This window comes from Athene noctua, chromosome 2 (genome assembly GCF_965140245.1).
Source record: "Athene noctua chromosome 2, bAthNoc1.hap1.1, whole genome shotgun sequence".
Taxonomy (NCBI): Eukaryota; Metazoa; Chordata; class Aves; order Strigiformes; family Strigidae; genus Athene; species Athene noctua.
The window spans coordinates 28,911,542-29,055,720 of record NC_134038.1 but is presented as its reverse complement, the minus strand read 5'-3'; positions in this window follow the sequence as shown (position 1 = coordinate 29,055,720).

Sequence of the window (144,179 nt, the reverse complement as noted above, 5' to 3'; positions counted from 1 at the left end):
TATACTGTTCTATTTCTTAGATGTATGGCAAAGGTATACCTTTGCAACCTGAAACTGGCAAATAAAAGTTTTGTTCTGATGCTTGGTGAATACCTGACACTTTGAACGTCAATGGTTGTCTGATCCAGCATCACATTTTAACGGCTTTTTGTTTACTACCACATATTTGTCTTCCAGGAACCACATCAGCTTGGTGGTAACTAATCACTATTTGCTCCTTCTTTTAAAGCATATATGAATTTTTTATTAAAAAGTTATATCCCATTTTACAAAGTCTGGTTATGACATGCAAAATTAATGCCAAAGGCCAACATTTAATTATGATGCACTGCTAGCAACTGCTCTGATGTGCTATGGGAAACTAGTTTGAAGTTCATGTCTTAACGTTTTTCATGTTCTAGTTTATTGTATTTCAGAATAAACTTTATTTGTTAAAAAAAATAGTTTCTGTTGTTGCTAATATTTTTGAACTGTCTATAAAATACAGTATTTTATTTAATGCTTTGAGAAGAATTACTTGTTGCATTCTGAAAATGTGGAACATCTGTAGCTTTGAGAATTCATTATTTTATGTTGTCATATTCCATGCTTTTTCTAAAGTCTCACCTACACAATTCAGTATTCTGCAAGAGAACCTCAACTCTCCTCACAACTTTCATGCCTGGATTCAAGTCTTACCAAACAGAGAAAGAGATATGCTAAGAACTTGATAGTCATCAAAGTTCCAGATAAAAGCTTGAAGCATAAGATTTAAGGACATGGAACAGCCATAAAGGCTGTGCCAATGTATTCTTAAAAAAACAAAACAAAACAAAACAAAAACAAAACAAACAAAAAACCCACAATGCTTTCTTAAATTGTCATGTTTATATTCCTTAATCTAAGGCTTCGACCATGTGATTAACCATATTCCATAGTCATCTTCCAGAGGATATGATAAATGCTTTATCATCATAGATCACTCCTAGGTTAATCTGTCTGACTGAATATCATGAGAGCAAATTTAGTATACCTGGACTAATATATCAGAAAGATTTCCCCAAATGAGTCAAATATAAATTCTGCAACATTATTTACTACCTGTTCTGAAAGTAAATCAAAATTACAAAATTTTATGACAATCACTATTCACTGGGTCTACTGCAGTGTAGTATCTTTTAAAAGGGGTAGGCAATTCCTTTTAAATAATATTTCTGTTCAAATGGACCTGTGCTGTCTTTAAAATCTTATCTCCTCCAGAGCTGCAGGGAAAAAGTCAGGACACTTTATATCATTAGAATCTGCACTCTCATCTTCTCACAGAGACTCAGAACATTCTGCTTCTTGAAGAGACCAAGATTTCAAAATGTTAAAGACATGAGTTGTTAGTGTTTAATATAAAATTATTTTAGGTCATTTTGTAAGTTTAGGAGTCCCTTGAACCCATGAAAAGTTAAGCTTTATCAAGTAAAACAAGTAATAAAGATGAAAATGCATTTAAACAAAAAAAAAGGAAAATTCAAACAAAAAAGTGTCTATGTATAAAAGATTTGAAAGGTACGTGTTCTGCATACACAGAAAACAAGTGCAAAGTTATAAAGCTTTTATTGACACTTTTTTTTGAAGATTTTCATAGCTTGTAGCTTATCCACCCCAAAACTTCTGTTTGTCAGTTTTTACTATATGCAGTGCTATCTTGTATTCTCTAGCCATGAATCATAAAAGGCATTGAGATAGAAGTGACAAATTGCTAAGTCACATGGAAACTATATTCCTCATTTCTCTTTGCTCACCTCATTTTCACTCTGTTTGTCTATCTCAGGTTAAACTTTGAACATTTCACAGCTCTGAAAAGATTCAAACAACTCTCAATTTTGTCTCTTAGAGTAGGATATTGTAAAAAACAACATTCCTCTTGCACAAATGTGGAATTTCTCTACTTGTACTTAGCTCCAAACTTAATCTTTCCCAAAATCCAAGGTAGACAGCACTTGTTCAAGGAACATTTCCTTTTTACCACAAATTTAAAAGCAGTTGAACTGAGGATACTTGTACAGCTTCAGATTTGTCATAGATATTGTCTGAAAGTTATACATTTTTATACTCATTCTTTTTCATGTTAGTATCTATGTAAATGCAATTTAAAAGTATGCATGGAGGTAGAAATATTAATTTAACCATGGCTTTCAGTCATTTCTGTGCATCTTTGCGGCACAGCTATTAGGGTGTAAAAGAGTTATATTATGATGTTGCATTGCAAGAAACCCTCCAACTACTAATTCTGTCCTCCATTTTTCAACTCATGAATTTTATGAAGGCACTGGATCCAGAATGGCTGGTTTTACAACCTAAAGGTAGAAGATCATATTCTTTTTATGGCAGGAAAACATCTAAAATGAAATGTTTTACAGACCTCTTGTTCTGTTTGTGTTGGAAGCTGAGGTATTTGCTGTTTGTTCAAACTGTTTTGCTTTTTAACTAGCACAGTGTACTCATTCAAACACCAGGATTTAGATATAACCCAGCTCATAAATGTTTCCTTACATTTATTTCAGATCAAGCTATCAAATTTTCAGTAAAATGACTTGTCTTCATCTTGAGAACCTTAGTACAGATAAGGTGATAAAATTTCAGTTATTATTGCCACATTGAACTTCATAAATGGCACTTAAGTACATAAACTTGTTCTAAGTCTTGCAGGTGATAAAAATGAAATTCAGCTTGGAAAAAAAAAAAAAAACCAAAAAACAAACAAACAAAAAAAAACCCCAGAAGTAAATTTTCTCCTGTGTAATCTTGTTTTCTTTATGGAAAAAGATGTTACCATATTTGGAAACTCCACATAAAACTGGTGGATTTATGTGGGCTTTGAATGATATACAGACCTGTAACTTCCTATGCAGAAATGAATTTCCCTCTGTGGTAAAGTAATAAAGTCTCCCATGTCAGCTTGGAATGTGCCTAGCAGAGCAAGGACTTGATTCTGATTAATGACTGCAATATTATTTGTTTCATTTTGTTCTTACTCCTAATCAAATTATATAAATACATTTTACTGCTTTCTGAATCACAGAAGAAGATCCACATCAAATGAAATATGTTTTCTTCTCATAACCATTATGTCAGGTAGAATGGTAAAATCCTAAGTATTGTTGGTTATCAGGTGCTTTCAGACTATTAATGTAAACAAATAATATTTGGATTAATTTCCAGAATGTGTTGATGGATCCATATACTTTATCATCTAGTGAGTGCAATAGAGTATTTCAGTAATTCTTATGTATTTTCTAGGATATACAGACATACTCTCATGTATGGTTTTCTTAATATTCTTCTATCTTTATGATATATAGAGTGATAATTTCAATTATTCTGTATCAAATAAAAAATTTCCATAGGTAAATGGTAAAGCAGATGAATTAGAGTGGTTTCTGTGTTTTCTCCTCTAACAGTGCAGTTCCCCCTCTTCACAGTGAGGGTATGATCTTAGCAGAGAGCATCTGGTAGGTTTGTGAAATCAACGGCAAGTCTGTAGGGGACAGACTGTGCTGTTATAGGGTGCCCACACTATTTGTATAACTCCATTCAATGAATGTTCATGTTTCATCTCTCTTGATGTCAGCCTTTCTGTAAAGACAGAGAGGAAGAGGAGACTTATCTCAAGCATGTCTGAGGGAGAGGTATCTAGGCTACAGGATAGAGAGGTAAGAAGAAAACAAGGAGGTGATCACAGCAAGGGCCTGAGAACCTTCAACTCAAATACAGAAGGGAAGAGAAATGGCAGAAAGGAACAAGGATCAGGCAGCCAGACCACAGAGGTGGCAGAACACCAGAGAGAAATAAGCAAAGTTTGTTGCAGCCCAAAATGCATCTGAGCTAGTTCAAACCAAGACCATATGCAAGGACATTCTTTTAAGGAAGAACTATTTACAAACTTTTTATTGATATGCAGACATAGTTATTCTACTTTCTTTTAAAGCTTATACTATAATGAAACATGTATTTTCCAGTTTAATAGCCAATATTACAACTTGTCTAAAGGAGCTCACATAAAGGGCAAGTTCTAGACAAATTCATAAATTTGGCCAGGTCAATGTTCCATCACATTCAATTAGCTTTGAATGTTCATACATATGATATTATAAACTGTCCAGTGTTGTTAGTGTACTACACCACTGAAGTTAATGAGAGAAACATAGTATACGGTCATAGACAATGTTCAGCACAGCCAAGACTGTTCTCCTCTGGAACCCAGGCTAACACTGATGTGGTTGTCTTGGATGTCTCTGTATAGTTCTTCACTATCCCATACAATTATAGTTTTACTAAATGAACAAATGGTACAGGCTATATAGTCATAAAGGCCACACAGTAAATCAGAACAGGCTATGAAGTACAACATGAGAAATTATGTCTTTACTGGTAATATTATGTATAAGTAGTTTTCCTCTGTTACCTTAACGTTATTTAGAGGTTCCCCATCCAGAGATATTCAGGGTTAAAGATCTGACTTTTAATTTGAGAATAAAAGGATACTAGTCATTAAACAAAATCATTAGACTCAATATAAAGGTGAACTCTGTAGCTGTTTAAGAACTTTATCCCATTCCCCATATCCGTATCTTCTGTGTGAATGAAAACGTCTATCATCTCCTTCAGTCTGGAGCACAGCAACCCATTCACCATCCTATTTCTAGCCCAAGAGAATTGAAACTCAAGGGCAAACGGAGCCCTATTGGAAATACCTGAATAAGTTCTTAATGGATGGTTGTTATCAAAGCACCCCCACTTTGTCATCCTCAGACAATTTTATGTTTTGTAGATGGATGGCTCTTTTTTTTTTTTTTTTTTTTTTTTTCCCCTGCTTCTATAATTAGCATTTAATCTTAGTGGTGTTTCCAAGTACTCTCTCCAGGGTCATGGGACTAGTAATGTTGGTTATATGGAAAAAAAAATAATTTACTTATCAGGTAAGTATTCAGGTAGATATAAGAATTCAGTGCAACTGAAGGAAAAAGGGAGATAACTGAATACTGGAGTGTCTTGGATTTGGGACAGATGCAGACACATGCATCCATAAAGATTTGATTAAGATGGATACTATCAGGCTGTTTAACCTTGTCTCAAAGCAAGAGACATATAGAACATCCTACCCTCATAGAGGTGAGAAGGGGAAAAGCTCTGGGACTCTACCAAGCAGGACTCATCTGACTCAGGTCTGTTGAGGGATACAGAGATGTCTGCCACAGGGAGAGCTCCTGGGGAAGTCTAATACTCTCCCAATACTCTGTCAGGTTTACTTTCCAATTTGTGATACTACTCATTTCTGGAGGAACTTCCAGTCTTTTCCTTCCCCTTAGCACATCATTTCTACTTCCAAGATTTACATTTTCTGCAGTTTATATGATAGCTGACTACTGTTTCTTCTTGCCTCATCCATTATATATCTTCCAAATATTAATAACCTGTAAGTTATTTAACAGTTTTCTGTTTGCAGATAGTCAAACAAACACTTTATGAGAAGTAGATCAATGAGTCTTTCTTTTCCTTAATTTATTTTCTCCTAAAACATATGTAAAAGTGTCAAAAGTGATCTAAGCTCTTAATTGCTGAAATTATGTTGACGTTCAATTAAATGTAAAAACCCAAATTTCTGCACCATTTTTGAAATGTAATTTCAGCTTCAAAACCATGTAGCTATTTTTGAAAATGTTACCTTGTCTCTTTCTAATCATTTTCTCTGTAATTATGTTCTTTAGTTTCTTTAAAGAGGTACATTTAACTCTGACTAAATTAGTAGAATCAAGACATTGAACTTTCTCTCTTTGCTTTTTTGAATTGCACATGACAAAATCAGGAAAAAGGGCTATTAAAACAGTAAGAAAAGCTGAAAAATATAAACATAATTGGAAATTTAAGGATATGTTTCAAGAGAGAATTCAAATGCAGTCTATACCAAATATTGTTCTTTGGATTTAAAAAAAAAAAAAAAATTATGCCTGCAGCAAAATTGAAAATATATTAAAACCAAGGATTTTATGTGGGGTTCAGCAAGACCTGAAATGAACTAACTCACATGCCTGGTAAAGCATCAAGTTTAGTACAAGTTCTTTCATGCTTAATGTCTCCCTGATAGCATCACTGGCAAAGTCTGCCTGGGATGCATTCACACCATTTTTGCAGGTCCAGATGAAAGGCATGAAAAGAAATCTCTGCTACCACATTGTTTTAAGAAATCTATCCTATATTCAAGCTTCTCCGTGTATTTCATTAAATGTTAATAAATAGTGTTACTTTATACTCCATACTTTTCTGGAAAAAAAAAAAAAAAAAAAAAAAGTAATCATCTAAACAATTTCGCAAAGAAATCTAATTCTCAGCTCAGGAGGAGCAATTCTTGTCCTTCAAAAATTTTTCATATTTTATTATTTTTATCTTAGAACATAGGGCTAATCGTTTTTCACAGAAGGTTAGTGCTCATCCAATTTCATGGGGTTATTGGTTCATATCACAGATGTTAAAAATGCAAGTGTTGGTTATTTCATCTTTTCTAAAAATACAGACTACTGCGGGACAGAGTAATGACATTTGGCTTATCTCTCAAGCACAAATATAACTTGGAGACCACTGGTGCATTTTAGGAAAGTAGTACCAATTTCTCATGAAACACGCCAATCTCATTACAACATTCTCTCAGCTGCAGTCCTCCTAAATACAGTATTAATATCAACTGCTAATATTATTTCCTTTCAATAAATAAAATTTATATGCAACATTACTGAAGTTTTTCTAGCTGTTGGTGGGTCATTTGAGGCCAGCTAGCCCAGAGGAGATAAGGTTCAGCACAAGAAGGATTCTTAGATTTTGGTAGATAGGTTGAGGTCAAGGTTATCATGCCCTACATATCGTCTGGTTTTCATCTGATACTCAGATAGGGACTGAGGGAGAGATTAAGCTCTCAATTTAACCATCTAAAAATAAGGTGCTAAGTCTGAACAAGTCAGTTGCCTTGGTTTCTTCTAACCATTGGAAAGAGTTGTTTCAGAATTTCAGTGTAGTTTTACAATGAAATTAATTTTAACATGAATCCCACTTATTTTAAAGCTGAATGGAAAACTAATTTGTAGGTCCAGCTGTAAAAAAACCTCTTTATGTTACATTTCACTGTTATTCCAGTAGTCATGGCATACAGACATTGGTCCATATAATTAAAAAAATCTGGAAATGAGTGCAAAGAATTTGGGTTCTGCTGCTATAAAACACCCTCAGAAAATCTACAGAGAGTTCCATGATACTCACCAAAAAATAATTCAATAAATCTTTATAAAATAATACTATGATACATAGGATATGTACAAATTAGTTTATGGGTGACAGGAATAGAGTCCACACCTCTCTGAGTACACCGGCCTCAACAAGAAAGTCTTTTTTATATTAATTACAGAATAGTTCTTCCAAGTCAGACTATAGTGAGGCCACTGCATAACAGAAGCCATTACATGGAACACTGATTTCTGCCAGTCCTTGGCAGGCTGGCAGACAGGCCAAAGACTTCATGGACATAAGCAACAAATATATGTTCCTGGATGCTGGTCCTGCCCAAGCAAGCTCAAGGCAGCATTAGCAGGAGCTTAAAAAAATCTTCCAAGACATTAGTCTGATACTTATCAGGAACTCCAAATTAATTTAAAAATTAGGCTATTTACAAAAGTCTATGCTTTGTAAAAGTAACCCAAATAATTCTGGGCTGTAGATGCATACCCACAGGGCATGTGAATCATTTTCATGGCATTATTCCTGAGGAACTGTTAATATTCCATTCACATCTTAAATTAAAATGTGTCAGTCCTTTCTGTCATTGGTAGAAAATGAGTAGAGATAAGGTTTTGTTTTGGGGTGGATTTTTCCCTAGCAACTGGACTCCTTTCAGCTTTCCTGTTACACTGCAGCTCTAAATATTATTGCTAAATATTTTTGCTTAACAATAACCAGGTTGAACGACTTCTTTCTGAGTTACTATGTGATTCATTACTGGGAGTGCAGAAAAAATTAAGTTTCTACAATAGTTCATCCAGCTAAAGATCACCTTCTACTCTGATAATATACAATGAAACCAAACAGAGGAGAAATTACTGCAATACTCTGAATTCTGTACAAAGTCGTAATTCAAAGGAGAAGGGATTTACAGTTATTTCTTTCAGACTGAATAGCTAGTCAAAATCTGTGGTCCTGTGAGCTATTTTGGCTAGGAGAAAAAGATAATTATGAAGCCAAGTTATTCTGATACAATCCTATTCTTATATACATGAATCATGGAAAACACTGCTTTACACTGCACTTGAGGAAATCAAACTATAAAATTATTAACATTTTCAAAATTCTTTCACATGAGTTCTCTCTTAGCTCTTTTAAAAGAGCTTTTTCACTCTTTTTTTCTGTCTTTTTTCCCTTCCTCTGTTGCTTGCTTTGTTGGTTCATCTGTTGCTGTGATTTGCCTCACTGCTTTTCTCTTCCATATCTTTATCTACACTAAAATAATAGGCCCCCCCCCCCCCCAAAAAAAAAGGCATCACTTGTGATTTTTTCATTAGCCAAGTGCTTTATGAAAGGAACTTCACTTGATACTGCAATGTTCTAGTCAAGTCATGTGGTAAATGTCATTCTATTGCATTATCGGCATTACACTGATATGCATACTGCATATATTCATATAAACTTTATGTAATATATAAAATTTAACTCAGTGATCAATATTTGTAAATACTTTGAGCTGTCATGAAAGGGTAGGCTCATGTTATTTTCATCTGATGCTCATATTGTGGGAGACTTTAACCTCCCAGACATCTGCTGGAAATACAAAACACAGAGTGGGACCAGTCCTGGAGATTCCTGGAATGTGTGGCAGATAATGGCCTGATACAGCTGGTGAGTGAACTGACCAGAGAAGGTGCCCTGCTGGACCTCTTCTTTGTGAACAGAGGAGGACTGGTGGGTGATGTGGCGGTTGGAGGCCGACTAGGGCACAGTGATCATTAAATAAAATAGAATTCTCTATTCTTAAATTGTTCAGGAGAGAGATAAGCAGAACTGACATCCTGGACAGCATTCATCTGGCAAAACTGGCTGCTTGTGGCTTGGATAGGCACATGTTTCACTGGGAAAAAAAATGGCTGGACAGCCAGGTCCAAAACATTATGGTGAATGAAGTTAAATCCAGTTGGTGGCCGGTCATGAGTGGTGTCCCCCAGGGCTCAGTTTTGGGGCCACTCCTGTTTAACATCTTTATTGATGATCTAGATGAGGGGATCGAGTGCACCCTCAGTCAGTTTGCAGATGACACCCAGTTGGGTGGGAGTGTTGATCTGCTCGAGGGTAGGGAGGCTCTGCAGAGAGACCTGGACAGGCTGGAGCCATGGGCTGAGGCCAACTGGAGGAGTTTCCATAAGGCCAAATGCCGAGGGCTGCCCTTGGGCCACAACAACCCCCAGCAGCGCTACAGGCTTGGGGAGGAGTGGCTGGAGAGCTGCCAGTCAGAGAGGGACCTGCGGGTGTTGATTGACAGCCGGCTGAACAGGAGCCAGCAGTGTGCCCAGGGGGCCAAGAAGGCCAATGGCATCCTGGCTTGTGTCAGCAATAGCGTGGCCAGCAGGGACAGGGAAGGGATCTGACCCCTGTACTCTGCACTGGTGAGGCCGCCCCTCGATTCCTGTGTTCAGTTTTGGGCCCCTCACTACAAAAAGGACATTGAATGACTCGAGCGTGTCCAGAGAAGGGCAACGAAGCTGGTGCAGGGTCTGGAGCACAGGTCGTACGGGGAGCGGCTGAGGGAACTGGGGGTGTTTGGTCTGGAGAAGAGGAGGCTGAGGGGAGACCTCATCGCCCTCTACAGCTCCCTGAAAGGAGGTTGCAGAGAGCTGGGGATGAGTCTCTTTAACCGAGTAACAAGTGATAGGACAAGAGGGAATGGCCTCAAGTTGTGCCAGGGAAGGTTTAATCTAGACATTAGGAATTATTTCTTTACAGCACGGGTTGTCAGGTGTTGGAGTGGGTTACCCAGGGAGGTGGTGGAGTCCCCATCCCTGGAGGTGTTTAAGAGTCAGGTTGACATAGCACTTAAGGATATGGAGTAGTTGAGAATAGTCAGTGTTAGGTTAATGGTTGGACAGGATGATCTTCAAGGTCTTTTCCAGCCTAGATTATTCTGTGATTCATATGAAGTAGGCCAGTCACAGTCCATATAATCAGGACATCAGCACAAAACTTAAGTATTCATTGTTAACATATGTATAATCACTTCTAGAATGAAGATGTCATGATTACCACTAAAAACAACACTTGGAATAATAATTTGTTCATAAAGAATGAAAAATTGGATACAAATAGAAATGCCACCAGAATAGTAGCATAACATCAGTATACAGGTAAATGTAATGGACTCAGTGTTAATCCACTCATACTAAAGAAAAGTAAAAAATATCTGCAGTTGGAATGTGTTTCAGTGAATATTACAGCAGCAGGTGCACAAGCATTACCGCCTTCTGCGAAACAGATTCAGCAATGCTTGTTAAGGTGTAGGTTTTTTTGATTTGATTTGATTTGATTTCATCAGTCTAGTGCTCATCCTCTTAGGCATGTATTCATTTCCATAATACCCAGCAAGCAAGAGCAGTGCAACCAAGAGAAATCTGAGAGCCTAATATTAATAATAATTTAATGCTTAAAAACTAACATTTTTGCTTTACTATCTCATGATATTAATGATCCATATTACTTATTCTCCATCTGCTCTTTCATGTTTTTACCTCTTTGCATTTGAGCATTTTGTGGTAAACTCTAGAGATCAATTTTTACAGCTAAGAGAGCGGCATACAAGCATAATACATTTTGCAAACTTCTTAAATAGTGTCTGTTGCAGAATGGAGACAAGAGGTCTTAAAATGAGGCATCCCATAAAGATTCCCATTTTGTGATATTCTGAGATAAGTGCTAATGGAACCAAAAAGGTAAAATTAATATTGGTCAGAGTTTTCCTAGTTTACTGTCAGAGAATGGCAGTCTCTCAAAAATATACAGATGTCCAGTCCCGCTTTTCTGTTGAGGGAAACCCTGAGACAGGGCTCAAGGGCATCCAGCTCTGAGTAGCCCAGTAGTGTTATGGGTCCAGTGTAGCAGATTCTTTCTGGGCCCAGGTCTGGACCTGAAAAGATGGCTTTCTGTCTTTCTCAGCATTCACCTGTAAACTTCTGAATCTTTGAAACTCTGATGATTTTATACTTTTATTTTAGCCTCCAAGTGTGCCCATGAGTCACTGTCCCTGATTGCTCACACTTCCTGCATGTTGACTCATGATCTGGCTTCTGAATCCAGGGTAAGCCAGCTACATCTGCTCATGGGGAAATCTGGAAATAAAAGAAGTGGAAGAGAGTCACTTGTGCCCAGGCGCTACCCTGTAGTCAGAGGCAGCTGGTATAGGGAGCTGAAGTGGAGTTGAGTTTCAGCACAGTTACTAACAGTACCAGTGAAAATTTTTTGACATCTGGACTTTGGTCCTCACTGTGACAACCAAAATTTTTCCATTCCTACATCTCAGAAATCCTGGAGAAAAAAAAAGACAACCCGGAACTTAGGAACTTGGGCTCTTAGATGGGATTTCAGGTCGAAAAGAAACATCTGTTGTAATAATTCTGAAATAAATGGTGTTTGGTTTGGGGTTTTTTTATGTTTGTCTGAAGATTCAAGATTTCTGGGGTTTCATACTGAAGCATGTTATTTGTGTCCAAAATTTCAGGTTATAGAAAGAGAAGAACTCTGGTTTCCAAGAAGATTTCACTAAAATCTAGTAAGCTTCATGGCAAAGATTTTCCTTCCCTTGATTCAGCCTTCAGCCAATTTCTGAGGGCAGTGATGGGGGAGTAAAGATTTTTTCTGAGGTGATGTTATAGATCAGATTGTTAAATCATTGTGTTGAATAGTTGTGGAAAAGTATTAATGATTAGTTCATTAAATTTGTGTCTTGAAGATGTAAATATTATAGGAATACTAAGCATAATTGCTCCTATGCTTTATCTTTTCTGTAAGGTTTCCAGTAGTTTGCCTATTGGCTGTAGCATCCTGGGCACTTTCCAGCTTGCCTAAATAATTTCATTCTGCCTACAACTTCAACTGCATGTTATTAATAATTTCTGTTGTGCAGTGCCATTGTGGCCTACTAATTCTTTCATTTTGATTCCAAGTTTAAGTGATCCCTAGATATGTTTTAGTGACTGAAGGAAAAATTGTGATTGTCTTTTGAAATTGCTTACAAACTAAATTCAGGTGAGGAGTAATAAAAGAAGTAAGGAGATGTGGGAAGATGGACATTGGGTTTAGTATGCTTAAATGGTTACTTAATTAAAAGCAATGTAGTTTGTGTTCAAGTGTTTCATGGTTTATTTTGCAAATAAAGCAAACAAATAAATGCAGATGTTTACATATTCATCTCTACCATCTGTAAGATGCACGTGGAAGTATGTGGACAATAAAGGTTTTACCTGACAAGCTAGCTCAAGTGTAATAACAGACAAAAGAAAAATTCAGAGGCAATCTTGACCAAAATAGGATTGCAATGCTGCTGACATGGACAGATATGAAAGACTAGGAGTGATGGACAAATATGAGAACGTAATAGGGCAAATACATATTTATATGAGAACAGATGAGTATTTATTTATTTATTTATTCTCTCAAAACCGGAGAGCATTCTATGTCAGTATTTCCCATACAATGCAATGATTGTGTATTGAAATGTTGTATATTTTTCAAACGACTTACCCAAGAATATAGTTTGGGTTTAGGAATAGTTAATATTATGGTGTAATAAGAATTAATCAGTGCTGATGGAACATGGAAAGTCAACTACATAACTGGTGGAGGTAACCTATGTCCCTATTGAGAACAGCAATGATTTGTAGTGAACAGTCAGCAATACAATCCTGGAGAGGAGGCGGCTCTGTAACTGATTATAACTAGTTAGAGGAAAAAAATCTGTACGTTTTTGCTTTGTTTTCTAGGAAACTAAGGATTTGGACACTTATTTTACCACTGTGAACCTTTCACAGTTACTGATTTGCCACTTTCTGCTCTAATTATTGTAACAAGAAAGAGCTCTAATTGAAAATCACTCTGAAATATCTTCTAGAAGAGACTATGGCTTCCTGCTCAGTAGCAACACTATAGGGCACGTAGTTCCCATGCCCAAAGGTTTGCATAGGCTATCAGATCATTTCCCAATTCAATTGGAAGAATAAGCTTTGCTTTGTAAAGACTTTCATGCTTTGTACCTGCTCTGGACTATCAGTCGAAGACAACTGGAATAAGAGTGAGAATCTCCCCATGAAATTTTTACCTCATGGTGAGGCAGGCGTCGTTATTGTCTTTCTATTCTCAGCTTAGTTCAACAGAAATCCAGATTCAATGACACTAAGAACACATTACAAAACTTTCCTCTTCATACTTGTTTTTCCCTAAACAGTGAGCTCAGCAGGCTCCTGTGGAAGACCATTCTCTTTATGATCTGTCTTGGAGACAGGACATACCGTAAAAGTGACATGCAGACAAATATTTAAACATATTCATTTGATTTGATTACTTTCGGGGTGGTTCTTAACTAAAATAATAGAAACTCCCTATGTTAAACTCACAAATGAAAAAAACTGAGCTACGTAAGTTACTTCTGGAAAGAAGCAGCCTAAAAGTCATGCAGACACTGACTTTATCCCTCTAAGTGTTTTACTGAGTCTGTCCCTTTGAGGGTTTTGCTTTGCATTCTTTTTAAACTGTTGAAATAACACCTTTACTTGGGGCTTGGAGATTAATTAGATAGATATTATAAAGGGCTTTTTAAAGGTTAATATAACTGCCAAGATTTTTACCTATCAGTTTCATTATCAGCTCCAGTTTGCTAGTGAGCCTCTTGCACAAACCTCACAACATATTGTTATTATTGCCACAACTTCACTGTCACCTTAAGATACCCACATGTTTATACAGTATTTTACACCACAAACAATGGCACAGAGTCATTATTTCTTGAGTTTGTATAATGCCAAGCAAAACATTACCTGGTTGGTTACTCTGCAGAATGCTCTATAAATATTAAGCACCAATGTTATCATCATTGTGGTTATTATTATGTTTGTTATTATTATTACTATTATTATTATGTAATGACATACTTAACATCTGTAAGCCATTACTTATATGTCTTGAATTTACATTATACTGTAATATAATATCTGGAATCTACATTATACACATTCCAAGTATCCTACTTATGCTGTGTTTAAAGCTACGGTTAAAGTACACCTCCACTGTATCAGAGCAAATCAGCATGCATTGTCAAAAAAAGCGCCCATATACCACATTGCCGCGTCTACATGTCTGCATTAATTCTCTGGCTATTGTTGACTTTCTGGGAACACATCTGCATGCTTTCATCAATCTGATTGAGCGCATCAGGAAACAGCAAGAGTGGGTTGCTCACTGAGGGAAGGGAGCTGGAAGCTGAAGGTGACACCAGGCTGTTAGGGCAGTGCCCCCACCGTCATGGGCACAGTCCCACTGTGCTCGAACCAATAGAGCAGAGCAGATCCAGTAAAGGTAGTCAGGGTCAGCTGTGAGCCCAGGCACCCCAGACAATTTTGCTGTGGCCAGCCACATCTGAGGAGGAGGCAGTAAGAGAAGCTGGCAAGGTCAGGTCAGGGCCAAGAAGGCCTGGACTGGGTATAGTCATACGTGCATGGTGGTGGTTGAGGGTGCTTGGGGGATCCCCAGGTGAGGCTCCTCACAGCCCCTCTTTGCAAGGCTCTTTGCACAGCGCGCTGTCTCTTGACTGTGCTGTCCCAGCACTCACCTCCAGCAGCCCCAACCGAACCTCCAGCAAGCAAGGGGACAACCTGCAGAGCTTCTTTTTGCACTCAAGGCTGTGACAGATACATGGTGGTCTGCTGTGGGAGTACTTGGATTTATCTTACATGTGCTCTGCCTTGCTAGTTAGTTACTATTAAAAAAGACTATTAAGTCCTAAGTAATACCAAGAAAAAAAAAATTCCTTGAAGTATTTTGGGGAAGGGTAATAAAATAAGTAATTATTCCAAACATTGAGGTAGTGGTGTGTCACTGCAGCAAGTGAAGGCCATAATGGAGTACATGAACATAAATGCAAGGCTCATAATATTGTTTTACTTGCTCCATGTCCTGTTTCTCAACCTTTACCAAACAACAAGCCTCTAGAAGAGACTATATCCAAGTGTAGTATATCCACTGAGTTTTCTAGCTTCCCGTCCCACTTCATGAATAACCCAGTATTCATTATTATCCTCTCCAGCTTCACAGTTCCAATCCCCCTATACCTGGCTATGTCAGTTGTTTTAAACTGTGTTCCTATCTTCTCTTTAATTATCTCCCAAACCCATAAAACCAATCTCATCCACTCCATATTGAAACTTGATTTCTATCTCACTCCTCCCTTGTTCTTGCCCTCCTCCTGCCTCACTAAGTGATCAGAAGTATCAAAGAAGAAATCCTAGTTTTTATAGTTCTTGGCATATCCCTGCATCTATTTGGGAAACTCAGTTCTGAGATAGGTGATAAAGTTCATCCTGGTCTGATCCCAATTATGGTATCAACTGCCTTAGGAAACTTTGCTTCACAGGGTAAAATGGAAAGGAGAAAATTATGCAGAGGAAGGGAACAGCTGGTGTACTCCTACACATGTGCAAGAGCCCAGATGCACAAACTTTTAGACTTGTAATTATAGAAGCTTGGCAGCTTTAGGTGCTTGTAAGATTTAGTGTGAATGAGGACTCCATGAACCACATTGTCCTTAGACACTGTGTGTGTTGTTCATACCACCTTTATAAATACTAAAGATGGGTGAACATGGGTGTAAATATTTTCATTGAAAATAAGAACATGCATATATAGGTCAGTAAGCAGATGGTGGCTCTGAACTCTTGGCTTTAGTGATAAATTCTGTCTGCCTTTTGATTAAAATAGGAAATTACGGGAAGCAAGAGGGACTGGGAAATCACAGCTGCTATTTCTGATGTTACGTTTAGTCACTTCTAAGTATTACGGCATCTTAGAATTGTGTAGAACTTATACTGTGATCTCTTGTATACTTTCTAAGTTCTTGGGGACTTGAACCTTCCTAACCTGACTTTTTAATGTCATCACATGAGATGCTGAGAAATATATATTTGTAATGTTTTAGGTGTAAGGCTGAATAGGGATTTGTAGTGCAATATTGTGTCCTGAACCTGTACTGGTATAATTGAGTTATGATGGTGGTAAAGGAATGAATGACTAGAAGATGAATGAACAAATTCTGCTTATTATCACTTATCTGGACAGGACTCAGTCACTTCACAAATGGGCAGTTAAATTACAGACTACTCTCAATTTAAACTGCTTCTTTTACAGTGTGTATGTAAAGGTTAAAATTTTCTACTTTAGCAAGCCTAAAACACCTTCATGGTATGAACATCTCTCAGATCATAAAAACTCTTTTTCTACAGGGCTTTGATAACTCTTTATTTGAAGGATGTAGCACTTTTTAAACTGATTTTTTTTAATCTCATATTTCAATTTGGTATTACTTTTTTTTTTTTTTTTTTTTTTTTTTACTATTTGTTGTGCAGGAAGTAGCCTTGATGAGAATTCCAGAAACTTCAAGTTCTTAAAAAGATTTATTGATTTTCAAGTTTTAACTCTCTAGAAACTACATCTTTTTGATAGCATATACAGGATTAATACATTAAATGCCAAAAAGTGTGATTTAATATGTAACAATAGAAACAGCTGTAATTTTCCAGATACACTGAAAATATCAGAGAATGTTTGGACATTATGCTAGAAATTTCTTCTACTAATTAAATCTTAATGTACAAACATTAAGGAAATTATAAAGGCTTCTGTAATGAACTTAATGAACTTAAGTTTCAGAACTTTAAATCATTTAACAATAAAAATAAAATAAAACCTATGATATTATTAAAAAACAGTTACCACAACTGTCTTCATAATTTTATGTGAATGTTAGATATTCTTCCAAGGAATCTAAACATTTTTGTATGGTAATGTCATACATAAAGTCCATTTTAAAGTGAGAATATTTATAATTTAGACACTCAACTTATGTCCAAGATTTACCTCCTGTTTAAGTGTCCTTCTAAATCTGGATCTTAACACTCTAAAGCACCTTTGATTTCTTGCAGCCTTGGCATTTCTTCTGCATCTGTTGATATCATCAGCCTCTAAGAAGGCTTAGAAGAAGGAAGCTCCATTTCCAAGTCCAGGGAAGAGTGATCATGAATTCAATATGCTAGCAGAGAAATTCAGAGGTCAAGCATCTTGTATCCTATTAGTGTGTGGGAGTGCTATAAGTCATTCAGGGCTTTTTTAAGTCATCTCAGTTCAACTTTAAGAGAGCTTTCAGACACATCTGTTTTTAGGTTTAAATTTATAAAAGACAAATTCCAAAAACCGATGTTTTTATAAATTGTACATATTAATGTCCAGGTTTGAGGGAAACCAGGCTAGAAAATTCTATCCATAATGAAATGAGCTGCAAATCTCCAGTTATCTTCAGGGGTGTGAGAGTTTTACTGGATTAATCCAGTATCAAAATCTGGATTGGAACTGGAAGAAAGAACATTTCAACCTGGCAATCAATTTTAATTTTTTTCAAACGCATTGAAATTGATGGCAAAATTGATCAATCATAGTGGAACCATGGCAACATTTTGCTCTCTATAATAGTCTTTGACCTAAAGAAATTATATTGAGGCATGGGAGAAACAGAGAATGGGAAATGATCTATATAGTCACCATGTCAAGTTCCCAAGGAGTTAAATGGTATCACCTTAATTTCTGACATGGGCTAGCCTATTTGACATTGTATCAGTCCTCTAACATTGGTATAACCAATGACAGAATAAGCCTTAATGTTTAGATTCAGAATGAGAAACTGTATAAATAATTAAAAATTTAGGCTAATCAATGTACTTTTAAAAATTATTATTAAGGTGTGTATTCTACAGACTTGCTAAAAAGCTAAACTATATTGTTAAAAAATATGTTATCTGTAGATTTCCTAGGATGGAACACAAAAATGTTCTCTTTTTATTTAAAGCAACAATAACATTCTTAGCATAACCTAAAACCATCACATTATGTATAGCTTGCTCTCTGTGTATCACTACTGAAAAAAACATTTCTAGAGAGATTTTGATGCTGAAGGAGGTGGTTCACAATTTGTTTCAAAGGCAATATTCTTTTATATGCTTTTTAGTTACTCCTGTCGTTGGAATTTAGAAGATAAAAGTAAAATAATGAAGACTGAGTAAAAGTGATTTCAGGTCTTGTTGAAACAAAAATACATGGCAGGACAAGAAGAGGGACAATAAAGGCAAGAAACAGATGACATCTCCTGACATGTACATAGGTGATTGATCTTCTAATTGTGCTTTGTCAGGTAGATAAATACGAAAAGGGGCATTATCTCAAAACAAATGAACACACAACAAGGAAAAAATCCAGAAATTGAACATGAAAAGGGTAAAGCACTTCAGAAGATCTCCAAAGTCCATTCAAATCCGTAACAGTGTCCTGACTGAATTTAACAGGGTTTGATTCAGGTTTTGATTGTAACTCCCACCCCAAATGAACACTGTATTCTTAGCTGGAAAGACACATTATTGATAGGCCTTGCTTGATATCTGTGCTTCATATGACTATTCTTCCAACATTGATAAATAGCAAGAGAATTTTAACCTTGAAAGGGGCTGGGAAAACTTCAGAGATATAAAGCTCCATCAGTGAACAGTGTTTATTAAGTAGTCTGTACTATGTCAATGACTGATTCCCAGGGGAATCACCTTGAAATGTACTTTTCAAATCTATTTGTCTGATAGGAATCTTGCTGACCTCAGAAAGGCATTTTTTTGTCTTGTAAATATTTGCATTTTATTATTTATGTCCTCTTTACTTACAGCTCAACCTATCACTTCTCTTGGAGCATTATTTTAATATTTTTACCTATAACTGTATGTAGGATTTATGAAATATTAATAGCACAAACCAACATTTATATTTTTAAAAGTTTTGTGTGTGTGGTTATAGATATGATTTGACATGATAGCCCTAGGAAAAAAAGAAAATAATTTAACTTTCATAAGGACATCAGGTTATAACACTACTCCTAACTTAGCTTTATGTAGGCCAAAATGCTGAAGTTTTACTTCACCAAATGCTGAAATAGACAAAATAATGTTCTGTTTTTAAAATCCTGCTCAAACCCTCCCTCTACACACTGATATTTCACAGTAGAGTTGTTTTATCTATGAAGTAAAATAAGACTATTGTAAAATATGTCATGCCCTCAAAGCAAGTTACCGGTAATAACTCCCATGCTAACTGAATGTTTTCTGGTTTTCCATCAACATACACAATAAACCATGGAAAGAACTACAGAAATGACCCAGCAAGAATAAATAAACTCACTATTTAACAATGGCAGCTTGAATGAATAAGCAGGACTTTCCGGTTAATTCATATTTAATGTGAAACCAGAGAATTTGATATATTTGTCATGCATAAAAGATACCCTTAAATCAACTTTTCTTCAATTAGATTGCTTTTCATATACAAAGAATGAGATTTGAGAATCACAGCCAAATTGTCCCATAGGCACATGAAATCAAGTCATGCTCCACTTGAATAAATTATTTCTATGCAGTTTTCTATTTAAGTCTATTTTCCCATAAGAAAATAATTGCTAATATGTAACAGAAAGCACCATCTCAAATGTTGTACACAAGTAGGATTTAATCATCTAACTGCCACACGAATAACGTGTCCAAATTTCAGATCTTGAAAAGCCTCTTTCAGTTGCATCCAAGTCCTTGAGGAGACACCTATGGTTTTGACATTAACGCCCCCCAGACAGCTACAGTTCAGCTCTGGGCCTCTCAAGAAAGACAGTCTTTATCGACTTTACTGCACCTAGCAGACCAGCATTTCTTTGTGATTCAGCGTCTGTGCTCCACACACCTTGCCCGCCAGTTGGATTTGCTAAACCAATATTTATTAACTTGTGGAGTTTGCAGACCACTCAGTCATGACATGCAGGAGGGTGCTCTGGTGAATGGCTGTAATGCCTTCCCCATTTGAACACTTAAGCATAGTTCTATCTGTGTAAATAAAACAAATGAAAGTGTTTGGGTGTGAAAAATAAAGGTAATGTCACTCTTCAAAGTTTAGCGTTATTTTATTTCCCTTTAATGAAACCATTTTGGAAACAACGTCTGAAATAATCTGTAGATATCTTGGGGGGAAGGGTCAGAAAAGGTCATGAATCAGTATTTTAATATTTAAATAGTTTACTTTAAGGGATGTTAAAAAGCATTTTAAAGATTGAAAATCTTAGCATGATAACATTTCCTTGTTCAGTGTTAACAACAGCTAACTTTTTCTTCCCTGAGGATATAGCACCCTGCTAGGAGCTGGTGCCAGATCTGCTACATTCCTGTGGAGATTTTTGTACCCGTGCTAGATGGCAAAGAGTTCTACATAGCAGTGCACTGAACACTGCCACATTCTCAGAACAGGCTTCAAATGGTAGAAATCTGTATCATTTCCTTTAAGCCCCTGAATCAGAAAGAGAGGAACTGCAGCTCCCTTCATTGGGTCACAAGATGGGTTGGGTATCCTGCCAACCAGATCTGGATCTCTGCAAGGCACCCTTGTTCCCTTTTGTGAGAGCTGTGCCATCACAGGTTCAAATAAAAAATAAATAACAAACATTCATTAGGTCAGTGATTAAGTGAGACGTCCATAACCTGCAAGTTATTGGTAATGATGCTTATCCTCGGTGGTAGACTCATCAGAAAGCAAATCCAAGAGTGCTAACATTTTTCGGAGTAAGGCTTACCTTTCCATAATGGGACAAAGAAAAATAAAAATATTATAGAAACTTGGTTATAGAAAAGTACCTTCATCACCACAATGTCAGTTGGCACCTTTCATTTAATGTAAATGCAGGCCATAATTTTTAAAGTAAGCCATAATCTTTCCTGTAAACCAAACTAGCAGCTCACTGCAGTAAATGGCATTGGTGTTTTAATTACACTGAGGCCACAAATTCAACCCTGCATCACCAAAAAATCTGACTGCATGTTTCCAAAAGCACCCTTAGTATTAATATTGCCATCCAGTGCGCTGCAGTTGAATTGTTTCAGTCTTTGTGCTGTTTTACCTTAAAACACAGATTTTCTGTTAGTAAATTATAGTGAATTTTAGAGATTGTCTCAGGTCTGATTTTTATGTGAGCATGGAATTAAAGTTTTCAGATTATTCATAGACAGAGAATTACAGCATTTTAAAAATCATATTTAGTTGTAAATGTCTATCTTTGACATCCAACAAATATTTGCATTTAAGGTTTGAAGTTTTCATCATACTCAATAAAAGTATGCGCTTTTATGAAATGTTAATCAAAAAGCATGTCAGATCTGTCTGGAAGGCAATCAGTGGATCAAAGAGCTAAGAAGAAAACTAGATTTGTTTTTTTTTTAATCAACTATACTCTCTTGTTCTTACTATAAATAACTTTGCTCCCATTTCATATTAAAAACAAACTTTCACTTTTTTAACTTGTCAGTTTAATTGACTTCAATATATAAAAACACATACTGATTTAATGAAATAGGGATCAGTCCCAGAATATTTAATTCTTCATTAGCTTTCACTTGTGGTAGCTTGAACATATAGCACTCTGTCCTAAACTATTTTTAAATCTGGCTTTCTGCTTCAAGACATTAGGGAGAAAAATCCCACACCAACCTCATTTTGAATTATTTAACAAATACACGTCGAGATGAAACCTGCCACAATTAGGGATGCACAGGTTGTACACTGAGTTACCCCGAACCATCTGAAGGTAATAAAAATTACTTATTCTCTAGGACAATCAATCCTTCAATTACTCACCAAAACCTGGGCTTAGATGTCAACTATCCAATAATGTATCTGTTATGTGTCAGGAAACCCTGCCAGAAGCATTTCTTTTTCTTTGCAGATATAAATATGAAACACAGACATCAGACATGTAGGGGTGTCATTTCTTTCCAGGTCTGCAAAATGAATTTCTGCGTCTGAAAGGTTCCTTCTGCAAATGGTTTGTACTCTGGGAAGGGGATTTCAAAAGGTTTTTAACAACACCGAAGTTGGATAATGAGGGGGGACACTCCTTCTCCAGAGTTATATTGTATTTTCATGGATTGTGGCCACCTGCCAGAGGGCTTGGTAGTCATTATTATAAGCCCCCAAATGATTTCTAGGGATTAAGTGCAAAACGATTGCTTTGAACAGATCATTTCACTCTGCAGTTAATTTTCTTGTGAGACTTGTGAAACGGGACACTTGAAAATCTTGCCTACTGATTCTGGGTAAATGCGGTTGGAATAGCTCAATATCTTGTTTGACAGAGTTCTCTGAAACTACAGTGACTTCCTGAAATTCTTATGAAATCTCCTATATTTTATATTTTTATTATTGTTTAGAACCAAACTAATCCTTTCCTCTATTTCATTATTTTACTGCATAAAGAGATTGTTGAAACTCTCTGTTCAGGGTCAGGGTTTTAGGTGAGCTGCACACAGTTCAGGAACTATTTTGGGCATGAACTCATTAGTCTGTATATCATCACCAGTGGAACTGAATTTCAATGGCAACAGGACCATGTGATAAATGTGGACATGACAATCACCACTACCTGCTCATAGGTAAATATTAGGAGACCTTCATTCCCAAGGTGTGTCACAGATTTTGTGGCTACGTCCATCCTTGCAAACTATACAGGATGAGGATATGGGCTTGAGCATCACCTTTACTCTTCAGGCAGTGGCATACATCTTGTTAGCGCTTTGACCCAGACCAGCTCCCAGTCTTACACAAGGGAGCATGGTCTGGGGGACAGAATGGCTTCCAGATTGTCTCAGTATTTGTCACCTGGAATAGGGGCTTTTGTCAGCTGCAAACTGGCACGGATCCAGCATCCCTCATCTCCTCTGGGAACACTGACCTAATCATGGGACATAGGCTCTTCCTCCTCCTTCAAAAAGTAGCTTTATGAATCCGCCAAAATGTTTGGAAAGCTCCCTAATTCCTGTGTAAAATCATGGTAGTAATACTCCCCTTATAGCAAAATATTTTTCTTTTATATGAGGTTAGAACTGTATCTCCGTTAGAGCAGCAATGCCTCTATGAATTTTGTTCATCAGGTCCTTAATCTTGTTTGTGTCCTAATGTGATACATTAATGGATAACACACTGGTGTTTACACAGGTGCATTTGCACATATAACTCACTCTACCAAGTTGTTGGCAGTTTTATGGGGCATAGATATATTTTCCCCTCAAATTTTGGCACTTGTGTTTCCATGTCTTTATTTGAAAAGACCTGATAAAAGTTGCATTGCATTTACCAGGCAAGGTTTTGGGAGCAGAGGGAAGCGGGGAGCTGCAGGGGTGCATTCTGTGAGAAGACACCAGGAGCTGTCCTAGTGTCTGACAGAGTCAGTGCCAGCTGGCTCCAAGTCGGACCCACCAGTGGTCAAAGCTGAGCCCATGAGCAATAGTTGTAGTGCCTTTGTGGTAACATAGTTAAGGGGAAAAAGCTGCTACGCAAAAGCAGGTGGGAGAGGTGAGTGAGAATATGTGAGAGAAACAACTCTGCAGACACCAAGGTCAGTGAAGGAGGGGGAGAAGGTGCTCCAGGTGCCAGAGCAGACACCCCTGCAGCCTGTGGTGCAGCCCATGGTAAAGCAGGTTGTCCCCATGCAACCCATGGAGGACCATGATGGAGCGAGTGCATGTTTCCTGAAAGAAGCTGTGACCTCATGGAGACCCTGCACTGGAGCAGGCTCCTGGCAGGACCTGTGAACCTGTAAAGAGGAGCCCACACTGGAGCAGGTTTTCTGGCAGGACTTGTGACCCTATGGGGTACCCACACTGGAGCAGTCTATTCCTGAAGGACTGCACCCCATGGAAAGGACCCACTCTGAAACAGTTCTTGAAGAACTGCAGGCCATGGGAAGGCTCTACATTGCAGAAGATCATGAAGGACCCTATTCTGTGGAAATGACCACAAGCTGGAGCAAGGGAAGAGTATGAGGAAGAAGCAGCAGCAGAAATGAAGAGTTATGAACTGACCATAACCCCCATCCCTGTCCCTTTGCACTGCTCATGAAAGGAGTTAAAAGAGTTGAGAGTGATGTTTAGCCCGAGGAAGAAGGAAGGGGTGGAGATAAGGTGGTTTTAGATGTCTCATCGTCCTACTCTCACATAATTGGCAATAAATTAATTTCTCCAAGTGAAGTCTGTTTTGCTCATGACAGTAATTGGTGAGTGATCTCCCTGTCCTTATCTCTACCCACAAGCTTTTTGTGACATTTTCTCTCCTTCCTGTTGAAAAGGGGGAGTGATAACATGGCTTGTTGGGCACCCGGCAACCAGCCACAGTTAACCCAGAACAAGAATTTAGAGTAAGGTATTTGAAACTTTGCTAGAAGACAATAGTTACAAAAAGGTATATAGGAAGTAATTATAGAAATATAAACAATCACAACTTTTACCAATAGTCAGTCTTTTTTTGAACTATTGTTCTTGAACAATGCAATGGATTACCATCTCACTTTCACAATTTTCTTAGTCTTTTGGCTTCTTGTTTTTTGAAAGTTTGATGGTACAAGCAATTGTTACATGACCGAATACCCCCTTCTGCATAGTTGGACAACAAGCTACAGTACTGGATAGAGGTAATGAGTTGTTTTAGACAAGAAGTTTTGAATATCAGAAGCTATCTGGAACTCCATTTTGGCTAACTTATCTTCTCAGAAATTAAGTTTTATAAAATAATTTATGGACAATTTACTGTAGCAAGAAAAAACCCTAAACATTAGCTTCTTTCTTTCTCCAGTATACTGTGGAACTTGTAAAATGTGCTTATTTTTTTTCCTTTTGGAAAACCAAGCAAAAAATTGCTTTTTATAGAAAATGCTTCTTTTTATCTGCAAAATATTTTAATTTGTTGCCTAAAATGCAAAAATAGATGAGCAAAATTTCTTAATTGGGAATTGGCCGTATTATCTATATCCTTTGGTAATCTGTATGTTAGTAAAAGATGACCTACAAAACAATTACCAAAGATTCAAAAAAAACCCCAACAAACCAGAGAAACCATAAACTAGCAATACAAACAGGCTAGCAAACAGGAAAAACAAACGATAAAAAAAAAAATGAAAATAATAAATTAACAGCATTTAACTGGTTGTAAATTAATGTATGGGGCTGTGGCAACACTCTAAAAAGCAGTGCTCAGATTTTCTGCAGAAAGGTTAAGTGGCAGCCCTTGAATTTGAAAAGGTTGAGAAGCACTCTGAGATGGACCACTGAGATTATAAAGACCTTTTAGCACTGATTAATGGCTGCCTTTCAAAGTGTAACTAGCTAATTCAGAAACTGCATTTCACAGAGATCTCAAGTTCTCTTTCATTTCAGCCTTATTTTGACTCCTTTCAAGCAACTTTTTCTGAGAGTCATTAGTTAATGGCAGGTGTCTACATCCTCTGTCACTCAGATGCACAAGAAAGAACGAAAAGAGGAAGATTATTTGAAGAAAACAATTGTATGGAGTAAGTTTTCCAAAAGGCTGACTTGAGTATCTATTTCTAGACCTTAGATTTGACAGAAGTGCCTTTTTTTGTGCTTGGGGAGCACGGTGATGTTACAGGCCCAAAAAAAAAAAAAAAGGCAGCTTTGGCAGCTTGAGGTGAATAACTCCTAAGTGTAGCTCAAGCCCAAAGCCAGTCAGCTGCACAGATTCAACAGGGAGCTTTCAGAAAGGATCGCTTCCAAAGGGCCATGTTTAGCAGCTTATTTGGCTCCACATTACAAGCTGGAAAAGATTAAACTAACTCCTTTTGCTACCCCCAATTTGTTACATGGTTTAAATTTTTGATTCTAATAGCTACTTGCATTTTTAGGAAGAAGGGACAATTACAGTGATTGCTATTAAAAAGTCAGCCACTGGAAACGTTTACTAAATCATGATATTTGGGATACTATAATGTTTCTCAGCCTTAGAACAGGAAATAACTGTGGTATCACAGATACTGTGATAAAGTAATTGTTGGTAAATACTGGGTTGTTTGGGGTTTTTTTTAAATAGTAACCACAATGGCCACTAATTATAACCAATGAAATGATGGAAGTGCCATACCGAGTGCTTTATTTGCTTCACTACAATGCTCTTAATTATGTATTGTCCTTTACTGTATATGAAGATATATTAACTACCCTGCCACCAACAGCTGATTAGTCTCAAGAATGAGCTGTATTACAAGTCCTTTTCTTCTGAAGAACTGAAAAAAAATACAGTTATTTAACAATTTTGTCTCTTGATGTGGTGAACTTATAAGAGTTCTCCATTTTAATTATTCTTTTCCCAAGAGACAGCCTGTAGGATTTTTTAACGTGTCACACACGACCTTCTCAGCCCTGCAGCTTGAAGTGGGATCTACCTTTAAAAGTATCTTCCTTGGCTCCTCACTGATTTTTGTGTATCAGGAGGAACTTGAGTAACTATTTTAATCACAAATATCTAACTCTGAACACTTCTGGGACTTTGGCAGCACCTTATCAGAGCTGAACAAATGCCTTCTATCTGCCATTAGTTTTACAAATGTTTTTAGTAAAGACTTTACCCTTAAAAACAGCACTCTCCAGTGTTACAAAGGCTCTCAAATCAACCACCAAAAATTAAAAATTTGCTATCAACACAATTAACAAGCTCTCCATAATTACAGGTTCAAATGTCTGTGAGAGGAGAATAGAACAACTTTCTAGGGCTTAGCGACAACCCAAAATGCATAACAAAGACCTCTATAGAGTCTAACTGCAACCCAGAACACTCTATCACTCACCTGACAAGTGAGGGCTCTCAGTCTCGAGGCCCTGCTCAGGGCAGCGTCCCAACCCAAGGCACCTCGAGGAGTTTCCTTGGGCAGGGTCCTGACCCAAGGGGAGAGTCCTTGACCGCAGCTGCTGCTCCAGGGGACAAGGTCCCAGTAATCCCCCCAGGGGACTCCATTTATACCCAGGCCCAATCTGACCTACAGTCAATAGCGGCTCCCATTGGCCAAAAACCCCAATTACTGCAAAATCCTGAGAACAAAGGCAGCCCCGAGCTGCTACAGTTCAGCAGCCAAGAAACTCTGCTTTCATTGGGTGGGTGCACCTGCCACATCCAGACATCTTGCTTGTCCTTCAGTTAAGTTATTCTGACATAAAATTGCATCAAATGAAAGATGAAGGCCTATGGTATTTGTTATTGGTATTGGATAATAATGTAACTATGCTACTCTTTCTTCACTATCTGCAATCCAAATCACTCAAAATAACTGTTGTTATAAATATGTATTAATCTTGAAAGAAGGTGATAAGGGAACAGTACTACTCATTTTAGGGGTAACACTAAGATGTAGTGGTAACACTTTGACTGCAACCCAATTTTAAGGGTATTAAAGAAATCCAAAAGAACAGTTTATAGCTACATTTGTTTCACTCAAGGCAGCTGGCTTATGCTAGATGATCATATATGCCAGTATTTTGTACTCTTAAAAAATAATTTTGTGCTATAAAGGAAGATTTCCGTGATGGACAACTTTTTTTTTCCTGAAAATGATTTGCAATTATTTCTCTATAGTACTTGACCCATTTGGAAAGGCAGCCGTGAACAAAATCTGACTGTGAAGCAAATGAAATAAAGGCACAGTGAGAAGAAGTGTGTCTGAATGATCTTGTTCAAGAACAGCTGTAAGTTCGAGATCTGTGCATTGAATAACAGGCTACAGTATAACACCTTTTCTAGTGTATGTATTTTAGAGGTTTGGTTCAAACAAGACAGACTATGTTGTAATCAGCTGTGTTGTAATCAACAAGTAAGTGGAATTTATACTGAAGCAATACACCCTGATTTAAACCACTGTTGCTTTCAGAGGATTGTATTGACTTCATATGTTGGGCCCTATGGTCACAGTGTGGATTTGTGGCCATTTAGTGGAACATTTTTAATACACTGTAGTACAAACTCAGATCTTCGTAAACACTAATCGGTTTTATGCATAGCTCTTTCACAGACAACTTTAAAACTCTGTTCCTCTGTAGTGATATAGTTTGATAGAAGCAACAAGCCAAGTAGCCATAACTCCCTATGACATTTGAATTTCTTAACCTCAATTGAGAATCAGGAGAGTCCTGTTGCTAAGAATTTTTTCTGTGATGTTCTGTGTGCTGTTTTATCCTTCTGCCAGGAAATATTAAAAAAAGATTATTAAAAAAGATTTACTCTAGCTGTTTATTTCCCACAGAGTGATAATATAACCTCCTTTTCACCTACCTCATCTTGGATGAATTTCATTCTAGCCATCAAGGGACACATATACAGATGCTTATTCCTGAAGTTTTTTTCTAGTTGGAGTATTTCTGCAAGATTTTTTTCTGTCTTTGGTCGTTGTCATTGTCTATGTATAGTACATGGCAGACCAGCTATCCCTCTCTGCCACCCAAAGAAAACTCTTGGGATATTTGTTCTATGTTTTTACTGCATTTGAGAGCTCATTTCTCATCATTGTGGTATAACATCACCATAAAATCATGCTTAGCAAGGCCTGTCAAATAAAAATGGCCGATGCTGAATTTATTAAAAAATGGTATTAAGCAAGTATGTTTTGCTTCGGAATCAGAAGAATCACCTAATTATAATTGCACATAGAAGGTATTTTTCTAATAGAAAATTATTAATTTTAATAATATAAATTTTAGAAAGAGGTTTTTTTGCTCAAGATTTTAACACAGTAAAATTATCACCAGTTTCAGAGTAACACAGCCAAAAAAACCCACTTTTTTTTTCAGCTGTCCGTTTGTCACAGTATGGCAAGACCAGCAATAATAAAAAGTCACTCTCCATTTCACTGTACTTTCTTGCAATTCCCTCCCCACACCACTACCTCAGAATGGAGTGGAAAAAACGGAGCTCAGTCAATAGAACTTCTCAGACAGAAGCAGATTTTCAAAGGGCTCAGCCCTACTGCAGCTTCACATGAAGCACCATCAATTGAGGTTAAAGAGCTCCTTGTATGATAACACTTGAGTTTATTTTAAGGTGGAAGAGTTCAGAACCAGGAGATGCCATACTCATTAATTTATTCTCCAGTGCTTTTGCACATTGGTATTGACAAGGCACTGAAATTATAACCTCTAATCCCCAAGCACTTCTTTCAGCAGTTCAGTCTTAATTTACGGGCAGAAATAGAGGCAACCACGCACTTCCTTGCCTCCTCTGCTCAGTACCATTCCTTCTCTGTTTCGTTCATTTACTTCCTTTTTTATTTTGTGTTTCTTCTTTTGTTTAAGGCTCCTGTCCCACATTTTCCCACAGGTTTTACCACACTATTCATTACACTCTTTATTGGATCTGTTTGACTCTTCATGAGCTGCTTGAGTGATTTTAGGGGAGACTGGAATGATGTCAGATTAGAGAAGAAAAGAGAACTATGGAGTAGCAAGGTGAGTAGAGCAAGCTGCAATAAAAGGAACAGAAAGTAGATTTCTCTGAGGACTTGCTTCACATCTGTTAAGAGGAACTGTTTTGAAAATGGGCAGTTCATATTCATTTTTCTTTCTTTTAACATACAGCTCCTTCAGGTAGTTTGGTTACCATAGATACACTGTTGACCAAATTAATAATCTTAAAGGAGGTTAATTAGAGCAAGATGAAAAAAAAAAAACCCAAACCAAAAACAAAACAAAACAACAACAACAACAAAAAAAAAACCAACCCCAACCATTTTCCAAAGAAAATACAGTTATTTACATCGAAAAAACATATTCTTTCCCCTTTTTTGTATTTTTTTAAATTATTTAAGCAAATGAAATGAGAAGAATTTATTTTTCACATCAAAAGAAATAAGCCCAACACAAAACAAAAAAAAAATCTCTGCTGAAATTTCTTTCTTTAACTGCCTAAAAATTAAAATCCTAAGAAACAATAATAGGCCTCTTGTGACCTGCTGCTGAGATGATAATAGTATTTGAAGCATTGTTTTCATGAACGGAGCCTGCCTAGACAATGCGTCATTGGTTCATTGTAATTTCATCATGTGTTAGAAACTAAGCTCCTGGGGGACCCTCAGGCACAGCATAGTCACGTAACACCAGTCAACTTTTGTATGCAAGTATACTACACAAAGATGTAGAGTAAGCCATGCATAAGCCTGCTTCACTATAGCAATTAGCTGTCATTACTGTCATTTTAAGATGCCATCCCAAATTCTTACTCTGTGTACCTGTTCTTTAAAATGGCCTTGATGTGTCATTTAATGTTGTTGAAAAGACAGCAATATAAAGCAAAAATATTGGAAAAAGGAAAAATCTACTATAGTTTTTCCCTGTCCCTAGATACACTGTGACTCCTGTAAGATCAGGGCTCTGTGTCTCTGAGGTCAACAAGTGTGGGAAAGGTGAGAAATTGTGGATTTACTCCTTCTTGCTTCATGCCTTATTTGGCTTTTAATATGAACCACACTGTTTAGGAGTAGCAAAGCTACAGAGATCTACACAGTGATTGTTATCTCTGATGTGTATGTTTTCCCATATATGCAGAGAACTAAAAAATCTCTGTCCCTCATCATCCAAACAGTTTTAAATGGTAAAGCAGCTGTTCTTTCTAAGGAGTAGACACATGCCTTTGCTTCGTATGTAAAGGAAGATATTCTTCAGTGGGAATTCATGGAGGTATTTCGTTCCTGTGCAAAGAAAATCTGCTTAAATATAATGTAATAAAAAGTATGTTAGCTCTGCAAGAGCAGACATTCTGTCTGCAATAGACCTTAAAACAGTGTGTCACAGCAAGCTAACAGGTCCTTCTGGGTATGGACAAGCCAGATGCAAAAATCTTTCTATATTTCATTGAAATAGAATCTATAAAGATAGAATCTAGACAAAGTCTGCAATTGAATTCAAGGTGTGGTGAGTCCATTAGACAGAGCATACTTTGGAGAACAGCAAATATGTTAACAGACACCTGGAAAATTTGAAATCTGAGCTTTGTTTACAGATGGCTGCTTCTGGAATGGGTGCCAGAATGCAGCCCATGGTAGGTTACATTATTGAGCGTCTGCAGATGACATATCTCCAAGAAAGCTGACAGTCTGTATTGCTTAGAGAAGAGCATTCTATGGATTAAAAAGAGAAAAGACTGGGATAGCAGAATTTAACCTGAGCAGAATTATTGACCAAAGCAACCTCTATTATATTCTACATTGCAGTACTCATAAAAGCATATTCGATTCCATGTTGTATCTAATTTCAGGACCTGCTACTTATTGCTGTTCAGTTTTTAACATGGGCAAAGCTAGGATAACAAATGGAGGTGTATCAGAGGTGGATTTTTTTTTTTGCTACATGGGTGTTTAATATGAATCCCTGAAGACTCACATATTCTTAATTTTCAAATTATATTTTCAGAGTAAATTACAGCAAAAATAGCAACATAGCAATATATACTGACATGTATAAAATACAGCAGGCTAAATGAACGAAATGGAATAATGCATATGACGTCTCTTAGATTAACCAGGAACTATTCTGCATCGTATCTTATCCTTTATAAAAAATACTACATTCCTGTTTGAAATCATAAAATTAAATAAAAGGTGCTATAAATTTGTGTTCTCAGATTACTTGTCTTGACAATTGACAAACCACCCCATTTTCAGATCTTTTTTGGTTTGCTGGTTTTATTTTGTAACACACAATTTAAGACAATAAAGAAGTAGCATATACTAAACTGATGACAAAAGATTTTGCTCTTGTACACGTAAGGCAGGACAGATTCAGGTACTATAGTCAAAAGAATTGGTTTGACTTCTGGTAGAATGCACACCATATCACATAATTTATTTAATTCTCACTTGATACAAGATGAAGATGCGCTTTTGAAAAACACTGAGTTTTGTTTAAAAGTTTTCACTACTGAGTCACCCAATGTATCTCTTCAGAAAGCTGTTCTGTTGGTTAATTATGCTGTTAAACAAAATAAAACAAACAAAACAAGAGCAGGTGCCCTGTTTCTGCATTTATCTTTCTTCACCTTCCAGAAAACAGAAATTGTATTTTTTCTGATTGATTGTAGAACTTTCCTCTTTGAATAGGTATTTGCAGACTCTAAGCCACCCTTAACTTTCTCTTTGTTAAACTAGCACATTTAACTAGGAATTATGTATAAAAACACAACAAAACTGCGTTTCTGAAAAGATCTGCTGTTATAAGTACATGTATGTAATATACAGGGAAGCTTACCCCAGCTACATCTGAGGTCGCATCTTACTTATTGCCCTGAGCTATGTACTAAGGTGTATAACACTCACCCTGAGATCATTCATACGAACGATTGAACTGCAGATTCTGTGAGCTCACTATCTGGATAGGTTTGGGTATCAGATACACATGTGAAAACACTGTAATTATACCGAGCCCCTAAATGTTTCCATCATTTGCTTTTCATACTGAACAAATATAATTTTTAAGATATAAATTTTCAAAAAGTCTCGTATTACCCATACAACCATTTGTTGTCTAGTTTTTATTACAGCTACTTTAACTTCCTGTCAAAAGATTGATATTTTCTACCTGATGCAACATTTTTTTCTCCATTTCAGGACTGAGGTTGAAATATGTAGCAAACCACTGTCAAGCAGACGTTTACTGCAGTCTTTTTATGTCCCTGTTCTTTTTCATAATTGTTCTCAGTCTTGTGAAACCAATGCTTTCAAACAGCAGATGAGTGCAGGTGTGTGAGCAAGTTAATGTGGAGAATAAGTATGTGCTCTCTCCCTAGATATGAAATGTAAGTAAGTCATGATCATTCAAACTTAATAACTTTTCAGCCCTCTGATCCCATCTTCTGCCTCTGCCAGGAGGTTTTTCCCATATTGGAGAAAATGTCTCTTACAATGTTTAGGAATTGCACCGTCAATACATCTTCTTCAGTGGATATAAGTGTCACATAACACTAAACAAATTTTTTTCAGTTCAGCTCTTAACTATTCTCCCCATTTCATATTATACAAGCAATATTGTAATGAGACATATAATGGTTTGCCAATTAGTGGTCAAGGTGATCACGAGGACAGTGCGAACTATCAACCAGTCAGCCACACTGATACAGTCCCCCCCCAGCACTCTGGTGACTAAATTGGAGAGAGATGTGTTTGACATATGGACTGTTAGTTGGATAAGGAACTGGATGGATGATGGCTCAATGTCCAAGAAGAAACCAGTAATGAGTCTGAGACAAAGTCTGTTATATCTTCATCAATTACACTAACAGTGGGATTGGGTGCGTCCTCAGCAAGTTTGCAGGTCACATCAAGCTGAATAGTGTAGTTGATTTGCTAGAGGAAAAGGATGCAGTCCAGAGGGACCTTGACAGGCTTGAGGAGTGGACCCGTGTGAGTCTTATGAAGTATGTATATGTATGCTATATACATGTGCATTGTCTACATTTACATTATATTTGCATATAGATATATGCATTTGCATATACATGTGTCCTAATACTTTTTTCTTAAAAACTGCAGCAACATATTTTATTGGGAAGTAAAAAAACATTTTCATATTAAAGGTAACCAGAAAATTTGTTTTAAAAATAGACCTCTTTTTATATTTTTCTTTTTGAACATTTCTTTGAAATATCTGGAAGAACTAACATCAGGGAAGAGAGAAAATGAGACTCCTTACTGCATGGAAATTTTGACATTTGTTTCCATTCGAAATAACGATGGAAAACATGGAAGTTTCCCAAAAATTATTCTCTGAAACATTTAATTTCATTGCTTCCAATAAAAGCTAAGTCTTTCACTATAGCTGTTTCTGAAATTAAATGATCATTTTGGTGGCTCAATTGGCTGCTTAAACTTAAGCAAAAATAATTTTAACTTCACTTACCATTAAATGCTTCTCCAACAAATTGTTGTTTCCCCAACATTTGTTCTCCCATGTAGTCTACATCATGTAATCTACAGCCCGGGGCCAGGCTTCTCAGCCAGACTCATCACACATCACATCAGTCAAGCACGAGGGAAGAGGAAACCACTGGCCAAGGATGTGGCCAGACCTGCAGTGGAAAGATGAGCCACCCAAACTGCAAGTGACCTGCAGTTCAGCTGAGAAGAATTTCAGAAGAAATCACAACAGAAGGGATGTTGTGATTTGGTTTAGGAGATGGAAAAGGTTTTGTTTGAGTCTAAACACCGTCCGATGCAGTATTTTAGTTTTTCAAAAGAGAATAATTTGGGCAAAGTCATTAATTGCCTGAGGTAATTCTGAACTCTTTAGAAAGTGTACAGTCTCTGTAGGCAATATTGGATAGAAAATTCCCATATCAGCTTTAACTAATATATAGAAATGTATACAAAAAAAAAAAAGATTTTTCTTTTGCAGTTTGCTATTTTTCTCTTGGCCCACAGAGTATTCTGAGCATCTTCTTCCCTTAACTGTTCAGAGACATACACTGAAGGCACTAAGCTTTATATTTTTGTGGATACATTTACAAGGCTGGTATTTTAGTTGCATTAACTTTTATACTAAAAGGAGTAATACTTACAGAATCACAGAATCACCTTAAAAGAACCCTGTTCTACACTGCAGGTTCTATAAAAGAATTTTGATCAAAAAACGCTTTTATAGCTGTAAGCAAGATACTGATCATAGGGTATTATGTGAAAGGCATCTGTCATCAAAATGCTGAAACAAGATGTTTTAAGAAGTTTAACATGTGTCTCTGTGTACATGTGGGAGGAGAGAACACTGTGTGTAACAGCAAGTATGTAGAAAATCAATGGATGATGATAATACAAGAGAAAAAAACCACAAATTGTTACTTAGTACCCTCAGGCTTACATAGAAAACTGATAGAAGCAGATTGCATAGGGTAAACAAAAGAAGGATTAGTGTGCATGAACAAATAATTGAAAGCTGCATTCATGTGAGCGTATTGTTTTTAATTATTCATTGACAGAAAACCTGTAGACAAAACATGGCTAACCTTTAATCTGACAGACCCTCAGGCCCATAAGACATATTGAGGATGTAAAGAGGATTAATAAAAAGGTAGACAGAACCAAGAAGGATATGTAAGTTATCCTCAGTGTTCGTTAACAATATAAATTGTGATGAGATTTTATAAATTATGCTTAATAATTCAGTTTTATTTAGCTGGTACTGGTACATATTTTAGTGATACAGAATAGTAATAACTGACATTCCAAACTATAAAAAGGCTTCAATAATAATTCCTCTACTCTTGTTATCTTCAGCTGTTATCTTTCTGCTGAAGAAATGGGACAGATGCTTAGTCTGAAATAATTCTTAAGAAGGATCCCACATAACAAATCTTCGAGTTTTTAATAAAATCTACAATTTCAGTGATTGACATCATGATAAAACTGACCTTGTCAAATGAACATCCATATCTCATAAAGAATAATAATGAGGTAAATGAGCAAGCAAATATGGAAGGAAAAAAGAAAGAAAGAGAGAAAGAAAACTTAATTAGATTTTCTAAAGAGTTTTGTATATTGGGTCGAAAAATATTGTCCCTTTTTTCTTTTGCTTCCAACTCAGATATTTTTCACAGTTCACAGGACAGGGCACATCTAAATAATCTTTACTGAAAATTTAATTTAATCTGAAACTGAAGCATGGAGATACCTATAGCTTTGGAAGTTGCAGGTAGGATGTTAACTAGACGTGAAACAAATCCATCAAGAAAATGAAAAGTGGCCTTTTTGGATCAAGTGATGGACAAGGCCCATGCTGATCTTAATACTGTGTTGCTGCATGACTCCCCCAGCTGTTTCCATGTTAGTCTGATCAAAATTTAAACAAAGTCCTGTGGTTTTGCCAAGTGCTACAGAGAAGCTTTAGCTCCAAGGGCCAATACATCTCCCACCAAAACATGACAAGACCAGCTTCTGACTGTTAGTGCTGACAGAGGAATAAAAAAAACTGGAATGGGGATCTGGCTGGGTGTCTAATCCTGTGGGGACTTGGATAAATCTCTTCAACTCCTTTCAAGTCTTCTGAAGCTAGCAATCATTAGCATACAAATAATGAAAGAACCAATACCATCTTAGGCTTTAAAAACTACTTTGACTTTTGTCTGTGATGCATCATTTCAGGTGTTTCAAGTATACTCACTGGAGCTAGCAAAAGATATGACTGACATGACTTGTATTTGTCCCTCTGCAGAGTATAGATTAGCAAAAGAGATATGCAGATCCTGGGAAAAATCTGTTGTGCTGAACTTTACAAGCAGAAAGAAGTCTGCATCTTGCTATGATTAATCTCAGCAGGAAGAGTCACAATAAATTGAGTTAAATCAAGCATGACCTTACAAAGTCTTAATACAGATCAAACAAATTTGGAAATGATTTTTCATGGTTAGGCATACAAAATATAAAATGGACAGAAATGCAGGAAGAAAGACAGAAAGAACATTACAACGACCCATATACAGTGTCAATGTTTGCATTACTCACCAGATTTATTAAAGAAGAAGTACATTAAAGTGGTTTTGTTTGTTTATATAAAGAATACTAGGGACCTTCCCCTGCTGAGTCAGTGACACTGGAAATATTTAAACGTGCATTCTTTCACAGCTTGGAGACATGCTTAACTTCTCAGTTAAACGATAAAGCTAGAAAGGAACAGGTAGAGAAGGTGTGAGAGGGCACAAATACTACATTTTTCTCTGACGCTTTTGTTAGGGTTGCAATACTCCTGTTGTTTGCTGTGCATTCCTGACAAATTACTGCTGTAGGTGTAGAAGATAAAGAACATGCATCCTGGCACATTTTACCTGTGATGTAGACATCTAGGTATCCAGTGCAGGAGAAGAAGAAAATAGCTGGGCAAACCCAGAAGTAATTTTTCAAGCCCCTAAGACTGTATTGGAAGAAAAAATGTTAGTCTCTTAATCTAAATGGGTACAAAAGTCAATGTAAAGCAAGAACAGAATTTTGAAAATAATATCTTAAAGTTTATTAGAATAGTAAAGATTTGATATGTGTTGGGCGGGTATAACACTTAATGGCTGTTAATTTAGTGACCATTCAAATGGGGAATTTACCTTTATATGTAGCAGAACAGAAAGATTAAAGGTCTGACTACATATAGGCACAGTATTAGTTGTGTCTTTTCTCTATTGCTGCCCCTACACAATAACAGAGGAAGACAATTAAATCACACAGAAAGGAAAACCTGGGCATTAGTCTACAAAGTATCTCGTGTTTTATTGATCTGGGAGACTAAGCGCTTGCAAATCTACAGAACAGAATCCAGAGGTTGACGTTTGGTCTGGACTTTGCAAACACTTACTGACATTTCTCATGTTGATAGTTCTGTTCACATTGCTGGGCTGTAGAAATGTCATAAATTACATCTGTATTGCTTAACGTTAACTGAACTATCAAAAGAGACATGGCTCTTCAGATGTGGAATTGCATTTATTAGAACCTCTGGTATGTGTACTTTTTTTGTGTTGGTATGAGTAAACTATTTTTCCTTGCTTACTTGCTTGGTACTTATGATATGCACATAAAACTTTCTTTTGGTTTGGATAAAGTATTCCCTGACTATTATATGGTAGTTTTCCTTGAGAGTTTTAAGCTATAGTTAAATCCCTGGGCCTTCTGTCATACCCCCTATTGCAAAAGCTTGCCTTTCTGAATACTGTCATTAAGCAGAGAAACTGAGGGACAGCATAGTCTACTTCAGATCACCTCTGCAAATACTTTAGAATTTTGTATCTCTGTATTTTTGAAAAACACCATGGCATTACAACCCTGCTGGAAATCATGAATGTAAATTACTTCATATAAAAAAAAGCAATATATTATTTAGTATACTTTCAAATAGCTTACTTCAAAGCAGAGAATATTAATAAACATCAAGGCATTTAAAGCAGCGGTGGTGGTGGAATGCAGAGAGGAGTTATGCCTTCAGCTGAAATATAATTTTATTTCTCCCCAGCTAACTAGTCTGCCAATGACTTGCCAGGACATTGCTGTCTCCCAATCAGTAGCAAATGTGCAAAACTTGATTGTGTTATGATTCAGGAGTACAGGAAGCATATTCCTAAAGTAAAAAGCACAAACAATAGGAACACCCTTGCCCTGATCCTTGGTTTTCCCAGTTGATCAGTGGAGGTAAACTGTTGCAGCACATGTTCATCGTATTTCACCAAAATAAGCACTAATAATTAAGGGTCTTGCCTTTAGCTCCTAATGTAGCAATGCAAACCATGCTGTGGCTTGAGGAAGAAGTTATTTTTAAATTTGATAAGAAATTTATTGCTCGCCTTTTCTGATGTGTGTCTTTGTAATTCAAATATATCAGGCATCAATAGACAAGTGTTAGTTAGGTGGGAAATCTCTCTGCAATCTGTTTATATGTAGAGTTTTTTCCCCCCACTCCTGCATCCTACATCTTCATAGCTCTTCACCTCATCATTTTCTCCATTCTGATTTCCAAGTTTTCAGTTTCCTCAGCAGTCTCACAAACAAACTCCTGACCCTTTACATCTGTGTCTTCTTTCCAGTCCTAGGGCTTCACATGATGTCTCCCATCACAAAAATCACTTTTAAATTGATCTTTTCCAATAAGCTTTTTAAACAGGTCTACCACAACACTCACAAACTCTGTTAGTCTGATCTTCTACCATATCAAGCTCCAGCTTCATCTCTTCCTCAAGTTTTTAAGTGCTCTCATATTGTTTACTATTTTCAGAAGAAAAATGAAATTGCAGCAGGACCCAGCAAGTCAGGCTGAGATAATCAATCCAAAAACTGTTGTAGAGGGAGTTTGGAGAGAGCTTCTACCTCACACCTGTGCAATGTGATTCCACCCTAAGAACAAACTCTTTTTTTTATAAATATAAGATACCAAAAGTCAGGCCTTCTGTATTTTGATTCTTTCTTTCGAGCAATGTCCTTGTTGTTAGTTTTTATAATTTTCTTTCTAATACTTCTCCATTTGTTTTGTTAGCATTTTTGCACTCTGTTGCCAGCCTACTGCTCCATAATTACCATTAGTGTAAGTGCAGCTAGCCTGGCCAAAGCCATGGTGTGAACTCACACCCCTCTACAAGCAAGGTGGGGAGCAGTGCCTGTGCCCATCTGCTCCAGCAGTTCACATTTTCCTGAGTAAGACCTTTGGTGGCTGCTGTCTGTGCAGTGGTCACGACCACTGTGGCAAACAAAAGGATGCTGTTCATCATTGTGACAGGTCTGTTCGCTCTGCCAGCAGCATCACCTGGCTCAGGAAAGGAAACTGTAGGGTTGTCAGGACCTGAGATTTGCAGGTGCCCAGATCTAGCAGAACTGGTAAATGTATCATACTGGCTAGAAATTTTGTAAAAGTTCCTTCATAGGAGAATACAATAAAGAGGTGTCAGCCAGCCCACACCCTGTAGCTGTCCTCAGATCCCATCTTAAAATCCAATTAAGCTACAAAGAAAAGGAGGGGGTCATGTTATTTTTGCATGAACCCTAAAGGGGAAAATGTTCTAAGAGAAAATATGTCCCATCCATGTCTGTGCTGAGCAGTTTCATTATATCATCAGTGGATTTACTGGTTTCATACTGGTCACTGCCCTGCATTGCCTTGGCTGGGAGGGAGGTCACAGTTTCCAAAATCATGTATGAGGGAGCGCTGCATCTGTATAGCATTTGAGGAAACAGCTGTCCCCCTACAAATCGGTCCACATGCATCAGACAGCAGGATGATGTCTATATATTATACTTCTACAGATATGCAAAGTCTTGCAACACACATGAAAAAGCTGCAGTAATAACAGTTCTGTAAGATCATTTTCTTTGGTGCTAGCTACTGACATTTGTGATAAAGGTCTTGAATATAATGAAGCCTTCTTGGCTTTCTTTGCTTTAAATAAGTTGCCATTCTTGGGATACTCCTGGAAATAAAAAGTCTGGCTTGGAGACCTCTTCCTTGAATAAATAAATACCCCAGTGGTGGAATACTGAATTGTCAGGAAAGAATTGGAGAATTGCTGCAGAGTTTATGTAATATATATTCTAATAATATACAAATATGTTGGAAATGCACGGGGTTTTTTTATTAATTCAGAGCTTATCATATTTCAGAAATACAAATTCCCCTTCAAACAGGAAACAACTGTTCAGGATTATCTAGGATAACAAAGATTTTTCTAAACAGTAGTTGAGATATGCAACCATTCACAGATATTTTTTCCTTCTTCCTATTTTCACAGTGTAAAACATTGACAGAAGGTTTCAATAATGAGAGGCTAAATAGATTTTAGTCCAAAATACAGTAGTCTTATATGAAAGATAATTTTGTGTTGGGCAGCTTTATAATGAGTGCTCTAAATCACTGTTGGCCCTAAAATGAGATGCTCCACTTTCTCTTTGGTCTCTTGTGAACTCATTAAGACAGCAAAATTGTTTTTGGAGAACATTCCAATGACTTGTAGAATATGTTGTCCTTCATGCACTCACTGCTCACGAGAAAAAATAAAAAAAGCTTTAAAATGATAGAGTAAACAAGGTACAAGGCAGTGCTTCCTTCTGTTTTGTCTTCCAAATGTGTAAACTGATACTTTAATTTCCAAAGTAATTGAGCCCTCATTGATAGTGGCTTTTAATATTGTGGGCCTTGGCATTACAGAAAATACTTTGACATAACTTGATGGGAAATGTGTTCTGTTAATAGATAATTAAAATTAAAAAGCAGTAAAGATAAAAAAAATATTAATTGCCTTAGAGATCAGAGCCACAGAATCAATGAAAATTTATATTCTGTAGATGTTTTAGGTATAGGTCAATGTTAATACAAATAATAAAATATTTTAAGATTTATTTTACATTTAACCCTAATGGCATCAGAATTATGTATATAAGGAACACGTGAAATAAAATGTACTTTAGTACAAGATCGAAGTCTGTAGAAGGCAGCTTTGCACAATATAATATTATTTAAAATATTTTAATATAAAAATCCTGCCAACATTTGCTGTCCAAGTAAAACCAATGGCAAATTTAGCTGCCTAAATAAACTAGTGCAGATGGTAAATATTTTAATTGAGAACAAAAATTGTCAAGCAATCTATAACTTCCTCTTTGTTTGGGAGTCTTGTACTTTTGATACACAGAATAATGATCTCATAATCTAGCAGGGTCTTCCTGTGTTGAGAAATGTAATGATAAACCCAGTGCAAAACTCTGCCAGATGATCTGGGGGAAATTTCAAGAACTACCTGTTACTTGCCCTCAGACAAGTCCCCCTGCAGAAATATGCAGAGCTGCTCCTAGGAGATCCGTTAGTTCTCAGAGCCATGGCCCCTTGACCTCCCCTCCTAAATTTGAGGTGCAGTCTGGCAGAGCAGTAGTCCAATTTCTCTTTAAAGAATTCTTTTTCCAGTCTTCCTGGGAATAGAATTGCTTATTGAATTTCACTGAATGAGAATATGCAGGAACTTTCTGAAAAAGACAGTAGGGCTCACTCTCCTTGTAACCAAAGTCATTCCTACAGCCAAAATGGCAGTCAAACAAAAGAGGAAAATCAGTTTCTTTCTTACTTTCCTTTTTCTACTGTTATGTAGACTTCAGGTGTTGGTTGTTTTTTTTTTTTTCTTTTGTTTTTTTTTTTCATCAGTTATACTTGTCAGAATGATCCATGTAACATAAAAATTGTTTAAAATTGAGAGAATTCTACAATATAACCCAAAAAGCTCAGAACCACTCTGAAGGACTTTCTGCAGCTTTCATGGTCTCTGCTTGTCTTTTCAGCCTCAGTAGTCTGACAGGTTTCAAGAGGATGCTAGCAAAGAGAAACCATTCCACTCTATATGCCCCTCTTTTAAATTCTCCTAATTCCTAAATGTTCAGTAATGGCAGGATTTCAGCTCTAAGAATAGAAAACTTCTGTGATCCAGCAGGTACTTCCTAAACCTTCCATGAATTCAAACTCCTTTATGAGTACTACTGCTGAATTGTAACAAACAGAAGACACTGCTGGGAGCTCTGCCTATAGGTGAATAACCTTTATCTATCTATTGCCAAAATACTGATTCATAAACTAAGCCATAGCTAAACACTGTGGGGAAAGGTCTCTTTACTTTTGCTACAGAGTCACAGGGGTGACACAAAGGCATTCTTCTGTTGACACACAGATTTGTCAAACACCTGGAAATTACCTGAAACATTAGACATACATAAGTAAAGAGCTACATGAAAACCTGCTAAAACTATAATCCAGTATTTGTAAATCCTGTGATATCAAAATGGAAATAGCTCTTATTAAACCCATGATAAAGAAAAATTGCCAGTTTCCTCACTCAAGCTGGTGAAATTGTAGAAAAAGATACCAATTTAATGGCTATGTGCAGTTTTCACATTGAGAAATATTCCAGATGGTTACACTATGCCTGAGAGAATTTAGTTTGTTAGATAAAGTTGAGGTAGTTAACTCATACCTTGAGTTGCAGGTGCGAATAGCTTTATGCACAACTGCTTTGAAAAGTTGGATACAGACAATTGTCTCTGTTGAGAAGAAATCCAAACGTTCAATTTTGTTTCTTCCCAGGCTTCAGGCAGACGGTTTACTGAGTCATGTAGGAAATGATGATTACCTCCTCAAGTTGACTTCAGATTGTAACCCATGAGGTTTACAAACTTTTGTGATGATTTGGGGTTTCCTAGAGGTTTTTTAAATACCTATTGGAAGAGAAACGGAATAATTGAAAAGATTTAACAGACAAAAAGCCTTTTTAAAGCTTTTTTTTCACTTATCTGTGCCAAATGAATAAAACAGATTGTAGTCATATGACCTAGTAATTATAAATATGTCTGCAGCAACTCCATCAAAAGAGTTGTGGTGACAATTGAATGAGCAGTAGGTTTGTAATTTCTATTTCATGCTTTAATGATTGAAGTTTAAATTTCATGCAACGATTCTTCAGTGGACACATGACTGTTCATAATAGCTTTGCTGAAGAGGAAACAGCAAAGGATTATATGGTTTTGAAAGTCTCCTCTAAGATGTTATAGAGTTACTCAACACAAGCACACAAAAAAATTTGGGCTACGGACTTGTGTAAATGCATGAATAGACACACATGCCTCAAAAAATTTCATATGCACCCCAGAATTTAAAGGTTTTTTCCTGAACACCGATGAATTGTTTCTGTTTATAATTATTTCAGTTCAACAAAACCACAGCGGTGGAGCAAGTAAGCTGCTCCTGTGTTTTTGGGACTGGCAAATTTTCTTATTTGATGCTCTGTGCTTTCACTCTGCCCTACCATCAGTCAAAAGAAGGACTGGCCAGCATCCTATCCACTCCAATCAACAAGTATATGTCACAGTTTCCATATAATGTAAAATAATTGATAGTACAGTTCCACATCCATAGAATGGATATTTATGGCTGACATCCACCAGTCTAGATGATAACTTTATAATGGAGGTACCTTTATAATAACTGCTTCTTGGGCAATGTGAGACAGAAACTGTAAACCAATTTCCTCCTCTTGTCAAAAGGAAAAAAAAAATAAAAATCTTTCTTTTGGTGGGGGAAAAGGAGGGGAATGCTGCAGATAAAACTGAGCTGCACATTACACTGAAATTCCATTACAAATGTAGCTGCTGCTTCTAATTTAGTTTGCGGTTTACTAGAAAGCAATCTGAGTCAAGGGATCTTGCAGTCTGAACTCTGTCTGATGGAAGTATAGTATATAAAGGAGGATGTCTGGATAAGGGAAGAGCTGGCAATAAAGTCTGTCCCCTGTTGATTACCATAATCATACAGGAGACTCCCACTCAGTCTTCTGTCCAACCAGTTTCTTAGGGCTTTTCTCATATCTGTCTATATTCTCTGTTAGCTTCCCTCGTACTCAGACCCCTAGTTCTTTAAGTCTTGTTACACATGTGAATTCTTCTACACCAGAAAATAGCTCGTTTGACTTATATTTCCTCCTTTTCTTAAAAAAACCACTTAAGTCTAAACTATGCCTGTGTATAACTACAGCTTAGGGAAAGGGGTGTCAAGGATGCATGAAACTAGTCAATGATTTATCTGTATAGAGGAAGGAGGCTGTAGATGTGGGGTCAGCAAGTAATGCTACAGAGAGGTGAGCTGCTCCATGGTGCTGCACACCAGGTCTGGTCAGTGGCATGGCAGGTATGGACAATGGATGAGACTGAGTCCATCCTGTCACTGGAGGCCTCTGTATTTTTCTTCTCGGAGTTTATATAGGTAGGAAATCAGCTGAGCAGTTTTGAGTTAAAAAGGAAGTGGGACTTGTCCCATGTGTCTGGGTTTTTTTCTGACAAAAACTGACAAAAATGTCACAAGCAGTATTATGACTCATTTTAAATTGCATGACCCACGGTCACGCAGGCGCTGGTCTAGAGAGGTCAGTCCCAGTGTTTCTTTAGAAATGACTCAGGAGGCTCAACAATGTACCAGCTATGTGGAGGAACAAGTATTGCGTCCTCCCATATGGTCATAGACACAGTTGGCTGTTCCCTTCCAGGGTAAAACTCACTCATGTGATTACACAGAGGAGAGAGAAGCCAGCCTTCTCTCAAGCCAAACTTTAGAACAAAGTAGGATTTTTGAAATGTCAGGCAGTTAATGAAAATAGGGCCTTCAGACAGCAAATAGATGTTGTCAGAAACCTATATGATCTACATATATAATTGTGTAAAAACTCATTTGAGTAATACTATTTTTAAAATTTTATTTAATATTATTATATGCCTTCAGACCTGGAAACATTAATTCTAAATCAAAAGAAGTTTACTTGACATTCACTGTTAGCAATAATACAAGGCTTCTATATTTCCGAGCAAAACAAATTAAATAAGTCATCTGCAGACACTGTCTGAGTTTTGGTTTTTAATAAAGCCAGTCTTGTCTCTGTGAATAATGAGCAGTAAGTGCATTTCAAACCTAAGTAATATGATATTGGTTCTAGTTTTACGGTTCATATTACTGCAAGACTTTGACCAGAGAATAGAATATGTACCTGAGACCTTGTTTTTTTGTCAGAAATGGTTTTCACAGGCTTTTCTTAAAAAGACAAAAAAAAAAAAAAAAAAAAAAAAATCGTTTAAGACAAATGCTGTTCTCCTGGTTTGGTCAGTTTTACGGCACTTTCATTCCAGCTGCCCTTCAATGCCTATGTTTTACCACACATCTGATACTTTGTGGCACTGGAATCAACTGTCCATCATGTTAGTTGACATGATCCATTTTAATGCAGAAAAAGATATAAAAGTGTACATCCTTCCTCAGCTACATTTAGGAGAGCTTATACTGTTGAACATGAAACAGTGAGTATGCTTTATTTCTTGAAGGGATTTAGGTTCCTGCAGAGGGGACCTCTGAGAGTCATTCTGTCTCTTGTGGTACTCTGGAATAGCTTCTAACACCGTCAAAATAGGGGCTGTATAGAGTTTCTGAATGCCATCTGAAAGTATATAACACTTTTCAGTCCTCAGGAAACCAATGCAGTCAATTGCAGAACTAATAAAACTCCTCAGAAAATCAGTATATGTTACAAAAGTTCCCATGTGGCACCTCAGAAGATGATTTTAAAGTTAAAAGGTGTCTAGATAATGGCAGTAACAAAACTAAATCAACTGAAATGGGTGCTTTAATGATTTTGGGCCAGTTTGATACCTCTCAGACCTCTATTTCCCTTTAGATGAGATAGATAACAAGTTCTCATACTCAGAAATCCAAAGTCAGTGAATACAAACTTCATAGATCATTGAGTTTTGATATCATAGCATTTAGAGAGACCTCAGAAGCAAAATTTCCCTTTGTGTATTGTTTACATATTAGTTAGCCATCTCCAGATATTCAGATCAAGCAGAAATGAGGTGGGCATTGCTATTTCCGTTATTTTCACAAGTGTTTTAGGAAGTGTTTTCTTCTGTTCCTCAAGCCTGAGGGAATACAAATTAGATACTGAAAGCATAGACTTTTCATGGAAATCATCATACACTGCAGTGTGTTTCAAAAAGATTTCTAAAAGATACAGAAAAAGAGAAATTTTTAGCTATGCACAAAGTATAATTTAGAGATCATTTTTATAGGTAAAATGTTAATTTATTTTAGATAAACATAAGTGCTACATATTGCCTTACCTATGTTAACAAGCTAAAGCAAGAACTTCTTGCCTTGGGAAGTCACACTTCATCACCAACTGTAAGAGTTCCCAGGGAATTCAAAGTCATATATTTTACTCATAAAAAGCAGAAAATTATTGCTTTAGTGCTGTTTCATTCTTAATATTGCCTTTGTTTTAAGATTATTGCTTGTTCAAATGTATTGAACATGGTTCTGGTCTAAGTTTATTCTCACATCCTATTTGCATAATTTTTATGGCCCAATCTAAATTTTCTTCTTTAAACTTGATCATAATTATATTGGGATTATTTTGGTCTAAATATCTTTTTGCCTCTTGACTTTTGTTACCAAAACCACAGAGATTTTTACTACATGTTCATATACCAGTCCCGTTAAAAAATTTATGACAAAAGTGAAAAAATCCTTGTACACTCATAGCCTGCATGGTATGAAAGGTGGGTGAAAAGTTGTTTCAGTAAAAGGAATTAATAAAGTTCCATTAAAAAGGCAAATCACAAACCCTGCAAATCTCCATGTTTGAGATTCTTTCCTCTACTATGAGTATTAACTCTCAGATAGAAATAGAAAGGAAGAAAGCTGGAGCTTCTTTTAGCAATAAAAGAGTCATTATACAGTTATGATGGTAAGAACGGGGCAAATAACATATGCCCTCTAATACTCAAACAATCTTTGTTTCCTCTTCAGAGTAAGTTGTCAGAACTTGACACTCTCAACTGCCAAAAAGAGAGAATATTTGCTGTATCAGAGACAGTAGAATGTTTGAAAATTTTTCAGACCTTCCAACTTAGTTTGCTGTTGCTATAGAAAAGGAAAGTTTTGGAAAGTCTTGAAAATGAACCCTGGGTATGGCAAAACACGGGAGTAGCAATGTGGTTTCTTTAATCCCACAGTATTAATAATGGATTTTTTTATTTTAATAATAATATTAATATTTTAGATGGTTATATAAAATGTGATAGAGAATAGGAAAGAATTTATATTTTTAATAATTTTTAGATTCCTCTGTCATACAAACAACTAATCCTTCTGAATTCTTGTATCATATTTTTGTGTCCTCTAGGCATTATATTTTACAAATAATTTACAAATATTTCCATTTTGTGGAAATATCAACACTTTTGTTGAATAGAAGAGGAAAGAACTCTCTTTCATTGTTGCTTTGGAGAGTTCCTGTATATTTTTTCTATGTGTTTTTTCCCTTTCCTCTATAAAAATAAGTATTTTTTACCTTATTCCGCTACCAAATTCCCCATTTATCAACTGACTTTCCTGATTTTACCACTTCTGCAAGTGGTAGTCTTAGTTTCTCATTTGTTTGCTATGAAATTTCTTTTTTCTTTTTATTTGTCCAGCAAAAGCTAAGTCAACATTAATTTTGACTACTCATATCCAATACTTTGAATGAGTTCACACAAAGACATGTAGGTTGATCCCCTGCTATGGACACTCCAAGTAAGACCTTATTTATGTAGAAATCCAATTTCAAGAAGGTTTAAAATCAAGCAGTGGCTTGGTAGAACAATAGGAGACATTTAGCAGATGTGATACCTCAGAAAAGTTTGAGAGTTTTTTGGTTGGGGAAAAGAAAGAAAATAGGAGAAGGCAGTTGCAAAACCAATAGACTTTTCTCTTTATCCATCAACAACAGGAAAAAGAAAACTAAAGCAGGGAACTGTTATAGTATATGTTAGGAAAAACAGTATAGCTGTAAGGACAAAGAAGGCTGGGACGGGGTTATGAAGACAGGTGGTGGGGGAGACCTTGGAGAACATGAGCAGAAAATCGGGGCTGATATGAAAGTAATTCAGCTAGTACTGTTGCTATGTGAGCTTGTTCTATATTTATATGTACACACTATATGACTGTACTGCTTTCCTAGTCTAGTTCATTGAGTGGCTCCATAACTTCCTTATGCCAAAGGAAAGATCAAAATCAAAGCAAGTTCAATAATATATAGACAAACCTGGACTGGAACTAATTGTGTTTTACATGTGCTGCTCCACACACGTGGAGAAGTACCCTAGTTCACCAGTGCATAAGCCTTCAATAATATTTTCACTCTTAAAGAAGCAAAGATCACCCAGCTTCTATAGGTACCTTCAATCTTATTCACTTATCTCATGCAGACAATCAATAGCCCATGACAGTTGTTACAGTAATTAAATAAAAACTGTAGGATCACATTTTCATACTGATTTAAAATAAATTTATTTGGAGCTCCCTTTTATGTTTGCAGATCATTAGGTTTGCAGTTGTATAATATTCACTTTGCAGAGTTACAATCATGTACACAAATAGGTATACAATTTGGAGTGATTCTTCAAAAGTTTAACAGTATAGTGTAGATGTTGAGTCCTTGGGGTGAAAAAAAAATTAAATACACTGTTTTCAAATGTTATTTCTGTCTTTTTTAAATTTCAAATACTGTTTGACCAGAGGCAATCCTTCTTATCCTCTACATACCCCATGTTCTTCTCTTTCAGATAAAATAATAACATGCTTATCTTAAAAGACAGTTGAAAAGTTGAGTAGTCTATAATATAGTTTGAGAACTTCTGAAGATAGACACCTTACATTTACATGTATTACACTTGTTGTTTTGTTAATTGCTAATCTTTATCATTGATATCTTCTGTTTCTGGAAGGTGTTTCAGCATCCTCAAAATCTGTATTTCATGGATAGATATAACATTTTGAACAATACCACAACTAAGATGATGGCTTTTATGGAAACAGTGATCAGTACAATGAATGACTGCATTTTCCCACAAGTCGATATCATAGCATGGCAAATAACAGAATAATAGTAGTCTCCCAATTGTCAGACAATCACTCCAAAGTTCACAGTTCTTTGAATATTTGCAAATATGTGCAACAGAACACTACCGATCTCCCCATCATGTATAAAGTCACTATATAGTTGTCGTGGTTTAACCCCAGTCAGCAACTAAGCATCACACAGGTGCTTGCTCACTCTGCATCCAGTGGGATGCGGGAGAGAGTCAGAAGAGTAAAGTGAGAAAACTCATGGGTTGAGATAAATACATTTTAACAGGTAAAACAAAAGTCACATGCGCAAGTAAAGCAAAACAAGGAATTCATTCACCACTTCCCATGGGCAGGCAGCTGTTCAGCCATCTCCAGGAAAACAGGGCTCCATCATGCGCAACAGTTATTGTGAAGACAAATGGCATCATTACAATGTCCTTGACACCTTCTTCTTACCTGAGCATGACATCATATGGTGTGGGATATCCCTTTGGTCAGTTGGGGTCAGCTGTCCCAGCTGTGTCACCTCTCAACTTCTTGTGCACCCCCAGCCTGCTCGCTGGTGGGGTGGGGTGAGAAGAAGAAAAGGCCTTGACTCTGCGTAAGCACTGCTAAACAGTAATGGAAACATCTCTGTATTATCAACACTGTTTTCAGCACAAATCCAAAACTTAGCCCCATACTGTGAAGAAAATTAACTCTATCCCAGCCAAAGACATCACTACAGGTCACTTTATTTAATGAGAAAAGTGAAAGTCATGGCTGAGTGCTTGAAAAATAAGCAGCCTTTGAAGAGCAGTATTTACATTTGTAAAGCACAATCACTACTCCCAAGCCAACTCTTCATATCAATGTCATTTTTCTTGCACATTGAGTCAATGTTGTCATTCCTTGTCATCAGTTGTGGATGAAGGAGTACAAGATAAAATATTGAAAATTATGGAAAGCTTTCAGCTTCTAAGAAGCATGAAAACTATACTTCTAGATCAATATGGAAAGTTTGCCTATGTCTGATATGATGATTTTACCATGTCACTGGTGCTGACAGCTTAAATAGCCTTACCCTGTGACTCCCTGACAGACAGAAATGACAAGTCAGTTAGCTGAAAGTGAAGGACGGAATCTTATGGATGAATATATATAATTTTACAACACAATTGTTTCAGAAATATCATTCATTAAAAGAAAACCCTCCAACATAAATACTTATGCATATGGCTACCCAAGGAGTCGGCCATTAGTACATATGCTTCTTCCTAGTTAGATCAAACCTAAGCTATGAATGTTAATTCCCTGCCTTTTCTATTTGGATATCTGACAAGTGTGTGTGGCATTTCCTGGGTTCCTGTGTAACCATAAGGTACATAACAAAATATACTACAGAAATCCCAAATATTCATGACCTGCATACTAATATAAAGTTCTGTCCTGCTAAAAAAGGTAATTCAGAAAAGTAGTTTATCCTATCACATTATTTTTTTGTCCAGACTTCTACTGTAAAACTGAGATTCTCTTTTTTGATCTGTGTATAGATTTGGCACAGTTCATAACATTTCTGAGAAAAAGATTGCAATACCTAGCAATACCTAGGTACTACCTATCATTTATTTGTTACTGAAATAATATTTTTCATCCATAGATGTCAAAATACATTGCACTTCGGCCAACATTATCATTTTATAGACATGAAAACTGAGTTGCTGGGATTATAAACTACTTCTCCAAGGCACCTTATGATTTTATAGTACATTCACAAATGAATTTATGCATTCTTACTTCTTTTAAAGTATCCTACATACCTGACTTCATGTATATTTTTCAAACACACTGTAACTCATAGCATTTATTTTAGCTTGTGAGCTGACCACAGACTTTCATACCTTATAGTTCATTGTGCTTTACAAAACACTCAGCAAGTCCTCAGTTTAAAAAACTTAATTGTCTTTACTCTTATTTCCCATGGAGTTAACTTCTGTTCATTTTCAGATTTGCTTAAAGCATGTTTGGCCAGCTACTTGCTCCTTTTATGCTAGATAACTGTTAAAAGCCAAAGGACATCATGGATACAAACAAGAGTACACTGACTTTAGCTTATGATTCTTGTTTATTCTGTATGTTTTGTCATCATTGTGAGTTTGCCTAAGCCTGATTTGAGACCCCAAATCCATAGAAAATCTATACAAAAAGAGCTTGAGAGTGGATCTATGCTACGAGTTTGAATCATTTCTTGTTTAGTTCCGAAGTACTTGGCTCCCTGTCATCTACACACTGTGCAAGTAGGTTTATATTCACAGAATTTCACCGAATCATTCAGGTTGGAAAAGACCCTTGGGATCATCGAGTCCAACCATCAGCCCCACTCTACAAAGTTCTCCCCTACACCATATCCCCCAACATCTCATCTAAACGACCCTTAAACACATCCAGGGATGGTGACTCCACCACCTCCCTGGGCAGCCTGTTCCACTGTCTGACCACTCTTTCTGTGAATTTTTTTTTTCCTAATGTCCGGTCTGAACCTCCCCTGCTGCAGTTTAAAGCCATTCCTTCTTGTTCTGTTGCTAATTATCTGTGAGAAGAGACCAGCACCAACCTCTCTACAATGTCCTTTCAGGCAGCTGTAGAGAGTGATGAGGTATCCCCTCAGCCTTCTCCTCCTCAAACTAAACAGTCCCAGCTCCCTCAATCTCTCCTCGTAGGATCTGTTCTCCAGGCCCTTCACCAGTTTCGTTGCCCCCCTCTGCACTCGCTCCAGCACCTCGATATCTCTCTTGTATTGAGGTGCCCAAAACTGGACACAATACTCCAGGTGTGGCCTCACCAGTGCAGAGCTATGCAGCCATCAGTCTCAGCTAAATCACATCATTCTTTTAGCAAGAAAACCTGTGTAGAAACAAGGGAGCCTGCTCCAAAATCTGCTTCCAGAAGGCTGTAGAAAGGAGAGTAGTTTTGCACCAGTCAGCAGAGATGCATCCTCTATGAATTTTTTGTTCACAAGACAGTGAGTTAGTCTAGACTATTTAAACAGACCAACAACCTTGACAGTGTTGCCACAGAGTACATGTCAGTGAGAAATTCTCTTCCTGAGCAGAAAAAAATTAGAAAATCCATAAAGCAAAAAGTTTTTCACACTGGAAAATCAGATGAAGTTTTAAGTTTGAATAAAATTCTTAAACAAATTTTAACAATATTTTTAATAGTATATGTGAAAGCATTTAGTTTATATTTCATGAATACTCAAAGTCTGTTTTCATGTTGTCTCCTGCAATTGAGTCCTCTCTGTCCTTTGCAAGTGGAAGTCTTGCTCCATGTGGAATTAACTCAAAGACTTCCTTGTATTTTCTTTCAACAAGTGCTATAATGGCAACTCTTGGCAACAAGGTTAGACAATCTCAAAATTTCAAATACTACTGTTTTCAAGGGTGTGTTTTTAATATTATTGTCAAGCAATCCCACCAAAACACTGAATTACACTATAACTTTTTTTTCTTTTAAGATTATTAACACATTGAAAATCATTCAATTTCTCTGTTTTCAAAATCTCCAAGGTGTTGATGAAATGTTTGAGATGTCTGTCTTGGGGAAAATCTAGCTCAAATTTATTTAAATTTACTACTTATCTTCCTTGGAAACTTTTAAAGGGTCTGCAAACTAACAACCTGGAAGCTATTGCTTTGTCTAACTCTTACTTTATCCTCCCTTCCTCCAAGAGGTCTATGAAGCATCCACAAGGTGGCATTAGGTAATACTATTTTTCAGAACTCTTAGATAAGTCTTCATGCTGTGACTTCTTAGTTTAAGTTATTATTAATTACCTTGAATTGCAGTGTTATATGGATCTGGCCTAGTGGGTAGTCTCCTAGTTATTAAATAGTTATTCATTTAAGTAGACCATAAGACATTAAAAACCAGTATCCAACTGCAGTTTTGTCCATGCTAATACTAATATATCTGATTAAATCATTAAAAAAAAAAAAAAAAAAAAAAAAGCAGTGTATTATTTTCCATGAGGCTCAATGAATTCCCACTGTCATCTGTTGAAACCGCTCCATGGATTTGAAATGTCATTGCATAAAGCCATAAAGAAATACTAGATATGAGTATACAAACTGCAACCAAGGCAAAACTCATTGTTTTAGAAAGTCAGATAATTTTATTAACTGACTAAAAAAAATTGTATGGGCACGTTTGAAATATGAATATATTAAAGAGACAACTTACTTGTTTTACTTTTTTTCCCCTCAGATTGCACAGTAATGGATCCTGATCAGTATCCGATCCTGACCTGGTCTCTAATATGGGATGAGCAAATTTCAATAATTACAATTACTGTTGTGGAAACTTTCATACTTACTCCAATTATTTAATTTAACTGGAAAAATCTCTTTTCAGGCAGTACCAAAAGTTCAAAGACATCAAAATAAAAATAATGTTTTAAAATTTGCAGTTACTAAGAAGTTCCAGAAAAGTTTTGAACTAAAAAATTAATGTTTGGTATGTTTTAATTTACCTGAGAGTTTTCCCTGTTATGTATGTTTTTCTTGTAATTTTCCTCAGCTAAAGAAAAAAAATAAAAATCTACTTAGTATTTTAATAACATACTAGAACATGAATATACTATTCCTATGTTGCCTGTGGCAGTTCTCAGTGCATCAATGCCAAGCATTTAAGTCATGAATTAAGCCTCAAAATTAAAAAAAAAAAAAAAAAAAAAAAAGTATGAAAAATCACAAGATATATCAAAACAATATGAATTTATTTTCAAATTGTTCGGTAGGATTTTGACAGTGAGACATATTCGAAAAATAAATGAAAGATGTTTTTGCATAATCTCATATTTTCAAGAATGACACACTGAAGAAAAGCTTCTAATACAATGGAGCAGCCGTGCAAGAGCTATCACTTGTGGCAGGTAAAGGTTACAGGGTCCAAATTCCAAACCTATATCTATTAGCACTGAATAACCTCTGATTCTATTGTTATGTTTTTGTTTATGCTAAGACTTTGTACATGTTTAGAAGATGAAACTAATATATTTTCAAAAGGCCTACCTAAAAGTGCATTAACTTCTATGACAAACGGGTGTGTAACTGGACCTTGGACAGAAAAGGGACATCATAATATAATAATTTAATGTAGAGCTTCTATGAATAATTCAGGATCATATGATCCTGGATATAGCCCTGATCAATATAATCTAACTTCATTAGTCCTGTTTTGAGCAAGGGACTGAATTGCTGAGGCCCCTTACAAACTCAGTTCTATGCTTCAGTGATTTATACTAATGAAGTAATAACAGTAATTACTTTTTTTACCTACAGACAATTTCAAATCATTTATAAACAAGTAAGTGGTGATGTTTACACTTGAAGTGTTGATTATAAATCTCAGGATTTTAGCACAATCTATGCATTAATTTTACCTAACACTAACACCAGAAGCATTAATCTTTAACAGCACTATGTCTCTGGTGAAACTATAAAGTAAATATTACTTTAACAAACAGAATTAAATATAGTAAATGTACTGTGTGCCTAAGCAATGATTGGAAAAACAGTTTATCCTCTTTCTAAACATGCTTTTTAACTGTTAAATTAATAACTTTTATGAGCATTGGTAAATTATAGTAATTTGGTTAGGTATTCTACAATATATTTAGTGTATGCAATTCTGTCTGTTGACATTACATTTACAATGTATTCCTAGTTCTTTTGATATTTTTTCCTTGTTTCTATGTAACCAGAGTGAAATGTGTGAATATAAAACCCTATAAAGTTTTAGATTTGTTAGGTAACATTCTTGAGAGTGTTAATAAAAAAAAAAAAAAAAAATTAGGTGTTTATGAAAAAAACCTTCCAGCAGGAAGCAATTCACAGCTTCTGAATATGTAGCCACTGAATATGTGATGTATGGAGGTACCCAATAAAAAAGTATTTAGACTTTTGAAATCATGTATTCTGAAATAGATACATTGCACCCTAGAAGAAACAAAGACAGTGTTCAGTTAGATGATCAGGGATACTGGCAATGGTATTCTCAACCAAAACAATCAACTCAGATTAGCTATGAAATAATGCTAGACAGGCAAGTATAAGAGTAGTAAAAGTAAGACAAGAAGACAAAAAATAAAGTAAAAAGCAGTATGTGTTTAAAAGATAGTCAATGACAAATCAACTTTGTAACTGACTTAGAGTTCAAAAGAATAAGAAGGTCTATCGAGTCTCCAAAGAAAAAGAACAAATTATGTTGGATATTAATGTTTTGTGTTAAACAAGTTAATATTAGACAAGCAAAGCAGAAAATTGGTTATTAACATGAGTGACTCAATACTTATAAGTAAAGAGTTTTTAGAAGACTTCAGAAAAATTAAAAAGGAGAATAACTTCCAACTCTGTTCAGTAAGAGTGTATTATGTCTGAGGAACAAAATCTTGTGATGCCTAGTTCTAAACTTTTAACATAAGAAATAAAAAAGATACTTCACAGTGTTTGCTAGTTACGTTCTGTTAAGGTGTTGCATTATGCTCCCAAATTCAGAAATAAGATCACTGAAAATTATCTCTGAAAAACTGATAAATTTTGGAGGATCAGTGTACCTTTATATTATGAAGAAGAACACTTAGTAGTATACGTTTCCATTCTAATTGTCTTACTGAAAAAACAAACAAACAAAAAAAGGAACAAAGGGAAAAGAACTTGGAACTTGAGATCTGGAAATAGACATACAACCAAATAATACAGTAATTTGTTAAAGTTAACAATGAAAAGACATGTTAAAATATATTTTTAATCCAGTTTATGAAAAATGAATTTATCTCCACAACTGAAGAAAAATGTGGCCTCAGTAGATGTTTCACTGTAAACTCTGGCTTGCAAAGAATCCTTTCTATAGGCAGTTAAGATGTATGTAATAAATCATATTGCTGAAATTGGATTATTGCCATTTACTAGTGATTTTGTGATATATAAGACTGTGATAACCTGAAAGTCATCTATGAATGCTGAGCATGTACATATTTGTGCATCTAGACTATGACATAAAAGAAAGGAAGATATTTTGGACACAAGTCATATGTCAAAGACTGTCTCATGTCCATGCTGCCAGGGGCTAACTCCCACCACATTGCTCCTAGAGCATTTGGCTCTGTGTGTCTGCTGGGTTTGCGTGAATGAAGGGGTTTTTGATAGTGGGAGAGGGGGCTACAGTGATGGCCCCTGTGAGAAGCTTCTTGAAGTGCCCCCGGCTCCAAGTCCTCTTGTCAAGGCCAAGCCAATTAGCAACAGTGGCTCTGCCTCTGGGATAATGTATTTAAGAAGGGGAACCTGGGAGGGGAGGGCAAGTTGGGAGGAGGACCTCACAACTATCACCTATGTGAACACCTAAGTCAGTGTAAGAAAGGAAGAGGGAGGTGCACTGGAGCAGAGACTACTCTGCAGCCCGTGGTGAGATGGCAGGGCTGCTCTCCTGCCACCCATGGAGGTCTCTGGTGGTGCAACTACCAACCTGCAGCCCATCGAGGACCCCAGTGCCACAGCAGGTAGAGGCACCTGCAGATTGGGAAGACCCTGGGAAGACTGCAGTATGTGAGAGGGATCCATGCCAGAGCAGCTCTGGAAGTGCTGCAGCCCATGAGAAGGACTCACATTGGAGAAGGTTCCTGGAGGGCTGTCTCCTGTGAGGGAGACACCACACTGGAGCAGGGGAGAATGCAAGGAGTCCTCTTCTCTGAGGAGGAAGGAGCAACAGACTGACCATAACCCCCATTCTCTGCCTTCTGCACCACTGTGGGGGGAAGAATTAGAGAAATTGGGAGCAAAACTGAGGCCAGGAAGAAGGGGAGTCTGTGTGTGTGTGTGTGTGTGTGCGTGTGTGTGCTTTTAACATCTAATAATGCTTCTCACTGTCCTACTCTGTCTGATAAGTAGTGTTGCTGTTAATGTCTAAATTAAATTGATGTTCTTTTTCTTCCCCTAATGAATCTGTCTTCTGTCTGTGATACACAATGGGTGAGTCATTCTTCTCTGTCCTTATCTCCATTCCTGAGCCTTTTGTTTTGTTTTTCCTCTTTCCGGTTCCTGAGGGGGAAGGTGTGAGTGAACAGCTGCGTGGTGCTCACTTGCTCTCTGGGCTGAAACCATGACAGCGTTCTCTCTGGGGAATACCCTGAAATTCTAAGACAATTATTATTTCAAGGGATTTTTGCTTCAAAACCCCTGACTGCTGTGTTGCAACCCACCAAAGTATTGGTCTGGTAATATGAAACAGAAGGTATGCAATGCATACCCTGCAGCAAGGATACCCAGGCTTGGTGTAGTTTCATCCATGTGCCATGTTTCAGGAATCAACTGTCTGTTCCTGGGACTTGTTTTGGAAAGAAATAATAAGAGTGATCCAAAACACATCTAACGAGCATGCTGAGAAGCTAAATAATGTGGGACATGCAATTTTCAGTGCTCAGACATGCTTGTTGACTCTCTTTTATCCTTGTAAGGCTAAGGTCATGCTAATTAAGAGTCAGTTCATCACAGAAGTGACCATCTGAACAGAGTTTAGAATACTGAAGAAATGTAAATATCAAGGGTCAATAAATCCATATTTCAGTACTCCCCCTCAAGGCCTCTTGGCCTTGAACAACAGTTTAAGAAGCAAACATTAATCTTCTGGAATAAAAATACGTCAATACCTTAACACACTGGATGGAAAGTTGGGAAATCACAAGCAAGTGAATCAGTATGCAGTCTGCCACAGCTATGAACACATTTATGGCTGTATTTTAGGTATTCCATGGTAAGGAGAAAAAAAAAAAAAAAAAAAAAAGAAAAAAAAAAGAGAGAGGGAGAAAACGAGATCTCTAACACATTTGCTCTAATTGACAACATGTTTGAGGAGGGTGGGCAACACCACTGTGTGTACATTCTTCAGAAAATTGTGTACCGTAACCATATATTGATTTTACAGTTGTAAAAGACTGAACAAAGTAGCAGTGCATGGAACAGGATATTGTGGACCCCTTAGAGGTCAATTGTACAATGAACTGTAAAATAACTGAGTGTTAAAACAAAAGGCTGTAAAAGTTGCTGGTACTGGATAGTGAATGTCATAAAAGAGATTTATTAGGAATTAGATAAGAAAAATTTACCATGTGGAAAAAAAAAACAAACAAGCAAACTTACAGATGAGGCTCACTAGGGACAAAGAGGGTCTTGAGCTGACAGTGAAGTTCAGGCTTTAAGAGAGTCTTACAGTCAATTTAAAGAAAAGGAAATTTCTTTATCATTTGCAATGTAATGCTTGCAATTTAAAATCTAAGAGCTTTTGTGTGACTGTATGTTAATTTTTTATGTTGCCTAAAATAACAATAAAACATGAAGTATGTTTGGGAAAATTACTTGGCAATGTCCTTCCAAAACACATAAAAGCATTCTTCACAGAGTAATAATCACTTATTGTGATATCTGTTTTATATGTTCCATATACTTTTCACTTCTCTATCTCCTTCCTGTTTTTCAGAAATGCATCTTCCAAACAGAAATGGAATAAAGTTGCAATAACATTTTATGTGAGTTCTTTGAGAGGAAGAAACGAACCAGTTTGTGAGTTGGCTACCTCAAGATCTAGAAGTCCTGGGAAATACAGCATGAGACACTGAGGTGAGAGTGACTTTGGAATCCTGTGGAACTGTCTACTCAGAAGATATCTCAACAGAAAAGGACCTGAGGGTATTGGTGGACCTGGCCTCAGTGTGTCACTGAGCCTGAGCCAGAAATGCATGTTTGTTCTGATTGTGCTAACTGTGTACTGGGCTACATTAACAAAATCATAGCCGTCAGTTCAAGGAAAGTGACTACTGCTCTTAGCTCAGCCCTTGGGGGCCACATCTGGAATAAAGCTTCCAATTTTGTCATCTACTGCAAGAGCTGTATCAATAAACAGGAGAGAATTCAGTGGAGGACTATTATGATAGCAGGGAGCTGAAACCATAGTGAGACCAAGGGAACTGGATTTATTTAACCTGCAGAAAACAAAGCTAAGGAGAAACCTAATAGCAATCTTCCTCTACTTAGAGAAGATTTGTAGACAGTGGAGCCAGATACTTGTCAGAGCTACACAGCAATAGGACAAGAAGCAAGAGATGAAAGTTGCAACAACAAAAAAAAAAATTCCAGTGGGATATAAGGAAAAAGGTCTTGACATGAGGGTGATCAAATCCAGGAACAGTTTGTCCAAGGAGACTTTGGAGTCTCCATCCCTGGAAATTTCCAGAAGTCATCTGAATAAGACCTTGAACAGCTAGATCTGACAAAAGCTCTCCCTGTTTTGATAGGGAGATTGGATCTCCAGACAGAAGACAAGTTGAATTGTCCTGTGATTTCATGATTCTATGATTCTATTTTCTGTAATGTTTGATTTTGCAAAATAAGCAAATTTCAGGGACAATAGGTCCCTGTGACACTTTTACTAACCAGTTTTATTATCATGATTATCACTCTGTCTTTAAAACTCTTGCAAGATCTTATGTTTTGATAGGTATATTTGATTTACATCACCCTCTGTGTATTACAAACACAACCCACTCAGCATTAAAAGAGGCAACCTCAGGCTTATTGAAAATGTTCTGGTGTAGTACCATGTCCACTAAAAGGCAAACACCCTACAATTTCTCTGCAGAGCTTGATCTCATTTTCACCAAATTCAGAGAGAAACCTGGAAGATGATGGTTTATAGCTATGAGTAAAGAGAATACTTGGGAAACATGGCTTTCATCGGTGTTAAGCTGAAAAATACTATATTTGACATTTTACTCACTCCCACTATGCTTCTCATAAATATGCCACTGAAATAACATATCAAGTTCTTTATTGTTTTTCAGTTTGCAGATCGTTCAACTTGTGGTGAGGTTTTTTAAAAATAGAAGAAATCTGATATGCATGGGTAATGTTTTATAATCAATATTAAAATGCCCTAAAATGTTTTTAGATTAATTAAAATAGTTAAAATACAGTAAATTCTACAGGAAAAATCTTTCTTTGAAAGTAGGAGAAAGAAATAATGAAGAAGGAACTGTTCCTTATTACATCATTGACTATTGTTGTGAGTCATGAAAGGGATTTACATGACACTAAATCAAGGGTTACCAATCCCCAATCAGAGCAAGTATTTTCATACTCCCAAATCCCATCCTCCAAAATTATTATTCAGTTTTCTTTTGTATAATTCTTTACTATTTCATCAGCAGAGCATCAAAATACAATTACCACAAAATGAGGATTTAAAATCCACTCACGTTTCTTCACATTAGTGTTATATAAATTCTTAGATTACTTTGTCATATGGTAGTTTGCTAACATGTGGTTCCTATCTTCTGTGGCACAAAGGTTCTTTTACTATTCTGAATGTTCCCAACATTTACCAGCCTTTTAATACAATGGAAATGAAGACAACCATATTATCATTTAAATACTTAAAAATATGGAGTCTTATCTCTTGGAAACATGAGACTAATTCTCACCTGTTTTGTGTTGAAACTGTTACATTTAATATATATGCATAAGAGGAAATGCAAATAATTACAATCAGTTTTGCCATGATAATTATCTGCATAATGGTATCTGTAACATGGGTGAATCCACCCTAAAAGTGCTAAGAACAATTCAGAGGTAAAGAATATCATCATCATGAAAACAATATGAGAAGTCAGAATCCATCTGGTTATTTATGTGAAAGTGCTACATGATAGTGATTTTTAAAACTTCTTTTAGAGATAGAAAAAGAAAAAGTTGATCTTTCTCCCTAAGGGCTTTAGACACTTTGCCATTATATTTGCTAAAGTCAGATTGAATTCCACTTTTAAATTCATAAGAGTGAGACTGCATTGGCAATTTAAAATGGAACAAATATGAAGTTTTTATATAATGAACATATTTACCTCCCCGGCACTACCACTAATAAAGATAGCAGGAGCTCATCAGCTATTGTTTTAGCCATGATTTTGCATTAATTATGATTGAAGATTTGTGGTAAAATACCAGTAAAACAAGACTCTGTAAGAATAATATTTTGACTAGTCTGTGGGTTGGACTTTGGTCTCAGAGTTCAATTCTTGGTTCTACTACTAGGTCTATGACATGTCAGATACATTCCCTGGGTCTAAGTTTTTCTGTAATAAAAATGCAGATAATAATGGTGATTTATTTCTAAAATGCAGAGGAGTCATAAAGGAAATTAATTATCTAGAGTTTGGTTTGCCTTTGCTGTTAATTTTATTCTTTTTAAACATAATTTATTTTACGAGTGTGAACTCAGTCTCACCACCCACCTGGGAGGTATTTTTTATTATGTTGATCTTCCAAATGGACAAATTCTGATGTATAGAGATGTTAATGTTGGCATTCCCACAAGTAGACACAGCAGCCTGCTCTGAAAGGACTGTACTGGGTCTGGCTGAGCTGGAATTGGTTTTCCCCTACAGCAGCCCTCATGGTGCTGTGTTTTATGTTGGGAGCTGGCAGGGTGTTGGCAGCACCCTGGTGTTGTGGCTACTGCTGAGCAGTGCTCACACAGCATCGAGGCTCTTTCCGACATTTTCCCCCCTCAGTGGGATGGGGTGGGCGAGATCTTGGGAGGGGACACAGCCAGGACAGCTGACCCGAACTGACCAAAGGGATATTCCAGACCAAGTGACGACTGATCAGTATAAAGCTGGGAGAAAGGAGGAAGGGGGTGGGGTCACCCTTGGTACTCCGAGGCAACCGCTATGTGTATCGGAGCCCTGCTCCTGAAAAGGCCCAACATCTCCTGTTCATGGGAAGTAGAGAATAAATCTGTTTTCCTTTTTTTTGCTTCCATACACGGACCTTTGCTTCACTTTGCTTATATAAAAACTGCTTTTGTTTTACCCACAAGGGTTGGTCTATCGTATTTTCTTTCCCCTTTTTGCCCTGTTGAGAAAACAAGGAGAAGGGGAGGGAAGTGATGGAGCGACTTGGTGGGTCCCTGGCATTTAGCCAAGGTCAAAACACCAAGGTCAAAAGACACAGTGTATTCATGGTCTCTTTGGGTGTTTTCAGAACAACCTTCTCCAAAATAACCAAGTTCCTGGATTACCTAAAAGAAACTCTGCACATTTATGGTTTTTACAAATAACACTTTCAGGGACAAATTATGTCAAAGATGAATTAATATAATTAGACTTTCAGATGTTGAGTTTTTCCTGGTGAAATAAAGTTACTATGCAAGTTAGCCTAATACTGAGGGCCAAATCTGCTGCTAGTAAAAGTGTACTGAGAAAGACAAAGGTTTCCCTAGCTCCCCACCAGATGAACAATACTAATGCACCTTCCCTCCCTTGATGTTGACCTTGCACCAGGTCCTTTGTGTGCCCAGCTCCTGCACAGTGGAAATGGGAGTGAGATTCATGGTTCCAGTGCAGAGCAAGAAGCCCAATGGAAGATAGACAGCCAGTCTTGGAGGCTGAAGAAAGACTGAGGCTTTTGAGAGGTAACTTGAGACTGACTGGGAAAAAAGACAGTAAGAGCAGGAGCCATGGTGTTTATTGAAACTGGACAAAGAGACAACACAGATTTGGGTGAAGAAGCTCCAGTTCCAAGAGTACAAGTGGTATGTAAGAGGCCAGAGATAGAGGAGAAAGACCCATGAGATGAGAAATTGGAAAAATGTCCCTGATTTGACTGAACAAGGATCTGGGGATTAAGAGAAAAATGCATATGCTGGTCAAGAGAAAAAAGGCTGGAGTTGTTTCAGGGGTTCTGGAGCCGTATGAGATCCTTATAAGGATCTTATATGGCTAAGATTCACAGGCTCAACTTTATCTTCTCCTTCATTTTACCTGATTTCACTTCTAACCAGCGCTTTGGCAAATATAAACAGCAAAGTTACTATGACTGATGTGAGCAATTAGTTCACTGAGGTGCATATGTTACTACTTAGTGTTTTAAATATCATTAACACTTTAGATTATGAGCTCAATGTATTGATTTCTTCTCTGAGGGTCTTTTACTAATAAAAATAACTCATCTCACACACTGGAGGTTTTTTCAATATGAAAAAAAAATGTGTTGCAATAAAATATCAAGGAGAAAAAATCAACTGGATTATTTTTCTTTGAAAATACTATAGGGGTCATAGTACAGATGTGCAAAAATGTTTATTTACATTAATACATGAAGTTTTTGCCATACAGATGGCAAGAATGCATTGTGGTTAACATTTGATTGAACATCATGAGTTTGGCATTTCCTCATAAGACTTAACATTTTTATATCCTGCTTCTTACTCTTGGCTGAGTGGGTAGACTTTTGAGTACTAATTCCCTCATGTTTTCATGACATATTGTAACAGGTGTGCTGAGCAGCTGTGTGTTAGGAAAAGGGCAACTATAATTACCTGCTAGTGAATTTTTGGAAGCTTTGAGATGGTGAGCATTATTACTTCTCAATGGTAGACAAATCCACTATAAACATTTTAGATGAATGGCTTTACCAACCTAATGCTTTCAAATTCCTTAAGAACTTAAGGGGAGCATAACCCAGGCAGCATGGTGGAATGTCCCTCTTAAAAATGGTGAAGGACTGATGAGTAGGTACCACAGTGAAAAAAAGACAGGAAGGCCCCAAACACCTTCCAAGTCAAAGAAGAATCAAAGTAGTCCATATAGAACAACAGTCTGTAAAGTCAAGGTTCCTTCTGAGAAGAGAAAACGTTCATAAAGGAGTAGCACAAGACCGCTGTGAATTACATGGTACATTATTCACAACACACTACCTGTCTGTGGGCACATTTTTGACCTACAACTGGAAAATTAGCTAAATTCACTCTAGAAACACCAGCATAAGTTCTGGAATGAAGTAAGCCACCTTGCTCTTGCCAAAAACTTCTACATGGGAATATACTTTCCCTATGTAGGAAAACAAAACGCATTGTGTTGGGTATGTGCTGTGGGAGCCATGTCTCACAGAAAGAAAACAGATTTATGTTTTTCAGACCTCTCGTGGATTTTTAAAATTAGACTTTTAGAGATGAGTAAATAGTTTTAAGTCAATAATTTACTCAATGTACTTAATCATTATTTCTGCTCTCAGTACAGTATTTTATTGAAATTCATTATTTGAATAGATTCAGTGAATTGTTTTCCATTCTGTTTTTTCTCTATGGTTGAACACAAAATTATACAAATATGCAAGCTAAATAATTCCAATTGAAACTATCAGGTGGTTTTGGTTATTCACAAATACCATTCAGACATATATATAAGCACAGATATTTGTAGGTTCTTAATTTTCTCTCTTTTCTAGATGATGGTCAAACTAATGTTTTTCAAATGCTGTTGTAAGAGCTAACACTATCACCAAGGGGAAGGTAAGGAAACAGTGCTGCGAGTTAGTCAGCAAGCTCTAAGAAGTACTGGCTTGGTACAGAGACTTAATTTAATTTCCTGACCCCACATTCACATAAAACCCATGTACCTATGTAATTCCACAGTATAGTGTGACCAAAGATCCATCTGGGGCTCCAGAGGTGTCATTTAAGCAAAACTCTGTGAGGTTCTCAGAGAACTTGCGCAGGGAATGGAAACCATGACCAGGATTACATTGGCAAGACACACTAAACTGCAGATCAAAGGATTGATTAATTCAATTTATTTAACAATTTTTAGGCTGCAGCTGGAATTTTTTGTGCAGTTTTGATAAGTTGAAAAGAGAAACCGAAAAGTTGAATAGGGTCCAACACAAGGTCACCAAAATTATGAGAGTTGGAGGACCTGACATATGAAGAGAGGTGGAAGAAATTTGGTTTGTTCAGCATTAGAGAAGAGATGTCTCAAGGGGGATCTAATGACAGTCTTTCAACACTTTATAGTTATAAAAAAGACTGATGTACTCTCTTCAAAAGGACACACATTGGCATAATGATAGGCAACAGGCACAAGTTATTTCAGAGGAAATCCTATCTTAATATTTTTAAAAAAACTCTTCACCATGAAAGCGAGTAAACATTGAAATAGGTTTCCCAAAGAAGTGGTAAAATCTCCCTCACTGGATATTTTCAAGATTTCTTTTGAAAGGGCCCTGGGTAACCCCATTTGATGCCAGGCCTTCAACAGTAAGTTCAACCAGATGATCCCCAGGGGTCCCTCCCAACCTAGACTTTTCCATGATTCCATGATTTCTGTAACTTTATTACTTAAATATGTAATATTCTGGCCAAATAAAATCCTGGGTCTAATTGGATATTAAAGTGTTACTGAAGGTGCATGGAAGTCTCAGGACACAGCCCTAAAAATCTGTGCTACTCCCTCACATGAAATATTTATGAAGAAGAACAGTAGTAAAAGGTTATATGTTCAAGAATATAATTCAAAAGTTTTAGGCAATTCAGTTGTTCTCTCTACGATCATCACCTGGCAGAGGAGTAGATCTGACCCACAGAGTCAAATCCCTGATGGAAATGCAGATTTTCTTGACTCTTCATGGTTGTACGATATATCTGCACAAGCTCTGTAAGTCTAGCTTATCATTTTGAAACCAGTGCCATTTATGGGATAAAGGGTATTTTTCCTCCCTAGCTATTACCATCCAGCATTGGAGAGGATGTTAGTGAAGAACATGTGTCCACAGCAGTGTAAACCCATTTTATGTTACTATATTTTAATGCCTGACACACATGCATTGAATGCTTCTAAATACCACATGCCCAGTGTCATAAAAAAAGATGCTGAGAAAGTTTATTGCTGACACTTCTAAATAATTTTTTCCCAATTAACACAAAAGCTGCAAAGGGTTTAGAATGTGGTTATGAACCAATATACTACCAGGTTTAACAGAGATTTACTTGCTGTAATATCAAATGTGGTGTTGTGAATATTAAGAAGGGCTCTAATCAGTCTGCATCCATCCATTCCTAGATTCATAAACTTTAAGGACAGGTGGAATGAGAGCAGTCTGTTAACCTGTTCCCTTTGCAATTGAATTTTGTCCCCCTGAAGCAGAGTTTAACAGTGATATTATTCTCCTGAACTGTAACATGGATGGATACAACATTATATGCTTCTACAAGTAATCATGTTTCACAATTGATTTCTACCAATGTATATCTGAAGGATATTTGTTTAGTTTAGGAGTGACAGTGCTATAAAATTACACAAGTGAGATCCACATCTGGCCTCTAAGCAGCTAAGGACTAATTGCCAAATCAAATAACTGCTAAAATTACCAGTGAAATATACTTTTTCTGCCTAAATTTGGACCATTAGTACAAGAAGACATAGAAACTAGGAATTTGTGACACTGGCAGAGAGTGGCAATTTCCTTCCATACAATCTGAAACAGGGATAAGAGAGAGGACTTGCTTCTCCTGGAAGTGTTGCAGTGCATAAAAGAAGTTTCCTTTATGCAAAAATGACATCTTGGCAATTGTAGCTGTAGCAGCAATATCATCATAATCCCCTTCATATAGTGTCAGAGCAGAGAGTAAATCCTGTCATCATGTGCAGGACTCACCTGAATATGATTTCAGTAGATTTTCTTCTTGCAAATTATACTCTGGGAAAGGTTTCTTCAGTCTTGTCAAAATAAGTAAGAATCATAACATAAATTTGTTGTAAACATATTTCATCTAATTCAGCACTGTCTGATTGTAACAGGAATGCTAGGAAACCACAACAACCTCTGGTAATATCTTTGGAATCTCACAAACATTACACAAGTAGAGTATTCCTTTTCCTCCCCTATACACACATGTAAGATTTCTTACTTTAGTAAAATTTTTAAAAATACACATGGGACTTTAAGAGATGGTTTCCCATCTATGGAGAGAAGATTTACTGCACAAACTGAAGGTACTGGGAAAAATCCAGTCAAGATATCCTCAGACATCCTGGCATACTGTTTTGTTCAGAATCACAAAGGTCTGCTGGAAAACGAGAACTTGGGCCTCAATCAAGCTCTCACAGACACTAAATTGCAAAAATTACATTCATTTTATTATGGGCAGTTTATAAGTCCAGTGATCAAAAACAAAGACTGGAGTTCTGCCTGACTATATAGTCATGCTTTGGACACACCTACCTGTTGTACTTTTGCCATGGATCTGCTTTGATGAAGACAATCCTTCAGATAAACCAACTTCACAGAAAGCTTCAGACAAAACTATGCAGGATTTCAACTATTTTTAGTAAAGGCCCTAAAATACTGCATTACATAGACACACATAAGTCTATGGGACTGGATGGGATACACCCGTGGGTGCTGGAGGAGCTGGCTGGGGTGCTCGCCAAGCTGCTTTCCATCATTTACCAGCAGTCCTGGCTGACCGGGGAGGTCCCAACTGATTGGAAATTGGCCAATGTGACGCCCATCTACAAGAAGGGTCGGAAGGATGATCCGGGAAATTACAGGCCTGTCAGCTTGACTTCAGTGACCAGGAAGCTGATGGAGCAGCTCATCCTGAGTACCATCACACAAGACATGTGGGACAACCAGGGGATCAGGCCCAGTCAGCATGGGTTTATGAAAGTCAGGTCCTGCCTGACAAACCTGATCTCCTTCTACGACAGAGCGACCTGCTTATTGGATGAGGGAAAGGCTGTGGATGTTGTTTACTTTGACTTTAGTAAGGCCTTTGACACCGTTTCCCACAGCATTCTCCTGGTGAAACTGGCTGCTCGCAGCTTGGATGGGCACACGCTTTGCTGGGTAAAAAACTGTCTGGATGGCTGGGCCCAAAGAGTTGTGGTGAACGGAGTTAAATCCAGTTGGCGGCCGGTCACGAGTGGTGTCCCCCAGGGCTCGGTTTTGGGGCCACTCCTGTTTAACATCTTTATGGATGATCTAGATGAGGGGATCGAGTGCACCCTCAGTCAGTTTGCAGATGACACCCAGTTGGGTGGGAGTGTTGATCTGCTCGAGGGTAGGGAGGCTCTGCAGAGAGACCTGGACAGGCTGGAGCCATGGGCTGAGGCCAACTGGAGGAGTTTCCATAAGGCCAAATGCCGGGGGCTGCCCTTGGGCCACAACAACCCCCAGCAGCGCTACAGGCTTGGGGAGGAGTGGCTGGAGAGCTGCCAGTCAGAGAAGGACCTGAGGGGGTTGATTGACAGCCGGCTGAACAGGAGCCAGCAGTGTGCCCAGGGGGCCAAGAAGGCCAATGGCATCCTGGCTTGTGTCAGCAATAGCGTGGCCAGCAGGGACAGGGAAGGGATCTGACCCCTGTACTCGGCACTGGTGAGGCCGCCCCTCGATTCCTGTGTTCAGTTTTGGGCCCCTCACTCCAAAAAGGACATTGAATGACTCGAGCGTGTCCAGAGAAGGGCAACGAAGCTGGTGCAGGGTCTGGAGCACAGGTCATACGGGGAGCGGCTGAGGGAACTGGGGGTGTTTAGTCTGGAGAAGAGGAGGCTGAGGGGAGACCTCATCGCCCTCTACAGCTCCCTGAAAGGAGGCTGCAGAGAGCTGGGGATGAGTCTCTTTAACCAAGTAATAAGTGACAGGACAAAAAGGAATGGTCTGAAGTTGCGCCTGGGCAGGTTTACACTGGACATTAGGAAGTATTTCTTTATAACGTGGGTTGTTAGGTGTTGGAATGGGCTGTCCAGAGAGGTGGTGGAGTCCCCATCCCTGGAGGTGTTTAAGAGTTGGGTCAACATAGCGCTGAGGGATATGGTGTAGTTGAGAATAGTTAGTGTTGGGTTAATGGTTGGACTAGGTGATCTTCAAGGTCTTTTCCAACCTAGATGATTTTGTCATTCTGTAAAATATTGCATTTTGCTCATGAGTTAACATGCAAAGGGTTTCTCACTTCTTCAAGTTGGTGCAACTGTAAGAGAAACTGAAAGCAGTAGCTAAATGTTGGTTGTTTCAGAGGAGATAACTTTAAGAAGTCCTTTACTGAGAATTTACAAAGCTGTTACAGGGTTTACTAACAATGCCTCTGTGTCAGAAACTGCCCTCTGATGTTCCTTCAAGTCCTTCACTCCTTACAATATGTGAGTCTCCCTCCAACTTCTCCACAGGTTACTTACTAGACCTGGACTTACTAGGTCACTATCAGGCATTTATCAATTTCACATCCATTCTCATCCGTCTCCGTACCTTGCATTTTCCAGCCATGGCATTGACAGGAGCCTACATTAGAACTGCAGACAGGTTGCAATGTCAACAGTTCTCTATACTCACATCAGCCACAAGATGGTATTGCCAACTAGTGGCTTTGTCTCAGGGTCTTTGTATTGTCAGGTGACTGCAGAAGTCCTGCTGTGACAAAGGCACGAGCAGGAGGCTGGTATTCCCAGTGGGTCTTGTCCTTTGGAAATACTTTATGGCCCTTGCCACTGTAGGGACAACATGAAACTGGAAGGAGGAGTAGGGGGGTGATCTGACCTTCTCTCTCTGCACAGGTTCTCTTGAGTTCTGTGTCTGTAACTAGTGATTAGACCAGAGAACCTTGCAGATGAATTGGTTCTTCATTAAGCAGTCTTGCTAATAAAAGTAAATAAATAAATAGAACTTGATTTTCTCATGGAATTATTGATACAGAAAGACCTGTGGGAAGAAAAGTGGATCATATTACAGGAGACTAGCAAGTAAGTTTAATGAAATTTTCTCTCTATAAACCTCTTTCTACTATCTTCCTGTATTCATACTGTACATGACTGAATTTTAAATTCTTTGTTTCTTGTTATAATTGGTAGGCTTTTGATATGGAAATTTTTTCTTGTAAAATGGCCTGAGCTAAGTTTAAAAAACTCAGTTCTGTTTTAAAGACAGTGAGCTGGTTGAAAAGTATCACCCAATGACTGATCAGCATCATTTCTAATAGCATCTGGTATAGTATATCAGGGTCCTATTAACTGTTCCAAAATTCGGGTGTCAGGCTTAAAAAAGAAAACAAACAAAACTGAGTAGATTTAAAAATCCCAGTTAAAAATATACAGACAGCCATTCATCTTAATTAGTTGAACTTTACTTTCAAAGCACGCAGGCTAGCAGCTTCCTTTGCTGTTACAGATGAACATTAAGATTGCTAAGAAATCAGATAAAAATAGAAGCTTTTGTGGCTTTAGGATAGCACCAGATATAAAGACTTGTGATAATATAACAAAGACTGGAAAAAATGCAGTTAGAGTAGTTACTTTGTCCAAGTGCATAAATTACAGGCATTTGTAAGTAGCTGTATGAACTTGAGTTTACAGGTGTAAAAGTCAGCTCTTCTCTGATGTGTTTTAGTACAACTGCTCACATTTCATAAGACAGCATAAAATTTGAAGTACATTATCCCAATTCTTGTCTTTATATCTTTGAGAACCAAATGTATTTTTACTTAAAATAAAACCAATCTTTTATTATATTGTGACTATATGGTTTCTGGAGGTATTTATAATTGAATTACAAATCATCTCATTTGGTATCCTTAGCTTTTCTTTGCCCTCATTTACCTGTCAGCTGTAATGCTCACAAGGCATCTTATAGTTCAATAATTTGCATTTCATAGACACATAGAATTATTGTTTAAAGAAAGTCTAAATAACACAGTAAAGAAAATTATAGATGAACAATTTTCTATTAATAATGTTAGATATATGGTATGGTAAGGTTTGTTACAAGATTTCTTCTACATTTCTATGACGGGGTTATAGCATTGGTGGATAAGGGAAGAGCAACTGACATCAACCACTCGGACTTGTGCAAAGCATTTGACACTGTCCCACACAACATCCTTGTCTCTAAATTGAAGACACATGTGTTTAACAGATGGACCACTCGGTGAATAAGGAACTGGATGGATGGTAGCTCTCAAAGAGTTGTGGTCAACGGTTCGATGTCCAAGTGGAGAGCAGTGATGACTGGCCTTCCTCAGGGGTTGATGTTGGGACTGGCACTGTTAAACATCTTTTTTGGAGACATTGACAGTGGGTTTGAGTGTACCTTCAGCAAGTTTGCCAATGATGTCAAACTGCGTGCTGTGGTCGACATTCTGGAGGGAAGGGATGTGCCATCCAGAGGGACCTTGACAGACTTGCGAGATGGGCCCATGCAAACCTTGAAATGCAACAAGACCAAGTGCTGGGTCCTGCACATGGGCCAAGGCAATCCCAAGCACAAATACAGGCTGGACGATAAATTGATTGAGAGGAGCCCTGTGGAGGACTTGGGGGTATTAGTGGATTTAAAACTGCCTATAAACCAGCAATGTGCACTCACAGCCCAGAAAGCCAACTGTATCCTAGGCTGCATCAAGAGAAATGTGGCCAACAGGTAGAGGGAGGTGATTCTCCCCCTCTGCTCCGCTGTCGTGAGACCTCACCTGGAGTTATGGGACCCCCAGCATAAGAAAGACATGGACCTGGTCGAGCAGGTCCAGAGGAGGGTCACAAAGATGATCAGCGGGTTGGAGCATGTCCCCTATGAGGACAAACTGGAGAGTTGGGGTTGTTCAGCCTGGAGAAGAGAAGGCTCCAGGGAGACCTTATAGTGGCCTTCCAGTACTTAAAGGGGGCTACAGGAAAGATGGGGAGGGACTCTTTGTAAGGAATTATAGTGATAGGATGAGGAGTAACATTTTTAAAATGAAAGAAGGTAGATTTAGATTAGATATCAGGAACAAAATCTTTAATGTGAGGGTAGTGAGACACTGGAGCAGGTTTCCCAGAGAAGCTGTGGCTGCCCCCTCTCTGGCAGTGTTCTAGGCCAGGTTGGACGGAGCTTTGTGCAACCTGGGCTAGTGGAAAGTGTCCCTGACCATGGCAGGGAGGTGGGAACTAGATGATCTTTAAGGTCCCTTCCAAACCAAACCATTCTATAATTCTATGCTTCTATGATATTTCATCACAGGATTATAAAAAAGATTAGCCTCTAATTCGTGTTTTGGTGTCTATATAGCATATATCTCATAAACATATCAGTCAAAATTTATCTCTAGTGTAAAGGTATTGAGGTCAGTGGATTTTGACTCAGGATTCATTTGATCCGTTCAAACTTGTTATTTAGAATATAATTCAAGGCTGCTACAGTTATATCAAGACAGCAGTGTTTTGAATAGAAGTATTCATTTTACATGAAAGGTTTTTCCATATGCTCAAACTAAATGGAAATAATCAGTCTGTTCAGTTCACTAATAGAACATGTTTCAGGACCTCTTTCAATTTGAGAAAGCATTTTTTTATTACATATACTGCTTATACTTAGTATATTTCTGCCTGCAAATAAACCTTGAGGGAGACTGTTTAAACAGTTTTTCATGATGCTGCTTTAGACAAACTCCTTATCAATATTTATGGGTAAGAATTCAGAATGACCTACCTCTATCTTTCTGTTTCTTTTAGACAGTAATCTTATTTTAATTTTGCTGGCTTCTGCAGAGCTAAACTCACTTTTATTGTTTCTCACATAAATAAATGAAACAATAATGAATAGTAAATGGTAAAACTTCTGCTGCCTGATTTAGTAATAAGTCTCTCTTTTTTTGTCTCCAAAGACGTAAGGTGCTTTTGCACAGAAAGCCATGTAGCTTGGCCTGGTCTATTATGGAATAAGACATGAATTTATTTGACTAGATGAGGTCTAGGTCTTTTCCAACCTAGATGATTCTGTCATTCTGTGATTCTGTTCTTAAACCTGATATAGCAGCCAGTTCAGAGACCTATGGTAACACAATTACTGAAACACTGATAACATCAAATACCTTCACAGCATGTTGAAAACAGCATCATTTAACGTTTTCTTAGAGAAGGCACTATTCTGAGTAGATACATTCCAGACATTCAGGAAGGGATGGAGAAGCTGAATTTTACAGAAGGAAAAGTAAGGAGGAATGATGTGTATGTTGACTACCTTCATTTGAGGAATCACTGCAGCTTTCAGTCTTGAAGAGGAATCCTATGTAAGTTACTGGTCTTGCAAGAAAGGGATAAAGGGGCTGTAAGAAGATGGCATCCTTGTGAAACTTTGTAGAAATTCATCCTCTGGGGTACTTGAACAGAAGTTGTAAAACCTTGGGGCTATATTCAGCAGGGCTCCAAGTGGCTGAAACTGGTACCATTCATGCATTGCCATAATAGGGGGAAAACGACCAAGACTTTATGCCCCTCTACCCCACCAGAAAGAGAATCAATTATGAAAGAACATGCAATTAAATATGCCTTGCAAATTCTTTTAATTCTCCCTCTGTGGAGTGAAGTGCTTTCCACAAACCCTTGTTCTTTCTCTTTTACCTATGACATTGATATCTCTGACGGAGCAAAATCAAGACTGTGTGAATATCTGCTTATGTCTCTTTGACCTTGCTTTAGAGCTCTAACAGCAGGTCATCATTTAAGGAGGCCAGTTCTGTAAAGACCTGGTGGTGGCCCATTGTTGCACCTCGCAACCATGTCCAGGAAGTGCAGTCATGTACAGTTTGTACCTTTCCTTCTACCTCCTGACCAGCAGTAGTCTGGCAACAACTCACAATGAAAAAGTCACTGAGGACAGAATAAGTTCCCCTGACCCACTTATCTTGAGCATAGGTGGAGGAAGATTAAGAAATGACCAAAGACTTGGTTTCACTTTTTAGCTAACACAGGCAGTGTGGCCTCATCCCCACCTGGGGATGCAGGCTGAGTCATGCATGGCTCTGGCAGAGGGTTCACTCTTGCTTGCATCAGAGGAAAAGCAGAAAAAAATTATGGTTCTTGGAACCAAGACTTTCTTTCCAGCTTATGCCAAAGCAGTTCAGCTATGTGCCACCCAAAGGCTTATGACAAAGCCACTTTTAACTGTGCAATTAGCTGTGCTGGCAGCAAGCTTAGCTAAAAGCCTTGGCTCATGTTTGATAGGGCTAGCTTAAGTACAGACACAACAAAAATAAAAAAGATGCCTCGGCTGTGTACACTGACATTCCTGAGACTTCTGCAGAAAGCAAGGACTTGCCATTATAGGCAGCCTGAGACAGTCTCTTTCATGCTACGTTGGAATCTGGTGGCTACGTGCTTCCTTTAGATTGAATCACTTTCAGCTGTAAGTAGAGGCCTTGTTATTCTTTCTTTTGCCCTTTTAAAAAAACATAGTCTGCTCACAAATATAATAAAAATTGTGCTCTGTAAAACAGGGTTCAGTGAATATTAAATGCTTATTCCTGGAAAATATGTTTGCTCATTAAATTTGACAGTCACTGCTTATGTGGTAAAAGCTGTCAGTGCCAAGAACCCTTTGGCAGCTTCTGCGAGCTACAGGTCCATTATTTTAATTGCCTTTAACCTATAATCAATATTTGTTGCTTTCAATACAACTAGATGCATAGCTAAGCAACACAAAGAAGAGATTTACAGTCTATTGCACCTTATATTCTGCTTTAATGTGTAGGAGATGAAGCAAAATGCATCATCACAATAATTTTTCAATCATCAAAACTATTGCAGCTTCATAGGCAACCTTTCAAAAGAGAAATCAGAGCATCTGTCTGTTTTACTACAACACACTTGATGTGAATTTTTAGGTTAAATTCAGTTATATCAATCTAAATTTAGACTGATTAATTAGTAGATAGTGGAATTTAACTTGTTTGCAAATGAGAGTGGGACTCTGCCCTCAGGACTAGAGTGCTTTCATTAACAGTTGTAAAGCTGTGTGTGACTGTACCAGCAGCTCCAGAAAGGTCACTGGAACCTGTAACATGTATAAAGGTCAGTTTTTCTCTGTTCCAGGAATGGCTCTGACATGTTGTGCCTGACACCTGGGCAGAGTGAAAGACAGAATACCATACATCCAAAGAATGGTGCACCTTGTGGGACTCATTCTGGATGCATCAAGAAAACTACACTGTCAGTTAAATAACTTTGCATTTCTTGAGATTTTATGCTTCTCTTTAAAAGCAAAGGGACTCCATGTTTGTGGGGGAAATAAGGAGGTAGCTTTGATCTAAAGTGCATGATAATCTGTGTACCGATGACATTTGAAAGGTATGATTTTAAATTATAAATGACCATCCCATCCTTAGCGGAGCATAGCTTCCATTGCTTTTGTAGAGATTATGTCTAAACATGACATTTAAATCAGACCCATTCATCTCCTGAATCATGATCTATGAACTCCTTTTCAACAACTGTTGATACTGAAAGGAAATAATTCTTGGTAAAATCTCAACTTCATCACAATTAGAACAAATAATCCATTTGACTTCATTTGTGGCAGAATTTCATCCTTAGAGTTTAAATTTTCTTAGGAGAAATTGCCTGAGGACTGCACAACTTACACTAGTTTCATGCATAGAACAATGTAGAAGCACAGGAAAATAAATTTCTCAGTGTGCCTAATTGCATCAACAAAATGAGGTTAGTTGGGTAAGTAGATAACAAAAAAGTATTTAAAAGGAAGGAGGGGAAAAGACAGATCAAAGACAGAGGCACAGACACAGAAAAGACTGGTTTATGTCCATTCAATTTCCATTGAAAAGGAGTTACTATCACTGGGTTGTCTTCTTCCAATTTCTCAGAAATAAGCATAATCTTTTTTTCATGTTTTGCTCCCCGTGTACATCACGCATTTGCAAGCACACACAGTCCGCTGCCTCCTGCTCACTGTCCCACAGCCTGGCATAGGTACCTGCTCTCACAGCTGACACAATGCTGCTGCTTGGCCAGCTGGCAGAACACACTTCTACACCCGACCACAGTCCCTTGAGGGACCATGAGTCCATCTCTAAACTGTAGCTGCATTACTGAGCCAACTCAATAATTTATGTTTATTAATAATGCATCTCTGTGAATCATTACTCCTTTAAATTTCAAAACAATTGGTTTAGCATTTTTAATGTTTATGTGCCATCAATGAATGACTTATTTATTTCAGCTACAAACATACTGGATTATAATAACAAAGACACTGGCTCTCAGTGGACAAGAACAAGGTTCTGAGGGGAGGTCGGACTGATAATTAGCTAGGAGAAAAGGTGGTGAAATAGAGCTGCACATAGTCATTGTAAAAGCTGGAATTTGAAAAAAGAAAGGAGATACTTCCTCCTGTTGATACCAACTCCCCAGTCCAATATTAATGCAGTTCCCCAAACTACGAAGAACTATGATATTTGTAAGACAAAGAAATTAGATCTGTTAAATTATAACATTATGCCAAAGGTAATGAAAATAATACATCTGGTCAGCAGCTCACCGAACCACAACACTTTTGAACTCTCCTTACGAGTACCACATACAATACAGAGTCATTATATCTACTGATGCACACCATAAGACACTATGAGTAATGTATTTTATACAGTGGAACTCATAAATTAGCCATATGACAACCCAAAGCTCTTAGCTGCTATACCGTGGCTAATACAAGCAGCTGCTTCCTCTGATACAATATTGATGTTTTTAAATACTGCCCCTTGGTGACAGTTTTGAGGCCTAGTAAAACAATCTATTGCACTAGCACAGCGTGTGACAACAAAGGAGAAAGTAATTTGTAGAGCAGCCACATAAACTGAGAACGTCACATGTAGGAAATTCACAGTAGGTTAATTTTTCAGCCAGTTACCCTGAAACTAAAGCTTCTGGAAAGCTGTATATATGTCCAAAAAGTATCTGTCGGCAATTTCAGACAAAGACAGACAAAGCTAAAAATGTGCTGTGTTCGCAATATGTCTTTTTTACCTGTCAGGAAAACAAAGTCTAGTTTTCCACAAGCAGAAGAGATGAGTAAAGATATAAAGAAGCAGAAGGTACATTGCCTTTTCATGAATGTATACGTACAATGAACCCAAGATAAAGCGCAAATACTTCAGGCAAAATTTAGGTCTAGCATAAGTGCTTTTAATATCAAAAGAAAGAATCACAGTCCTCAAGTTCCTACAGCAGTCCAAAAGCCTGACTGTAATGATTTCTACTACTTTGTGCAAGTCCAGCATTTTACACTCTCCCTATCCCAACTCATCAACCCAAGCTTGGCCCACAGTCCCTGTATGCAGAATTACCATCTAACCCAGCATCCAGCCAATCGCGAAATTGTAAAAAACATGATTCCCAAAATGCTATAAGATTCCCTGCCCTGCAGGAACATGACAGAATACTAATCTTCACGCTCGTAAAATCCACTTGCCCTGGGATCTGCAAAAGTGACAAAGCGTCTCTCACATAGAGTTATGTTCTTCTCATGACTCCGATACTTTAGAATTTGTTCTTCTTTGGATCAAGTATTGTTCAAAGACTGTTCATTTCCCTAGATTCTGGAAGTAAAAAAAAAAAAAAAAAAAAAAAAAAAAATTGAATACCTAGGCAGAGCTGAGTATTTTATAGTTCCCATGCAGCTGTATTTTTCCCTTCATGTTAAACTTCATTCTTTATTTCAAAAATAAAACATGTAAACAAATGTTGCTTAGAATTTTCCAGTTAACTCACAAAAACTCAGAATCTTACAGTAAGTTTATATTGTTTGTCTGACAAAAATGTCTACTTAAATTATCTTTTACCTATCAAAATTGTTTTGAAAGATAAACCGGTTTAGACCCATCCAAGCAATTTGTATTATAATTACCTGAGTAGATCATTCTGATTGTGTGGGCCTACTCCTCTGGCCTGTTGCTTTTATAGTGCTTTTAGACTACAGTCATGGATGGTGAAGTAAATCTTGAGAAAAGGACTCAGGACAGGCACTTGGTCAGACAACATGACTTCCAGCTGAGCTCCACAGCATCTCTCCATGGGCTGTATGATAGCAGCATACAAAGACATACAGAATGCATTCTATTGTAAACTTTTATTTGGATAAAGTTATTTGAAACAATGATTTAATGTATTTGTATATATACACAGGGAGGGTTTTTGTTATTCCCCAGGAATAATGACAACTGTTCTACTCAATACACAGATCAGTTGAGCAAGGGGTTGTAAATCAGATTAGAGACTGAAATGATATCATAAATCACAGAACTCCAATTCAGCTAATTACTAAATTGCAATAGATCTTGGATTTTGAATTAAATTAAGGTTCCACTATCTAATCTTTCTGCCTGTGCTAATAGTTTGAATATGGCTGACCATAAGCATGTTTTTTTCATAGCAATTGCTACAAATTTGTTGCAAAGAACAAAAAAAGTATCCAGTTTATTACATATTTATAATCTGCAAAAACATCATCAGTTATGTCTCACTGAGTACTGGGTGAACAAAGCAGGAGTACCTGGTAAGTACCAATAAGAGCTGAAAAGTTAATAAAGTCTTATTTGTTCAATAAAGAAGGGAGTAGGTGGACAAACAGGATTTAGTCTGAATCACAATGGAGACAATATCTAAGATGCTTTGGGAACTAAACAGAAAGAAAATCTCCATTAGATTTAAAAACTTGTGTCCTTTGTGTTATTTAATAATCCAGCACAGTTTCAGAAAGCTAACTGCTGAGACCCAAGCTGGCTGGAGACCTCTTATGTATTCTAGATTGATTGAGAATCGGTTTCTTGTGTCAGGTTCAGGTCTCTGCCTCTGACAGTTATTTGCAGATAGAGATTTTTCAGAGGCAGCAAGGGAAGGCACAAATTCTGTCCCCATGTGTATTAGAATTATATGCATTTGGAAACATTGAACTTGTCAAAGAAACAGCACGTATTTAATGAAGATTTAAGAAAAAAGGAAAAAAGGATAGTATATCATGTGGCTTTAATTATTGTTACACAACACTGGTATGTGGGAAAAGCAAATTCCTACTGACTACATGAAAATTGTGCCTCAGGTTTAGCCCGCAGATGTGTGCAGTCATTTGGTGCACAGCATGGCGGGTCACTCCACCTAAGGAGTACCCTACAGCATTTCATGTCCTCCAATTACCCTGTGGTTTAATCTTATTTATATGTTATCTCTCTCTCCTAAAAACAATTTTCATATTTCCCAGCAGCTATCCAAAGCCAGGTGGACACTTGCATAACACTCAATGAAAAAAATGCAGTCTGGTGCAATGATTATATTAGTCTCATTAGGACTTTGGAAGCTTTGAACACCTCAGGCACGTACTGTCCTGCCCAATGCACCAGAGTGGAACATGTCAGTGTGCAATATCTCAGACATTTTTCTTTCTTTGAAGGCCAAACATTCTTCATTTTACTTCAAAAATGAACTCTATAAGCTATGTCATTAAGGTTGAAGACCCTTCCATAATCCTTCTAGGATCTTTTCCATTTCCTCTTACTGGCTGTCCTGATTCATGTACACCAGTCCTGAATTCACCAGCTTTTGTGCTCTTTAGGTAAAGCTAATCTGAGCAGTGTATTCATATTCTTCAGCCGCATTCTGAATGTTATGGTAGTTGAATCATCTGTTATTCATATTCATGCACTCAGGTTTTTTATGGCCCCAAAAGAATTTATTTACTTTACAACTGCTCCTGTAGTAAGTATCCAGCTCAAAAGACCAACTGTCTCATGGCTGTTTCTTGAATATAGAATATCAGTGCAGTATGGAATTTCTATAACAACATGTCCATTAATTACCACTAAATTACAATGCAGCACCTATATAAAATATGATGAATACCACACAAATTCATTTTGATTACTGTTATTACACTGAATCCTTAATGAAGTTGGAAAGATAGGACCTTTTAAGTGTCAGCAGATGTTTTTGATCAGTGTTTATCCTTTTTGGTATAATTTAATGAGAGATCATATGTTAATATGCAGCTGGAGAAAACTACCTTTCAGACTCAACAAGCCTAAGAATAATTTCCAGCTGCCATTGCATATAGCAAAGCTATAATTACCAATCATCACAAAATAAATTTTAAAAAGCAAAATACCTGAACTAAAAGACATGCAAAGTTACTGTAGACTTAACACAGTGAGGTGGATCTGTCCTGATTGCAACTGATGTGTTTTTCTTAGTCTGCTACTAACCAAAGTTATTCCCCTCAGATTGTGCTCACTCTTTTCAGCAATACGTTTGGAAACAGCCCCTGCGAGTCCCAAATATCTTCTCAAAACTTGCCCTCCTGTTCCTCCATAGAGACAATAGAATTTTACTCTCTCTCCAAGAACGTGTGCAACAGGTTTCCAAAATCTGTCAATCCCACATTATCTCTATTAAAAGACTAATCAGAGACTCCTTGGAGGCACGTTTTTGCAATTCTGATTTCTGTGCATAGGATGTTGATGGATTCTGAGTGGTTACAGAGGATGGCTTGTGTTGCCAATTTGAATCACTGGAGTCTAGTGCCATATTGTAAATGAAGTAAGACCTATGGTATGGTCTTTGTACTGTACCTATCCCAACGAAAATGTATAAGTAGCATACTGTTGTTTCTGCGTTGTTGTAACTTATTATCAGTTGGTAATAGTATGCACTTATGCAAGTAGACTGTAAAAATCAAATCCCTGCCTACAATCAAAAACTAAAAATTGAAAAAGAGTTTATCTCTCAAGAACATCTGAGTCAATCCAGTGAACAAAAGTTTCCATTCTTAGCCTCTTCTGAAATCAAAATCATTCTGTCTCAGCAATATATGAAGTCCACCTGTGAGCCACTATATAAATCTTTTTTCCCATTCCTAGTGTGTACTTCTAAATGCCTTTGAAACGTAGGTATGTCTCTCTTATTCATGAAGGCCTACTTTATATTTGCATTTTTGCTTAGCCACAGTTTCCTGAGAATTGACACAATCTTTTTTCTTTGATGGCTTGAGTCACTTGATAAATAACATACTTAGGAAATGTTACCACCCCAGAACACTCACGCTTTTGTTAACTTTCCTGCTGCATCTCAGAATTTCACTTAATTGTTCCAAGAACCAGCATATAATGCACAGCTACTTTTATACATTTTGACCAGTATCAAAGCTATTCATACAGTAATGAGTCACTCTGTAGTATTTCCTGAGGCAAGTATCCTTTGTCAGAATGGCTCTTTTCCTGCTTTATCCAGGTAAATGGCAAGGTTCTCTAAAGATGGGCTCTGTAAGAGTCCCCTGAGTAAAATGGATTTTTTTCACTCCTGGGAGTACAACTCGCATGATGTATCACCTCCATTTTCCATCTTTGAGGTTTCTTACTGCCAAGTGTGTTGCTTTTATGTAGAAGGAAATGGTTTTGGATAGTCCATAACCTACACACTCAGATCCTCATTAGAATCAAAATCAGAACGTAAGAGCTGAGACTGTGAGAAAATTCTTCTGCTAGCTTGGAAATCTAGGCAGGTGGTCAAATCCTATAGGAGATGTTAATTACTATCTGCAAATATCTGTTCTGAGAGCGGACCTTATCAGTTAAGGAAAACAATGTATCTGCATAGTCATCTTCTGAACTTCCACTGAAGTAAACCAATCAAATTGTCTGCTGTGGAATATCTCTGGAATATCCTTTAATCTTCTCTTTAAGAAAAAACAAAGAAAAGAAGGAGGCTGAATGCTACCCAGGAGGTCTTATACTAACTTATAACAAGTAGTAGCATTTTAAAAGGATGCTATCCAACATCAGAGATGGAAATACTAAAAGCCTTTGCCAGCAGAGAAAAATGTGCAGCCTGAGGACTATAGCAAGCTTAATCCACTCCTATACTAGCTTGAACTGTACCGTAATATACTCGGCTAGTGAACACCAAACAGGATTTTTCCTGGTATTGAAAGTGACAATAAAAATATGTAGCTATATATATTAAGGTATCACTGGAACTGACAGTCTAAAGAATGGGGAGTATCTATGCACAATAATTTTAGACTACTGATTTTCAACCCTGAGGTAGATGAACTGCTTCTAGAGAGTCAGTGAAATATAACTCTCTTTTCTGTAAGTAATCTACATGTTGCTATACCATGGTTCAATGTCTTCATTGGAAAATATTTAAAGGTCTACAAATAATATTAAAAAAAGACTAGAAATAGGTGGTTTAGGTGTTTGCTCAGAAATACTCTACAGCAACATAAAAATATAATCTCTGGGGGAACCTGAAAAATAAAACCAATATAGAGATCACATTAAATCAGAAGAAAGTGGGAGTGTAAAATCAGCAAGTAAGGTTTTAGAAATAAGTATAAAGCATATGTAAAAGGGACTTACAGCAGCATTACCAGGCAGAAAAAGAACAAATGTCATAGAGAAGGCCGAAGATGAGTTTCTTTGCTTCAGTCTTCACTAGGAAGGTTAACTGGGACCAGAATTTTAAAAATGAATTTTAATGAAAGGGTAGACATTCAAGCTAGAAGAAAAGGATAAGCTAAATAACATTCAAATAAGATCTATATGTTCCAGTTAAGAAGGTCTAATGAAATCCATCTTAGAACTAGCCAAAGTAAGTTCTGAGCCATAATCAATTATATCTGAAAATTCATGGAAGATCAGTAAGGTCTGAGAGGAGCAGGGTAAATGTAGAATCTATCTTTTAAAAGGGAAAACGAGAAAACAGGGAATTATAGATCAGTCAACCAAGCTTTGGTCCACTCAAATATTTAACAGATATTTAAAAACAGATATCTAGAAGATAATGAAGAAATTTTAAAAAAAAAAAAAAGTTAACATGGGTTTGTCATATCAAACTAATTTAAATTCCCTTCTTGACAAGATAAATGGTCTAGTATGTAGGGACAAGTAGTAAATTCTTAAGCAGGAATTTTGGTACATAATATTCTTCTATAATATTTTTCTAATCAAAAGGAGAATTTTTGTTTTAGGTGTTATTACCATCAATGGGAACACAAATGGTTGGGAGATTACTCTCAAAAATGCTGTTGGTATTTGACTATCAAATTAGGATCATATCAAAGAAGAATTCTCCAGGAATCTATCCAGAACCCAGCTTCTGCCAGGGCCCAAGGTCACTATTTTCAGTAATGGTTTGGAAAAAGAACTGGGAACTATTCTTACAAAATATGCAAATGGAATAAAAATGTGAAAGACTGCAAAAATATTCTAAGAATGCCAGAGGATCTTGACAAATTAGAGTCTGAAAGTAAAATTATTTTCACGCAGGTAACTGCAGTTATGGAAGGGAAACAGAATGGAGAATTCATTCAGGAAATAATCTGAGGTGTGTATCAGATGAGAAGCAAATTACCAACCCCTGGTGTTGTCAGGGAAAAAAAAAAATAAATAAAAAAATACAGAACTCTCAAATATGCATTAAAATACAAGAATCTTGTTATTTTGTACTACTGGAATTTCAGATAGAAATTTGTGTTTAGTCGTCATTAGCTCAATCTATAAGAAGGATACGGAAATAACAGAGAGGCTGAAGAAGAGCAAGAACGTTAAAGACTTTGTAAATGTGTCGTACTGGAACACTCTTGAGAGAATTGAGTGTATTTCATGTCGAAAAAAGATTCATCAGTCCTCCATTTATTATGAAAATTTGTTACTGACAGGATGGCAATCAAATGCTGTTCACGCAAGAGGAACAAGATAACTGCTCCATAAAGTAACAGCAACTAAGTTGTACTTTCTAAAGTCTTTCTAAAACTAATTCTGATGTGTCTGTCTAGGTATATTGAGCAATATCTACAGAAACTCTTACTCCTTGTGACTTGAAATTCAATGTCTAAAAGTCAGTAGTCATATAACAGAAGAAGATTCCCAGTTCTCCAGTTAGTACAAGCAGGACTGGGTATGATGTCATCATTTCAGACTGAGAAAAAGGAGTCTTTAAGGTCGAGCTGGTGCTTTGTGGATTACCTTGGAATAGGCATTTGAAAAGCACACAAATGGGTTTTGGATCTTCTTTGATGTAAATATTCTCTACTGGGATTCTTAGAAAGTGAGATAAATGTGTTGTCTCAATTAAGCAATCTCCTGTTTCAAGAGACCTAAGTGTTTTTCAAATTATCATGTGTGATCTTGCTTTGTTATTAACAGACAAAAATGCATTACAGCTGTTTTCCCCTCAGTTTATTTTCACTTGTGAGACAAGTTTAATTCTAAATGATTCATAATTCATGAAAGGTGAATATGTGTCTGTGAGTATATTTCTTTTGGTTTGAGAGAGAAAGTAAATTACAGTTCATGTGTCTACTCCCAATTAAGGTAATCAGGATAACCTTCAGAAGAAGGAAAATTGTGTCAATTCTAGTCTGAGAAGCAATTTTCCTCAAACTGTTTCCAATGCCAAATGCCAATTTGTGATGGGCAATTATTGCTGCCAGGACTTGAATTTTCCTAGGAATTAATCTTTTTTTTTTTTTTTTTTTTTTTTTTCCATTACATGCTGTAAACCAGCATCACAACTTTGAATAAAGCAATGAAGCAATGTAAATGCTAAATAGTTTCTTTAACCTCTGTTACACTGCAAACTGGCAATGACAGGTGCTGAACCTTTCCGGTGGAGCCATAACAAGGGAGCTGTGAAGAAATTCTAAACATGTAGTAAAGTGGAAGCAGTGGCTGAGAGTGATGCTGATGTGAAAGCCATGATGGATTTTAAACATGTGTACAATTGTATATTTATGTCTCTTTTAAGTTTCACAAAAAAAAAAAGCTTCTAACAATTGCAGTTATGGAGATTTTCTTAATCTAAACAGTACCTGGTCAGGGCTTGCAGCTAAAAATTGCACAACAGAGAGAGTTTTGGGAGAAAAGATTGTACCTTTAGAATTCAAGACTGAGGGATAAAGAAACAGAAACTACTTAGGGAATAGAGTTAAGGGTTGCTTCACTCGGTTCATGCTGGAGCAAACTGTAAAGCTATCAAATAATAAGTACTTTTATTTATAAATTCCCGGTTAGATCTGATAACATAACAAATGCTGTAGGAAGAACTGTTCCTAAAAGTGTGTGTAACATGACAATTTTCCTTCCCTCTCCCTCCTAAAATGGGGCATTGAAATCTCAGTGCTTGAAGTCTTTCCCAAAACCCCAGGAAATCATTGAGACGGTTACCAGATACTTACATACATCTCCAGTTACAAGGACTTACTCCAGCAAAAGCAGTGCGTTTCAAATGGAGTTTGCAGTAGTTACCCTTCATCCAGCAGAATATGCATTAGGAAGCCTACTTAGCTGGAGAATATATATTTCCTGTTAACGAATATTGCACATGCTCCTGTTTTGACAGAGCAAAATCACCCATTTCTGACAAGTAAACATCAATGTGCAATTTCCTATGTTAAGCTCTTGCCTTCACACAATTTTTAATACCCAAAACCTGATGAACAAACAAGGAGGATCTGTAAAAACTGCCAGCAGAGCCCTGCAGATGTTCTTGTCTGATTATACTACCTTGGCATCAGCACATTATTAAAGATTTCTAACTGATGGTGATGGGCAGCCCACTGTGAAGAACAGGCTGTTCTCAAGTGGCTGGTCTGAGCAAAACACCATCAACTTACAGCTCACATGTTTCTCAAAATCTGTGGGAGTCAGGCTGCACCAAGCATTTGTTTGGGATACTGCTGTATTTCAAGGCAAACAATGATAGCTTTACCAGCAGAAATACGGTATGTCCCTAATGAATCCCCTAGTTCTGATCTCACAATAACTGGGCACAGTGCTCAGTTATCTGATCAGCATAACCCAAGTACAGTAGTTAATTTTGAAGAAAAGAGAAAAAAAAAGAGAAGTACATTCCATCTTCTTAACTCCATTACAAGATAGCACATTTGAATAATAGTTTTAATTAAATTAAGTGAGTTTAATTAAGATTGTGCTGCTTCAGGGAAGACAAAGCACTGTTCAAGGCTTTTAAAATGCTTTCTTTCTTCTTTTCCTGAAGAGTGTGTTAAACTGTACAACATCCTAAAGTCATCTAGTTCATAAAATTACCAATGTAATAAGCAGTATGTTTTTGCCATTGATAATAGCATGTGGTGTTTTATAGAGGGAGGTTGTAGTCAAATGGTTAATGCAAATAAAATATAATTTTATTTTTTAGTTTGAAAAATTACAATATGGCAGCATCTGGTTATGTACTATGTATCTCTGGACACTGTTTTACTTATACTGCTGTTAATATTCATTCATGCAAATAGTTGTGTATGCTTCAAGGGTTTTATTGCAAACTTTAAAAAAAACCCTCAAACATTAAACAAGAAATGAACTACTGGGGGGGGGGGGGGAGAAAAAAGAAAAAAAAAAAAAAGAGAGAAGTTTTTATTCCAAAAAATAAACAAGTAGGAAAGCCTTTTTCAGTCAGGGTTTATAACTGTGTGCAAGAAAATTAGCAACTTGGGAAACAGCCATGAAGATGATTAAGAGACTAGAGCATCTTTTGTATGAGGAGAGGCTGAGATTGCTGGGACTATTCAGCCTGAAGAAGAGAAGGTTTGGGAGGATCATATCAGTGAGTATAAATAACTGACAGGAGAGGATGAGAAAGAGGGAGCCAGTGGTGCTCAGTGGCAGGACAAAAAGCAATAGCACCAGACTAGAAAACATGAAAATCAATGTGAACACAAGAAAAATATTTTAATTGAGAGAGTATAAAATGTTCACAGTAAAAAATGCTGGAACTGGTTACCAGTGAGGTTATGGAGTCTCCATTCACAGAGATATTCAAATCCAACTGGATATGGTCCTGGTTAGCCTGCTCTAGTTGACTCTGCTTGAGCAGTAGGGAGTTGGACTAAAAGATCTCAAGTTATGTTTTCCAACCTAAACAGTTATGTGATTCTGTGATTCAAGTACAAGCCAGAATAACTGCAGGAATAAAGATCTTTTCCAACCTAGATGATTCTGTGATTCTGTGAAACAGTTTCAGCTGAGTCAAAGAACGTGTTTTAGATTACGTCACTTGAAGATTTGACCTGTATGAGTTTGTCTAATAGCAAGAAATGAAAAAAAATATTAGGAAAAATCCTTAACATTTAATTAATTAAAATTTGAAGTGTTTTCATCTGACTGCAGAAACTTTCCTACTTTAAAGTCAATGAGCAGTAGAATATTTGAGCTCCATTTGCAAGCAGAAACAGTAGAACTAATACAAGCTATATTCACTAAGACTTGATATCACACAGAGTATCTTCTGCATAAAATTCATATCTTTGCAATTTACATGTTTCTGGTTAGTTTTATAGACCATCCAATTAAAAGAGAGAAAAGATACTACGTTGTGCAACCATGCACCAGCTGAGCTAAAGGCAGATCACTAACATCTGAACAGGAAGAATTATATTAACGAAAAAGACTGGAACAATTTTAAAATAAAAATTAATTTTAATTTAGAAAACTTTAACAGGTGTTTTATATGGTGTCCAAAAGGAACTCACTTTGACCTTATTCATAGCATAGAGAAAAAAATTAATCATGGGAATAAAGGTAATAATGTACAGGAAATATTGATGCTGAATCACAGATGAACATAGTTAAAGAGACAGAGAATGGTAAATTCTCTTGATAAATTCAAAGTTCTATGGATTGCAAAATTAAAATGTTCCACTCCACTGAAAATCTTCTATTGAAAAAGTTTACATCTTTTCTAATGGGGCTAGTGATGTTCGTCATACTGAAGTTGTGAAAAGAGTAAGGAAAAGGGGTTGAAAAAATTTGAGAGAGAAAATGATTCTGTTCACAGGGACACAAAGAAGACAATTAAATTTCCAATAGCTAACTAACCAGGAACCTCATCTGAAAATTCACAGAACTCCCCGAAGGAAAATAAGAAAATAGATAGGGGATGTGTTGGGAACGTGTGTTGGCCCTACAGATAGTTGTTCTCCCTGATACTTTGCACTGTGTGTTTGTCCTTCCTCTCCCTTTAATAGAATTATATATCTGGAAATAGCCTTAGAGTCAAGGGTAATAGTGGGGGTCTGGAAACATGGAAAAACTGTCTGGTAAAAACCTTAGGATGCAGTACAATGATTCCCTCCATCAGATTTTTATTTAAGCATGAGAACGGATGTGATCTTCATCAATGTAAGCAAATTCTGTCTTCCAGCAGGAAGATGAATCAGAAAATATTGTCCATTTTAATTACTCAGGTTTCTTTCCCATGCTTCTTCCTGCCTGATTACCTACATGGAAAAGCAATATTTTGTAAAATGACTACATATTATATTTTAACTTATAAGTAGTCAATTTTATGGACTTTTGGCATGGGACTTGGGGCATTGTTTGTCATTTTGGATGTATTGTAGCAAAGCAAGATGAACATATGCCAACAGTAGAAACACCAGACTTGTCAAAGATGCTAATTATAAGTAGGATAAAGGGCACTTGGCTTTAAAACAGTAAAAGACGTATAGGCTATATACTGAGAAAACTTTCTCACTGTGTGAACAGAAAAATATTTAGGCAGGTTGATTAGGAAATTCGTGGACTAGCACTTAGAATTTATAGCAAAAAATATCTGTTGCGATTAAGAACAGATTATCAAAATTTGCCCTGGGAAAATTAAGTAGATAATATTTTTGCATAATTTTAGCCTTCCACAATTTCTATGAAGACACAGACTGATGAGACAAATTAGATGCTCACATACCCTCTATGCTGCCACAACACTGTATTGTGTGCTGTGATGCAGGTACATTCTTGCAGTCCAGAGCTGCTCGGTCCTTTATATGGGCTTTCCAAGAAAGAGTGTTCCTTGCTAACCCCATTTTGAGCATAACTTGAAGAACGTCAGATGAAAGATGGACACATACTGAAACAATGAACAGTGCTCATGTTAATATCATTATGCCAGGGGGCTGTATGGGATAGGGTCTCCCTCCGGACTAAGAGTTGCAGGGGCTCCCCAGGGTGGCAGGTCCGGGCCAGGCAGCCCATCCCACTCCACTGCCCCAGCCAAGGAATACGGCAGCTGGGGGCAGCCCCAGCCCCAGGGATCAGGCACCTCCCTGAGGACAGGAGTGAGACAAGGCTGGCCTGGGATGTCAGCCCCTTTGGGGAGCTGGAGACCTGAGATTACCTGAAGCTACAAGTGTCTGAATTATAATTGCCTGGAATTACAGAAATAGTCTTATCAATTAAATTACGAAGAATTATAATTATGCTGTTTATTGAGTTTTTCTAAAAATGATTGTAAGAGGTAGATTGTAACTGGATGGGACAAACAGAAGAGTAAATTAGTTCTTGCAAAGCTTCTTTTCTGCCAGCAAGCCATCTGCTCTTATGGTAGAAATTCATTCGTGGATATTGGTTTAATAAAATGCATAACAGGCAGAAATAATTTCTTAGCATTCAAATTGAGGTAAAGAACTCAGTTCTAGTGAATGTAACATTTTTCAATCTATATTTATATAGAATGTACAGTGGCTGATCAATGCTCCTGGATGTAATCTCACCAATGAAAAAAAAGGAAAGATAACTCATGAATACAATTGTTAAATGAGAGATGTTGTTTCTGCTGTAGAAGAGACAAAAATGGAATAGTGAACTTGTGTTTTATATATACTTCCAATATACATAAATCACCCAGAAAAATAAAAATAATAGCAAGCAGATACTTTCCTAAATTAAAAATTGAGGTTCTTGAATGATCTATTACATTTGGTTAACATTCATCTTGGTTTTCTTTGCTCTCCTTGTTCAAATGTATGTTATGGTATTTCAGTAACTCTAGTCAAGTATCAGTCCTTTATTATTCTAAGTTAAATAAAGACTATTAATAAACAACACATACCTATTTCTAGAGACTGAGGTGCATAGACCCTACAATGTATGGACTTATTTACGTTAAGAAAGTTAGTTTCAGTATAAATTAATATGTATCAGCTTTTTCTATATTCATATTTAGATAATATTTCCTAACTTTAATGAGTTTTGATTTCTGCTCTCAAAAAATCCACAACCGTATTTCAAAATCAGTAATCCAGTATAAGATTTCTGTTGATACATCTCTGTTTTGAATAAATATTTCAAAACTGCTCTCACCATACTCCCAGTCCCTATTGCTGATTGCTTACTACATGTTCTCTACTGTTCCATTTTTATCCTGATAAAACAACTCTGTCCTACTTAAATGCTGGTGTATAACCATGATCCACTTGTGACTTCATCTTGATAGCAAGTTCATAGACTCTGAGTTTGTTCCTTCCTTGATATTATGTGCAGCCTCATCAAGAAATCCTGAAATATCTTGCCTCACAAGACAGAGCAAGTTCAGTCTCATCTCACCACTTGTCAGTGAGATGTCTGTATCTATAAATTGCTAGCAGACAAATGAAGAAGAAAAGGTATTTCCTGGGACATGTGACAGTGAAGTTACGACAAAAACTCTAAAGGTGAACACTGGTCTCTCAGTCGTGTTTCCAACATATACAGGTGCTCTTAGAACCTTAAATAAGAACTTCTCCAATAAATCACCACAGCACATGCCTGCACAGCCAATAGCATCCAGTGACCAAGACAAAACTACCTTGTAAAGTTAAGCTCTCCTCAACACAGTATACACACATCCAGAGGAGCAGCCTTGGATCTACCATGAAGCCACAGGGACAGGAATGTAACAGTCATTAAATAAGACCTCTTATACTACTGTTATCCTCAGAACACAAAATAAGTATCTCTTTGTCCACAGTAACAGCTATGAGGAGACGTGTTTGGTAAATGCTAACATATTACAGTGGATGGCAGAATTGTCCATCCCTGTGTAGCAAGCCTTTTAGACTTGTCAGCTCAATCCCACATACCATACACTGAAGATCCAAACATCTGACAGGCTGCTAATATTTCACCATCTAAGTGATCATCTATTGACTATTAGCTTCCAAATAATGATGTTTATGCACTGCTCAATACAGAGTGAAACCTGTCTGGTCGATGCTAACTGCTGTAGTTCAAAAAGTGAGTTCAATAACTGTTTCCTAAAATAAACAATTTAGAGGCCTCTAGGTGTCTCTGGTCATCCCAAGTGTGCAGTACTCCCCTGATCCATGAAGTTGGGAAAGAAAGTTCAAGAGGAAGCAGGAGATGTGCAGTCCACCCTTTTCTTCTGTCTCCAAAAACAGCTATAAAAATAAGTAAGTTTAATTTGATTCAAAAGCAGATAACGTGAACAATTGCTAAAACACCTGAAATATTCTTTTCATAGTAGTTATCACAGGGATAATAGTGCTCAGCTGTGTTTCCTGCATCCAGACTGACAGCTGTTTGAAAATTATTCTGAAACACAAAAAATTGAAAATAGTGTTGCAACCAGGCAACTACGCAATGGAGCAGAAAGAATGGTGGGACTGACTCCAGGGTCCCAAAATGCAGACAGATCCATGAGGTTTCCTATAATCCAGCATGATAAAGAGCTGCTAATCCCCATTGCCTAGCAACAGAGCATTGACCCCAGATATCTGCTGAGAACATGGTGCCTTGATTGTGAAGAAAAATCAATCAGAAAAAAAAAAAAAAAAAAAACCAAACCAAAAAAAACCCATAACATTGAGGAATATGTGTCAGAAAATAAACTGTTTAAATCCCATAAAACCAAACACTGTTGAAATATACCATATTAAAGCAAAATACTGTTCTTTAACATTTCCTTGTGTGTGCAAGAATTACATATGAGACAGACTGCTGGAGCAGATGAAGCAGATACATGGTTGCCTCAAGGGTTGGAGACAGGCAACCTAAAGCATAAAGCTCAGCAGGAAATAATTTGTTTTAGCTTACTTTTTCTTTAATTTCTGAGAACAGTCACCTTGATAAACTATTCAGTGTTGACAACAAAGATCAGTGTATCTAAATCCCTATGGAAGACAGGGAATTACCAGAAGATTTTTTTCATCTTGCATCCATGACCTGCCAAATCCATTATCTTTACTATAAGGATAAATAATTATTATAAGGTTTATTGAAGTCCGAGTGTACTCATGATGTTCCAATTGTTTATAAATTGGAAAAAAAAAATCATGTCTGTCTCGAAAAGCTTACAGTGTGTGGAGTGTGTGACAGGGAAGGTTCACATTGGCAAGGTAGTAAAGTTGATCTTTTGCCATGGTTTGGGGCAGACGAAATAAATCATCTTCTTTATGAGCCTACAGCAGGCATTTGCATGTAGGGAAAGTGAAACCTGGGAGCGAAGCTCAAGAAAATTGAAGGTGGTAAGAATATGCATATGCTAGAGTATAAAAATTCTGGTTTGATATGCAGAGGTTATGGACAATTGAAATACACTAAGTTCCTCTCCTTCATCAGGTCCACTTTGTCAGCAAGTGCATATGTAGGGGGGAAGCACAGGGAAAGCAGCATCATATCCCAACCCCTCCCTGTTCATTTTAGGTATCAGAAACGTCACAGAAAACCTTCCAGATGGCGCATCAGCTGAGACTACCATTTCTCTGGTCCTTGTATGGAGCTCACATATGTGAATATTTGTACCCTTTCCCTCCCCCAAGTCCTTCCACTGCACAAATGCAATTGCCAGGGACAATCTGAACCTTAATTGTAGAATATGTCAACAGTTTGTCATTTTAAGTCTTATATAACTTGGCAGTTTTCCCTGAATCTTGTCAGTTCTCTTTTTGAGTGTTTACATATGGGCATAATAAATGTTACAGATAGCTATGACTGGATCTAAAAACTATATGCCCTGTAGTTTGAAATCCACAGCGTGCCACAGAAAGCTGCATGTGATTGAAGAAAAAACACCTCATTTGTCTTCATATATTTTCTTCTCTAAAATGTAGTCTCCTTGGATGGAAAAAAAAAAAAAAAAAAAAAAAAAAAAGATTATACTGTCAGATCATACATAGAAAATGTCAAATTTCATATCAACTTACTTACTCGATACATCTAACATAACAACAAATTTTGTATCATCTTATTTTCCCTAACTTATTTAGGGAGAAATAGCTCTTATACTGGAGGCACAATTTCAGGCACAGCAGTGCTTCATACAAATAAGGAGTGACTTGCATACATACAGTCAGTCATACCTTCAAAGTCTGGAGGGTATGGCTTTAGAAATTTTACCTGCTAGCTTCAAGATATCTAGAATGAACCAAAGTCAAATAATATTTAAGAAATACAAATACATTTAATGCACAGATACAGAATCAGGAATAAACCGTGTAGATGCTTTATCCTAAAACATGCATCTTTGTTCTGTTACTGCTTGTGAAGTCTATGGACTTCAGTTTTTCATTCCCTCTTTTTGCTAGTCATCAAACATGGAGCATACTATTTTTTTCTACCATTACCCACATGAAGTTAGTCACTCTTTGGATCATGAACAAACCATGAAGATTTGTAAACCCATATTTCAGCATGAGTTTTTGCCTTTAAATATCCTTTTTGAACTTCATGCATGTCCAGAACAATAATTCTAGACACACACGCATATGAAGTGGAAATGTTTAAGGATAAGGAATGGAACTGCATATTCTTTATAAGATAATGAAATACAGATTGATTCATCAAGAATGAAAGCAGATCTTAGAAGTGATTTGAATAATTCCATCCATAACTGGAAGAGTTCCTATGGTAATTTTTTTGTTCACAAATACTTTGTACTTCAGAGGTAAAGTAGCCTGGACTGGAAAATCTTTACAGTTCTGGTACCAAGCTAGAAAGTGGTGCGTGAATAGTTCATAGATGTGCTTTTTCACTAGCATCTTGCTATGTACTTCTTTATTCCTGTTTTAAACAGATTACCTCCTCCAGATTTTACTCTAAAAGTCATATTCCCAAATGTGCCTAATAAAACTTCTTGGACAAGTACGGATAAAGTGCTGGTGAGAGGTAAACATAAATTTGGTGCTTACACACCATGAAAGATATTTTTTTCTCTGTTTATAGCTGAATTACTTTTTATTATTAACTTTGATTCTAAGTTACCCACCGGTAGTCACAATATGAGATCAAAAAGTGGAATGGAAGCTTGTAATACATTAGTCATGAGTTATACTATTCATTTACATTACTGGTCATGAAATGTCTGATTTTGAATCTTCACTTAAATTAGGATAAAATTTCTTAAGAGACTATGAGGAAGAACACTTAAACATTGGTATTCAACTGTGCATTTTACTACTTAGTCAGCTGAATGAAATATGGTAAAACATTAAATCTTGAAAGAGTGACAATAAATCAAGCAGTGCTGTGAAATGCTGACAACTGTACTAGAAATAAAGAATCAGGAAAACTTTTTCAAGAATAAGGTCCCAAAGTTTGTGTCTACATTTTTTCCATGTCTCAATTTTTCTAAAGTCCTAAGATAACAGTTTCCAGTTAAATCGCTCACACACTTAATTGTTGGTCTGTATGCCTTTTAGCCTGTGCAGAGGGGAAAGGAGATGCTCTAGGAAAATCCAAACAAGTCAATTTCATTTTCATTCCTTTTGGAGTCCCTGTGATGTGCAGAACACTATATGCAGATTTATACTAAAATACTAATATTCCTTCTTTGTTTCAATTATTTCATTATATATTAATTGAAATTATATTTTCTGCATGATTAAGGGAATCACTTTGCTTATCCCAGAAATCCCAAAGTCTTAAGTTAAAAAAACCCTCATTTCTGTGATTAAGCAGAGAAGTGGAGTCACAGAGGAAGATGTATTTAATTGCCATTCTTCAGCCTCTGGGCTGGAGACATCTTGCTCAAAAGTTATATCATTTATGATGTTGACAGCATAGACTAGTCAGAGATCCTAAAGACTAGGTTGACACAGAAAAGCAGGACTGCACACAGAATGATACACAAGCAAAGCCTTAATGGTCACAGGATTCCAAATACTCAGTGGCTGACAGTGTAAGTCATTGTAGTAAGTAGACTTCTCTCACACTCTAACAAAGGACAAACTTACGCTCTATAATAATTCCTTTAAGGACAAAACCAGTTATCTTACACCACTGAGCCTTCATCTATATCTATGCTAGAAAGTTATGTGGTGCTAGGAACTTTCCTGAGCACCATGGTTGTCTGTATGCTTGGACTGTGAGAACAGAACTTTTGGGTCTGATACCCAAACAATTGCTGGGCATGGCTACAGAGTTAGCATAGACTAGGGTATATTCCCTGTAAGTAGCTTACATGAGGCCATGCTGTTTTGCAAGTGGGCTTGATGTTACAGACACAGTTCCACTCCAGTTAGCCTCAGTGCCAGAGATAGCATTCTGGTCCCATTTACTTTCCTAATAGAGACATAGCTCATGCTCATTAGCTATACCCACTAGCTATGACCATAGCTGTACTATGACCATGACCATGTTCTGTGATGTGTCCTAACTTCAAAATAGTAACAGCCCTAAAGATGTAGAATGTCAAAGGGTTTTCCATTATGAAACTAGAAAACGTGGGGTTTTTTCTATTATTCTCATTTTCAAAATTAAAGCCACATGGCTTTGTCTTTATTTATTAAATCATCTTCCTGAGGACAATTTTTTTTCTCATGTAAGCTTATTCACTTCCCTAACTGGTTAGGAAATTTCATGATTTTCTCAAATTTAGCTAAGCATACCTGTAAATACCACACACTGTACAGGATTTAAAAATATATGAAACAAAAAGGATACAGTTGCCATGATTTTAAAAGCTACTAGCAATTACTGTTAATATTATTGGAACACTTATCCTAAATGCCAGAAATATTCTGTTTTCTGAAATTCAGATATATCAATCTAGATACTAATGAAATAAAAAAAGATACTGCATTCAAGAAATCCCCAGACCAACCCAACATGGCAATTAGAAAATGCAAGTCAAAATCCTACTTTTGGACTGAAGCTGCTTAAACTTAAACTGCAGACAGCCTTTCTTCCCTAATGTGAAACCATTATTATAGAGTTGGAGATACTTAGCACTTCTTATTCTAGTACTGAGATAGCTTCATCTCATAGTAACTGCTCCTTCTGTATCAGAATCAGACATGACAAAGACACTTAGAAAAAATGTGTTTCAAACTGTTCAATATGAAAAGTAGTTCTTTCTGGGCATGGTGAACTGCCAACTATTATGCTGAACAGACAGATATTGTTTTCCCATGAAGGTTAATTTACAGAATAGGAATGAATGACTGTTCTTTTTGCTCCTTGAAAGGACATATTTGCCCCCAGACAGTTATTCTTTTATATGGTCATGTTGAACTCAGAAGGAAAGGGCGAAAGTACTAGTCTGCATCCTGCCATAAAAATGCCACTTGAGGCAAAATTTAATGGTGTTCGTCACACTAATTACAAATTTGATATTTTTTTTCTCTTGTATGGATGAAAAAATCCAAAGTAGAATTAATTTGAAAAATGCATGCTTGCTACTTTATTGTGTGCAAAATTGTTTCAGTACGTTAGGCAGATGTTTTAAACAAGTGGCAAACATTGTGTTTCACTCTAAGAACTGGAATCTTCATAGCTATAGGGGAGAAGAAAAATCCCATATAAAGAGATCCTTTGATGACTTCCTGTCATTCTTTGATGTCTCCAAACATACCCTGATGTAGAGGGACACTCCCAGGGCTGAAGGAGGTAGAGCTGCAGAAGACATTCCTGTGGTCATTTTGGTAATGCTGCCACCCATGGATGTTTCATATTATGCTGCCATAACTTAACTTCACCCTACTGACAAAGTCAACTTCATCCTGTTTGGGGCATGCAGGCATCTCGTCCTGAGTGGCCAGTTTTGTCCTGCCGCACATGTATTAAGCAGAAATGTAAGACAAATTATACTCAGAGATGTCTAATTTCTCACACTTTTCTTTGAACGTATCTTTGAAAACAGGAGGGGAAAAGCTACAGGAACTCACACAGAGCCCTTCTTCAAAGCAAAAAACTGCAACTTTATCTGTTCTATCTGATGACTGAAGCCAGCAAAATGGGAATACAAAAGTGGTTTTGAAGCTTTTCTTAAACATTCAAGTAATTTAATAATACAATTAGAGGTGGTATCTGCAGTAGTTAATTATTAAAAAATCATTATTAATAATACAACTTCAGAGATCAATATTGTAAGCCACTATTCTCCTTTACTAATCTCAACTTTTTCTCACTGTTGGTCAACTTTTGCTTAAGACCTTGTCTCTTGCTTCTGGTAGCACAGGAAATAAAGTGTCATGGAAAACCCCTACAGTCCACTTTATATGTTCCTTCCATGGAGTAGGTTATTAATTTAATTAAGATATTTGAAAGTCGTATCTTTTGTGGTTCCTCCCACTGCTTACAGCCGTAATGACAACACATTACAAACAGGTGTAGCCTGTTACTCAGGGATCCCTCTAATGTAAGGAAATTACCAAGGGAAGATGTGGAGAGACTAGATAGTTCTGAATCAGCTCCTTCTCTTCCATTCTGTTTCCCTATCTGAAGCATTTTGAAAGCAAGGGAAAAACCTGGCAGGTTTTGAACTCCTTTGGTCCACAGCTTCTGAAACATATCATCCTACCAGATACAACTAGGAGAGTCTTTGAGGCTAATCAAACTTGTGAGTCTTACTTCTACAGAAAGATAGTGATGTACCACATGTCTCCTTCCTAGTTCCCTGAAGTTTAAATTTAATTTAATTTTGTAGTGGTAGAAAACTAGATGTACCACTCAGAGGAGCTGGTCATTACTCATTCCATTCCTCCAAATTAAAAAGTCTGTCTAGTAATAACCATTTATCCTATGCAAGTGGACACATTGAGACAACTTTTTGTCTGCATGGAACAGCACTCCCAAACTAATCAAATATCTTTGCTTCAAACATAGACAATATTCCATGCATCTCTTGTGATATTTTCCTTAGCAAAGAAATGGAAAATACTAAAGGGTACAGCCATAGGTACCATCACTCATGGTAAAGCCAAAATCAGAGTATAAAGTAAGTGCAAAGCCGCAGAGTAGGGTGATGGAGGACATTTGTAAACTGTCTCCTTTCTGCAAAGCATCCACCTCATATGGTATTAATGTTAGCAGCCTTTCTGGCTGTGTCTGCTCTTCCCTTTGTAATCCTTCTTCCCTAACTGAGAATTCTGTTCATGCATTCCAAGACTATTCTGTCTTCCATCAAGAACTACTTTGCTCCACCTTTCCCTTAGTCAACCAGTTACTGATGATGATGATGTCTGTCGAATTTTATTAGAAGAAATCTCAACATATTGCGTTCTTGCAACTCTGTCTTTTTTCTTTTTCTTTTTTTTTTTTTTTTCTTTGAGCTGGCTCTGTTCTTGGCCAAGGAATCACCCTCCACATCCTCAATGATGCCTCCAATCTGTGACAGATATTTGAATTACTGGTGAAACACTACATTTTCTTCTCATCCCTTTCTTTATTTTTTTTTTTTCCCCTACCAGAATTTGACAACACATTACACAATTGCCCGTTATTCTCTTTCAAAAGCTCCCAGACACTCTCAGTGTCAGCTGGGGTGGCTAACATCTGACTGGATGTATTTGCAACACAGGTATTTACATCAGAGACACTCACTCTCAGGCTTCCCAGAATTTCCACCCAACAGAATACAATTTATCTCAGCCTAAAGTAGACATCTACATTTTGTCACATGAATCATACCCTAAACTCCACTGACTATACTAACAAAATTTCTGTTGACTGTGATGGAAACCTACATAACCAGCTCAGATGTGGAAACCTGAATTGTAGCCCTTAAAGTTATCTGTGACGAATGTCACTCTCAGACTTGCTCCTTTTTTTTCCCTTTACAACAGCTTTTTAATCAAGGGGAAACTCATAGCAGGATTGATGCTGGACTTTCCCAGGCTGATTTCCTGTGCTGAAGGCAATGTAAACTGAAGAAAAAAATATAGCTGTGATATGATCTTCCTTGCCTGTCTGCCCTTGAAACACTGTGAAATGCAGATCTTTCTTTTAGCATAAATAGTTTTTCAAAAATAGTATGTGGGTCATGAACACCAGTGGCCCAATTTGAACAGCCATTGTTTCTTCTTTTTTGTACTTGATGTTTCCTGTGGCAAACAACTCTCATGCATCAGATACCATAAATGACCTACAGTAGGTACTAAGCCACCAAGGTGGTAACTACATGATTCTTCACACTATTCTGCCCCTGTCCTGCTTCATCACCTTAGCATCATGTGTTAAGTTGATGTGGTTGTCTCCCAAAGGCAACTGTGGAAGCCTTTCTCCTGGGCTGGAGTCACTGGACATTTTTTCATAAATATTGCAGAAGTCAGCGTTTAACTGGCAGGTTTAATGTGTCTTATTAAACGTTAGCTTTTCTGCTTTGTGATGTAAATTTGATTTATTTACTAAGGTGGTTCACTAGCTTAAGAAAATTTTACTTTCAGGGCACACACCGATTCTATTTTTTCTAAGTACACACAGAAATAAATCTGAAGACCTCAAAAAATTTTTTTCAGGATTTCTAGAAACTTCATTTCCATGCTTTGCTCTTTTGCCTGATTTTGATATCTTGTAACAGAAAGTCTGTGTGTCTTGTGAAAAAATGGAAATGAGATGGAAATATTCAAAAACATGATGAGCAAATGAACATATGAAGCAGTAGGGCATTTATAGAATGGCAGCAATCCAGAGATTCCTAGGGCAGTCATGCAAGTTTAGAAAAGTCTTCATGCAGTTTGGTTATAAACTAAAATCCCTCACCATGGATAGCTGGTTAGCATGGAAGTAGCCCTCTCCTCTTACATGAGATCTGACCCTTAAATACTTAAAACCTTTTCTTCTTCATTAAAAATAAATGTACCAGCAAAGAACAGAAAAGACAGCAGAAAACTGACAGCAGAAAGAGCAGTGCAGAAATCCCTCAATAGCTACCCTCAGAAAGAGAAAGCAGTGGTCAGAGCAGTATGAGTTGAGCTGTTGCAGGAGCACACAGCAGCGCGAGCACAGACAGGGAAGGCACTCACAATACAGCACAAACCATATGAGGAGCCAGCTAACAATTCTGATGACTAGCTCAATGAATGCTGATGTCAGACACACAGCAGCAAGGCCAGCAGAGAAATTGGAGGTTTGATATGATGAAATATACCTACCCTAGAGAAAAATCCAGACTGAGTTAATTGAAAGCTACTAATCTCCAGTGAGAGGAAATAAGAAGGGATTGGAAATGAAAGATAGAGAGATAAAGGCAAAGTTTTGGCCAACATGAGAGCAAACAGAATATAGGGTAATATAGCACACCAGAGTATTTAAACATATGCTTAAATTTTAATGTACGAGTAATCCTATTGACTTCAACACATGCTTAAATTCTTTGCTGGATCAAGGCTTTAAAGTACATTTGAATTAAAGTGTAAAATGATGTTTTAAGAGTGAGCTCATTTCAGGTTTCACTGGTTAACCAGAGTTTTGCCTAGCTGACCTTTGGACTGGGGATTTTTAATGAACATCTAGGTGCTTCAGAAAGCAATTAGGCTGTCATTCAGAAATGGCATTTTTCTCTCTATAAAATAATTTCCCATTCCAGGTTAATATGCTCCAGATTAAGCTTGGAGGACACCATACTTCTGGTGCATAATTATAGCTAACACCTATATAGGATATACATACATCTGTTGGGGATTTTTTTTCTATATATGTATAGTTTATTTCCAGTCACTTTCTCAACCTTCTAGACATTTATCAAGAACACTTGAAAATCCATGTAATGGTGAATAACTCTGTTCAGTATTCCATATTAGAATATATGCAGTGAATTTAAAGGAAGCTGCAAAGGAAAGAATCATCAAAAAATAAACCAAAATTAAAATTAAGTCAACTGTTATAAAATCATTCAAAAGGGTTAAGATAGTAAGCCCATTGCTTAGGAGATTCTGAATTTCAATATTCAGAGTAGCACAGTTCACCAGCTGGCATTGGTGGTATCAGCTGGAGAGAACTTTGGCTGCAGTGCTTTTACTGATCTGTCTCCCCTCTCTCCTCCTTTGCCAGCAATTTGTTGCTGAAAGCAACTGGCTGTTTTAGCTACATCTGGGAGCAAACCTAGACTTGATACTAAAACCATAAGAAGACCAATGAAAATAACCAGCTGGAATTCATCCATGGAAGGCTGGAATTATTGTGTGTGTTTTTATGATGCACTGTTCAGTATTAAGCATGTTGGCGTCAGGAAGGGAAAAAAAGGAGCGTACAAGTGTGCTGTCAGCAGAGTCTGATACACAACCAGCACACATACTGGGGTAGCAGCAAGTAGGCCTAATTCTCCAGCCTGAAGTGGAAATAAACTGAAACAGATAAAATGAAATGTTGAGCTAATGTAGGGAAACACATGGCTAGATATGTGGTTAGGGGCATTTGTTGCACTAAAACATTTTCCCCCAAGGCAATCTTTCTGATGGCAATTATCATGGCTGGTGTTTTGACAATGCTGCCTTTTCAAGTGAGTCTAATCAGGCCAGTGCTCAGTTCCTGGAGGAAAATGGATAACAGGTGCTAAATCCAGCTGGGTTGGTTGAACTAGCCTGGCTGTCAGGAGAAGATCGTAGCCTAATGTTCACTATAAGAGCAGTTGGGCTTTGTGACTTAGGTCAGAACATAGTGCTGGGACCATAACTCGATGCTGAAGAAGTACATAAAAAGACTGCACTGAAGTTCACTGTGGATGTGTGCCTGTGAGATTCAAACAGAAGTGAGGGGAGTGAAAATAACAAGTAGAAAGAGAGTACAATAATTTATAAGATTGATCATTTCAGAAAGAAAAGCCAATACCATTTGGGGAAAAAAATGGGCATTTGCGACACATCAAAACACCTTCTTCAGAAGTTATACCTATTTAGAGCCCCCTGTCATTTCATATATTTATCTGTTACTTATTTATCATATTAACTCTTTGATTAAAAAATTAGCACATCATTATACCCACCTCATTTCAGGAAAAACCTTTAATCCTGTGCTTGAGTCTCACTGGCTAGAAAGAGACATCCACAAATTTCCAATTAAGCACTACTCCTGGCAAGGGGAGTTGATTTATGATGCTGTGCCACTGAATCCTTGTTTTAACCCCCAGTGAGAGTAGCCGACCACTGGGTGTTGCCACATCCAAGAAGCTGTAGAGGTAGAAGTGTTATGGGGTCGGCACCATGTTCTTCCCAGGGTAACGAGGCCTGCCCACCAGCACTGCTCTAAGGCAGCTGTATGGCACCTGGGCTCCAGCTACTACCTCCTCTGAGCAATGCATCATACATGTGAGCCTAACATAAGTGATGGACACCTAGCTTCTGGGAGTTCTGTCACGTGTGGTGCTGTGTGTAGCCGGTTAGTGATAGCCACACTGAACTCTTGGATTTTGGTAGCACTAATACAGCCAAGTAGGACTGAAAGAAGACTTTCTCTATGCTATGTTTATATTATGTCCCATGCTGTATGGTTAATGCCAGTCTTCAGTGACTAGACAGCATTTGGTCCTTTCTGCCTTTAGTGTATAGTTCAGTTTCTGTGAAGTAGTTTTCTCTTTCTCGGAAGCTCTGGAGGTTGGCCACAGCTACACAAGGTAGACAGGTGAGCTGATATTGCTAATGCATTATGTTCATTCAGTAGGTACAATGTACTTGTCCTGTGAACCCTGCAAAGGTAGATATCTGTTTCATCACTGTATATGGTTTTACAGGTCTTGAAACAATGACCAGGTGATGACTCTTAAGTCATACATCTTTATATTTAGCAGAATTATCTACCAACCTATCTTATACTGAGTTTTCTGTTTTTAAACAAGCTGGTTCACTTGTCTTCTTGCAAGATTCATAGAAGTAGACAAATCAAGTTGTGTTTTGCTGAGCATATCTTGAGACTTTTGAGACTTTTCAGTGGAATGCAAATAATTTGTTCTCAGTTCTTGAAGATTAACACAAACTACAGAATAGTTTTCTTTTTTGAAAAAAAAAAAATCTGTTGGCCTCAATTCGTTCGGTTACTGATGATGTAAAAGGGAAATAAAGCTACATTCTTAACCCTGCTTCTTAGTAGCAGCTTGGATGGTATTATAGGCAGAACTGGTGATTCACATGGTACCATCTCAGGAACCCCACAGTCCAAGAGCGCAGATAGCACAAAGAATTCGAGGTGCCATCAAAGTGATGTGAGGACAATGGACACCTCTCAGAAGACCTAACTCGATGAGAAGACTTCCCTCAGCCCTTAACTACAAACAGCACAGCATAGGATTAAGGAAGGAAAAGTCCAACCAAAGCTCTGATGGTCACACTTTTCTGAGAATCTCTGTTTTATTTGTTGCAGTGATGACATATTGCCTCTTCTGTTTTGGACAATTTAATTCAGCTTGTATATCTTGAATTTAGGGATAATTCAGGTAGAAATAGGGAGAAAATAAAATACTTGTCTTCAACAGCTGTCTATACCTACCAGTAATCTTAAAAAAAAAAAAAAAAAAAGCCACAAATTATGAAGTCTTGGATTGATAATTAATTTTTTTTTTCAAGTATCTATTTCTCATGGCAGAATACCCAGAAGATTGGATATGGGTAGGAACTTGCAAGACAGTTTATTTATGAAATGTTTAAAAATGTTCTTTCCCTGAAGTGCTCACAAATGTCACAGTAAAATATGTTGACAAGTTGGACAGAACAGTATTTATACTAGTGTGATAAAAATAAAGCTTATCAAGTACTATAAAGCCAGGTGCACACTTCTTTGGGGAAGAGAATGTAAAGACAATGTGACTGGAACCGATCAATGAGGGCTTCTGTTCAGAATCAGCTCAAAAGGAAAGGGTAATGCAATGGCTTTTATTCTCCAAGTTGGGAAACTGCCAAAATAGCATCCTTTCTTTCCTTAACATTGACAACAACAACACAGAGCCATTTAAAATTACTTCAAGCCATTGTAAAAGCTCTATCAAGATGTCAAAAATAATTTTTCCAAACAGCTTTCAGCTGCTCTTTTGAAGTCATAACATCACTATACAGGTTAAAAGTTCTAAATCCTGCTTGCGTTCCTGTGAGTCACACAATGTTTCAAGGTGTTTATTTTTCTGAGAAACTATTTCAGTTTGTCACTTGCAGTTAACACAAATTTACCACCAAATTACTGAAGCCAGAATTGAGTTTCTCCAACAGCTAACATTCCTAGCAATTCAATCATGAAATTAAGACTGTCACAAATACAATGCAGATTTTTGCTGTACTAAAGCGTTCTTCATAGTATTTGCTGTTAAAACATTGCAAAGCCACTGACGTTTTACTGATTTTTTTTAAAAATACACTAAGCAAAGACAAAGACCTTAGTCTTAATCTTTAAAACTAGTAATTTCAGCCATTGACTTAAATATTTTGAGGAATGCCAGGCTTTTCTAATAACAACCCACAACACTCAGGTCAGAAACAGCTTTATCTATTTGTTAGAAAATGTTCATGCTGTCAAAAAGGAAAAATTTGTATTGAGTGTTAATGGCCATGAAAGCTAACAGTGGGATTTCTTTAAATGAAGCTGTCTAAAAATTCAGAGACTAGCCTAATGGACCCTGTTCTCTGTATGTCTGTGGGGCAACTCACTCCTTTTACTGCACAATGCAGTTAGCTATAAATCGGGCCAATTATCAGTGACCAGCCCTTACACCACAGATGTTAGGTGGGAGACTCACTTTGCCTGTAGGACACGCACCTGTCTATGTTCTAATGACATAAAGTTGTACTGTTCTAAAAGAAAGACACACGATTTAAATGTTTGTCATAAAAGACAAGTTGCTCCTGCCTGGGTCAATGTAATGTCTCCAGTGTACTTATGAGCAAGGCAGAGGCTAAGCACCACAGAAAACTCAGAGTATGGAAATGAGTTTTACATATCAGATGATGTAAAACACCCATGGTGGCAAAGGCATTCATATTAATCATGAAAATTTTATTGCCTGCATCTCCTAAGGGTGCAGATATTCTGTCTTTGAACAGTAAGATATTAAAGGGGAATCACAGAATCATAGAATGGTTTGGGTTCAGGGGACTTTAATCATCTAGTTTCAAACCCCCTGCATGGGCGGGGACACCTTCCACTGGAGATGGTGAAGATGATGAAGGGTTCTGAAATCTATTTTCTTTCCTAACCAGCATTTTCCTGTTGCAGACAATTTTTTACCAACTCCATTAGCCACATAACAACCCTTGCAACTACTTCTATTTTGTTTTGGTTTTCTAAGTCAACAGGAGAAGAATTAAATTACACAAGCAAATGTATTTCTCCACTTACTTGATTCAGAAGTTTTCTAGGTCACATCTGCTCCCATCGGCTTCTACCATGTTCTGATACTAAACCATCTGGGATGTATTGAGGAAGATAACCACAAAGGAATTCTTACAGAGGAATATCGTGAAGTGGGTCACTCATTAAACCTCTTCAATGAAAACTAAGAAGAAATGGGCCTATATGATAGGAGAAGCATGAAATATGCTGAGATGAATGGCACTACATCAGAGCTGACCTGAAGATGGGAGCGTGCAGAAACTATATCTTGGAGCCTTCTGCAAATAATTATATTGACTCACAAGTGTGGGGGACATGCTTTCTAATTATTTCTTGTATCTCATGGGTTTTCAGTTTAAATTGTTGGCTGAGCCTCCACTTTCCCTCTTCTGTCAATATCATTTGAAACGTTTTTTCTTGCTACCTACAAGGTAGATGGATATTCACAGCAAACTAACATTTATATCTGTCTTCCTTGTCATAGCCAACACTGAAAATTATGCAACAGCAAATGCATTTTTTACATTCAACAATGGTACTGTTGAATTCCCAAGTCTTGCTCAGTATTTAAAATACAAGACAACTGAGAGTATTGACAAATAGGACAAATACATATAAAAAGCCTGAATTTAAGGAGAAAAGATATAAATATTGCCTTCTCTACTTGTTCCATGTTTTTAACAGCTATCAATCTGAAATGCCAATTTGGAAGGTTTTATTGGGAATTAAGCAACAGAACAAAGCCACACAAAATTTTGAATGCATTAGGACTTAAACTAAAATACTGTTTGCAGTTCAAATACAATAATTCTTATCTTCAATAATAGAAAATGAAAGAATGTCATTATATTAGATATCAAATATATCAAGAGATGGTATCATATTGTGATTTCTATAACAATTTAGAAAAAGTGATCTCTATAATCTTATTTTTTAAAAAGTCATGGTGATATGGGGCTAGAAAAGGATGCAAAAGAAGGTGACTATTAACAGCATAAATTAGGTGTAGACTATAGGGTGGGAGCACTGCCACCAAGTGGAAGTAAAAGCTGTCTCAGTTCACATCAGAGGTCCATGTCATTCTCTGTTTCAACCACTGGTCAGAGTGTTTCAAAAGCTAGTTCAAGTTTTAGACAACTGCTAACATATTATCTCTTGGGTATAGATGTGGGATAAGGGATTTCCCAACATTCTGTTAATAGGGAGTTTATTTGCCTATATATTACAGTACACGTATACATGAAGTTGAGCAAGGGTAACTGCCTTTCATTATCTGCATAATTAGATTTAAAATCCTGCTCATTTCTTGGTCTTTATTTCTTGCAGCAGTGAGTTGCTCTGATTAGATATTAAGCATGTTAAATAATATTTTTGACCATTTTTAATCTGCTTCTCCTTTGAACTTCATTGATTCTCTCTTCTTGCATTAAGAAAATGCTCCTAACATATAATACATTATTCATTCCAATTTGCATTAATTGCTGCACAGGTCAGAATTCAATTGCATTTGTTAGCATATTGTCCATTCACATTGTTAGAAATCTTTTTGCTCATGTTCATCTGTAGGCTTCTTGCTTTCTCATGAAAATAACTTGGTGTCCTGTATGTTACTGTACTGTGTTCTGCCACAGACTCTGTCATCTTGGACAAATGACCTACTCTACTAAATTCATCACATCTGTCAGCATTCATCCTTCATAAATTGGGAATAAAATTTCCCCATATTAGAATGGGTGATGCCAGTATAAAATTTCTAAATGGCCGTGAAATGTTGAGGGCCCTTTTAATATGTAAGGATTCGGAAAATCACTTGAATAAAATGAATCAGCTAATTAAGATGGGTATTCAGTAGATAGATAGATAGATAGAGTACTCTCATAAAGTTCAAAAATAATTTTCTTTATCAAACTCATTAACTTCTTTCCCCATTAAGCCAGCACTGTAAAAATAGACTGTTATCTTAATTAGTTTTTTTTAAATGATCAAAAAGTAACATTGATATGTTCAGAAGTGAAGTGGTATTTTCTTGCCTAAAACCGAAATAACACTGCTGTTATTGGTACATACATACCACATCTCACTGAAAAATTTTGTATATGGCTAAACTGTGATGGTATGTCGATTCAGCCTGTCCCGAGTTAATGTGTACAGGGTCTGTTCCATGCAGGTTGATCTACTCATCTAATGTTAAAAGGAGGGTCACTCTACATATGCACAGCATTAATCCTTTTGTTGTTTTGTTGTTGTTTTTTTTTTCCAGATCTGTTGATTCAGAGAACTGCATATCCCAGAGACCTGGAGTAGATTACTTATTTATTTTTTTTTTTTTACCCTCCCAAATCTTCTAAGTTTTAGCTGCAATGGAAACATTTCTTTCTTTGTAGATACTGCAGAGATTCTGCTGCTGGGTAGAGTCATTCTGTGAGACTTCTTCTCCATTAACTGCATAAGGAGGGGAAATAACACTCCAATAACCTTAACCATCTGCGTTAGAGGAAGTAAGGTGGTGGAAATTTCTTCAGTATGAAACTAAAGGCATGAAGGCAGAATCGTTCTCTTTGTATGCATAAGAAATATGGCTAAACAGTTACTTTTGTATGTGTTTCGAAACAACATTAAGGGACAGACACTAGATTTAATTTTTCGCTTACTGTTTTCAGATATTTCTTTTGATTAGAGCTCTCCTTGGAAAATGAGTTTATTGCTTAAAGCGAATCAACTGGATGAATGTGAAAGGAATCCTGCTTCTAAAGCTACAGTGTGTGCACCACTTTTCTGCCTAGTGCAGGCTGACCAGTACTTAGGAATTTATCATAGTAAATGATAAATAAGAGTTTATCATAGTATCAAGTCATACAGTATCTTTCCCTGGTAGACCGCCATTTTCAGGGGATCTTGTAATTACTTGAGAATGTCAGACTAAACAGGGAAATATAAAAATGAAAGTCTCAAACACCACAGACTTCAAAGAACTCAGAATGGGTTATTTTTAGTTTGAGCTCTAAGTCTATATGATAGTCATTATTCCAAACAGTTTCAGATATTTGCAAAAGTGGAACTAGAAGTAACCCCAAAAGATTCTATCCTTCTTCTTCAGGACAGGACCAGCTATCTCTACAATGCTCCTGATGGAAGCTCTTAAAAATAGACAATGAGTAATATTCCCCATATTCCCCTCTCAGACAGGTCTTCACTGATCTTGCCATTAGAAAATTTTTCATACTGCTTAAACTATATTAGTAGTCATGATATCTCATTCTGTTTGACACCGGGCATTATAAACAAATTAATTCTTTGTAGCTGACATTTTAAATACTTGAAAACCAAAATTTTTCAGCTTAATCTTCTTTTGTCTAGACCAAAAATCCCCAGTTCCTTATGTTCCTTCTCAGAGGTGTTGTTTGTTATATCATTGATGCTCTGTGCTGGACCCCCAGTTGACATGTATCTGGACACAGTGCTGGGCAGAGCAGGTTTACACTGTGTATTCACTCTATTTAATGTGCTTTGAGTCCTACCCCATTTCTTCACTGTCTTGATAGCAACATGGTTCTGATAATCTTCGGTCAGACTGTTCTGGGAGGGACTAGATTTGCAAGGAACTTTAGATCCTTTTCCTGAATATCAGTTACTTGATTTAGCATTCTCATTCCTGATATCGGCATTGATTTTTCCTAAGAGTAGAGATTGGACCTTATTTTCTCTGAATTGAATGACATTTCTTTTTTCCTATGTCATTTTTCTGGTTGTTGGGACATTCTGGTTTCTAGCTCTGCAGCATTCTCACATCTGTCTCAGATCAGGGTCAAGGGCAGATTTCTTAAGAATTCTTTCCATTCTGTCTTCCAAGATACTAAAGAAAACATCGACAGGTGTCTGGATCCCACCTTACTGAGCTTTTCTTCTTCTATAGAGCTTGAGTACATTCTGTGGCCCCATAGCCTCCAGTCTCAAAAAGAAAGACAACAAGAGATATATGTTTCAGCTCAAAACTGATACATTTCTTACCATCAATCTGTCATGCATTTTTCCAATCTGAAAATGCTGTCACTTAAACACAAAATGTGCACCCCATATTGTTATCAAATTCAGTATGCTTTTCCAACTTGCACATGCTTCTCATTTTAGTTGGCAATATTAGGGAAAAAAACAAGCTTATGGGTTTTTTTGAGATCCCTACCAGGGAATTCTATTTTGTAGGCAGAATTTAAATATTCCCAAAGTTTTCAATTTTTAAATCTACTGGTAATGGGTCTCTACTTTTCATATAGTAATAATTTCCATAAACTATTAGCAACTTTTTGAAAATGGATGTGTAAATACGTGAATGTAACCAAATTTCCACACAACTAATTTTTTTCTGAATGTACATAGATATATTACTACACTGTAGTTTAGGATCTTAAACTTCAATTTTAGTGGTAAATCTAACTCTCTTTTTATTGTAAGAATTTCACTTTATGCTAAATCTTAATTAGATTCTTTGTCATGAAAATTTAACAGTCATGAACTGCATAGTTTTCTCATTGCTCTTGCATTCACCACCCTATATACATATTTAAATTTTTAATTTTTTAGGAGGCAGTAACTATCCTATTAATATTGCATTAAACATGCGTATTTTACAAGCTTTTAGAAACACATTACTGCTCATCGCACTAGGGCAATGGACTCCTGGGGCACATGTGGAAAATGAGCATGTCTTCAATATGGTTTTGTTGTTCTTAACCACAAGTCTGCTTTTCAAATCATTCAGGATTACTAAAGTCTCACTTTTGCTCCTCTAAGGAAACAAGTTTGTAGTTCACAAAAGAGATGGGTATTCATGTTGTCCAGAGTAGACATATCATGCTTTCAGAAAACAAACTCATAGCCCTATAGAAATCCAGAGGACACCCCAAAGGGTTGGACACCCCTTATAGCCATCAGCCGTGCTACTGAAAGAAAGCAAGGGGGAGGAAAATTGGTTTTGCTTCAGTGAGGCTGATCCCATCTCAGAAATTCAGCTAGCCCTCATGGTGGCTATGCTGGACCACCACAGCCAGCTGAGTATGGTCAATGAGAGTAACAGCCAACACAGCACTTATGTAAACTATTATCACACTCATGCCTTTATCAAAATGATCAGATGTGATGAGCATCTTCGTGCTAAACTGTGTGAATTTCTCTAGGTCACGTAAGATTCACACACACACACTGGAGCCCTAACCAGCCTTAGCTATCCTTCGCAGTGTTACCAGCCACTACTTACTTTTCTAAGAACATTTGTGGCTACAAAAACATGACCAAACAGCAGAATATTAAGCAAGTTAATTTATCCCTTTTAAGCTTTTTTCTACTCTGTTTTCTTTCTGACCTCCTGATGCTATCGGTCCTTTCCCAAGACACTGAAATAAACAATGGAGCACATCTTGGGTCAGCTGTGAAAGCACTCTAAGTTTAAGCATCTCCTTTCTGCTCCAGCTAAACACAGTCATTGAGCAAACCAACCTGTAGATTTGGTGGCTGGAAGGGGCTTATTGTGAGGGCTGAATTCCTTAAATAATAGCCTGTGAGATTTTGCAATCGTTGTATCTCAACAACAGATTTGATGCAGAGTTAAGTTGTGCTGGTAATTCAGCTCATTTCTGGATGCAGACGTCATTTGCTTGGACACTTCGCAATCAGTTGCTATGATAAGTAGCCCAGATGATAAAGCACTGCCACCACAGAAAAATATACATCTGAGCCAAACCACTCAGCTACTCCTTGCAGAACTAGCTGTGTAGCAACTGTGTAGGCAAAGTCCATCTCAAATAATGATACACAGTCATAATGTAAACATGTAAGTTCAGGAGACCATCAGCTGCTGCTCAGAAATTTGTGAAATCTAAACCATAGAATCACAGAATATCAGGTTAGAAGGGCCCACAAGGATCATCTCGTTCAACCTTTCTTGCCAAAAGTATAGGCTAAACACCCTGTCCAGCTGAATCTTAAAAGTGTCCAGTGTTGGGGGATCTAGCACTGCGCTAGGGAGATTATTCCAACATCTGTTTGTTCTCATTGTAAAAAATGCTCCTCTTGTGTCCAGTCAGAATCTCCCCAGAAGATTGTACCCATTACCCCTCCTCTTTTCCATATGACTCCTTGTAAAAAAAGGAGTCTCCATCTTCTTTGTAGCCATCCTTTACATACTGGGACATGATGATAAGGTGTCCTCTAAGCCTTCTTTCCTCAAGGCTGAACAAAACCAAATATCTCAGCCTTTCCCCATATGCCAGGCTTCCCAGTCCTTTCATTGCCTGTGGTCCTTCTCTGGATCCCTCTCCAGCTTGTCCATGTCATTTTTGCACAGCAGGGACCAAAACTGAACACAGTATTCTGGGTGTGGCCTGACAAGCGCTGAGTAGAGTGGGGTAATGACTTCTTTGTCTCTGCTGGTGATGCCCTTGTTGATGCAACCCAGCATCCCATTGACTTTCGTTGCCCCTGCAGCACACTGTTCACTCATATGTATTGTGTTGTCCACCAGGAGCCCCAGGTCCCTTTCCACAGAGCCGCTCCCCAGCCGGGTAGATCCCAGCCTGTGCTGCACTCCTGGATTAGGTTTTTCCAGGTGCAAGACCTGACACTTGTCCTTGACGAATTTCACAAGGTTCTATTTAGCCACTCTTCCAGCCCTTCCTAGGTCTTCCTGCAGGGTGGCTCTCCATTCTGAAGTGTCTGCTTCCCTACTCACTTTGGTATCATCATCAAACTTCATCAGGGTACAACTGATCCCATCATCCAGATCATTTATGAAGATACTAAGCAGCATTGGGTCCAATATCGATCCCTGGACAACTCCACTTGTGACAGGTTGCCAGTTTGAACAGGAGCTATTTCCCACCACCCTCTGGGAGCGGCCTGTCAGCCTGTTCCCCACCCAATGCACAGACCTCTTGTCTAGACTGTAGTGCATCAGTTTTTCTAGGAGGAGGCTGTAGGGAACCATACTGAAAATCTTGGAGAAATATGGGTAGACAATATCCACTCACTGCTCTCCCCACATCAACTGAGCAGATTACTTTGTCATAGAAGGCAATCAAGTTTGTCAAGCACAATTTGCCCTTGGTGAATCCGTGCTGGCTTTTCCCAATCATGTGCTTCATTTGACTAATGATAGCCCCCAGGAGAATACGTTCCATAAATTTCCCAGGGACTGAAGTAAGACTGATGGGCCTATAATTTTCTACATTTTCCTTTGTGGATCCTCCTTGTGTCCACCTAAAGGTTAGGTGGACAAAAGTTTTCAATGGTAAGCTTCTCTAGGTCTTCTAGTCATACTTATAGAGACACCTAGAACTTCCTAAGCCCTTACACTACTAGGTGGCCAGCCCAAACTTCCTGACACCTTCCAGGACACTCAAAAAATTGTTGTTTCATACTCATCCCACTTGCAGAACCCAATGTAATAGGTGTTGCCAGGCCACAAATACTGAAGACTAGCCTCTCCAAAAGGCTTGAAAAAATGTGATATTTCCCCTTCCCCTAATTTTATCAATCATTCAGTGCTTATATCACTGCTACAAGGTGTAGAAGACAGGTTCCACTCCCGATTCCTAAATTTCCTGTTACTCGGGTGGAAGCTCTTACTGCTGCCAATGTTTTATTCTATGCTGACTGCAATCCAGGTGTTCCATCTTGGCTGTGACTGCTCACACCATCTAGAGAGAGCTCTGTGTTCCCTTGCTTGTTCTGTCAGTTTTACCAGTAGGTGCTGAAGAAACCAAAACCAATATCTTAGAAGTCACCTAGGAAATAAGTGATGAAATTCAAATGGGACAGGAGAAATTGAAGTCAAATCTCAAAGAGCCTGAATCAATGCTCTGTCAGAGAGCTCCTAGAAGGCCCTCTTACTAGCTCTTATCTTGACTGGTATAGCCAGCTCCGGGAAAGTATTTAGAGCTGTGGTTGCTAAGTAAAGGCAAATCTTTTTCCGTGGCTTGCTTTAGATCCCGATTCTCTGGGAGAAATTGGACCTGGAAGACACATGCCTCTTCTTCATTTCTGACTGATAAATCTGAGTGTCTCAGTGTTCTGGCAGTTTTAAAGCAGATTTAAGCAGCAAGTTCTCCCTATTGTTTACAAATGTATGCATTCACAGCAAGACCACCAAGTCCTAGGTATCCGGACTTCCAAGGCCAGACTTTGTCTCAAAATTTACACCTATTTAGATAAGAATTACATATTAAAACAACTTCAGACCTTCAATTTCTTACCCTAAATGTTGAGAACTGCAGTGTTCAGTAATGCAACACACATTTTTGTTGACTAGAGTTGGTGATTTTCCATTCCGTAAACAGTCTTTTTTTATATACTTAACAACCATAGCTGGTTAGCTGTTTTCTGATTGAATTAATTTAATGGGAAAATGTTATTGAGTCCAGTGTGCTTTGTCAGAAATATCCTGGTTTGACAAAATTTGATACAGGGAAAGGCAGTTTTCCCACAGATATCTGGACTGCCTCAGTATCTCAGCTTTTGAGAGAGGTCTGCCAGCAAAACGCTACACTGAGATAAAGACATGGTAATTCCAGTTTGCCCATTTCCAAGCCATCTTCTGGTATCCAGAGTTTCCAGTAGAGCTGGCGAGCTGTCTGTATTCTGGATAGAGACCTGGAGATCTTCATGTCCCTTCTCTCCCCTCGTTACTCTGGTGTTTTTCAGACAGATCCCCATATAGACCACTTCAAGGCCAGGATCCAGAGGATTCTGACTTCATAGCTGAGGGCAAACCAGCCTGTACAGGTTGTCCCAGGATCGGGGTGTAAGGGTCCCAGCATTGATGGTATGGGTGCAATTAGTCATGCCAGCGGTCTCAGTTGATCTACCATGGAGACAGGCTTTAACCAGAGCCACAGACCACATGATCCCAGGCTGCTGCCTAGTGAGATCACTGTTCTTGTCAAGTTTACCTTTACAGATACCAGAAGTGGACAACTGACAGGAATTTCAATTTCAGGGAGTAGACACACAGCAAAAGTAATTTCTGAAACAGTGTATCAGCTTTCTCTGGCATAAAATTTCCTTCAAATTTGTGGCTCCCAGGGAATTTAGGAAAGTCTTCTGTCTAAATTGTTTGTTTGTCCTCTCTATGCAGCTTTGACCAGAATATATTTTACAAATAAACACAACAGAAAATTTTGCCTCCTTCTAGCATCAGCTCCCTGAGCTTCATCTGAAGCCTAGACTCATAGTTTCTCAAAGTTATAAACAGGATTAACTGCTCAATTTGGATGCATTTTTAAGCATATACAACACATTCTTTAGAGGCATTCTAAATGTCATGTTATTCAGGAAATGACAGTTACTATTTTACAGCCTTTTAAACAGATATATATTAGAAGGTTGTGTCACTTCAAATGACAAGTGACAGTGCAATGAAAACTAGGGTTTTAAAATAACTTTTCCTCATATTTAAAGAAATAAAAACCTGATCCTTTCTACTTGAGAAAAATTTTTTTCTGCACTGTTATTGTTTTAAAATACTGAAAGCTAGCAATTGCAACTTCTGGAATAGTGAAAGCACTTTTCTACATATATAGGTTGACTGTACTCACTTGAAGGAATATGAAGTGGTTATATGTTCTGAAAACAACAAATCAGGTACAGGATATGGAATTATATGACTGGGCTGAAGGAAAAAAAATACATTTAAACATGCTATTATTTTCTTTTCTATTAAAAATATAATTCAACTTAAAATCAAGTTGTATTTGCTAAAAAGAAACCAAAATTAGTAATTTTGTTGAAACACATAACTTTTTCTTATCTCTTATAATCCTGCTGTTAAATAATATTTTTTTTTCTATTTTTATTTCTCAAAATGCAGACTAGATTTTTTAAAAAAATATAAACAAAACAGAAAATTATATCAGTTAATAACTCTATTTTTGTGATGGCAGAGATTAAAAACTCATTAGAGGGAAAAAAATTGCAATGTGCTTTACACTGCTATAAGACATGTTCATTTGATGGACAAGGTGTGCAACCCCCATCTGTAGAAAATGTGCAAACAAATTCTCCTCCATACATGTTTTTCAGGGGGAAAAGAAAAATTAAAAAAAAAAAAAAAAAAAAGAAAAGCAGCTCAACAAACCCTAAAGTTTAACCAAAGTTATCCGGTTCTGTAATTAGAACACACATACTTTGTGATGAAAAACAAAAATTATCCTAATACCATGACTCAATGCTTGAACTTGTAAAAATTTATTTTATAATAGTAGAGTTAATGAATTCTAAGGCATTTTTTCAGAAAGTTAATGACCTCCCACTTTACAGCACAAGTATACATTCAGAATGGTCTGTTGGACATTCTTCCTCTCTGCATTGCAAGCAGAAATTGGCTTGCAATGCATCCACTCTTCCAAGGCTTAAGTAGACCAAACAGAAGGTAGCTATCCATCCCTATGGCACAGCTAACCTAAGGGAAAGTCTTTTTTAACTCAAGAATTTGTTGGAGAGATCAACAACTGTTGTAGTTAAACCTAATGCTATTTATTCCTTTGACTTAATAACTAATATAATACTTCTACTAAATAGAGGCTTTCTCCTGAAATTTAGACAATTAGTCAGCATTTCTGGTGTTAGAACACTGGTGGACTGGAGCAATGTTTATGACACGGATGAGTATAGACTCACTGTTTCTGCTGCTTTGAATCCTATCCAGTGTATCTACTTCTACTTTTTAGCTTTTATTAAATAGCTTACTTAAAAATGCTTTGAAGCAGGGGCCGTCTTCTGCTCTGGCATTAGTAGTGGTCCCTAACACATTTGAGGTCATACTCAGAGGATCTTTTATAGAAAAACTATTGCTCAAGTTATTCCTATCATTGTCCAATGTCTGTAAAGCTTAAACAGTAGGTAGTCTGATTTACTTAGCACTCTCTTGAACCTAAATGCCAGCATAATCACAGATAAGTTTAATAGAATGATTTCCAGAGGAATTTAATGAAGAATAAGGTACAAGAATGGCACAAGTTTATTATTGCATCTGGATACAATAATGATTTAAAACCACATAAGCCTTTTTGTATGTAGTGTAAAATGTAAAATTTTATTTGTTTCTAAAGGAATACATGTTTTACAGTTGATGATTAGTATAGAATGAGATAATTGTAATTTCAATTTATAAGTAATTATATATTACTTAAGGACTGAAAAGCAAAAAAAAAAAAAAAAAGAGGAAATATTCTCTTTTGATGATTTAGAGAATCAGTAAATCTTTATTTCTCTTTTTTTTTTTCCTCATCAGCTTATGTGGAAGCATGAATGCCATGAAATAATAAGATGAAGGGGATAGATGTAAGATTCATTGTAGCTCCAAAATTGGTGGGGTCTCAGATGGCATGAAAGGAAATACAACAACACACAAGGGAATTAGGCATGGTATTTTCTGATACTTTGAGCTCTGTGCAAGTTTTGCTAAGGAGGCACTATTCAGATGAGTTATGCTGACAGTCACTGATCGAAAGAATCAGGAACAGAGCTTTTATGATGTTAAATGCCTAATACAGTATCATTCATAGCAGGAGTACTGGACCAGATCTACACTTGAATAAATCACATGAGACACTGGTGCAATCTGAGGAAGATGGGACTCCCGAGTGTATTCAACCTCAGGCATTTCTGCAAACCAACAAAGCCATAGATAATTATGAAAACAAAATGTTGTCATCATTCTGAAAAGCAAGCATAAGCGCTCAGTCCATTTCTATGTATCCTATGAGGAATTCTGGAGCAGAATATGAAATCAACCTGATCTTAAAAAATCAGCTCAGACAGATCCACTGTAATATCAACAAAGGTACCCTTAGCTGAAACAGTCAAACTATTTTTGTATTACTATCTCACACTGCTGCTTATTTCCCAGAATTTAACTGTTCTGATGTTACTTTGGGGATTTTTGTTCATTTTATGTTTGAACTGTGAAAAGTACTGAGACATGGTGCCCAAAAGTCATGTCAGTTGAAATCAAAAGGATCTCGGTGTGTGTCCATTAAAAGATCTTTCAAGATTCATGGCTAGTGGGCGTACACCAAAACACAAGTTCTAATACCAGCTCCATCCAACAGACTCAATTACAAAGAAATCAATCCCATAGAGTGAATTGTTGTGCATTATAATGAACAGTTTCTTAGAAAGAATAAAAACATGGATAAATAAGAAATGAGTAATCAGTATTTAGCCCAAACAGAAAAGCAGTACCATGGTGAAAAAGTAGGTACGAAATATCAAACCACTGGTCAGACAAAAAAAAGCTGAAACATTTTGATGGGGAAAAATTTAGTTCAAAAAGAAATACAGGTGCCTGTCTAGGCAATACACAGTACCCAAAAGTCAATTCCGTGTATATTGCCCAAGTATAACCACCTGCCAACCTGAAGTGGTCAGTCTCTGTCACTGGTTTTAGAAGGCTCATTCTGAACAATTGTGTTTCAAGTGTTGGCATTTACAGAGTCAATTATAGTATCTGACATGCTGAACAGGTATAATCCATGAAGTATCCTGCAGTCTTGACCTCCAGTTAATTCTCTTCCTGCCAGTGCTTTTGGATTCTTTTTTTCAAGGGGAAACAGACTGTAGGAGAGAGACTCTGATACCTGGGTCTTGTCACAGTATGTGTTCAGGAAATGTCCTCAGCCCAGCAAAATAGACTTGTCCAATGGATAGTGAAGAATTAACCTTATGAAGCTGGTCTGTATCATGGATAAAGATCTTTTCAATGGTGGGCACTGTAATTATGATGCAGAGTTCCTGAGACCTTTTCTTTTCTTTCTTAGTTGATGTAATGTTTGTTGTGTTTCAAGACTCTCAAAGTTGTATTATCCCAAGGCACTTCACGGAAATGTAGCCATGTTATGCCAGAATTACTTTACTAGTCAGACAACAGTATCTCCGCTAACTATGATAAAACTGCCCTTGTGCTGGAAGTGCTTTGTTTTCCTCTACAGCATACTTCATCTCAGATCATGGGCTGTAATAGCATTTCACCTTGTTAGTTTGTAGGGAGAGCAATAAAGATACTGTCCAGGTGTCATGGTTTAAGTCCAGCTATCAACTAAGCCCCACACAGCCACTCACTCACTCCCCCCTGGTGGGGTGGGGGAAAAAATTGGAAGGGTAAAAGTGAGGAAACTAGTGGGTTGAGATCAAGGTAATAGGTAAAGCAAAAGCATGCATGCAAGCAAAACAGAACAAGGAATTCCTTCACCACTTCCCATCAGCAGGCAGGTGCTCAGCCATCTCCAGGAAAGCAGGGCTCCATCACATGTAACAGTTACTTGGGAAGACAAACATCATCAGTTTAACGTCCTCCTCACCTTCTTCTTTCCCCAGCTTTATATGATGAGCATGATATCATACAGTATTGAATATCCCTTTGGTCAGTTGGGGTCAGCTGTCCCAGCTGTGTCCCCTCCCAACTCCTCGTGCACCCCCAGCCTGCTCACTGGTGGGGTGAGAAGCAGAAAAAGCCTTGACTCTGTGTAAACACTGCTCAGCAATAATGAAAGTCTCTCTGTATTATCAACATAGTTTTCAGCATAAATTCAAAGCATAGCCCATACTAGCTATGATGAAGAAAATTAACTCTATCCCAGGCAAAACCAGCACACTAGGTGTTGTATAGTTAGGCAGCACAGCAAGGACAGTACAGAGGCACAGTACGTTGACAGAACCTCTAGTTTCTCTGTATCGATTCCAGAGAGGAGATACATGAGATGCTTTGTCAAGCAGGAGTGCATATTCTTCTCTTTTCCCACTTGTCTGGCAAGTGTGAAGAACTCAGACTCATTTCTGTCCACTGTATATGAGTAGATATATGCATGGTCTGTTGCTCAGTCATTAGACACAGTAAGCATAACTTGCACATACTGAAAAAAACAAAGTATGGAACCATGCTGTGAATGAAAAAGGAAGGAATGTCCTTGACTTCAGACAGAGGCAGAAATCAGAAAACTGTTTTCAGCAGGCCTTTTCTTGGACATGCGTTGTACACTTCTTTCCTTAATTTAGACAGTTTAAAGCTAAAAGTAGTGTAACTTACATGTTTGGTAGCAGCAAGGTTTTCTCCTATCAGTTTGTACTGTGATATTTGAAATTCCAGACGGTCTAAATTCCACTGAGCTGTCACCAATAGGTTCTCTGAAGGACATGACCAGTCACTGCTGAAGCCCACAGCAGAGTCAATAGCAGCCGAGAATCAACCAGCATCTGCACTCATGAGTGTGCATTCTTTTTCCCCAAGACTTAGATTCTGGGACAAAGGATAACCTATGGCTCCTAGATATGAAGGTGGAGAGCGCATATTCGTAAACAGACAACACAGCACCTAACTACGGAGCCTTTCATCACTTGTTTTTCTCTTCCAGCACCTTTTAGTGCTGTGTTTCTTTGTTTCTGGCCCAGAAAACTTGTCTACTTAGGCACAAATGAAAATCTCATAAATACTGCATACATGCCATGCACTTTTATACAGATAGATTGCACTATATTTAATTCCAAAGCTTTTAAAACTGACTGCTATTCATTAGTGACTACAGATTGGTACACGTCCCAGCTTGAACTGCTTAAAACCACCTGCTGGGTACTGGATTTTTTGCCGACCATCAGCATACAACTGCCATTTGTCTTCTTATGCAGTGTATTCTCCTATAATCAATTTATGGGTGAAATATTGCATATACATATCCAAATTAATTCTTCCTCCAGATTGGTCTTCAGAATCCACCATATGATTGCCAAAAGCTGTTCTGCTCACTATCGTTTTCTACTTGCTAATTAATTAGAGAAAGTCACAAGAAATACCAGCTAAGTATTTTTGGGGGGCTTAATGAATGAGTCTATTAATTTAAGAAGATTTAGCAATTATGCATTCTCTAATATTGATTTCCACTAAATCCTATCTGGAAATTAAGGAGATTGATAATAAAACCTTTTATTCAGTTCCACTACAATAGATCTAATGAATAAATTGGCTGCATGCACATCCTTAGAACTAGATTCATTTAGTAATAAATGGTGCAACACAAAGAAGCACATTGTAATTGAAATTAAGAAGGGAGGAAAAGCAGGTGTAGGCTAAACTCAGTAATATGCTAATCAAGCACTAAGCAGAAAGGAAGTTTTATGTGGTGTGGATTTGTTTCTCTGGCATCCATAGAGTTTCCTTTTCAAATTTCATTTCTTACTTTTGTGTAGCCAGCTCCTGTTTGTTGGGTTCCTCAGCCTGTTACTTCAGGATGAAAGGAATCTCATGTACATGGCAGCACACTGTGAGCTGAATCCTGCTTGGTTAAAAAGAACATGGAATTAATTTTTAGAAAAGGCACTAGCAGCTGAGAACACATTTTTCTACTCCAGATTGCTTATTCTTATTCCAGAACCCCAAAATAGGGGGATGATTCCCAAAGAATGCAGAATATGCATCACGGTCCTAAGAGAAAGAAGAGAGTATATGAAAAAAGAACTGAAAGCAGGAAAGCTCAATTGTTCAGCCTCCTTCATCTTCCAGAATGAAAGCCATAATCAGTTCATGGAAGCCTTACACCTGTGATAATTTAATTTCCAGTGTGGCAATCTAGTTCATTCAGGTTTTTGGGTAGTGGTCAGCACCAAGCATCTCTCATAGCCCAATCATAAATCATTCTTTTCATTGCTCTATAAAACATATTTCACTTCACACATCTGTGCAATCTTTGAGGATGGAGATGAAACACTAAATCATCTTAACACTTCCTGTCCCCAGGTGCAGGAAACAATTTAGTTCATTCTTGAGTTGCTTCTGAGTCTTCAGTCAACAGATCTTTTTCCTTTGATTTTCTCTTTTTTTTTTGACTCACAATACTTAAGTTCCTGCTACCTCCTGACTGCATACAGGAAGTGCTGTTCAAATATCCAATAGAAAAGATACTAAGGACCTGATTTAAAAACCCATATAAGTTAATGTATTTAAGACTCCCACTGATTTTAATAAACTTTTGATCAAGTGATGTGATTATTCAAATTAGCTTCTTAAATGTACTGTATAATGTATCCTAATTTGCTTTATTGTATTACAATTCACCTCTTCTTGCCCAAAGGAGAAAAACACATATAAGTAAGATTCCAGTCTTTTTAGATTTAGATCTACAGAAACAAAATATTATCAACATCTGAATCAAACATCAAACACTAGAAGTGCAAAATAATAAAATATTTCTTCCCAAATAATTATTTCCCATTATTATTTGTACTTATTATTACATTATTATTAATTGAACATGTAATGAGAAAATCTTTTGACAGTAATTCATTTAATGATAATAATAAAGATTCCAATAATATTAAATGCATAAGGACCGTGTCACAACAGCTCATTATGACTTGACAGTGCATATACAAGGGCCACTAAAAGTTAATGGTTTGATCCTTAATGGTCACTTTATGAAGTAAGGAAATATTACTGCCATTGTAAAGCTAGGAGAAACAAAGTAAGTAATTTTCTGGAGCACAGAGAATATCTGTGATAGAGTCAAGATGAGAACTCGGAGAATTTTGTAAGGTATGCCTGAGCTTTCACCATATACCCACCTAGCTATGTCTCTCATTATCTGATTATCTTTAACTTTTTCAGCCCCATATCACAATCACATGTGCAGACTTGCATCTCATATAACTTATTAAAAGTATTTTAATCTACAAACAAGTAAGCAGATAACCTGCATCCTTAAATAAAATCTGAATTATGTACATTATGGGATCTTAGAGTAGAAAATTATGTTTGAGATGTGAAGACTATGAAGACAGATCCTTCCCTAGAAGTCACTCTTCTTGCCCCTTTTCTTATATCTTTGTTCCTTTCAGCCGCATTGCCATAGAAGTATAGGCATGGACAGAGATCTGAGGATGAGTGGGGAAAGAAGCAGCACAGGAAATGGAAACTGCTAAGCGTGGCTGCTGAAAAAGCAAGGGGATGGTGAAAAGAGGGCTAGAAAAGAAGAAAAGCTGGGGTCCTTGTCCCAGGACATGGAGAAGACAGACAGTCCATAAAATCAAGCTTTGAACAACAGTGTTGTGTTTACACACACATACATTATCATCAGCATCCCCCTCCCACAAGTGCAGCTCTCTCAGGGTGTGAAGAGGAGGGATAATTTTCTCTCTTACAGTTGTTGCAGTTATTTTAAAAGGCCTCTTCTGTACCTTTACCCTTGCATTTGCATACACATATACCGTACACTGCTGCTTAGTCTTACATTTTCTACAGATAAGACATGAATACACAGTAATTGTGGGGATAGTTATTTTGGTGTGATGAAATCAGTATAATAAAGCTGAAAGTGAGAGAAAATGGCCAAACTTGCATCTCTGATACACCTGAAAGTAGTAATCTCAGAACAGAAATTTTAGTCTTCTGCTAAGTAGCTCAACAGCTAACGGGGTTGGATAATCTCTGCTCCCTCTGCTCTTCATGTACCTCATCCAAGGCAAAATGCATAGACTGTTCTAGGAGCAGGGAACGAATCTGGCTTGCCTTCAGTGCCAAGGAATGCTCCATTAACAAGCTGCAGAATTAGAGTCCCTCTCTCTGTTTCTCAGGTTCCACAAATTCTGTGTTGCTTTCTGTGCAGAACTTGGCTTCAAGGGGGAGAAGGAAGGTGGAGACTTACTTCCCTACAGGTTACAGAATAACCTGGCAGCTCAGGTGATCTGTTCCTCAAGATGAGAATACATATTCCTCAATTTCTTGCTTAGAGTTTTGCTTATTAGCGAATGCATAATCCAATTCATGGTCCATTAGCTGGATCTGGCCCATGGCACTCTTGTACCCAGCTTTTCCATTGACAGATATGAAGTGTATCTGCACAGGTAGTGAATTCTTCCTACATGGTTGGATAATCTACCTCCCTTGGTGAAGAAGCTCTGTGCTTGCTGAGAGACAGACCTACTGCCATGCCATATCCAGATAAAAGGAAGCAGACACCAGATAACATATGTCTTCTCATGAGTACCAACATAAAATCTGAACTGCTGCTCCCTTGGGCTTCAAGTTAACAGTGCAAAAAGCTGTTCTTCCACAAACCCCCTTCAGATCTGTGGTACGAATCCTGAGTAGGAGGAGGTGTTCAGGCTAGTTGCATGTGAAGGGTGGGATGTTGAGTCTCTGCTGAAGAACTTTGGCTCTGTGTACAGACAGTGGTGAGAGCTGGCACCTCTGAAATGTATTCCCTGGGAGGATTTGATACACCACTTCATTGCCAATGTGGCAGTGAGTCCTGCCTCAGTATGTCACAGATAACTAAAACAGATTACAGCTCTGGAAAAGACAATTAATTTAGAAACTGAAGAGCCGGGGTTTAACATGAATAACTTAACAACTAATAAATAAGTAATCTTAAATAAGGTCTGATCAGAGGAAAGAACTTTTAACTTAGTTTCTTAGGAAGAACCTATCCAGAAGTCAGGCATTTTACACAGTCAAATAGGATCAGTTCAATTACAAAGGAAATTGTAACAGGCTTAATAATGGACATGAGTCATCTTACACCCGGACACATTCTTTTTCCTTCTTCTCCCAGGATGCCTGCTCTCCAAAAGTACTTATTTAAAAATTGCTTATCAGAATAAGCTGTTACAACCTTTAATGTCAATAGGATTTCAATATCCCATAGAAAATTATTACAAAAGCAATTTAGCTAATCTCTTGACAACACTTATGGAAACATCAAATTAGCAGCGATGAGAATGTCTGGCCAATATTGACCTGTTTCAGTAGCAGTGCTGGACTGGAAGACAACACTGGGTGATGCTGTACAGGAGGTTGAGGGAGAGCTGAGCACGCACACGATCAATGCGATCAAGCAATGCCCGTTTATTACAACTAAGAAAGCCCTTTTATAATGTTCTCCCGCACACGTGGGTAACATGCAGTACAAGTCCTCAAGATTGCACAGTTAACTTAGCCAGTGCTTGAAACCTTCTTACGATTGGATAAAAAGTGCCACATCAGCCTTGCCAGGCTTCCTGCCTTGTGTGACTTCCTCTTCCGTCCCAACCCCTTACAGGGGTTGTTTGTCTCGTCGAGTTTCTCCCCCCTCATTCAGGGTCACATCCTTATTGCATTCTTTCTCGGCTGAGGCTCTTATCAGTCTTGTTCTCACACAGGATTGCTCACATGTCCATTCTCTCGCAGAAAGCCCTCTAGAATTCCAACAGGAGGTCATCTTTGTCTAAGAGCTGTGTAACTGCATAGAAATATTGGATGAGCAGACAGGGAAGTGTTAGGAACTAACATTCCATTTCAGAAAGATTTTTACCTTTTCTTTCCACCAGCACAGTAGAGGAGAAAAATGCTTTTTAGAAGAAATAACATTGATCTAAACATTAACCGTGGTCACCTTTAAGTTAATTTTTCATAGGATCTTCCACTGTTGAAGAAAGACTGCTATCTCTTATCAGTTCATACACAAAGACTATATTCTTTAATTTTATTGAATATCCTGAATGACATGTGTAGTTGTTCCCCCCCCCCCCCCCAGGACTGCCAGTTACCTTTGGCTGAGGCAGAGTCCCAGAAAATGTAGGTTTCAATCACGTTGGGTGAAGGATGGCATTGTATCTGGGACTCTCACTTTGACACCTAGCTTTGCACAACCTTCCTAAGTATATGAGTCATTGGAGTGCTGTATAGAAAGGGAAGCAACAGCAGGAAAAAGCAACTGCCGACTCATTTTCTGTGGAGTCTACTGCAGTGGGTTAGAAACATGATTAATGTTTCAAAGTATGCCACTAGGATTGAATCTCTCTGGAGAATGCACAGAGGAATTCATTGGGATTTTTAATCCTGAGTGGGTTTAGCTATGAACCAAGCTGTGTTAGAACTGCTTGCTCCTAACTGTGTTCTTTTTCAGCACATTTTCTGTGCTTTTGGTGCTTCATCACAGCTCTGTGAGTTGCATTCAGTATTTGAATATCCCAGAGAGTGTTCAACCTACATGTGACTGTGAGAATGGTTTCTAATATTGCTAATGCACAGTCTGGGGCAAGTTGCCTCAGGAGTTAGCCTTCAATTTAGGTATTAGCAAAATAAGATAATAATATGCAATTAACTATCCTACAAGTATATTATATGGCTTACTTGGTTACTGTTTATAAGGCACACTTTGGAAATGAAAATGCTACATGCACTAAGTATTGTGCAGCATGGAAAAATGTTTGACTATTTAATTCAGATGGAATGCATGTAACACAATGAAACCATGAGTGTTGGCCAGCATGCAAGAGTCCCTTTGCCATCTTTCATTTGATATGCAAACACCAGATTAAATTTCCTTTACTTTGGCCAAACCAGCACTCTTAGGAATCATACTGTGTCTCTCCCACAGCTTTAAAATATTCTTCTTCTTACAGAAGAATATCAGGTGGGTTTTGGTAGTCAGATGCCAATACATGGAAATACTTTAGGTATACTCTGGGAGTAAGAATCTGTTCAGTTTGTTAACTGCAGAAAACTGAGAAAGAAAAATGATGTATGGTACAGAATTGCAAGTAAAACCCTTGAGATGGTCATGGAGATCTTTATTTTGCCATCCATAATAATAAAAGAAACCTAAACTGTAAGGTTCTCCACAGCAGAAGCAGCATACTTATCCCAGCCAATAAGCAGAGTTGAACTGCTGATGCATGCCATTAATCACACAGTAGTATTGGTGACATAAATGCAAAGAGAGAGAGTTTATAAACATGTCATATACAGACTTAGCTTGCTTATATCCCTGGCTTGCTTTATTTTGGGGGAGGATTTGTTTTCTTTTTTTTTTCCTTTTCTTTTTTTCCCCTGCTGATTTATGCTTTGGTCTGACAATATCAAATTTTAGCTGTACATGAATCCTTAACACTGCTGAGCTTTGCAAATGTGCCTTTCTTCATGCCCATTGGCCCTTAAGCTCTATTCTGATAATGAAAGAGGCAGAGTAACATAAGATGAATGCAGATAGCAACCTGTCAGCAGCCCTCTATAATGCACTGACACAATCTATCAGAGTTTACATGAGGGTTAGAACACGGGATAGGATAAAAGAGAGAGAAAGAACAAAGAGAAACCTGAAGATGATAATAAAAAATGAATGTATGACCCACTGCTTCCCTTGTGTTTTAGATCATAAAAAGTACACACTGACTTAATTAAGATAAAATCTTATTCTTTATCATTTGGAGTCTTAACCTGCTATCGTTTTATTAAAATGCACCATGAATATTAAATAGTAGATGACTTCACCTCCCTACAGTAAAAGTGAAGCCATTTTTTTGGAACTCTTGATCCTGCTTGTTTGCTTTTTATTTCATGTGTGTGTTTTCTCTGCTGACATTATTCATGATGCTGTGAGATCTAATAGAGAGCTGGGATTCACCCTGAGTGGTGGTATCTGATGTCCGTTTGGAACAAATTCAAACAACCCAAGCAGTCCAGGGAAAACTCCAGTTTCCCTTGTGATCACCACCTGCCAAGAAGCCAAACCGAGCTGTAACAGAGCATCACAGTCTGGCAGATCTCCATCAGAGGAAAAGTATGATTTTTCTTAGATTTAGTTAACTCCTTAAAGATTATGGCAATGCAAGGAAACTCTTATGCTCCTTGGAACAGAGAAGATCCAGTATGAACAGTGTCTGTGGGTGCGTATGCCGGCTTGCTGGACTTTCTGCACACACTGGCAATGCAAAAGTACAACCAGCATTCGGGTCAGAATATTTATGGTGTCTAAAAGCAAGAAGGCCAGAAGAAAAGAATGTGCTGTTAAGGAAGAAACTGATAAAGAAGGGTGTCATTGGAATTATAAAAGTAGGAACTTATCTACTGGCTGCGTGTGGGTAGCAATGTTTGTGGAAAGTACTGAGGGGAGATATTTTTTTAAATATGCGCAAGAGTAACGCAAGGTAGCAACAAGTATATAAGGGCTTGCTGCTATTTTTAGACTGCACAACAAGTATATAAGGGTTTGCTGCTATTTTTCAACTGCACAAAAATTATATAAGGGCTTGCTGCTATTTTTAGCATGCACAAGAATATATAAGGACTTGCTTTTTAATAAAGTTTGGAGCATGACTGTTAACCATATTGGTGTGTGTCTTGACTCTGGCCTCAGCCCGCAAAAAGGGGTTCCTGCTATAAGCATCCAAGACAAAAGACATCTCTGACACTGTACTTCATACTGCCTTTTGAAAAATCAGGTGGTTCAGACAATTCAACGGTTGCTTGGTTTTAAACACAAGGATGAAGAAGTTCAATTTTAACTAGACTTTATAAAAAACAGAGTTAAAATACCATGCATAACACCACTTTCAGCCTTGATTCCATAGACTTTTAGGTACTTATTTAACTTAATGTCTGTACTTCAGTGCAAGTGCTTTGCTGGACCAAAGCCCTAGTGAGCATACACAAACTCTTAGAAGGTACCTGAAGGAATTGATCTTTTCTGATTCTGAGGCAGATTTTAAATCAGGGCTTACTTTCCCCCTCATCCAGGTTGTACATTTGCACAGTCATTTATTTCCTGGCTAGAGTAACTACAGATCAGAGGGTTAAAATGTTCAATGGCTTAATGTGTTACCTTCATTTCTACTGACTTCTTGCAGCAACAGTGGACAATAAAAGTGATAGCCTCGGTCTAATCCCTGATGAATGCTTGCCCACATAATTATGCTTGCTGCAAGCTTGGAAGAGTTTGGAAGGCAAAAGACAATAAGAATTAGAAAAGTGCAGTTACTATAGGTCAGGACTGATGTCTTCACATGGCAATTGCTTACATTTTCTTCCCCAGGATCACTAGAGGTTTCTTACCCACATAACCCGTGTTTTCTCTCTTGCTCATGGGCATGCTCAGACACTAATAGAAACTTCCTTCATCTGTAGATTTAATGTGAATGCTTAGATGCTAGCTATTTAACTGAGCTAAGCTTGTCAGCTATTACAGTTGTCTTTATATTGACATTCACTTTAATGGTTACTTATGCTTTGAAGTCTGAAAAAATTAAGCCAATTGCCTCAGTTATTTATTTTTTGTCTGAAAATACACTGTTCATGCCTCCTGCACTTACTGACCCAGTGAGAAAAAGGTAAGCATCTAGAATTCACTTGAAATCTTATCAGAGATCTTAATTCAAATGCAACAACCTCCTGTTTCAATATTACATGTGTATGGCTGACTCCTCGTTACCTTGTAAGCTTCTGTAGTTGGAAAAACAATGTTTAACTACTATGTTTGTAATTGGCTTTTTCTTCCACCTCTCATACTGTGAAGTGGAAAGGGTTAGCCAGCCTTTTATCCAGATGTGACATAATCAGTGCCTTACAGAGACAACCTTCCACATGGACATTACCACCTCTTGAGATACAGCTAATTAGCTTCTTAGAAGAAGCTGTTATAGTCTACTGGATATGTACAAAGCAGCTTCAGAAACTGCATAATAAATTCCCAGTAGACTCCTATTTGTTGCAGTAAATGATACATATTTCTCCTCTACTTAAAATTATGTGCAGTGTTTACACCAAAATCCTGAACATTTTATTTTCTCTTGAGGATATAACTCTGTTCACGCTCTTGATTTAAAATAAACAAAAAATTTTACTAGTTGGATATGGACAGGCAAATTTAGATCTCTGTAGCTGGAATTTCACAACTGCTTTACTCCAGCATAAGTGAGAGTTGCCCTTTAAATGGATGACCTACCTCTCTCCCCTAATTTGAACCACACATTCCTGCCACCCTTTTGCATCCACACTACAGGCTGTACCAAGAAACTAATCAGCCCGAAAATGAGTCTGAGGCATGGAGGCTATGAGGCACAAATAGGGTATTTTTTTCTTATGTATTAGTCCCTGAACTGAGTTACTCACTTCTTAAATCCAACAGGAGAACATGGCTGGAGATGGGACAGAGGATAGGATTGCTTGTCTCATTCCATTTGGGTTGGCTTAAAGTGATTATGAAATTGCTGTCTTAACTAGATATTAAAAAGGACCATTTTCTGTAGCTTATGATAGTCTTAGATCTCAATTCAACAAGGTATTTAAGTAAGCACCTAACTTTAAGTCTCATACTGAAGTTCATTGCTAAAGCAAGTTCCTAGTATTTTCATTTCTTGGCTGACTTTCTGAAGTGTCAGAGTCGGGGGAGCTGTTCTCCTTTGTAACAGTTTCACTGAAAATTATTTAGCCGTTTTAAAGAAAATATTCATTGTTGCTAGGAAATATTGTTTGTGACCTTTTTATTAAGCAGCTACAGCACCTCAGGGAAGAAAAGAGAATCATAAGCTTGGCAAGGAGTAAAACTCCAGGTCAGATTTGTGTTTTTATTAGCCTCAGAAGAATTGGATGTGATTTAACTGAGTTATACAATATATAAAGCACTTTGTACATGGGCCGTGGAGTGCATTAGACGATAAAATTGGCTTCTTCTGCTGTTCCATTAGAGATGGCACCAGTGGATATACAAACTGAGACTGATACGTCTTGATGCACAAGGAAGAAGAGGGCACATTAAGGAGGATGGAGGTCTCAAAAGTGCTTTCCTAGCATAATGTAAACTAGGATGAAGTTGTAATTTCCTTCTTCATCCTCAGTGAGAATACATGTGAGAGCTTAACATGTTATAAGGAAGATATTCAGCTTCCCAAAAGACTCTTGAGAGATCTTCAGAATCAGTATTTTATAAGATGCCTTGCTTTCTGAAGAAAGATGAAGATTGTGAAAATGAACACCGTGGGAGGTGGATAAACAAGACAGGGTCATGCCCGATCAATTGCACATACCGAATGATACGTAGTAAATGCCTGTTACTCAGCCAGTAGATTAAACAGAACACATTGCTTCATCCGTTTGCTTTCATAAAGATTTTCTAAAACAACCCTTTGAAACAAACCAACTGAGCAAGCAAGCAGCAGCATGGCAGAAATGGAAACTCAACATGTCAGGTATGTTACTGTTAAGGTTACCTCTCTAACCTTAACAGTAGACACCTATACATATTTTCTGCAAGGAGGCATTTCTTACATACAATGACATTCACATTCCTCAAAAGATGAGGCATGCTACACATAAAACCCCAAAATTTGTTTGCTCTATATCTTCCTTCTACTCCTTCAAAACTTCCATATTTTATGCCATTGTTAGTGCTCTGCTCTCTTCTTGTTAAATCCTCTGCTTCTATGTTTTGATCTTCATAAATAACCCCTTTTCCTTTCTTTATGACTAAGAAATTGTCTCAGTTTATATTTAACATCTCTATTAATTAGACATTATCCTATTGCTATCCTATTAACAGATATTATCCTATTTAGTGCACAGGCACTGAATTTTACCCCGTCTCCCTTCCACAGGATAACTGTTCTCTCAGACCCATAAGCACAACTGCTCCTTAACCTAGTTCTGTCAGAACGATTTGATTTGTAAAACCCTCGCAGAGAAGTGTTTTAGTAGGTTTTAAAAACCAAATTCTTTTGACAGAATCAGGCTGGGGACAACTACATATGTAGTTATACCAGCAAGTCTGAGGGGGGTGATAACCTTCGGGGAAGCAGAAGGGAAAAGAGAGTGGCTAGTGATGAGCCATCTACATCATCTCCATGCTTACATTATCCACATATATATTGACAGCCCTGTCAACATCTGACTGCACCCTGGCTATTCTGATTTTCATACCTTTTGCTCATTTGTCCAAAATGTCCATCATTGCTGACAGACCTGTAACATACAACCACAGTGCTCTCACTCCATTAAACTGTCTGTCTATAACTGCATTCTCATCACCCCAGCTGATTTTTCTTATTCCCTTCTCCTCATTCCATTGCTGATTTCATTATTTTTTCATACTGTACAGTTCTTCTCTTCAAAAAATCCTGTTTTCATTTGCATGTCTCCCTAAGCCCTTTTCTTAAAACAGTTTCTCCTCAAGTCTTATTAAATATCCTCTTCCTTCTACCTTGTTTTAATTAAGCTGTGAACTCTTTAGGTTAATGGACATGACTAAAGTGTGTAAAATGTTGTTTGTATTCTGCCAGATTATAATAACAGCAATAGTCAACAGTTCTAAAGTTCAAGCACAGAACAATATGTGAAGCCGCAGAAAGTAAGCCGAAACAGAGAATTTAAATAAATTAATAAATAAAGGAAAAAATCTGCAGCACTGAGCAATTTAGAAAATGAAGAACAGCCAACAGTCACTGACACATGGAAAGGGCAAGGAGAAAAGACAGGTCAGTCTTGAGACCAAAGAGAAGCTTCTCACCAGGAGTGCCTGATGATTCAGGCAGAAAAGTATCTGCAGTTCAGGAAACTCCTAAAATGTTGTAATCACCCTGGAGCATACACAGGAGAAAATTCCACCCTGACTTAATGACTGAGAACTGCTATATCTATGGAAATGAGAGAGCTCTGTGTCTGAAAACTGGTTTTAGGAAATGAATATATGCCTAGTCAGGAACTGGTGAAGACTTTTCTGATAACTGGAAGGTCCAATCCCTCTCTGAGCAAAGCAATTTCTGGTGCTGCTTAACTTGAGTAGAAGCAAAGTAATGCAAAATGTACTGCAGGATGTTTATCTCAATATACAACCCATGATAGACCCAGCTAGCAAGCTAGAAAATGCCTTGAAGAAAAACACTGAGCAAGTAAAAAAAGTAGATATGTATGAAAGAGAGGGAAAGACAGAAGAACACTGAAATGTAGAAGATGGTAAATGAAACACATTTTGTTTCTGCATCTGCACTCACGCTGTATAAGAAATAGCTAGAGCATTAAATATTTATTGAAATTACACTTTAAAGAAGGAGAAAAATTCACTAGGAATATTACTGAAAAAAAAATAAGTGCAATGATTATATTTAGGAAAACACATGTGGGGGGTACTCTGAACTTGCACACAGTTTCAATGGTACTTAAATGTCTATAGAGTGTCAATCTGGCATTTCGGTTCCCTCTCAGATTCAAATCGGAGAGTATTTCTTCAGTCCTCCATCCTGCTTATGTACTGATACACAGCCATGTGCCAGGTGGCTTCCTAGGTGAAGAATCACAGGATTGGAAGTGGTCCTGATTCAAGCCCCATCACCGAAGCACGGAGTGATACCACATCTGCTTCATGGAGCAGTACTGAACAGCTGACTCAGGCTTTTTCATCTCTCACTCTTTGCTCCTTTCTCTGCCCTACTGAGAAGCTCTTACAAGCTTAAACCATAAAGGTTCTCTCCTTTTTTTTTTTTTCCCTATGAGATGAAAGAATAATAAAATCAAAGAATGTGACAGTTTTGGAAAAAAACGACAAAAGATTTGGCAGTAAAGCTCAGTAAACAGTTGAACAATTGGCTTTGGAAGAGGATTTAGACTGTAGTGGCAGTGACCTGGAAAATCAAGATGCATTAGGCATTTCAGTGCAGGGAAGGGAAGGCTGTGCAACCTGGTCAGGTGGAAAGAGCTGTAGTGGTCAAGAGCTTAGTTACAAAAACAAAAGACTGAAGGATTTTAGTGAGCAAAAAGGAGTTTTGAAGAGAGGACTGTAGAGAGACATTATAAAAGAAAGAACATGGCAGTCAAACCAATAAAAGCAGTATCTCTTCAAGGCTACCAGGGAAATTTTACTGGAAATAAATGTATCACTGACAGAAATCAACTGTTAACATTCATGGCTCAGGCTAATTAAATAATGGAATAGTAATCTTACAAAATAGAATGTTATTACTAAAAATTGTATATACATTTCTTGATTTTTTTAAAACATAGCTAATACATACCACTTGAAAGTAACACACTTAATAAAATCACATTTTATAATATGAAGTTCTCATTGTTTTCCCTGCTGCCAGCCTGGGGGGGATCACACACAAACTGTTTGGCAGGCCTGGCTGTGATTGAGGTTCTGATTACATAGAATACACTTTCCCAAACAGCAGGGAAGGGGAGCTCTCCAGGAGAAGGAGCTTTAGATGGTGGCTCCTCACAGTCACCAAATGTGGAACATGCTGTAGCAGTGTTACAAGGAGAAATAATACTTTTTCCAGATGGATTTATTTAATCAAGAAATTGCTGACATGAAGACTATGATAAAAATAACTGAAGAGGCATGAATACTAGAAAGAGAATTTAATACTGGTTCAGGTGGAAGAGAAAAATAATGCCATAAATACAAGTACAAATAATCATGAAAATGAGTGTGCATATTGAACCACTCATATACCTGAGAGATCAAAGGCTATAGCTTCAAAAAGACATAGAAAGGACGTATATGTCCTGCTGTCATTAAGGCACATAAGTCCAGCCTCAGTACATGCTATTTAAGTAGTGTTATTTAAATGAGAGACATTTTGCAGCCCTAACATTCCTGAAGTACCCGAAGGTCTTCTGCTCCTGTCCAGAATCATTAGCATTTCTAATAGGGCTCAGTAATTTAACACCAAGTCAAAGCCTATGGACCTAACACATTTTTTGAGTTGCGCTGAAATATTTCAGTCTCATTCAGTCAAATATGCAAACAAGTCCAAAACTAGCTGTAAAAAAAACTGATTCCACTGAGCTCCCTCCTAATGTTGAGCTTTTCCCAGGATTATGTCGCCTGTCTTGGACCTGGTAAGTAATTCCACCATTGTATGCCCACCCAGGCTTGAACCACAAAGTCTTCAGCCACATAAAAGCAGGCATTCTCAGCCAACTCTCCACACTCATCTTCACCAGCGCTGGCAACAGAACCAGTCAGCATTCATTTAATAGCAAATATCTAGCTATATCCTCCTTTCTACTGCTGGCCTCTTCCTACCCTCAATTTGCAAAAAACACTGGTTCAAATCCAAGTGCACTGTAGTATGATTTGAACCTTTATCTCCTGCCCTCTTTATGTTTGAAATGTCAGCCTATACAGGAGTCTGTTACATATTAGTTGTTTCTGTTTAAACATTTAACAGAAATTAATTACAGATATTTAAAGCATTTATAAGACCCCTCTGAGCCTTCTCAGGGCTAAATATTCCCAGATCTCTCAGCTGCTCCTTGTTATGTCAGATGCTCTAAGCCCTTAATCATCTTCATGGCCCTTTGCTGGACCCGCTTCACTATTTTCATCTCACTCCTGTACTAGGGAGGCCAGAGCTAGGCACAGCACTCCAGGTATGTCTCACCAGTGTCAAGCAGAAAAGAATTTCCTCCTTCAATCTGCAGGCAATGCTCTCAGGCAATGCTCACCTTTTTTACTGTAAGGGCATATAACTGTCTCATATTCAACTTATCCACCAGGACGTTCAGGCTGCTTTCCATCCAGCTGGGCCCTGACCTGCACTGGTATATAGGGTTTTTCCACCTCAGGTGCAGGACTTCACATTTCTCTTCACTGAACTTCATGAGACTCCTGTTGGCCTATTTCTCCAGCCTGTTGAGCGAATCATCTGAATACAGCACAACCTTCTGACCCATCAATCACGCTGCCCAGTTTTGTACCACCAGCAAACTTAATGAGAGTAGACTCTCTCTTATCATCCAGGTCATTAACGAAGATATTAAACAGGATAAGACCCAGTACTGACACCTTGGGTACAGCACTACTAATTATTTTCCTGTTACTAGTGGTAACTAGTAACTTCTAACAGCTGGTCTTCATGTACAAGATTTCAGTCAATCTCACTGTCTGTCCACTAACAGTTTTTTTCTATGAGGACTTTATGGCACAGTACAACAAAACCCTACTAAAGATGAGATAAATAACACCAGCTGCTTTTTCGTCATTCACTAAGCCAGTCATCTCAATAATCTAGTTCATTAAACATTATTTCCTCTTCTCAAATCCATGCTGACTCCTCCCAATCACCTTCTTGTCCTTCATATGTTTGGAAATTATTTCCAGGATTACTCACTCCATCACTTCCAAAGGAATTCATGTAAGGGTGACCAGTCTATAGTACTCAGAACCTTGGTTTCGACCTTTCCGAAAATAGAAGGAACATTTCTTTTCTTCTGTTCCTCATTAAACTTCCCGCATCTCCATGACCTTTCAAAGTTAACTGAGAGTGGCCTTGCAATGGCATCAGCCAGCTCCCTCAGCCTCATGCATCCTAAGATCAGCCCTTCCTTGTTTTGTAAGTGTGAAGTCAAGCAGAGCTTTTGCCCTTGTCAGTTTCTTGATCACCTGTGTCGTGCTGACATCAGTGTACGCCAGAAATCTCCTGGATTGCTTGTACTCTCTGTCTTTCCCTCCAGAGATATCAGGGTGGTAAAAGACACACATAATAACCAGGATCAGTGAATATGAGGCTTCTTTAAGTTAATTGAAGACCTCATCAACTTCATTTTCTTTATCAGCCAGTCTGTAAGACACATCTCAACACCACCCATGTTGGTCTGCCTGATAATCCTGATCCATAAACTCTGAAGCAGTTCGTTATCCATTCCCAGGCAGAGCTCCAAACATTCCAGCTCCATTTGCATATAAAATTAAACTGCTCATTAGTCGCTTTCTATCTGATTGAATCAGTTCTGCCTTGCCTTGCCTTGCCTTGCCTTTGCCTTTGCCTTTGCCTCCAACTATGGATACCTTTGATAGAAATCATATCAAAATCAGTATATGATCGTGAGCAATAAAAAAACATATGTGTTCTCTCTCCCTCTCTCACTGTATTGAGGGAGAGATTGGATGAGAGAGTTAAATGGTTTCTCTTATGGCAAAAAAAGTTATGCAATAAAATTCACATTGGGAGTTTGCCTCCTAGAGTGTCTGATGTTCATAGCATTGTAGAACAGAAAGATAACTCACACAAATTTACTCCATTTTATCTGCATGTACACCTACAGCTATGATAATTTCCTATTGTGATTTTAAAAACCTACTAAACTTTTTCTCCTTCACAAAGTTTAGAGGGAAAAATGTGAAGTCTGGGAGGAATTTAACAGATTAAAGCTTCAAAGAGATCTGCATTACCCTAAGCATGAAAGACATCTCTGATTAATGGTTTCCTGTATCTCAACTAGCATTACAAATCTTGAGTAAATACACAACTACATTAATGTGTGGGATGAGTGTGTATAGAATAAGCTGCATATTCAGGAAACACTGCAGAATTTCCATGGGCCATGGAGCAGAAATCTAATGATCTTCCTTTCATCAGGCACACTTTGTAAATGAAGTTGGCACAGAAATACATGTAGTACTTCAAAATAATTTACCTCTACTGCAGGACCCTTAATGCATTGACAGCACTGCTATTTCTTGTAATGGCTTAAGAAGTACCCTTTTTCTTTTTAAAGTCTTCTTATGCCTTTTCTTTGGCATGTAGTATTTTACTTACTGAGTATATCCATTATGGTCTTAGACCAGTCCTTAGAGCATCCTTAGAGTATCACAATGGATACGCACAATGGCACAACTCAAGCCACAACAAAATGTTTAGATAAAGATCGTTTAACATAAATTACTTCAATGTTTATATTTCTTTATCTGCTTTACACTTGGGGTGTTATAGCTTTCATTTTCAACTGCATCTTGAATTAGAATTAGATTTGAGGATCAGAGGCAAAGATACTTCATATTTAAATTAAAACATTGAACTGTAATTGTTGAAACAATCAGCCACAAAAGAAAAACATAAAATAGAAACCAGAATTCACTGTGCAGAAATCAAAATACAAGGCAAAAGATGATTGGAAGGCACTTCAGAAAATGTAGTAACAGATGATATAAGTCTTAAAGAATATTCACAAGGAATTTAACATCACAATGTGCATATGATATTTAAATTGTCAATTGTAGGTGCCACTTCACACAGAAAGTGTGAAAATCCAGTTCTCAGATATACTGGGTAAATAAACATTCAATTACAGAGTTTGGATGAAAATCAGAAAACAACATGAAACCTAGTCCGTAAGTTGAAAAAAATGAGTCTCTGATGTGGGCTATCTCTGTCTATGGATGTTCAACTCTAAATATATTCTAATTTAATTTGGATATGCAGAATCAGAAAACAATTTTTGAGTGACTCATCCAAATATACTTAATTTAACACACACCCCACATCAGCATTTCCTTAGCACTTGGTCACTTGAACTTCATATAGCATTACAACACTTTATTTAAGAAATAAAATCAGGTCTTCAATGATACTTCCTATGCCATGTATTATCACCAGGGAGTTCAGGATGGAATGCGTAATTCCAGACCTGAATTTCTCTGAGCTTCACATTTCCACAGGAATTCTTCAGGTTCACTTATATAAGGGTGATGAAGGCCATCTCTTAGGTTATTCAATGTTTTTTTCTCAGAATTGTTGATTGGAAAGTCTAGAGATGTCACATCAGAGACACAGACATATCTGACTTCTTAGGGCTTCAGTCACACTACTATATATATTTATTTTTTAGAGCTATGGTTATATAATGCCACCTTGCAAAAGTCCTTTAATGAACAGCTTTCCTTATTAGGTGATCTCTTACAGAGGTGATCTGCATAGACTGCTTTCTTGGGTGACTTAAATGAAAGTTTCCCCTCAGAAGAAAACTTGATCCCTTGAAACGTGAGCCACCAGCTAATTAACATTCAAACCAAAATCATGGTTGAAGACAGCTAGTTAACAAACTTTGCTGATGGGACACAGAAAGGTCTTAAAGCCCACTTTGTTTTGCTATATCATACATTCTCACTGTAATTACTCTGCAGAACATTTTTTCAGTCTGTCTCATAACATAACCATACTGTGCTAGCATGCTCTTTAGGCTTGCCACAAACCAAGAGTCCTCCTCTTAAAAGAATCCCAGAGGAAAGTGAGCATGAGAATCTAGATCCTTTTCTCTGTTCCAGGAGTAACAACGCTGAGACGCAGGTTTTTTTCTTTATTATCCCTAGCTTTTTGTAGTATTGATGTCAACAGTATTATTTCTCATGTGTAGTCTTTACTGTGGGTAGAACAGGTCTCTGTTCCCTGGGGGTCATACATTTCAGACTAGCCTCTGATAGTATAGTACCTCGAAGTTTGAACATGCAGTTCAAGGTGCTGTACCTATGACACACCAAAATGTGATTATGCATTAGAAAAGATGATGTTTATTGTCCCTGGTAAAATATAGTTTGATATTCTATTTAAGTACAGCTGATTTAGTTTTCATACTACAAATAAAATGCACCTAAAATACAGTCAACCTATCCCAAAATAAGCTATCAGCTAAAGGATAAGACACGTTCATTCAAAGATATATATTGAATTTGTTGCTGACACAATTTATCTTTGCATATCTGCCTGAAAGTTGGGAGTATGTGTTCACTGCAATACTGACCATTTCCATTGAAAGCATAATATAACGATAGCCACAAATAGCTGATGGCAAACGTGTCTAACCTGAGCTCAAAGTGCTTTAGGAAAAGAAATAATGCCAGTCATCGTCCGAGGAAAAATGAAACAGGAATCTTTCTGTAGTCCTGAAGTCTAGACTTGATGAAAATGAAATGAGCCAGAGATACCAGTGACCCTCTCCAGAACAGCTAAAGCTGTTCTGTTGAAGTCTAATATTTGATTCACTGGCACTTTTCCAAAGTCAAAATAAGGCAAATAATTCCCCCAGTTAAATTCAATAGACACTTCAAAATTAATGACCATAAAGTTCTGAAATGAAAATAATGCTATTGTGTCCTTAGTGATACACTGTACTGAGAAAGTGACTGGATCACTCACTGTGACAGATTTGTTTTCTCAAAGGACACAACTGAGTAAAAGCTTTAATTTCCTGGACCCCTTATCCAGATATTTTCCTATATAGGCATTAAAACCAATTCAGTTTTTTAAAAATATAACCAAGACCTTAATGAAGAAAATTTCACTGATTTGATATTCTTATAGAAACAACAACTTTAGAACTCTCTTATCATGTGTGTGTCTCCTATTATTTGTCAGACTTTGTAAGGAAAACACCATTTCTGACATACCAAGAACTAGGAATATAAATGTTTTCTTTAATATTCAGATAAACAATAGCAATTTTTTATGGTTTCGATTACACTCAAGGTACTTATCAATTCTGTAGAAAATTAATGGGCTACATTGTGAAGGTAGATTCCATTTTTTTTAATAATAAAAATTAGATCCAGAGTACATTTTCTGTCATGCTCCCCTCCACTTAACAATATACTAATCCAAGCTCTCTTGTTAGCATAAGAAAACAGTCCAAGTCACTGAAGATATCCTATGGGTATGAACCTTTAATACTGAGATTTTTCAATTCCTATTGATTCAGGGCTACATCAAAAAACTGATCCAAATAAATGAGACTTAATTACCTTCAATGGACTTAGGATCAGACCATCACATGAGTACCTCACAGAACTAAGGTTCACAAAATAAAAACCTGATCTTATTAATGGAAAAACAAATGCTTCCATTGTGAATGCCTTATGTAAATATCTGCCAGAACAAAGTCACATTCTGTGTGTCTGAAATAGTTACTTACTGCTGGACAAAATTTAATATATATACATAAGGCATAAAGCAAAATATTATAACCATTGGAATGAACAATTTATATGACTGATTTTATTAAGTGACATCTAAGGTACCTTTATGACAAAAATTTAAAAATTCTTGCAGGAGTAGTTTTTTGAGAGACTTTGCTTACATTTGCAAGAGAAGAACTATATGAAAGACATCCTTTGGACTCCTCAAAATTGCTATATTTCCTTTTCAATCTATATTCATATATATATTCAAATTTTACCTATTTATTCTAAAATTCTTAGAAAAATATTTTAATTATTTTGAAATATACATCACACAGCTTTGAAACATATTTTTCATTAGTTTTAATTGTTGGTTTTTGTTATCTATTCATACATTCAATGTAATGGTGGAACTAGAAAAAGTCCAAATTTACTATGGAAACAATGACAAATACGAATACACAACCATCAGAAAATCAGAAAATTCTGTATTGAATTATAGCTCTTCAAAAACTGTTAACACAGCAATGTTTCTATTTCCATTTCCATTAGTTATAAAGTAAACATAATGAAGCATCAGATATTGATCTTTCCCGTGATTTTGAATGATTTCCTGGTTGCTATGAATTTTTTTCACTATCACACCTAAAATATCTTACAAGGTTTTTTTCTAATGTGTCATTCCAACACAGCTCCTTGAAATTTAGCAGAGTTTCAACTCTAAAATGACTGTTTTGATGGAAGTGACTTTTTGTATCATTTATCCTTGTGTTTGGCAAGCATCCCTTTTTTTCCAGGTTCCAATGCTTTGAGAAAATAACTCATAGTATCGTAGAATTGTTTAGGTTGGAAAAGACCTTTAGATCATTGAGTTCAACCTTTGACCTAACACTGCCAAGTCCACCACTAAACCACGTCCTTAAACACCACATCTACACATCTTTTAAATGCCTCTAGAGATAGTGACTCGACCACTTCCCTGGGCAGCCTGTTCCAATGCTTGACAAACCTTTCAGTGAAGAAATTTTTCTTAATGTCCAATCTAAACCTCCCCTGGTGCAACTTGAGGCCATTTCTTCTTGTCCTATCACTTGTTACTTGGGAGAAGAGACCTACACCCACCTCACTACAACCTCCTTTCAGGCAGTTGTAGAGAGTGATAATGTCACTCCTCATCATCCCTTTCTCCAGGCTAAGCAATTTCAGTTCCCTCAAGTGCTTCTCAGAAATCTTGTACTCTAGGCTCTTCACCAGATCTGTAGCCCTTCTCTGGACCAAACACAGTGTTTGAGGTGTGGCCTCACCAATGCAGAGTACAGGGGACAGATCACTCCCCTAGTCCTGCTGGCTACACTTTCTGATGCAAGCCAGGATGATATTTGTCTCCTTGGCCTCCTGGGCACACTAGTGGCTAACATTCATCCAGCTGTTGACCAACACCACCAGGTCCTTTTCCACAGAGCAGCTTTCCAGCCACTCTTCCCCAAGCCAGTAGCATTGCATGGGGTTGTCATGACCCAAGTGCAGGACCCACCACTCAGCCTTGTTGAATCTTGTAAATTGGCCTTGGCCCATGGATTCTGCCTGTCTAGATCCCTCTATAGAGCCTTTCTACCCTCAAGCAGATCAACGTTCCTGCCCAGCTTAGTGATGTCTGCAATTCATTCCTGTTTTAATGAAATCTTATTAAAATACTAGAAATTTATTTTGGTATCCAGCTATGTCAAACACTATTTTGTTTTAATAACTTACATACTAAATTTTTTCTGAAGAATTCATATTCTGTAACATGGCTCACTTTACCGTCATTCTCCACTCACCACCTTTGACCTTTCAGCTGGAGACTATAGTTGGCAAAGTTAAGTGAGTATAGTTGACAAAGTTGTGAGCAGGTCACTCTCACAAATATTCTGTCTTCTTCTAGATTCCCACAATATAGAAGGAAAGAAGGAACAAATGGAAGGAATAAAAAAAAATAAGGAAGCAAGCAACCCAAAGAAACTAGCAAATGACAGGGTCAGCTCAGACCAGACGTCAACCTTCAGTTTTCCTAGCTCCTGTATCAGATGGCTCATATGGTTTTATATTATTTAGTCTAAAATAAACATTTTATAATAAAATTATAAATACTTTAAAATATCAAACTTATAGGGTATCCACGGTCATCTTTTTTGAAATAACTGATTGACCTTTGGTTAAGATCAAGATGCCCAGCTCTTTTGACAATCTGGTCCCAGTTACAAACACAGAGCATTGTAAAATTTTATCATGAAAGACTGAGCTCTGAAGTCTAATTAGCCTAATAGGAAATTATGTTAACATTAACAGCTTAAGCCTATGAATAAACTTTGAATAAATGATAAGGGGATTATTTTGAGAAATTAGCAACGAGGTTTATTTCTGATGTTGTGGCTTAGGAAAGAGCTTGGTTTTCTTTGCAAGTGTGCTAAATATGCTGATGCATTGTGAATTTTTTTTATTTGATTTGGATTTTACTAAGGCTGATACGGTTTTAGAAATTCTGGCAAATTGCCATCAACACCCAGAAAACAACCAGATGATTTAGAGCAGCACAGGCACACGGCTGAAAGAATCCAAAGGGACCATGGCTTTAGGTAGCATTTCCCACCAAGATAATTGTGTTTCCTGAAAATAATCTATGTCTTCACTGCTCCACAATCTCGTGGGCCTTTGTACAGCGGCATTATTTTTGATGTTTAAGAGTTCAAGTCCCATTTTCCATGTAGCACAGGGCTGAAAGCCTAAGCTAGCTGGTGCATTGCTATGTTCCTGTGAATCCTTGTGCACAAGTAGAAGCTCAGGACTTCTCAGTAGCATACCCAAGACACTGTGCATCCATGCCTGTGCTATTTACTTATATTGGTATGTCTGTGCCGCTTTCAATTCTGGAGCTTACATGATCAGTGAAAGCTTGGTGTTTTCTATATTAAATTCTAACAATAATATATATCAATCTGAACTGCTTTGGACATGCCACCTAAATTATAATTTTTTTTTTTTTTTTTCAAAATATTGAAATAATACCCTAACTATGGTACCCATTTAAACCGTCTATACTTTAAGCAAGTGTCTGCATAGTAGATATCAATCCACATTCAGTGTAAAGTCTAGCCACATCGAGTTTCTTTTATAAATAGACACACCCATTAACATTTTCATCTGAACTGCTGTCGGTGAGGTGACCTTGGTCAGTTATATAACACAACAATATGGCACTGCACCAGCTTGCTGAATTTAGTCTAGTTTGAGATATGGTAACTCCTTTCCTCCATCCCAAGCCATTAACCTTTCTTTTCCTCTTCTTTATTTCTATGTCTCATCACAATAAATATGGGGGGAAAGTGGAATGAATGCACAACTGTAAGTAACGAGTTGGGACTACTCTTTCTTTAATCTAAGCTTTGATGCTAAAAATCACTGTAGCAAATTCTATCAGTTTTCACGATTAACCTTAATGAACTATTGTGTTGCTTGGCCATTCAGAGGCAATTTCAGTATTAAATACAGGTGCAATAAACACTAAAGGAACTGAATGACCTTGCTGTGGTTATAAACCAAAACATACAGAGAGATAGATTCCGAATACTGCAGCTCTTTAAGAAACAAAGGAATGTTGAAATGTATTGCCTTGTGAAGTTTTAACTAGTCTTGAATGTTTATAATGAATAGGTGGTAGTCATACACCTGTTGTAAATTAGTTGGAAAAATAATTCAATGTGAATGTAATACAGGAGTTTAGTGGAGGACTTATCAGACACTCTAATCAGAAAAGGAAGCATCTCTTTGTCTTCCAAGTACAGAAGTGTTTGCCTAATTATGTAAAGCTGATTCTCCTAAATATTCTGATTCAGAATACCTCTATTGAGTTATTCAAACAATTCAAACATAAAACTTAATATAATTAATTAATTATTTTTTCCTACACAGAAGTCTTTTTATAGAAGTAGATAGATTTACTACAATATCACTGGCAAATAATAAAACAGGTTGGGGGTTTTTTATTATTTTAAGAGGGAAAATACTCTGTTAAAATATATCTAATACAGCAGATAAAGACTTTTCATTGAATAATTAAGTATGGACTTTGGAGACACATAGTTCTAAGTAATCTGTAGCAATAGGAGAGCCATTAAATTTTTAATAAATTGTTTCAATAAACACCTAATAGGCGGAAAACAAAAGAATTAATTGTGTGGGTTTTTTTCTAGTGGATGTGGATGTCCTATCTTTTTGCATGCATAATTTTTAAAATAAAATACTAATAGTTTATATAACCTATTGGTGAATTTGTGAATAAAATAGTAATACCATACATAATTTCTAAGTAATATCCTATCTGTATTTTAATATAGGACAGCTGTTAATTTCATGGCCACGTATATGGTCTAAATTCCCTGAGCTGACATCTTTGGTCCAGAAATCAAGAATACCAAGTCCATATTACATCTTTCAAAAGGTGCAGCAACCCATCACTGCAGTAGGCAGTTTGCCATAAATATTAGCAAGAGCTAGAGTGAAATTCCAGTAAATGAAGATTAAAGGAAACCACTTTGAAATTGGCTGAGCTGAGCAAAGTAAGGAATTCATGTACCGCCTAATGTTGTAAATCAACTTACGCTGTACAGTCTCTGGCTATTTAATTAACAGCTTCATATTCTGCTAGCAAAAGAAG